This window comes from Balaenoptera musculus, chromosome 3, assembly GCF_009873245.2.
Source record: "Balaenoptera musculus isolate JJ_BM4_2016_0621 chromosome 3, mBalMus1.pri.v3, whole genome shotgun sequence".
In the NCBI taxonomy this organism is placed as follows: domain Eukaryota; kingdom Metazoa; phylum Chordata; class Mammalia; order Artiodactyla; family Balaenopteridae; genus Balaenoptera; species Balaenoptera musculus.
This window is the reverse complement of record NC_045787.1, coordinates 148,959,373-149,103,230: the sequence shown is the minus strand read 5'-3', so window position 1 is coordinate 149,103,230 and position 143,858 is coordinate 148,959,373. Positions and strand designations below refer to the sequence as shown.

Genomic DNA, 143,858 nt, shown 5'->3' with positions numbered 1-143,858 from the left:
CCGTGTGACACAGCAATCGCACTCCTGGGCATATACCCAGAGAAAACCATAATTCCATAAGGTACATGCATCCCAATGTTCACTGCAGCACTATTTACAATAGCCAAGTCATAGAAGCAACCTAAATGTCCATCAACAGAGGAATGGATAAAGAAGATGTGGTACATATATACAATGGAATATTACTCAGCCATAAAAGGAACAAAATTGTGCAATTTGCAGAGACGTAGATGGACCTAGGGACTGTCACACATAATGAAGTAAGTCAGAAAGAGAAAAACAAATATTGTATGATATCACTTATATGTGGAATCTAGAAAAATGATACAGATGAACTTACGTGCAAAGCAGAAATAGAGACACAGACGTAGAGAACAGATGTATGAATACTGGGGAGGGGGGATGAATTGGGAGATTGGGATTGACATATATACACTACTATATATTAACAGATAACTAATGAGAACCTACTGTATTGCACAGGGGACTCTACTCAATGCTCTGTGGTGACCTAAATGGGAAGGAAATACAAAAAAGAGGGGATATATGTATATGTATAGCTGATTCACTTTGCTGTACAACAGAAACTAACTCAACATTGTGAAGCAACTATACTCCAGTAAAAATTAAAAAAAAAAAATAAAGAGAATGGAGCCACCTGGGACCTGACCCAGCCTCTGAACAGGGCAAAGACGGCCATTACCAGCATGTGCATGGAAACAACAGATTGAAAACTGCCTGGGGCTCTGACTGGCTTGCTGGGGCTGTCCCAGTGCATACGCCAGCCTGCATCAGGCACTGATTCCAGTCCCTCTTGCTCTGGCACTGATCTCCACTGTGGTGGAGGCTGCCATTGCCAAGGAGAGTGTGCACACTTAGAGGAAACAGAAGCAGCTCAGACCTGACCCACAGGGCTTCTGCTCCAAAGCCTTGGGCCCTGAACCCTCCTCTGATAGGGAGGTGACTGCCATTGAGCAGAGGAGAAGCTTTGGCTCACACTTGGCTATGGCTCTAGCCCCTCCATCTCCAGCCCTACCTCCCACTAAGGTGTAGCATACTTACACCTGTAGCATACTCTCCAGCATACTCCAGAAGAAGATGTGACCCATGCTCACTTCAGATACAGCTCTCCCACCAAAGCCACTGGGCACACACAGACTGCATAGGGATGCTCCCACACAAAGACACCCCAAGACAAGGACAGGTAATTATTGTTTCACCTAATTTCATAGAGACAGAGAGAAAGTCACATGAGAAAACAGAGGAATATGTTTTCAAATTAAAGATCAATAAAAAAAACCCTGAAAAAAGTCCCTAATGAAACAGAGATAAATAACTTAGTAGATAAAGAGTTCAAAGCAATAGTAATAAGAAAGCTAACTGAACTTGGGAAAAGAACAGATGAACACAGTGAGAATTTTAACAAGGAACTAGAAAATATAAAGAAGAACCAGTCAAAGCTGAATAATACAATAACTGAGATGAAAAATACACCAGAAGGAATTAACAGCAGACTAGGTGATACAGAAGAACGCATAAGTGACCTAGAAGATAGAATAATGGAAATCATCCAATCAGAACAGGAAAAAGAAAAAAAATTTTTAAAAATGAGGATAGTTTAAAGTACTTCTGAGACAACATCAAACATGCTAACAGCATTATACGGGTCCCAGAAGGAGAGGAGAGAGAGAGAAAGGGATAGAAAAAGTATTTGATGAAATTATGGCTGAAAAATTCCTGAAGCTGAAGAAAGAAACAGATTTTCAGGTAGAGGAATCACAGAGTTCCAGACAAGATGAACCCAGAGAGACTTGCACCAAGACATATCATAATTAAAATGGCAAAAGTTAAAGAGTGAATTTTAAAGACAGCAAGAGAAAAATGAAGAGTCATATACAAGGGAACCCCCCATAAGGCTATCAGTTTATTTTTCTTCAGGAACTTTGCAGACCAGAAGGGAGTGGCATGATATATTGAAAGTGTGAAAGGGAAAAGCCTACAACCTAGGATACTGTACCCAGCAAAGTTATCATTTAGAATTAAAGGAGAGAAAAGAGAACTTCTCAGACAAGCAAAAACTAAAAGAGTTCATCAATACTAAACTGACCTTACAAGAAGTATTAAAGGGTATTCTTTAAGTGGAAAAGAAAAGGTACAACAAGAAGTAAGAATTTATAGGAAAGGAAAATTCCACTAGTCAAGGAAAATATATGGTAAAGGCTATGGATCAACCACTTAAATAAGCTAGTACAAATATTAAAAGACAAGAATTGTAAAATCAACTATAACTACAATAAACAGTTAAGGGATAGCCATGAAGATGTAAAATATGACATCAAAAACACAAAATATGAGTGAGGGGAGTAAAAAATGTAGATCTTTTAGAATGTGTTTGAACTTAAATGACTACCAGTTTAAAATAAGTAGATATAGTTATAGGTCAACATACATGAACCCCGTGGTAATCACAAATCAAAACCTGCAATAGATACACAAAACCTAGACAGAAAGGAACACAAGCATAACACTAAAGAAATCATCAAACCACAAGGGAAGAGACTAAAAGAAGAAAAGAACAGAGAAGAACTACAAAGACAATCAGAAAACAAGTAACAAAATGGCAATAGATATATACCAATCAATAATCACTTTAAATGTCAGTGGAATAATGCTCCAATTAAAAGACATAGGGTGGCTGATTAGATAAAAAAACAAGATTCATCTATATGATGCTTACAAGAGACTATCTTCAGAGCTAAAGACACAGAGAGACTGAAAGGGAGGGAATGGAAAAAGATATTCCATGCAAACAAAAATGACAAGAAAGCAGGTGTAGCAATACTCATATCAGACAAAGTAGACTTTAAAACAAAGTCTATAATAAAAGACTAAGAAGGGCATTATATAATGATAGATAGATCATTCCAAGAAGAGGATATAACATTCATTAACATATATGCATCTAATATAGGAGCACCTCAATATATAAAGCAGATACTAACAGACATAAAGAGAGAAATTGACAATAATACAATAGTAGGGAACTTTAACACCCCACTTACATCAATGGACAGATATCCAGACAGAAAATAAACAAGGAAACAGTGGCCTTAAATGACACATTAGATCAGTTGAACTTAATAGATATCTACAGAACTTTCCATCCAAAAACAGCAGAATACACATTCTTTCCAAGTGCACATGGTATGTTCTCCAGGAGAGGTCATATGCTAGGCCACAAAGCAAGTTTGAACAAAGTTAAGAGGATAAAAATCATATCAATGAAACTAGAAATTAATTACAGGAAGAAAAATGGGAAAAATACAAACATGTGGAGACAAAACAACATGCTACTGAAAAACCAACAGGTCAATGAAGAATTCAAAGAGGAAATCCAAAAATATCTGGAGACAAAAGAAAGCAAAAACACAATGATCCAAAATCTATGGAACACAGCAAAAGAAGTTCTAAGAGGGTGGTTTATAATGATATAGGCCTACCTCAAGAAACTAGAAAAATCTCAAATGACAAACCTTTCATCTAAAGGAATTAGAACAAGGAGAACAAACAAAGCTCAAAGTCAGCAGAAGGAAGGAAATAATAATTATCAGTATGAAAAAAAATAAAATAGAGACAAAAAATAGAAAAGATCAGTGAAACCAAGAGCTATTTTTTTAAAAAAGATAAACAAAATTGATGTCTTTAACCAGACTCATTAAGGAAAAAAGAGAGAGGACTCAAATAAATAAAATAAGAAATGAAAGAGGAGAAATTACAACTGATATCACAGAGATACGAACAATCATAAGAGAATACTATGAGCAGTTATATACCAAAAAATTGGACAACTTAGAAGAAATGGATAAATTCCTAGAAACATACAATCTTCCAACACTGAATCAGGAAGAAATAGATTATCTGAACAGACTGATCATTAGTAGTGAAATTGAATCAGTAATCAAAAAAACTCTCAGCAAATAAAAGTGCAGGAACAGATGGCTTCACAGTGGAATTCTACCAAACATATAAAGAAGAGTTAATACCTATCCTTCTCAAACTATTCCAAAAAATTGAAGAGGAAGGAACACTCCCAAACTCATTCTAGGAGGCCACTATTACCCTGATACCAAAACCAGACAAAGACACCAGAAGAAAAAGAAAATTATAGGCCAATATTTCCGATGACTATAGAAGCAAACATCCTGAACAAAATATTCGCAAATTGAATTCAACGATATATAAAAAGCATCATACACCAATGCACCATGATCAAGTGGGATTTATTCCAGGGATGCAAGGATGGTTCAATATCCACAAATCAATCAATATGATACACCACATTAATAAAATGAAGTATAAAAATCACATGATCATCTCAATAGATGCAGAAAAAGCATTTGAAAAAATTCAACATCATTCATGATAAAAACTCTCATCAAATTTGGTATAGAGGGAGTGTATCTCAACATAGTAAAGGCCATTTATGACAAACCCACAGCTAACATCATACTCAATGGTGAAATGCTGAAAGCATTCTCTTTAAAATCAGGAATGAGACAAGGATGTCCACTCTCACCATTTCTATTTATCATAGTACTCGAAGCTCTATCCACAGCAATCAGATAAGAAAAAGAAATAGAGGCATCCAAATTGGAAGGAGGAAGTAAAACTGTCACTATTTGCAGATGATAATATATATGTAGAAAACCTTAGAGTCTCCACCAAAAAACTATTAGAGCTAATAAATGAATTCAGTAAATTTCAGGAAATGAGATTAATATGCAAAAATCTGTTGCTTTTCTCTATACTAGTAATGAACTATCAGAAAGAGAAAGCAAGAAAAAAATCCCATTTAAAGTTGCATCAAAAAGAATAAAGTACCTAGAAATAAACTTAACCAAGGAGGTGAAAGACATATACTCTGAAAAAATATTAAGAATCTGATGAAGGAAATTGAAGATGATACAAAGAAATAGAAACATATCATGTGTTCATGGATTGGAAGAATTAATATTGTTTAAATGTCTATACTACAAAAAGGAGTCTGCAGTTTTAATGCAATCCCTATCAAAATACACATGACATTTTTCACATAACTAGAACAAATAATTCTAAAATTTATATGGAACCATAAAAGACTCTGAACAGCCAAAGCAATATTGAGAAAAAAGAACAAAGCTGGAGGTATCTGAAGACTTTAGACTATACTACAAAGCTACAGTAATGAAAGCAGCATGGTACTGGCACAACACAGACACATAGGTCAATGGAACAGAATAGAGAGCCCAGAAATAAACCCACACAAGTACGATCAGTTAATCTATGATAAAGGCAAAAATATACAATGGGGAAAAGACAATCTCTTCAATACGTGGTGCTGGGAAAACTGGACAGCTACATGTAAAAGAATGAAATTAGAACATTTTCTCACACCATATACAAAATGAAACTCCAAATGGATTAAAGACCAAAATGAATTGAAGACCTAAACCATAAAACTCTTAGAAGAAAATGTAGGCAGAACATTCTTTGACATAAACTGTAGCAATATTTTTTGGATCTGTCTACTCAGGCAAAGAATACAAAAGCAAAAATAAACAAATGAGACGTTATTAAACTTAAAAGTTTTTACATAGCAAAGGAAACCATCAACAAAACAAAAAGACAACCTACTGAAGGAGAAAATATTTGCAAATGATATGACTGATAAGGAGTTAATATCCAAAATATATAAACCACTTATATAACTCAATATCCAAAAAAAAACACAACAACCTAATTAAGAATGGGCAGAAGATCTGAATAGACATTTTTCCAAAGAAGGTGACATACAGATAGCCAATGGGCACACAAAAAGATGCTCACCATTGCTAGTCATGAGGGAAATTCAAATCAAAATTACAATGAGATATTACCTCACACCTGTCAGAGTGGCTGTGGTCAAAAAGACCACAAATAACAAATGTCGGAGAGAATGTGGAGAGAAGGGAACCCTTACAGTACACTGTTGGTGGGAATGTAAATTGATGCAGCCACTATGGAAAACAGTATGGAGGTTACCCTAAAAACTAAAAATAGAACTACCATATGATCCAGCAATTCCACAAATGGATATATATCCAAAGAAAATAAAAAAACTAATTTGGAAAGATATCTGCACCCCGATGTTCATAGCAGCATTATTTACAATAGTCAAGATATGGAAATAACCTAAGCATCCATCAACAGATGAATGGATAAAGGAGATGTGGTATACATATACAATGGAATATTACTCAGCCATAAAAAATAATAAATTTTCCCATTTGCAACAACATGGATGAACCTGGAGGGTATTATGCTTAGTGAAATAAGTTAGACAGAGAAAGATAAATACTGTATATTAACACATGTGGAATCTAAAAAATAAAACAAACAACTGTAAGAAAATGGAAACAGACTCACACATATAGAGGGCAAACTAGTGGTTGCCAGTGGGGAGAGGGATGGGGAGAGGGACAAGATAGGGGTTGGGGATTAAGAGGTACAAACTACTATATATAAAATGAATAATATACAAGGATATATTGTACAGATCAGGGAATATAGCCAATATTTTATAACTTTAAATGGAATAAATCTATAAAAATACTGAATCACTATGTTGTACACCTGAAACTAGTAAAATATTTTAAATCAACTATACTGCAATAAAAAGTTGATAAATCATTATTTCTAAAAGCTAAAATAAATGCTAATGTCTAAAAAATACTGAGTCCATTTAGTGAGCAAATAAGACTATCTCGGCTAAAAACTAATGTAAAAATATTTTAATTATTGCAGTAGCAAAGAGATTCATGAATTTAGCCTATGGCTAATAACTGTGGATTCAAAGAAAAATCTGTTTTGCCTTGCTGTACTAGGGTAAAAAATGATTATGCGTGTGTATTTTTATATATAAAGTGTTATGTAACCAAAAAATTATATCTCTGTGTATTACTCATTTCTTTTATTTCTGAGTAGTATCTCATTGAATGGATGTACCACAGTTTGTTTATGCATTCCCAAGCTGAGGTACATAAGGACTATTTTCCCGTTTTTGGTGATTACAGAAAAGGCACTATAAATATTTGTATGCAAGTTTTTATGTTTGAATATGGGTTTTCATTTCACTTGAGTAAATATGTAGAAGTGAGATTGCTGGGTCACATGATAAGTGTATGTTTAATATAAGAAACTTCCAAATTGTTTTCCAAAGTGGCTGTTTGTCTCATTTTGCATTCCCACCACCAGCAATGCCTGAGTCTTCCAGTTACTTGGTATCTTTGTCAGCACCTGATATTGTCACTATTAAAAAAAAAAACATTCAAATAGGTGTGTAGTGGTATTTCACTGTGGTTTTAATTTGCATTTTGTAATGACTAATTATGTTGAGCATCTTTTCATGTGCTTATTAACCATCTCTATATCTTTTTTGGTGAATTGTCTACTCAAATATTTTGTCCATTAAAAATTTTGTTCTCATTGCTCTGTTTTTAGAGTTGCTTCTTTGAATAACTGTTTTATTGTGAAATATAATTTGCACACCATAAATTCACGCATTTAAAGTATACAATTCAATGATTTTTAGTATATTCAAAGAACTATGTAACCATCGACACAGTCAACTTTAAGACATTTTCATCACCTCAAAAAGAAACCTCATACCTTTATCTATCACTCCCTACCCCCCATCACCAATTCTCCCTCCCTGCCCTAAGCAATCCCTAACCTACTTTCTATCTGTGTGGATTTGCCTATTCTGGACATTTCATATAAATGGAATCATATAATCTGTGGCCTTAAAGATTTCAGGGTTCTATACATGGTCAAGATACAAATTGTTCTAAGTCAAATATTTGATTTGCAAACATGTTCTCTCAAGTATGCAGTCTTTTAATTCTCTTAACAGTATCTTTGAAGAGCAGAAATTCTTAATTTTGATGGTGTCCAGTTTATCAACTTTTTCTTGTATTGGTCATTCTTTTAGTGTTGTAGCTAAGACATCTTTGCCCAACCCATGATCACAAAGATTTTCTCATATGTTTTCTTGTAGGAAGTTTTTCTTCTAAAGAGAGACTAGAAATCTGTTTTTCGTGTGAAATATCTCAATTTGTAAGTGTTTTTAAAATAAAATATGTTGGGCTTCCCTGGTGGGGCAGTGGTCAGGAGTCCGCCTGCCAATGCAGGGGACACGGGTTCAGGCCCTGGTCTGGGAGGATCCCACATGCCATGGAGCAGCTGGGCCCGTGAGCCACAGCTGCTGAGCCTGTGCTCTGGAGCCACAACTACTGAGCCCACGTGCCGCAACTGCTGAGGCCTGCGTTCCTGGAGCCCGTGCTCCGCAACGGGAGAGGCCACTGTGGTGAGAGGCCCGTGCACTGTGGTGAGGAGTGGCCCCCGCTCACCGCAACTGGAAAGGGCCCGTGCGCAGCAACGAAGACCCAATGCAGCCAAAAATAAATACATAAAATAAATAAATTTATTAAAAAAAATAAATAATAAAATATGTCTATGGGCTAGAAAAGGACCACAGACTTCCAGTTTTCATATATTGGGACCCTCTGCACAGTTGAAAATCAGCTTATAACTTATAGTCAACCCTATGTTTCTACAGTTCCTCTGTATCTGCAGTTTCCCATCCGTGGATTCACCCAGTGTGGATTGTGTAGTACTGTAGTATTTACTACTGAAAAAAGCCTACGTGTAAGTGGACCTCTGCAGTTCAAGCCCACGTTGTTCAAGGGTCAACTGTATTGTACGCAAAATTGATTTTATTTGGCTATTTTTGATCTGTTAAAACAGGAGTTTCATATGTTTCAACTTAATGCTCTTTGCAGGTTGTTAAATTATAGACAACTGAGTCACAGATGTCTGCATGGTACAGTGACACATCTTGGTCTGTCTTTTCATTTTTTTTTTTTTTTTTTTTTATTTCTCTGGCCAAGTGCCTTGATTAACCAAGGCATCCCATGACAGATGTGAAAACCAAAGCCTAATGAAGTGAAGCATCTTGCCAGAGGACACCCAGCAGGGCTCCACTTAGGTGCATGCATTATAAAACTCACAGGTCACCTGGCACTGTGCTCTCCAAAGCAGAGGCCTCCACAAATATAATACTTGAACTTCACATTTTAAATATGTTTAATTATTTAAACATTGTAATCAATGCAACAAAACCCCTCAGATATGTTGCATGCTAAATATTAATATTTCAGAGACAACCAGCATAGTTTCTTATGCTCCCAGTTACCTGGGTTGTGTTCAAGCTTGACACTAAAGTTTCTCCTTCTGTCTCTGTTTGTGTAATTACAGAGAATACTGGAATTGCAAAGCAAACTTTTAAATGTCACTAGCATTTCCACCTCGTATTCCTTGCAACCTGGGATTGTCTTGATATTTACAATTTTAAAAAAGGATAGGACTTTAAAAAGTCAGTGCTGAGGGTGAAACATGACTGCATCTGTCATCCATATCAAATATCTAATTGCCTATTCTTTTTGATCCATTAAAACAACGTCACTGTTCTCAGTGATTGACCTTATAATAAGTAAATGTTACAGTTTGTGGCAGAGGTACCAAAAGGTTTATCATTTTCCTTTTCTTGGTAAAGGAAGATTGCATTTCCCAGAGTTCCTTGCATCTGAATTGAGGCAGGTGACTGGATGCTGAGGACCACTGGGATGTGGGCGGAAGTGCTATACACGCTTTCTTCCCCTTCCACAGAGGCCAGGGCTTTAGCACGGTGGAATCGTAAGATGGTGGTGGGGAGGGATGTGAGTCACTGGCTCAGGGATATGGAAATATGCCAAGAGGCAGACTTTTGATCTATAAAAGATCAAAATCAGTGATTGAGTTTAATACCTAAGTTTTACAGGTGAGGAACTAAAGGGCCAGAGAGAAGCAGTGACTTGTCCAGGGTCACACAGACGAGGCAAGGCTAGAATCCAGTGTAGTGACATCTGTAATTTTAGCCTGCCCTTTCTTTTAGTAATGGCAGTCAAATTCTCCCACTCTCATACTCTGGCCATATGCTTCATACAGGACTCATCCCATCCCTCATCTTACGTAATCTATCACTCAGGCTTCAGTGATTAACTTGATGATGGACATATGACCCAGTCTGGACCAATCAAAACTAATTCCTGGATTTTTGCTGGAGCTGCTGGAAAATAGTCACTCTTCATGGGTTGTTGAACCAACAGGGTATGTCTTGAGCTGCTGAGGGCCATTTTAGTACATCTAGGTTGAGAATGAAGGTAACACAGGGGAAAGCAGAACTGAAAGATGAAGAGAGAGAGATGAGGTTTGATGATGTTGTTTGAGCACCTGAATCCAGCCATGTCTGAAGCCCAAGCTTTTATTCATGAACCAATAAATTTCCTTTTTGTGTTTATGCCAGTTTTGATTGATTTTCTGTCAATTGCTCCTGAAATTACTATGACTTATACAAACTGTTTTGTGCTTTCTTCATTAACGAACAGGAATTACTGTATTTTTCTACTTTACTGATATGAAAATGGAGGCCCCATCCATTTGTAATCAGGTGCTTCACGTCTCATAAGATTCAAAGCTTGTTTGCTCCCTTTTGTCTTGGGAATGCCACACACAGGCACTCTTTGTTGCTTCCAGCCTCTGCCTGGGCATGGACATACTTTATCTTGCTTCACGAGAGGTTGTTGAACACAATATCCACCACAGAGTAGGTGCCAAAACACTGTAGAACTGAAACAAAGAGAGAACACCCCCCCCCCACCAAAAAAGTGTACAAAGTGTATGAAGAGGCGGTTCACAGAAAAAACACAAATGACAAGCACACGCCTGAAAGATGTCTAACCTCACTAATAATTAAGAAATAGAAATAGTAATGAGGTACTACTTTTCACCCATGAGTTTGTCAAAGAGCTAAAGGTTGCCTCATACCTGGGGATGGGGGAATAGGCACTTTCCTGAGCTGGCGATGGTGGTGGTTGGGTAGGACAGCACAGCGTTTTTGGAGGGTAATTTAGCAATTCTGTTAAATGTGAGCATGCACAAGCCACTTGGTCTCCTGCTTGAAATTTATTCTACAAATCAACTCCAGCAAGTATGCAAAGATGCAGGTAACAGGACATTCAGTACAGTATTATTTGGAATAGCAACAAACTGGAAACAAATGCCCATCAAAAGGGGACTGTGCAATGAATCACAGTATATCCAAACTACAGAATAAATTTCAGCAGCTGAGAAGCACAAGGTGGCCCTGGGTGTGTGGGTGTGGAAAGGTGTCCTGGGCATACATGTAGGCAGAGGTGAGCAGGATGTGCCACATGATGCTATTTATGCTGAAACAAAAATGAAATCTTACCCAAGTTAACATGAGGTTCAGTTGGAAAGCAGGATCGGAGGGTCAGGGGACTTTTTATTTTTAACTGATTCACTCTTCTTTACAATTTGGTTTTATAAAAATTATGATCAACTAAAAAAATGATACAAATGAACTTATTTACAAAACAGAAACAGACTCAGACTTAGAGAATGAATTTATGGATAGATTGGGAGTTTGGGATTGACATATACACACTGCTATATTTAAAATAGGTAACCAACAAGGACCTAGTGTAAAATAAACAAATAAATAAATAAATAACCAAAAAAACTATGAACATATATTTCCTTACAGTTGACTCATTTGAATACCTAATAGTACATGAGGTAAAAGCATTCAAAAGGCACAAAGAGGAGGGGTACAATTTTCTGGTTTCCCTCTCCCCTACCTGATGTAGAATTAGTGTATCCTTAGGATTGTGTTCAGAAGGAGGAGAGGGAGCGGAAATGAGTGAGAAGGGTGGAGGGCATTGGCTGCTAGTCTATGGCCAGACGTAGCAGTGGGCTGCCCTTCCTGCAGTCTCTGTCCTTGGCTTCCTGGCCTCAGGCTTCCTGAGACCTCACTGAAGCACAGGCGAAGTCCTTCAGGGATGCCCCAGTTGTGAGTCTTCCAGGTCTGGGTCCTGCACCCCAGCGCCCCAGAGAGTGAGACACTGGGGTCACCTTATGCTGGCCCCTTTCCTGCCAGCTCCCTTCGGGCCAGGTCTGCCTGGTAGATGCCCAAATACTCATTAGGAGAGATGGGGCTGTAGGCAAATATTTACCCCCGTGCAGCTGCAGGCTGAGCGGAGGCGGCAGGTGTCCTGTTTACCCAGCGCTGAGCCGGGCGGGCGCTGCCTGTTTGCTGAGCTCCCTTCCTGGCCTGGTTCAGGTGCCCGGGAGGAAGCTGGGCAGCAGAGGATGTGCCAGGCAGGGAGTTAGGGGAGACTTCTGGCCACCAAGCCCTGCACGGGCCTCAGCATAAAAGCCTGACTCCTGAACTGGTCCACCGGGTTGTATGAGGCTGGCCCCTTCTCCCCTCTCCTCTGGCTGTTCTCTAGGGCTGGGTCCTTCTTACTCACCTCTGCCCCCGGCTGACTCCTGCTCATTCTTGGGTCTCCCTGGCCTCCTCCCGCCCCAGAGTGGTGGCCCTGTTAGTGGTGGTTATGTTAGCCGTTGCCATGGCCCCACAGCTCGTGGAAATCACATACTCATTTCCCCACTCATTCCTGGTTAATGTTTGTCGTCTCTGCTAGATGCCAGAAGAGCAGGGATGGGGACAAATGTTCCCACTTCCCCAGCACCTTCCATTGGGTCTGACACCTAGCAGGTGCTCACCAAGTATTTGTTAAGTGTGAGCCTGAGTGAAGTCAGGCAGAGAGAACTGCACGGGCAAAGGCATAGAGGTGGGATGGAAGGGTTGGAAGGGGGGCATGGGGAGCGAAGAGACTGGAGGATGGAAAGTTACATGGGGGACTCTGAAAGTTCTTGAATGACGTGCCAACGCGTTTGGTTCTATCTAGTCAGAAATGGGAAATTGTTGGAAGGAAAAGGTGATGTAAATAATACAACAAATGAGGAAATGATAAACTATATCTTTCAAGTTGAGCAGTATTAATTCTGAAGCTCTTATGATGGCCAACAAGGCCCTATATCCTCTGCATCCCCACTGTACCCCCTTTCTTATCATTCTCCCCTCACTCACTCTAGCCACACTGGCCTTGCTATTTCTTGAACACCAAACGTATATTGCTGCCCAGGGCCTTTGCACTTGCTGTTTCCTTGGTCTGGAATGCATTTCCTTTCGATATCATGATTTATGTTCATACTCTGTTTAAAACTCAGCCTCCAAGTCACCTTACCAGAGAAACCTTCCGTGACACTATAGACAATAGAGTCTCACTCCCCACTGCCCTTATCCTGCTTTGTTTTCCTCTGTAACACTTATATCTGTTTATCTATTGTCTGTCTCCTCTACAAGGATGTCAACTCCAAGAAGGCAGGCGTGTCATCTCTTTTGTTCACTCCTGTATCTTCTAAGACTAGAACATGTACCTTTAGGCATTATGAATGCTTGTTGAATGAATGAATGTGTAATATTAAGCCAAGCCACCCAGGTCCTGTAATGATGCTGACCGTTGCTTCCCTGCACCTAGCCGTTTCCTGTTTCCAAAGCCCTCACGCAGCCTTTAGCTCCTTTGATCTGCACATCAGCCAGGTGGGGAGCACTGGGCCGGGATTATTATCTGCCTCAAAAAATGATTATCTGCGGCACAAAAATATCGCAATCACATGGCCAGAAACCAGAATGAAATGCCCGCAGGCTCATGACTTGGATAAATCAATTTTTAAAATTTGATGTGCAGGAATCGTGGCAAAGAGGAAAGAGTCTTCATTTCGAGGCTGGTCTTCCTTGCCTTTGATTCCCAGCTCGGCTGTGTACTTACCCTGTGACCTGGGATGAATCGAGTCCCTTCTCCGAGGCTTGGCTACCCCTTCTGTGAAAGGGAGACAAGATTACCTCAAATAGGTAGAGTGCAGAGGCATTTGAACATGGGCTTTCCCTGGGCCACACTGTCTTCTGTGTATCCTTTTTCGTAGCTGTGTAATATTCCACTGAGTGGAGCCACAGGGCTTTGCTTCATCAGTTGACTATTGCTGTGCGTGGTGACAGTAGCTGCCGGTCACTGAGCACTCACTGGGTCCTGCTGGGTGCCAGGCTGAGCACTGCACCTTCATGAGCTCATTCACTCCTTGCAACCCAGGTAGCTGCTGTTTACTCTCCCATTATGCAGAGGGTAAGTGGCTTGCCCGAGGCCACCTGGCCCCTAAATGGGGGAATTGGAATTGGAAGCCAAGCTGTCAAACCTGAGAGCTTTAAACTAACTGTGCTCTCCTGGGATCTTTGCTCCCATTTCTCAGATGAGGAAAATGAGACTCAGGGAGGCCAACGCTTGCCCCCAGGCAACACTGGCCAGGGCTGGGATGAGGCAGAAGCCCAGTCTTCCGGTCCCACCGTGGGCTCCTTTGCATCCTGGGGCAGGGCCCGCACGTCTCATTCCTCCTGAACTGGGGACATTAAGCACCCAGGGAGGGAGTAGCCTTCTAGTTTATGCCCCATAACTGGCGGCAGGCTTAAGAACCTGTCACTGGTGAGCAGAGGAAACCTGTTTCTACTCTGGAAACCACACTTCTCTCCCTTCCTCTCTCCTTTCTTCCCTTTCCCCCTCCCCTACCCTCACCTCCCTCCAAGAGCTCTGCACAAATTAATCAGCAGACATCCGAGACTCCAGCTGGGACAAAGTGGGCCGGACTCATTAGCATAGAATGATATTAATATCAAAAAAATGTTGAGACAAATGTGGTGATTCAGGGCAGGCGCCTGCGTCGGCCTGGCTCTGAAGCTGGTGCGGCCCAAGGAACCATGGTAAGAAGCAGAAGGGAACAATGTATACATGGAGAGCCAGGCCAGGTCTCCTGGACGCCCAGTGGGAAGACCGGAGAAAAGCTACAGGGTCTGTTCTCTCGTGCAGTCTGACTTGTCCTCCCTTCCTGCTCAGGGGGCCTCCGTGGATTGTGCAAAAAAAGCATCCAGGGAACAGAACGCCCCTTCCCTGATGGTCATCGTAACCTGGGGCCAGTTGGCGAGGCAGCGCCGTGCATCCCAGCCCCGTCTCCTTTCACCCCTCACGGTGCGACCTTCTGCAAACGGATCCATCTCTTTGGGGCTCAGTCTCTCCATCTGGACCAGGAGGTCATAATAGCTGCCTCTCAGGGCTGCTGAGAGGATGGTGACGTGCATGTGCCTTGTGGGATGTGAACCAGAGAGAGGAACGGCATGTTCACCTCTTCCTCCTGCTCATCCTTCATCCTTCTTTCCTCAGCAGCGCCAAACAGCAGGACTCTTTACCTTTAGGGAGGATAGGGCTCAAACCAGCCCCTACAGAGAGCCTTAGACTAGAATTCTCTTTGTTTCCTAAGCTAGTTAATTCTTTGCTCACTCACATATGCACTTCATTCATTCATTCACATTTACTGAGCACCTCCCATGTGCTAGCATCGACCAGGCACTGGGGATAAAAAGGGGAACGGGACACGATTCCCACCTTGGTGGCTTCCCTAGACTAGTGGGGATGCCTGTAAGGGGAGAGGTAATGGCTCTAATATAGGGTAAGGAGAGCTGTTGATTTCAGGGACTCTGCAGCCTGGATTTTCTCCAGATATTTCAAATCTACTGTCTTATGGTCCTCATTACCCTGTGGCTCATCCCTGTCACATTTATTTATTTTTTATTTTTTATTTTATTTTATTTTTATTTATTTATTTATTTATTAAATTTGCCATGATCTCCACTTTAATTTTTTATTTTTTTAATGCTATTCTTGTCCGCTTACATTCTTTTTATGTATGTCTGTATGTATGTATGTATGTATGTATGTATGGCTGTGTTGGGTCTTCGTTTCTGTGCGAGGGCTTTCTCTAGTTGTGGCAAGCGGGGGCCACTCTTCAACGCGGTGCGCGGGCCCCTCACTCTCACGGCCTCTCTTGTTGCGGAGCACAGGCTCCAGTCGCGCAGGCTCAGTAATTGTGGCTCACGGGCCTAGTCGCTCCGCGGCATGTGGGATCTTCCCAGACCAGGGCTCGAACCCGCGTCCCCTGCATTGGCAGGCAGATTCTCAACCACTGCGCCACCAGGGAAGCCCACATTATTATTATTATTATTTTTTTAATTTAGGAAATGTGGCCAACATACCTGCAGTTCTTTGGAGCTGTGGGAATGTATCAACCAGGACGGGCTGGATCGTGCTGTGACAACGGGCGGCCCCGGCCGCTGGGAGCGCAGGCGAGGGGTGGCGTTCCCTGCCTGGAGCCCCCATGTGTGGTCAGGAGAGCCTGGCGGAGGAGAGGCCCAGCAGGTGTCCCTGCAGCTTGAGGAGGAGTCGCCAGGCCGCCTGGGGGTGGGACAGCAGGGACACCATTCATTCCAAAAATAGTTACTGAGGACCTACGATGTGCCAGGCACAGTGCTAAGTGTGGGGATATAGTTGTGAACAAAACAGACAAATCTTTGCCTTTGAGGAGATGACTTTCTGGGGGGGAGGGGACACGGGCTGTGGAGAAAGATAAGGCAGAGCACCGATGGTGCTCACTATTTGGTGTCGGGTGGTCAGGGCAGGCCTTGGTGACAGGTTCCATCTGAGCAGAGACCAGAGGAGGCAGGGAGGTGGGCCAAAAGGTGATTTAGGGGAAAACTCTGTAGGCGGAGGGAACCGTCCCTGAGGCAGAAGAAACGCTTGAGGGGCCCTGGGGAAAGCCAGCCAGAGCTGCAGGGGAGGGTGGGGGTGATGCAGGGGGGAAGGGGGAGGGTGGCGGAGGGGCGTGGAGGTGGGCTCAGATCATCCCGGGCCTTTATGTCTGGCTGCTGGAAAAATACAGGACACCCAGTTAAATTTGAATTTCAGGTAAACAATAAATAATCACAAAATTTTTTTTTGTCTGCCTTGGGTCTTTGTTGCTGCACGTGGGCTTTCTCTAGTTGCGGCGAGCGGGGGCTGCTCCTCCTTGCAGTGTGTGGGCTTCTCATTGCGGTGGCTTCTCTTGTTGCAGAGCACGGGCTCTAGGTGCGCCAGCTTCAGTACCTGTGGCTCACGGGCTCTAGAGCACAGGCTCAGTAGTTGCAGCGCATGGGCTTAGTTGCTCCGTGGCATGTGGGATCTTCCGGAACTAGGGATCGAACCCGTGTCCCCTGCATTGGCAGGCAGATTCTTATCCACTGCACCACCAGGGCAGTCCCAATAATTTTTTAATAAGTATGTCCCAGGAAAATTTTGCCTTTCTCTGAAATTCAAATTTAACTGCGTGTCCTGTATATTTTTTTTGCTAAATTTGGCCACCCTTACTGTGGGCCACTGTAAGACTTTAGCTTGACTCAGAGATGGAACCCGCAGGAACGTTTGGAACAGAGGAGGGACAGGACGTGGCCAGTTTTAAAAGGATACCCTGGGGGCTATGTTGTGGCCAGACTGAGGTGGACAGGGGTAGAAGCCAGGGGACTTGTTGAAGGTGAGATGGGACGGCAGTGTGGAGTTGCTGAGGGCGAGTCTGGATGGGTTTGGAAGATGGAGCTGGTCCATTTGCTGATGGGTTGGTTGGGGGATGGGAGAGGAAGAGAGGCGTCAAAGGGGACTCCAGGGCTTTTGGCCTGAGCAACTGGAAACATGGAGATGATAGCAGGAGGAAGGTGGGTGCATGTGTGTGCATGTGTGTTTGTGCATGCATGAGTGTGCATTTGTGCGCATATGTATGAGTGTGTGTGTGTGCGTATTTGGACACATTGTTGAGACGCCTACTTGACAACCAAGATGAGACATCGACTTAAGAGGTTGGACTCATGGGCGTGGCATGCAGGAGAAGATGCCATTCATCTATCACCAGCATAGGTGTCATTCAAGGCCATGCCCTTGACTGAAATCACTGAGGCGTACTGTAGACAGAAGTGACCCTACAACAGGCATCTGCAAAGGCCTGGAGGCTTGAGAGTCTGGGGTGCGCTCAGGGCACCGGGAGGGGTTGAGCACTGATGGCTGGGCCAAGTTGGGGAAAATGAGGTTGGCATGGTCTCGAGGACCAGAAGCCAGGGAGGGTTCTAATCAGGAGATCACTGTGGTCAGACCTGTGTGTTATGGGGGGGCCCCTTTGGGGCAGGACAGAGCTGGACAGAGTGGGGCCGGAGGGCAGTGAGGAGACTGGGGTGCCAGCCCTGGCAAGAAGTGGTGAGGCCTGACCCAGGAGAGCAGCTGGGGGCCAGGACCGGGGCTGCAGAAGGGAGGGCTGGCTCGTTGGGACTGAAGGGGCGGGGTGGCAGGCTGGACGTGGGGAGTAGGCAGATGTGTGTCCAGAGCCTTGGGGTGCTGTCACAGGGCTGTGGGGGGCAGGAAGGGGAGCACAGAACCTCCCCCCTCCCCAGCACCCCATGGCCCCTGTGCTTGTTAGCAAGGAACACTCCTCAGAGGGAACATGTGTGCTGTTATTTTTAGGTGATTAGCCACATGTCTTGAAACGTTTGTTTGCCAGTCGTGGGTAAACAAAAGCCATTTGTCAAAATGAGATGTTCTAGCCTCTCCTCCCCTCTGCAGGCCAGTTGCCCGCTGTGAATTCCTGTTGCATCAGCAGCGAGGCTAATTAGCTCCTCCGCTCCTGAATGATAATGGCTGCCTTCACGGAGAGGTGTCTGCCTGCCAGGAGCCGTGCAAACCTGGAAGCTCCACAGTATTGATGGTGCATCCTTATTGGGGTTGAGGAAACTGAGCCTGAACGTCTGCCCTCCCCCACCCCCTGAGTGGGACTCAGCAGTACCACCAGTCACCATGCAGCAGCTTAGGTAATCAGACTGACACTCCTAGTATGGAGCCCAAATCTGGATGCTGCGAATTCCATGAAGAGGCCTGCTCGGTGTCTCCCCTTCTGGCTGCTGCACGTGTGGGCTTTTTGGGTCTCTGGGTAAAAGAGACCTGATGCTCTAGAGGAAGGCGCACCGGCTTTGGGCCAGGACAGCAGTCCTGCCGTGTGTCTCTGCCGCTCGAGCTCAGGGAATGACCTTGGGCTGGTCTCTGTGATGCAGCATGCAGGGGGGTTGTTAGGCAACGCTCTTGAGATCAATGTCTTTGGAAGGGAGGACAGACACAGGACCGGGCAAAAGGGGTTGCCGACCTATGATACCGTCTCGATGGAAGCTCAGAGGGCCATGCAGGGAGGTCTGAGGACAGGGTGGCGTTTCAGGGGTCCTGAGCTGAGGCAGAAGTGCTGGGCCTTTGCACCTGTGTGTCGATCGGTCATTGCATGTAGGTCCCCCCACCCCGGGAATGAAGTGGGAGGGGCTGACAACCATCTGCCAGTGGCCGCCCGCTGCCTGGTGATAAGTCCTCTCTTCCTGCAGGGAGACCTCGGAGGTACCTGAAAGAGCCCGCTGCAGTCCAGTCCCGGACCACTTCTGGGAGATGCTCCTCTGGGGGGAATTTGAAGGGAGAGGCTAGTAGATGAACTACAGCTCCCTCGCTGAAGCTTTTGTGGTCTCAGGGCTGCAACCGACACTCCTCAGCAGCCCCCGCCACTAACCCTCACTCTCAGGTCTCATCTCTGCAGGGACTGAGACCCTGGTCACCCTGCTCTTTGCAGGCTGGGGTGGCTGCACCTGCCAATCTACTGTCTAAATGGACAAGGAAGCACCAAGGGGACCACCTAGGTGTCAACATATTCTTCCTTGTCCCCAGATGTGACTGCCTTCTGATGACCAAGTTCAGTTTGCTCTGGCCAGGATGGAGACTCCTCTTCTTGCTTGCTGGGCCCCTGACACAAGGAGCCTGAAGTGCCAAAGAGGCAGCTGTAGCTTATAGTTTAAGGGACTCTCGCTGTGTCCACTGGCGGAAGTGTCCTCCCTTTGGAAACGAGGGTGTCTAAACCCACAGAACCCAGAGCTGAGGGATGGAGAGCACAGATTCCCTAAGTGGGTCACTGGGAGTGATGGGAAGCAGGGCCTCTTTGGCCTCCACCCCTTGGTTCTTAGACCCATGTGTCCTACCCACAGGGGACGCAGTATTGTACAAGGGATTTGATTTAAAGTGATACTGCATCTCGGAGGATGGTGCCAAAGCCTCATGAAGTATTGTCTCTGAGTTGGCTTTTCCGCTGCGTCTTAGCTCCACCCTGGTACACTGCTCCATCTGGCCGCAGCTTTTGGGTGGTGGTGTGTGTGATGTTACCTGTGGATCCCATGGTCGTGGGCCAGCCCACTCCCACAACTCCCAGGTTATTGCTATTAAGATGGGCTGTTCGATCTGATGTGATGTTATGTGGGTTCACGTGCCACTGGATCAGATATTTCATAAGCCCTTGGGTAGAGAGCCGTGGGCAGGAAAGACAAATCTATGCCTGAAACATATCTCTATTCCTGGTCTTTCCAGGGTGGAGGGGTCCAATGTAGTCATTTGCCACATACTGACCCAAACCAATCTAGGGTTTTGTCCTCCTCTTCAGCTGGTGGCACAAGATCCCTGATGTGGCGACTTCTACGAGCTGAGGGTGCTGGTGCAATAGTGGTGGGTGACAGGGGTCTTTCTACCTGCTGTGTAGCTTGCTGTGAACTCAAATCCGGCTCTTGTTCAGTTCAGGATGTGCCCACTTTCTGAGTTGGTGGGTCTGACAGACCCAGCTCATGAGGGACAGTTCTGGCCACATGATCACTTGGTATCTCGTGATTGGGTGCCCTGTTTTTCGGGAACACACCATGACCTGTTTTTCAAAAGGTGTGTAATTCTTTACTGTAAAATATACACTTGCTTAAAAGTCCCCAGGGTCTCCATTGTGGTTCTCTCCTTGGAGTTTGCCATACTTCATGTGGCAGCCTTTCCTATATGCTAAGTTGGATGGCCCAAGCAATAAGGCTGATGATAGCAGCAGCTGGAAACTTCTGTGAAGTTCTTTCTTGCTCTGGGCCTTGGCAGCCCTTCATGTCACTGGCATATAGGATTGGAGCAGTATTCCCAGCTAATGGAATATGCTGTTGCTTCCAGACCCATCCATCAGGTGTTGTATTTTCTTCTTTATGATGGGAGGTGAAAGGTGAAATAATTTGTCTTTATTGTGGAGGTATACCCCAGTATTTACCAGACCACTAGATTCCCAGAAATTTTACTGATGTGGTGGGCCCCTGGATCTTTATTAGTTTTCTCTCTCACCCTCTGGCCTCCAGTATGCTGGCACCTCTTGTTCATCAGCCCCATCAGCATGATGTGGTCTGTGTAATGGATCAACGTGACATTCTGCAGCATGGCTGAATGGTCCTGATCTCCTTGGACCACGAGGACAGAGCCCTGGTGAAAGTAGTGAATGTATATTGTCATCTGTTCCTTGTAAATGTGTACTCTTTCTGACTCTCTTTCTTGATTGGGATAGAAGAGAATGCATTTAGCAAATGAAAGGCTTCATAACACGTACCCGAGTTCATATTAATCTGCTCTAGCAGCGACGTCACACCTGGCAAGGCACCTGCAATTGGGAATGCCACTTCTTGCATTTCTGGTACTCTACGGTTTCCATGGGGGCCAGACTGGTGAGTTACATGGAATGAAGATAAGAATGACCACCCTGCGTCCTTTAGATCTTTTTGAATGGCACTAATCTTTGTCATCCTCTGGGGATGAAATACTGTTTTTGATTTACTATTTTAGCCAGAAGGGGCAGTTTCAGAGCCCCCACTCATCCTTCCCATCATGACAGCTCTTACCTCATAGGATAAGAAGGGGGGGTGTGTCAATTACTAAATATGTCTGTTCTAATTTTGCATTTGGAGACCATTGTGGGGGGGTTGCAGTTGGACCCGTTGTGAGCTGGTCCTGGGCTAGAACTCCATTTATCACCTGGCCACCTTAGTAGGGAGCATGATGATACTTAGTTTCCCAGGTATCAGTGTGGATTTCAGTTCTGTGTCCAGCTGTCCTAGAAATGCTTGGGTAAACCTTTTCCCCAGCATTCAGTTATCTGAGTAACTTTGAGGAAGGGCTGGGGTCCTTCCTCCTGGGGACATGGGCTTTCTTTCAGCTAATGGGTTCCAGGTCCAAAAATCTGCTCAGGTGTGAAACTGGGGAAGGGATTATTATTTTTTATTGGGGTGACTATTGTCAGCCTCCTGACCACCCATCCCTGATTTTTTTTGAAGTTGCAGATGTACCCTTGTTGGCTGCCCATCTGTGTTGCCCTAGGGATGCCGTGTTCCAGTAACGCCATAACTCTCTGCAGGCCAGGCTCCCGTCTGCCTCTCTACCTTACCACTCCTCACAAAGTTGCCTCTTCCTGCCTTTGGATAGCTTCTGTTTTTGCAGGTTCCTATCATCCCCATCACTGTGAGCAAGCCCAGTTACGTAACAGCGTCTCCTATCACCAGCCCCAGCCTACACGGAAGAGCCATCGTTGAACTTCCACGTGATGCAGGGGGCCGCTCTTCACAGCCTGGCTGAGCAGTGTGTCCTCTGGGTACCCTGTGTAACACCAGTCTCTGGAGGTGGGGCGGGGCTTCCGGTCTCACATAGTACATCTCCTCTGGCGTGCCCACGTCTCTGAGCCTTTCAATCCCTTCTTCCCCCATCTGCCATGGCACTTCTCATTTCATGTGGGCCACTACTTTTTTCGTGCTTCTAGGGGCCATCGCAGTAGTGAGTGTGGATCATCTCCTGGGGTACTTGTGAGGGTATTAAATCCTGCATCCTGGGAGAGGGCTCCCAAATTGATAAACTCTCCCTTTATCCAACCTTATGATCTGGCCCTCTTGATCAAACACCCTCTGTCCAAATCCAGTCCCATGCTGCTCCTCCTTCGGGGTTATAATGCCCATCTTTCCGTATCAGGCCCAACATGCCCAGGGCTAGTTTCTGTTGTGACTTAACCCTAATTACTGGCCCAATGGCAGCAGGAGAAGTGGGGTGGATCCTTAGTGCGGACATGGCCTCTGCAGTCTTTGAGCAAGGAAGTAGTGCTAGCTCCCAGTGGGGTGTTGAATGGGAGCGGGGGATGGGGGCAGGCCCTCTGCAGGCTTAGAGGTTCAAGGGAATCTGAAGAATCAGTTCAGATGTCCCCATCCCATATGTCATGGCTCCACTCTTTCCTAACTGGGGCTCTGACCTTGGCATAGCAGACCTACCTTGGCTGAAGTCAAACATTCTTCGGAACCTGGGATAAGTTTCCCCTTTCTCTGTTCTGCTGTGGAGGGAGATGGCAGTCTTCCTAAATGCCAGTGGAAGGGCCTCTGGCTTTCCCGCTTAGCTTTTAATTGCTGATTAACCACACTCTGCTCTTTGTTATCTTTTTCCAGATCAATTGGGTTTAACAGCCACCCATTTCAATTGTCCTGATAATTACTGTTTCCACCATATTTCTCAAATGTATCACACCAGTTAATGAATTCTCTTTCCCAGGCTGCCATCTTAGTTTATCACCCAGGCCAGGGGCTATCTGTGAGGCGGGTTGGCACTGCCAGCTGGGTAGCAGGTGATTCAGCTCTGAACTCTCATCCCAGTGTCTGCTTTCCTGACCCACTTTTGGTACCAACTGTATGTATCAAGTTGGACTCTCCAAAAGCAGACTCTGTGACAGAATTCAGTATGTAGGATATTTAATTAGAATTATTCTTAGAATCAACACCTGCGGAAGGGAAGGGACAGAAGCAGGATTGGGCAGAGAGGGAAGTCGGGTTGCCATACTCTGCCAATCGAAGCCTCAGCTGACCCTGGGGTGAGTTCTGTAGGTGGTATATGCTGAATACCTTTAGAGCTGTCTTGAGTTGGGGCAAAAGGGCCTGGCTTTTATACCCCCATGTTGATCGGTCACTGGATGTGGGAAGCCCTGGGAACAGGGTGTCACCTTAGGTGAGAAGACCCTCTTCTCCTGAGGCAATCCCTGAAGGTGCTGATAGCTGAAGGCTATCTGATGGTAGCAGTTTCTGCAGCTGGGTTAATAGGTCCTTTATTCTTAAAGGGGTACCTGAGTGGTTCATCACAGTATCCACCCCAAGGAGTTCACTTATTTGTAAAATAAAGATGAAAAAGTCCTTAGCTGGTGTTTGGCTAATTGATAAGGACTCCATAAAATATCCCATACCTTATAGGTGGTTATTTGAGGATATGTACAAATGATAAAACTTCAACTCAAAATAATTTAAGTAATAAAAGAAATGCACTGTTCACATAATTAGGAAGATGGCATAGACTTCAGGAATGGATGGATCCAGGAGCTCAAAGGATGTTATCAGGATGGGTCTTAATCTCTCTCTCCACACTCACATACCTGTCTCTCCATCTCAAAGTCCTGATCTCCTCTGCGTTGGCTTCAGTCTGAGGCAGTCTGGCCTTGTGGAGCTACAGATGGCCCCCAACAGCTCCAGGCCCACATCCTGCCAGTTCAGCAACATTGGCAGTCAAACACACACCCCCCATCCCACCCAGTGATGAACAGTTCTAGGGTAAATCCCAGAGCTGACACTCATTGGCCAGGCCTGGGTCATATGCCCATCCCTAGAGCTAGGGGGATGAGGTCAGCCCCTCTCGATGGGAAGTTGGGGAGAGGAGGTTTACCAAAGGAAAACTGAGAAACTGTGAGCAAAATAAAAGGGAGATGCTAGTTAAAAACAAAAACAGGTATCCATGCCCTCTCCACCTGGGAAGATCTTTTTCATTCTATCTAGAGGATGAAGGGCATCAGACTGGTCTTGCTTATGTAGGGGCATGTGCTGAGTCCAAGAATGTGTCTCACGTGGGAAACGTGTGTGTGGCTGCCTGGCCCACCTGCCATGATGCTGGGAAATGTCAGGCTGGATCCAGGGACCGAGGCTGAATGCGGGTGGATTGAGAGGCCACTCCAACTCCAATTTGTCTCTAAATCATTCTTTCTGACAGTCTTGCGTCCTACTCAGTACACATTTTTTTAGCATCTGCTTTTCCTAGCCCCAGTGCTGAGCCCTGGTGGTGGCGGCTGATGGCCCCTCTCCAGCGAGAGGCCAGGGGTGGCTGAGGAGGCAGCCACATTGTGTTCGCGGGACAAGGTAGCTCAGAACTGGCTGGCTGAGGGGAGTCAGGCCCAGCAGCCCCGAGCCTATCTGGCCCTCGGGTATGCTCTCTTTGGCTGGCAAATGTTTTAAAACATGTATTTACGTTATCATTACTGTATTATTTCATCAAACGTACTACAATACTGATTGCAAGGTGTGCTTCTATTTTATGTGCCATTAAGGAAGAAAAGCTCACAAACGCTGACATACCAGCAATTGCAAGATGAACCCCAACTTCAGTGATTTTACCATGTGAAAATATGTGCCGTATTGATGAAATACAGTAATCACCAACATTTAAAAATGGGACTATTTTGCATTAAACTCCTGTATTCTGTTTTCTTCTGAATAATTGCAAACTCCAGTAATGCAGGGCGCACATCTTTGCATGGCAACAGTCAGCTGGAGATGAGTGGGGCTTTCCTCTTTTGATATTTAACATTTTTTATTTGTTTATTTTAAATAGACAATACATTCTTAGAGTTCCGAAATCAAAACAGTACAAAACAGAATAGAATGAAAAGTCTAAACTCCCACACCTGTCACCATCCACTCTGTTCTCAACCCCTCACTACAAATAAACCCTTGTATTAGATTCTCGTGTATCCTTTCAGTTTTGTTAAAGGAATACATACAATAAGAATTAGATATTCTTTCGACTCTCATTTATAATAGGTTCTGCCTTTGCTTTAGATCACTTAATGATGTATCCAGCAGACATTTCCAAATCTGTAGAGAGACACTGGCCACCCACAGGGGCCGGTTCTCCATTAACTGAAGTCTCCCTGCCACCAGCTTTCTTCTTTACATACCCAGTGGGCCCCTGGGGCATTAGAGTTCACTCTCCTCAGTTTGTCCTGGGAACACTCAGTGAATGTCAGGGCCAAGCAGGTTGGGAGAAAAATGGCCATAGATAAATAGGAGTTTTTCTTGGTGGTCAGCATGTGCGTGGATGTTTCCGTCTGGTGTAGAGGCTCTAGGGTGAGTGGATAGGGATGCAGGGATGTACAAGGTCCAGGAGTTCAGAGTCATGTTGGGGGTGGGGAGAGGAGAATAGAATGAAGCAAAATGGACAATGATACAACCAGGATGGAGGGTATGATCATGGGTAAGTTAATTAAACTCTGAGTTTCTGATGTCTTATTTGCAAAATAGGGATATTTTAGTCCCTGTCTTTTAGGATTATTGTGCAGGTTACATGCAATAGCACAATGCATGGCATATAGTAAGCATTCAATACGTATTATCTCTGTGCGGGCAGAGTGGAGGGAATAATAAGACTGCTTGGAGGTGACAATAAGTGGGGTTTTGAAGGCTAAGTAGGAGTTCACAAGGTGGACATAGTACATTCTAACCAAAGAAATAGTATGGGGTCTCCTGGCTTGCCTTCAGGTATTAACTCCATTTCAAAAAGAATATAACTGCCTCTCATACAGAAGATGTGGCGTACCCAAGGTTAAGCATGCAGGAATGCAGAGCTGAGTCCCATACCCAGTTCTGTCTGACTCTGAGCCTGATGGTCAATGCTCACTTCAAAATGTGAGTGCTGTCATTCCCAAGACTCATTCATGTTGCAACTCAGAGTTTATAAGTTTTGTTGCTGTGGGATGTGGGGCGGCCTTGCTCTCTGAAGGAAGGGAGATTGCCTTAAGGGCTCGAAGCAGTGTCTCTCACCATAGCTCAGCTCTGCGCTCCTCTATGTGAGCTGCCCTCCCAGGTGGGTTTTCCTCAATAGGAGGTAAATGGCTGCTGGCAGCTCAAGGCTCTTACTGGGCCAGCTCAGCCACAGCACAGGAGAGATGGAGCCTCTTTCCTGGTGGTTCCAGGTAAAGTCCCAGGTAGGGTTCTCACTGGTCAGACCTGGGTCACAGGCCATTGCCCAGTCAATCACTGTGCCTAGGGGAATGGGGTCCTCTCACTGGTCAGACCCGGGTCACATGACCACCCCTGAACCAATCAAATGGCCAGAGGGTGTGGCCCTCTCACAGATCAGACCTGGGCATCCAGAACTACAGGAGCTGAGAGTGCAGGAGGAGTGGTTCTCCAAAGTAACATTGGGGTCCTGCACCCAGAGGAAGGGGAGATGACTTGCAGGCAAACTTAGTGGGAATTCCTCACAGAACCCCAGGGGAGCTCACAGACTGGTTTGTGGAGACAGACCTGTCCATGGGTCTCGTATGACCCAGGCTGAGGGAAGTTGGGTGGTCAGGAAAGCCCTTGCAGTCCTTCAGGGAAGGTAATCAGGGTCCCGGCAGCACACCTGGGGGTACCATAGCCCTTGCTAGTGTACTGGCACGGTCACAGTCAGCCCCGTGGATGGGGTGGGTAGCATCCTATTTCCTCCCCACTCTGTCCGGATTATAGTTTGGAGTAAGGAGGTTTAATGGAAGGATCTGAGCTTCTATGACCTATGGACCCAACCATCGACTCCGCATGATGAAGCCCTCCAGGGATTTGCAGTGATTAAGCAAGAGGAGGAAAAGGGTTTTCCGAATTAGTACCAACCCCTAGAGGGACGGGAACCAGCCTAGGGGAAGCCAGAGAGGAGACTCCAGTCCCGCAGCATCCACTGACCCTTTGTACAGAGAAACCTATGTTTCCAGGGCAACAGCCACATCCTGATTGGACACCTGACCTTGCCAGGGAGTGCAATTTGAAACATTCTGACATATAATTTATTGCAAACATTCTGTGCCCCAGGCCCCGTGTCAAGTGTTTTACATTTATGACCTCCTTTCATCCGTCCTGCGTGGAGGAGTATCATCGTCCCCATCTTACGTACGAGAGATCCAAGGCTCCAAGAAGATAGGAAGCTTCTCCCAAGGTCACACACTGGGAGGCAGAGACATCCATTTAATGTCCAAGCCCTGGCTCTTCTAAGCTGGGACTCCTTTGGTGCTGGGGGCCAAAGACCCATTTATAGCCCAACGCCCCCAGAAACGTGGCAGGTGGGCTGTGCTGCCTGTTTCCTGCAGCCACGCAGCAAATATTCCGAGGACACTCAAGCATGAGGCAGGGACTTTCTGGCTCCAGGATCCCCTGCCCCAGACAGTTTCCTCATCTTGAGGCCTCTCCCGGAGCCTGGAGCTCCCTTTGTCACCTAAAGCCTGGCAATTTGGGGCCCAGATGGAGGCCCCCAGGCCTGAGTGCTTCAATGGGGAGAGTGGGAGGTTTGACAGGAGGGGTGGGAGTAGGCTGGGGCTCAGAGCCTCAGGCCAGGGAGGAGGCGGGAGGGAGCTTCATTAGTCTGTCCCCAGGGGACTCGGCAGCCAGTTAGTAAATGCTCTCTAAGATGGCGAGCTTGGCGGAGGAGGGAAGAAAGCATCCATGGGAGTTGTGGGAGGTGGGATGAGGTTGCTTCTGCCTCTGTCCAGACCAGGGAACCCCTTCTTCTCATTATGTGAGGGGAAGGCTGAGGTTGGGGGTTCTCCAGGCTCTAAACCTGTCACCATGGTACCAGCACTTCCTTGGCAGCAGGAATGGTGTCCTGAGCATCCTTGGATGCAGGCCGGGAGGGGGATTGACCCCAGATCTGGACCCTAGGCCTGTCCAAGGTGCACTGCCATCCTGGGGGCTCCTTGGCTGCCATGACGGCTGGGCTGGGGGCTGTAGTGTCCACTGGACTCTCAGTCTCCATCCCACCTGTCTCCGAGTATCCTGCCAATTCTCTTTGTAGTCTTGAGGTGTCTTCCTGCTCCCATATTGTAGAGAAATCTGTTAAGTGACTGAGTTGCCCAGGCCTCTGCTCTTCTCCCCTCCCACCACCCCCTTGGGCTGTTGGCTTGTAGGGCCTTGAAGTTCATCTGTGCTGACTCAAATGCCCCCTCCCCCCTCCCCTTGCCACCTCAGACTCCGCTGAGCAGCTGCCTCCTGGACATCTCCTGGGGCTACTTCCGGGTTCCACTGACTCTACCTCTTCTCCTCAACCCTTTCAAGCCTGCTCTGCCTCTGTGACATCCCATCTTGGAGAAGGGCTCCCACTAGAGCAGACAAGGAAATGCAGAGTCATTCCCAACTCCATTCCTTCCTGGACCTGCCATCAGCAAGCCACACATAGCCTGTTCCATTCTTCATCAGCTCTCCAGTGTCTCCTTCTCTGCTCCCTTCCCCATGGCCGTGCCCTAGTTCACACACCCTTCCTTCTTTCCTGGAGTGTCCACGTTGGTCTCTGAGCCTCTGGTTGACCCTCCATGCCACATGTCCATATCTCTCTCCTGCTTAAAATTCTCAGTGGCTCCCCACACTTGTGGATGAAGTCTATATCCATCCTGGCGTTCTGGGCTCTACATGGCCCAGCCCCTACTGCAGCCTCTGCTTCCATACCCCTCCAACCCTTTGAATGCTCCAGGTCCCACAATGTGCCGTGTTTCCTCACACTCTGAGCCTTTGATTCTGCTGTTCCATCTGCCAGGAATGCCTTTCCCTGCTAAGCTTTTGACTCCTCCAGAAAATGCTCCCTGAACATGTCCCTTCTCCCCATCTTCGGCAGGTTTAGGTGCCTCTACTGTGTGGTCTCATAGCATCCCACACACTTCTTCATCATGGCATTTAGCACTGCCCATCAGAGTTGACTACAGATCTGTCCCCCGCCCCCTGCTGGCTGCAGGGACCTGGAAGGCTGGGGTCAAGTGTCTGGTTGGTCTTGCTGTTCCCAGCATCCAGCTTAGAGTCAGGCATATGATAAATGCTCAACCAGGGCTACAGGAAGACATGGAATGTTGACCAATCTCTCTAATGCACCATCAGGGTCCTTTGATGTGTGTATTAGTTTCCTATCACCCAAACTTAGCGGCTTAAACAACACACATTTATTCTCCTACAATTCTGGAGATCAGAAATCCAATGGGGCTCAGTCTCGCTGGGCCAACATCAAAATGTGGACAGGGCTAGGTTCCTTCTGGAGGCTCTAGGGGAGAATCCATTTCCTTGCCTTTCCCAGCGTCTGGGACCTTTTCCGCTTTCCTTGGCTTGTGGTCACTTTCATCACCTTCAAAGCCAGTAATGTTAGGCTGAGTCTTTCTCATGCCGCTATGTCTCTGGTTCTCCCTTCTGCCTCCCTCTTCTTTAAGGACCCTGGTGATTACATTGAGCCCAACTGGATAATCCAGGATTATCTCCCATTTTCAGGTCAGATGATTAACAACCTTAATTTCATCTGCAGGATTAATTCCTCTTTGCTGTCTAAAGTAACAACATATTCACAGGTTCCAGAGATTAGGATGTGGACATCTTTGTGGGGGGGACACTGTTCTGCCCCTCACAATGAAGAAGCAGTACCATGTGCATTTAGGGACCATGCTCTGTGGAACTCTAAGAGTTGGGGAGACCAAGAGCAAAGGGCAGGTGGTGTCAGAAAGCAGGTGATCTGATGCAGGTAAGAGAGTTGCTGGGAGAGCCAGAAAGGGATTCCTGTCTGTAGTGGTCAGGCTTGCAAGTAACAGAACCCCAACCCAAACTGGTTTTAAGCACAAGGGGGATTTATTGACTCATGAAGCTAAAAAAGAAGCATAGGTAGGAATTCCTCTAGGTATGGCTTGGTAGGGGGTCAGAAGATGTCCCCGCAACTCCATTTCTCTTCATCTCTCAAATCTCCTCTCCGTCCCAGGTTGGCTTAGTCCTCAGCCCAGATGAGATGACCACATGGCTGCAGCCATTCCCGCCCCGTAGTCCCCAGGTTCAAGTGCACCAGAGAAGCTGCCGGGTCTCAGCCTTGCCTCACCTGGCTCCTGAGTCTAGCCCACAACTGATCACAGGGCCATGGGAATACTTGGTGCCGCGTGGATTGGATTTGACCAAAATCCTGGGTAGAGAACAGGGGAAAAGTGGGTTCCCAGAGGAAATTCTGGGAGCTGTTTCACCAGATGAGTGATGTTCCCTACTCTCTCTGAGGGAGGCAGGACAGAGATAGCACTGGATTGAGAGGAGGCCTGGGTTCCCATTCTGGTTCTCTGTGGACGCACTGTGTGACCTTGAGCAAGTTACTTATTAACTTCTCTGGGCCTGGCTGTAAAATGAGGGGGTGAGGTGGGATGCTCTCTAAGGGACCTTCCAGCATCAACAACCTTACCACTCGGGGGCCTTTCCCATCTGTTTAGTCCATCTGTTTTCTTGTGCCTCTAGATTCTAGTAGTCAGAATCCTTAGAAAACCCGGTGGATTTTTTGTAGGGAAAGTTTCGGAGAGTAGGGCTAAGTTTGGGCTCTGTAGCAGGGCTAGAGAGGCTTAAATTTCCACATGAAGTACTGGGTTCATGGGAGAATTTGGGGCCTGAGCAAATGGCCAGGGGCTACTAAGATTTAGGGCTTGTCCACCACTGGGGTTAAACCTCACCCTGTGTCTGGTGTCAGGGCTTAGTGTGTGGCCAGTGTTGGGGTCATTGTGAGCGTTGGAGTCATTTAGAGCTGAGGTGCAGACTCAGTCTGGGTTTGGCTGAGGGTCAGAAGCTGGTCAGCAGTAGACAGGGCAGCTGCTATAAACTGGTGTGTGGGTGACCCAGGTGTCACACAAAGGTGACATTTGCCACATGTCACCTTTCAAGCATTTATTCTCATCTAGCCTATTGTGTATTTTCCTTATTCTTTTGTTTCTTATATGCCTCTTTGACCAGAATATCAACTCCATGAGGGCCGTAACTTTATCCCTTGTGGTGTCTCCAGCTGCTAGAACGGTGCCTGGCACATTGTAGGTGCTCAATAAACAACTGACGAGTGACTGAATGAATGTGGAGGGACATGCATCTAGGTGAAGCCACTGCTGTGTGCATGAGACTAGCAGTTCCCCCAACTCTGCTGCCCATTAGAACCACCAGGAGAACTTATAAGAACCCCAGTGCCCAGGGTGCATCCCTTACCAATTGGATCAGAATGTCTGGAGGACTGAGCCAGGCACTGGCATTTTTTAAAGGATCCCCAGGTAGTTGCACTTTCTGCAAAATTTGAGAGCCACTCACTGCATTAGACCACATGCAGCGCAGGTGTGTGTGTGTGAGGGGGTGGGGCGGGGGGCACATGCCTCCTTGTGAGGACACACACAGCAGGCCGCACACAGGCAGGAGGAGGGAGGGGGACCAGAGACGAGCTGCAGTGAGGCTCGGGTTCTGGGTGGTAGGATGGAGACTTTTTGTCCTAGATCTCTATCACAGTCTCCGGACACCCGCCATGTAGGTGATTACTTTGCTATCACAGAATGGATTTTGGCTGCGAGTCAAGAAGAGCTCTCGCTTCCCAGCTAAATGATGGCAAATCAATTTGAGGTCTCGGCTGGAGCTTCTGATTAGGGCTGGCACCAGGGAACCTCTGGCTGTCAGAGCCACAGCAGGGCTCAGCTAGGCCTTTGGGAGGAGGTGACAGGCAGGACCCAGAGGGCAGCCTTGGGGTCCAAGAGCCCAATCTTCTCTTGGGGGGGCAGGGGAAGCCTAGATGGGGCTGCTGTCCAGATCTGGGAGTGCAATCTCCATTTATTTAAAGTAATAATATTGGAAGTATTAGTCATCATTTATTGAGAACTTGTTATGTGCTGGGTATTTTAATACATTTGATGCAATTGCTGGGCAGTGCAGATATTATTATCTTTTTGTATGGAAGCCCTGAGGGGTAAAATAATGTGCTCAAGGTCAAATGACTTCAACATTACAAGCCAGGCTTGAAACCAGGACTGATGGGAAAAATCCAAATGTTTGTTCACAGTGCTTTGCTGTGTGTCGGTGTGTGTCTGGACTCTGAGCTCCGGTGACCATGACAGATTCAGGTTGGAAAAGCAGTACCTAGCCCAGTGTTCGGCCATGGGGAGGCCTTTGGGAAGTGTTTGCTGAGTGGATGGGTAAATGAAGGAGTGTTGGTTGACTGGCGGCTGAAGGTGGGCTGAGGTGTGCATTGTGAAGTAGGCATCCTTCAAGATACACACACCGCCCCCCCACCCCAACCTCCAATGATCTTTCCTCCTGGTACCCATGTCCTGTGTAGTGTCCTCCCACATTGAATCAGAGCTAGTTTGTGTGACCAACAGAATATTGAAGAAGTGATGGTGGGTGACTTCTGAGGCTAGGTCATGAAAGATGTTGCAGCTTCCACCTTGCTCTCATGGATTACTCACTCTGGGGGAGGCTAGCTGCCATATTGTGAGGACACTCAAGAAGCCCTCAGGAGAGGTCTGCCTGGAAAGGGAGCCTCCTGCCAGCAGCCAGCACCAGCTTGCCAGCAATGTGACTGAGCCATCTTGGAGGTGGCTCCTCCAGCCCCAGTCAAGACTTCAAATGAGACTGCAGCCCCAGCTGACATCTTGAGTGCAGTTTCACTGGAGATCTCAATCCAGAACTACCCAGTCAAGCCACTCCAGAATTACTGATCCACAGAAACTGTGAGCGAAAAGAAATGTTCATTGCTTTAAGCCACTAAGTTTGGGGTAATTTTTTATGCAAATTACCCATATTGCTAAGTGTCTTTTGAGCTGAAGAGAGCTTCTTGGAAAAGGCAGTTCTCCCTTCTGCCTCCCTTCTCACTTGTGACCCTTGCCTCTCAGATTGTCTTGTATTACAGTGAAAAGACATGAGACAGATTTGGTTTTAAATCCAGGCTTCCCAATTTACTCTTTGGATGACTTGAGGATTTTTATGGAATTAATTCTTCTCCTTCTCCTTTCCATGTCTTCTCCCTCCTTTCCTCTCCTCCTCTTCTTATTTGTCTTCATCAGTCTGCCCATAGTAGTAGTAGCATTTTGTAGTAATGGCTGTCACTTTTTAGGTACCTGCTACATGCCAGGCACTGTGCCAGGGGACCTACAGACATTATTTTATTTAATTCCCTCAGAATTACCACCTGGTGGTGGTAGTGGGGTTAAGCATTATTATACTCAATATTTTTTTTTAAAAAAGATAAGGAAACCAAAGTTCAGACAAATTGAGCCATCTGCCCAAGACCAGACAGAAAGAATTAGGATTCAAAGCCATGTTTGTCTGAAAACCAAAGCCTATGCCTATTCCCATTATAAGCCTCTACTTCTGAGCCTCAGTGTTCTCATGAGTAAAATGGGCATAATCCTGACCTCAGAGATTCCTGTCAGGATGAGCAGAGGTGGTGCCTTTAAAGCAATCAGCCCTGTGGATGGCATGTAGCAGGGGCTTAGTAAGTGGAAGCTCCCTCCCCATGCCCCCTTGTACTTTAAGGTAGGCTGCCTTGACCCTCCTGTAGACAAGGTCATGCCAAGTGCCTCTTACTATGAGAGCAGTGGGGAGTTAATGTGGCTGGAGACCACTGGGCCTGTCCCAGGACGGGATGGATACCCTGGACCTGGTGTCCAAGGAGGTGGTAATATTAGCCCTAGCCCCACCCACTCAGCCTGTACCATGTGACTGTACTACTCAGCTCTGTGCTTGGAGTGGGGAAGGGCCCCGCCCGAGCTCACACAGAGAGGAAGGAAGGGCAGGAGTCTGCATTCATAGCCAGGGCACTATGGAGAGGCCAATGCATAGAGACAGCTCCAGCTGGAGGATACCAGCTAAGAAAACATTGCCCTTGGGGGGTATCGAATCACCTCTCAGATCAGGCAAGAAGCCCCAATTAATTACAAGTGCTAAGTGAGTGGTCTAGAAGCAGAGTTTTGCAGTCAATTAGTGGGATGCCTAGGAGGCTTCATTAACCCCCTGCCTCCTGGCAGCTCTCAGTTTGCCTGTATCACTGCACATGGTGAGATGGGTAACCGGTCTGTTTACTTGCCTGGGTAGATTCCTGGATGGAAGGGGCTGTTGACTGGTGTTCTTGGTGCCTAGTACAGTGCCTAGCAAGTGGTAGGAACTCAGTAAGTACGATTTAACTGACTTTTAGGAGAAGACATTCAGGACCCAAAGTGAGAGGATGCTGGCATTTCCCACCAGGGCACTTTGGGGTGCTATGAGTGTAAAGGAGAGGAGACGGGGGCAGCAGGGAATCATCTGAGTGCCTGGGGCTCGGTTGTTTACTGAGGAGGGACCTGGACCTTGGGAGGACAGTGGTTGGCATGCTGGTGGAGCACACAGATGGACTCCCAGGGAAGCCTGAAGCCCTCATTAGCCCTTTTTCTCCAATCCCCAGCCTAGGAAGGCCCTTGGAGCCCAGCCTCCAGCTCTGGGAATGGCCTCAGTCTTGCAGGGGCCCTAGGGGAGCCTGCCATTGGCCCCTGCCCTGCTCGGAGACACTTCCGCCACCATCTGGGCCTGAAGAAGTTTGAGGTCTGGCTCCACTGAGGCCCTGCTTAACTCCTATTCCTTTGTAAGGAAGGAGTTGCCTCAGCCTCTCTGGGGGCAGACTCTAAGATGGCCCCAACGATCCCTGTCCCGGTGTTTGCACCCTCGTGTAACCCTCTCCCTGTAACTGTAGTTGGGGCCTGTGACTTTTAACCAATAGAATATGGCAAAGGTGATGGTCTTTCACTTCCAGGATTCTCTATTGCCTTTTTGGTTTACACGCTTTGATGAAACAAGGTGCCATATTGTGAGCTGCCCTAATGGAGGGGCACACATGGCAAGGAATGGAGGACAGCCTCTGGACAACAGCCAGCCAGGAGATGAGGCCCTCAATCCAACAGGAGCTAAATCTCGCCGGCAAACATGTGAGCTTGGAAGTGGTCCTTGGTCAGCTGAAACTTCAGATGAGACCTCAGCTCTGGCCTGTACCTTGACTGTAGCCTGTTGAGAGATCTTGAAGCAGAGGACCCAGCCCAACTGTTCCTAGACACCTGGCCCACAGAAACTGTGAGGTAATAAACATGTGTTGTTTTAAGCCACTAAGCTTGTGGTCATTTGTTATGCAGCACTAGATAACTAATACAGCCTCCCATTGCACACTCCAAGAGTCCAGGGCACATGCTACCCATAGTGGACTAGCCCAGGCTCCTGGAAAGATCTGGTAGAACAGGCAGGAGAGGTGATGTCAGCACACAGAAGAGGGAGGGGTCCGGTTTTCCTCTCCTGCACTGTCCAGTAAGTGCAGAGAGCTAAGGGAAAAGTGGCTGTGGCCACCAAGTAAAGGAGATGGAGATTGTGCCACTTATGTGGCTGAGTCAGCACTGGGGTTCCTGAGCACCCAGTGTAGGCTAGATTCTGTGATAGATGCTGGGAGGCATTGGGGTACCAGCCAGCTCTGCCCTTATAGAGTTCCCAAGTTAGTGAGAGAGATGTGCAGGGACCTCAATTAGAGCAGAATTTGCACAGTGCCTCCATTCATTGAACGCTTGGCACATGGTGCTAAGAGAATGTGGGCAGCACCCCATTCATTCCTCACAACCGCAGTGGAGGTCAGAGCGATTCTTATCCCATTTTACTTGCAGGAAAACACTCACAGGGGTTAAGTGGCTTCTTCAAGATCACTCTGCTAGGTGACAGAACCCACCAGCAAACCCAGCGCTGTCTGAGAGTTCAGCCATGATGCTCTGTGTTGTGCGAACACAGCAACAAACTCTGCTGTGGACACGGGGGCGGGGCTATGTCAGGGTGGGCTTCACACAGCAGGTGACATTGGAGCTGGATCTTGAGAAGTTGGGAGTACACCAGAAAGGGGAAGGGTACCTTTCATTTCAGGCAGAGAGGCCAGAATAGGCAAACACAAAACAGCATGGTATGTGTGGGGACTGGGGGAGCTTGGAGCAGAGTTAGGTGGGCTTGGACCTAGCCAGCTGGGGTCATATCACAGAGATCCATTTTGACAATTTTGATGTTGTCCTATAAGCCATTGAAGGGTGTTGGCAGGGAAGTGACATGGTTAAGTTTGAATTTTAGATAAGTCTTTTAGCTGGGGTGGGGTGGTGGGGAGAGGATGGGTGGAAGGGAAGAGATACAGGCTAGGAGAGCAGTGTGTGGGGAATGAGAGGTGCCTATGCAAGCAGAGAGAAGAGGCCTAGCTTAAGGCATGGTGATGGTGGGGGACAGCCGAGTGTGGTCTGTTCTTGACTCCTCAACAAAGTCTGGGATGTGTCTGTGTCCAGGAGAAATGCATCCTCTCTCTGTGTCCCCAGCCTCCTGCACACAGACTAGCAAAGGTAGGAACTCCATCAATGTTGGAGGGACAACCAATGACAGACCTTTGCCTACCCATGTGACTTGACTCTGTGCCAGGATGCCACACTCACGGGGCTTGGGGGGAAGGGTGGCCAGAGACAAGGTGTGGGGTGTTACAATCAGGCTGGACTACCAGTTCCTGGGATTGTCAGTTGGTTTTGAAGGGCAGGACATGAGTGGCCCTGAATCTCTGGGGCCAGTCCTAACTCTAGCCTCGGCTGGTTTCTGGGGTCATTGCCAGAGTGTCCTGGCCAGAAGCAAGGGTAAAACTGAAGGTTTTCTGGGATCTCTTGAGCTCTGTGGGTTGGCCCCCCTCCTCTCAGCTGGCATCCCATGTAGCTCTGGCAGTGCCGATGGACAGAAGAGGACAGACAGACCGAGAGCTGCTGTACAAGGTCTTTTCTTTGTTGTCATGGTTGGTTTGGTACATCTTAGCATCTGCGTCATACAAAGGGGGAGCAACAGCCATGGCTTTTGGTCAGGTTCAGGGGGGCATGGGGGTTGCCCCTCCCTTCCCCCCAGGCACTGACACATTTAAAGGAAGCAGAGCAACAAGGACACAGCACAGTGGGAAATGGATTTCCCCACGCAAGTAGGATGGTCATCCTCACCTGGGTCTCACTAGGACCCACATCCCCACCCGAGGGCCAGCAGGAGCACCTCTCATTCTCTTTCCAGTGAAGAGGGTGGGGCACAGGAGTGGGGAGGAGAGCAGGGGACATGTGGGGGGAGTCATGTCCTCAGGCCTGAGAGATGTCCCGTCATCTGAGCCAGTCTGACCCCCAGCCCCTGTGCACTCAAGGGTTTGAGGAACCTAGAAGGATGGAACAGTTGGGTGGTGGTGGTGGGCAACCCTGCTGGCTGGGTGGCAGGGGCTCCCGGGGCTGGTGGTTCACCCCATTTTACTCTAGCTCTGAGCCTCTGGGGAGGTTGCTTTGTCCACCAGCTGTCCCACCTGAGAGGGACCTGGGCTGAAGAACTTCTGTTCTGTTTCTATTTCCCTTTCTCTCTCTCTGGCTCTCTCCCTCTCTCACAGCTGGGAGGGTCTCTTGACCTCCTGCTTACCTTTGGAGGAAACCCCTTTGTAGTTAAGGACACTTTCTGGACCTGGAGCAGAGGATGTACCTGTGTGGAAGTTCTGGACATTGCCAGTGCCCAGCACAGGAGATCCAGAAAAGCACTTCCCTTCTCTCTGGTGGTTAGCTCCCAGGCACACAGCACAGCAGTGGCCACCCCTGGCAAGCGGGCATTTTGTTCTGTCTTCACCCACATGCAATGATTGCTTCTTCCCGTTCTCCTAGCTGGGAGAACAGCTCCCTTGTATGTTGTGTGTGCGCATGCTGAATTCTGGGGCCACTCCCTCCCTGCCCCACCTCCTAAGTGTGTCACATGCACACTGCCCCATTTGTGTGTGACACATTCTTCCCCCTCCCATCAGTGGGCCTTATACACCTCCCACCCCAGGTACTTCATGTGACCATCCCTTCTCTGCTAGAGCACCTCACAAATACTTTGTGCTCCCACAAGTGTGTTTGCACATGACATCCTCTCTGGGCCACATATTAGCCTCTCTCCACTGGAAGGTCTGTGTCAGGAATGGTGGTCATCGTGTTCCCCTGGACCCAAGAGTTATGGTAGTATGCCCCAGGCAGAAATTCTCCCCCTGTCCCTGCCTCCAGGAAAACCTCCAGTCGTCCTGCTCAGAAGCAGGCTGGAGGAGTCTAAAGGAATCCAGGATGTGCACCAGACTAAGCCAGCCAGCCTGGAAGGCACTCTCATATGGGAAAAGCCCTGAGCCTGCTCTGGGGGTGCAGAGGGGCTGTGAAGACTGTGAGGGATGCCGCTTGGGGACCTGGGGTTCCTCAGGCCTGCCTGGGATGTCTTGCATGGCTAGGTTCCCCTGCTCATCTGAAGCTCCCTGGGCCTCGGTCTTCACTGTCCATCTGGCACTCTCTGTGCCCTGGCATCACCTTTGAAGTCTGCGGGCCCCTGTCAAGAGGGAGACCTTTCTGAACACTTGGGATTCACCCCTGTGTCCAGGTAGGACCTACACACAGGGTCTGGGGAGGCCTGGGGCCCAGGACTGGGCCCTGCCTGTTTCTGCCCCAGGACCCCGGGGCTCCTGAGAATGACCATCCTGCCCAGGATAACAGATACAAACAGACAAGCAGACAACAGGGGTGCAAGGTGGCTCCCCATCACAGAAACAGGCACAGACACAGACACAGGCCCCCTGGGGGGACGGGACACAGGGGCACAGGGGAGGGGGTGTGGGCGGGAGAGAAGGGCAAGTCCAGGGAGCTGGAGCTGCTGAGGCCCTGCTCCCCAGAGAAGGGACAGACCAGGGGACTTTTCTGGTTCCCTAAACATATGGATTGTTTTGTCTCATCTTTAAAGTATTGCAGTCTAACTGATATGGCTTTAACTATTGGAAACAGACAGAGAAGACCCATGTCTCTCTCTGAAATAAAAGCGTAAATTCACTAAAATGGAAAACCGGCAGAATGCAAACTGGGGCCAATGGGGCAGGGGCTTCGGGACAGGCAAGCCGCCCCCTCCCTGTCCCCTGCTTTTGGGGTAGGCCCTGGTGGGGGCCCACCATGGCTTCTTGGGGCACTGCCTGGGTCTGTCCCAGTGGACTTCTGAGGACTTCAGGCAGGAACCCCCCAAGGGCAGGAGGACTCTAGGCCAAGGACAAGGTCTCCTCTTGGATGTGGCCATCTGTGACTAGTGGTTTGGGGGCCAAGAGGGGTCATCTTACCTATGTTCCTTCTCCCCAAGCACACGTCCTGCACACAACTGCCTTTTCAGAGCCAAACACATGCACACAACAGTCTCAGCATATCTGACAGCTCTCTCAAACACATACTTCTACAACATCTAACACATTCTCATCACTCCTGACATACCTGTTATTTTTGAAAACAAATGCAGATACTAGCTAACACATGCAAGCTCTAACACACATATGAGATGGTTAGTACACACATATGACACAATCTCAACTCATACATACCACCTCAAACAAGCATACATACACAAGGCTGCCTAACATACATCACACAGGGATGATGACTAACACACACACACAATCTCAAGACACTCTAATCATAGGCTTATGTGTATAATCTCTGGACATACAATTGCTGATGCAGTCTCTGCCATGCACATTCATGCATGCCTGGGCAAACACTTTCCTCTCTCATTTGCTCCATGGCTTCCCAGTTCTCATACAACTTACTGAGAAGGAGGCCTTGACAATTGGGTGGGGGGAACAAATGCCAGTCTCACACATCCCAGAGGAGAGTTTGTTCTTGGCCAATAAGATGAAAGAACAGATGCCTTCTGTCAACTGGGAACTGGCTTTTCCCAAAAAGTTTGGGGCTTTGGCCAGGAAGGGTCCTCCTGTGGACCGTGGGGCCCTGGAAGCATATGAACAGGACAAGGTGAGGAAGAGGAGTGGATAAGAATGGGGGCAGCTTGGCTGTACCAATGGGGGAGTCCCATGGCATGGGCCATCGCTGCCCAATGGCTCCAAGTATTTTCTGGGGGGCCTGGGCAGCCCCTTGGCTGGGCAAGCCGGGCCCAGCCTGGCAGTGGGGCTCCAGGACCTAAGTGGAGTGGGGGGGAGAAACAAGGGGCTGCCCTACCCTGGGGCCCCTCCATAGATGAGTTAAAGTCCATAGAGGATCCATTTGGAGGGACTGGCTTGGCAGGGGCTAGGCCTCTTCAGGTGGGGGTTGGGAGAGGAATGCTCCTAGACTGGGTGTCATCAGAGGGAGGAAAGAAGGAGAGCCTCAGCCTCCTGCCCAGACCCAGGCCTGGCCAGAACAGAACAGGCCAGACTCAGGCTAAGCCCTAACAGGACAGACTTACCCTGACTCCCTTCCTCAGAGCCAGGCCACTCAACGCCCCTGCCCTGACCTGGAGGCCCACTGGGGTTTAGAGGCCAAAGGTCAGCATGCTGGGCAGGGCTGGAATGTGTCATTACTTTGGCTGGCTGGGGACAGTGGTCCTCCTGGCAGTGGGGCACATGAAGGAATGTATGGGGATTACCACACCAGCCCAGACCTTAGGCTTCTGGAGGGGGCCCCCAGTGCTTCCTGCACTGGGTTCAATACCCCCTGCTGGAGAAAAGCTGTCTTCTTCTTTTCAAGCAACTTGGGAGTGAGGTGGAGGCTGGATACCCTGGGATGAAGGGAGTGTGAAGAGTGCTGAGGGGGAGGAGCCCCTGGCCAGGGAAGGGGGACAGAGGCCAACTGAGGTTTTCCCCTTCAGAACTGAGACTTAAATGAATAAAAAGAAAAGAAAGAACCAAAAAAAAAAAAAAAAGTAACAAGTGGAGTGGGGATGCGGTGGGAGGGCCGGTTACTTCTTGAACATGTCCTGCAGTGGCCCGGGCAGGTATTTGAGCACCGTGTCCAGGATGCTCTCCTCCTCCTCCTCCTCCTCGTCCCCGCAGCCTGCCGGGATGGCCTTCTTGGGCCGGGTCAGGCTCCCTTCGCAGGGCTGCTCCAGGGCTGCCTTCTCCTCAGCCTCCTTCTCTTCCTTCTTCTTCAGCCCGTACTGGGGAGGGGAAGGGTGCAGAGGAGCATGAACAGGGCAAGGAGAGAGCTGGATCTCAAGGTCATGCACATGTGGCTGGGGCAGCTCATGGGAACTCCCTGTGAGCCCATGGGTCCTCTCATCTACAAAATGGGGATAAGGGCACCTTCCTTGTGGGATTGTGCTTGTCTTCAGTTGGTATTCAATAAAAGAGAGATGGTGCATGGGGTTTCCTTTAAAATTAATACCTGCCCACATAATTTCTTTGCTCTTTTGAAATCCTCCAAGATCTGAAAACTGAATGTTCTCCCACATGCTTTGGGCCAAATTTTGGTGACAAAACTTGACTTGAACTGATGGAAGGCTACTTATAGCCTTGATTTATTGCAGTTCGAGCAGACAAGTATTGAACTGTTTGGCATAGGGTGGCAGCTGCAAACTCACTGGGAGTGACACATAACAGTGCTCAGGGCACTATAGTACTTTCCCAAAATCCCCAAATTCTGGGTTCCAAACTTGTTTGGTCTCCAGGATTTCGGGTACAAGTTTGCGGACTTGTAGCAGCAAACATTAGGGAGCACTTACTATATCCACTACCTTTTTTAATCCCCATAACGGTCCTTGAGGGAGGTGTTCCTTGACATGCATTATTCTGATGAAAAGAGTGAGACTCAGAGAGAACTAGGTCTAAGGTGAGAGCTGGGATTCAAGGGAGCCCAAGGTTTTGGGAGACCCTTTTAACCCCCTACATTCCAGGATGGGCAAGAGGGTGGTGCTGACCTTGTCTCGTATCTGCTGCCGGACCTTCTCACGCTCGGCCTCCATGCGTGCGTGCTTGGCCTTGCGCTCCTCTTCTTGCTGCCGAAGTGCCTCCTGCCGCTCCTCCTCCTTCTTCTGTGCGTCAGGGTCCTTCTCCTCCTCTCCGCCCAGCATCTTCCCCATGTCCTTGGTGGCCCCTGTGGGGGATGGGTTGGGGAGGAAGAGGACAGGGTCATGGAGGCAAGGCTGGGGATGTGGGGGCCTGGTGTGCTGAGGCCCCTCCCACCTGGGTCTGGACTGGGTAGTGGGCATAGGGTGCAGGGCTAGGGCCTCACCTCCAAGGGCCTGCTTCATGACGAAGTCCATGCCTACAACTCTGTTTAGTGTGCCCTAGCCAGCAGCCAAATTTGCATGCAGCGCTTCAGGCAGGCCTGGCTTGGGGAGATGTGGCAACCTGCAAAAAGAAGAGTTGGGGGTTAGATGGGAGAAGCTTCTGCACAGGCAGGGCAGTGGAGTTGGACAAATGACCGGTCACCCTGGTTCAGGCATCAGGTACCATCAGCCAGAGGCCAAGACCCAGTGCCTGGTACCACACGGAAAGGGATGGAAAAGGGCTGTTTCCTGAGCACTTGCTATGTGCCAGGCACATATGTGCTGCCAAATGGCTTCTGATTCTTATTTTAAAAGCTTCATCTTGACCATGTTGCTTTAATTTGATCGAAGCCAGGAATGTTGGAAAAAGCCCGGAATTTGGATATAGGCAGAGCTGGGTTCTAATGCCACCCTAACTCCTTATTTGCCATGTGACTTCCACGCAAGTTATCCAATCTCCTTGAGCCCCAGTTTCCTCCTCTATAAGATAGAGATGACCGTGCCTCCTTTCTCAGGGATACTGTGGAGACTGGAGAGAATTCCAGCCTGGGTCACTGCATCAAGCCCTAGAAGGAGTGAGCTGCACTCGGGGCCCCAGCAAATAAGAGGTAGGTGAAAAAATGAGAACAGCCAGCTTACATGAACATATCCAGACTTCTGAAATTAGACAAATGGAGAAATAAGTTATTTTTATTGCATAATACATGTAAGTTTTATGTTTTATAGATTAATATTGATTTTTATTTTGAATTACACAGAGGGGATTGGAGACACAATAATCTTCTTTGGGCTAAGGGCCTTTAAAGTACCAAGCACTGAGCCTCATAACTACTCAGCTTATGTTTGTCCTCCTTTCCCTCTCCCTAAATCACCAACTTTCAGTTTTTATTATATTTTTATTGTTATTTTTTTGCCTCAGAAGATTTTCTCCAAATAAAATCTTAATGGGAATCTCAATATGAAAAATACATAAAAATGGAACTATTCCAACGGTAGTGGGAGGGGAAGGGTAGTGGGCCTGGAGCCTCCCTCTATACTTGGCCTCCTTCTTACCCCGTTCTTCTCGCATCCCTGAGAATTTGAACCCAGATGCTCTAACTCTTAGAGACTTCCTTTTTATTTTAACCAATCAGTTTCGCTGGTGCTTTCATAGGCAAAGCCACCGCAAATCCTTTTTCAGGTATGGAGGGAGATATCCGTGGGGATGGGGCTATAACAGCCAAAGTGTCATGTACCTTGATGGTCAACTTGGGCCAGGCCTACTCCCCCAGGCCTTTCATTCTACATAGACTTGGGGTCTTTTTGATTTGCTAGGAGGATAAAGGGGTCCTGGGAAATGGTGGTAGAGGAGTCAGGCTGGATATTGTAACTAAGTTGGGTTCAAGGTCACTGGCTGTTCATTGATGATGGATTTTCCTCATTTCTTTCAAAATGAGAAAACATATCGGCAGACTGAGATCTTTTCATACCATGGGGCCTGACAGTTTGAGGACTTCCACGTGATCAGATCACCTGATAGGTTGTTTTGAGGAAAGTCATGATGGAGTAGAAAACCATCCACAGGGACTGTGGTATCAGACACACCTGGTTTGAAATCTTGGCCCCCAATCCTCACTGGCTGTGGCTCCCTGGGAAAGCTTCAGTTTGTTCCCTGCAAAATGAGGGAGTATTAAGTCTACCCTGTACTGATGTATGAAGGGGAAGAGAAGATACTGGTCAGGTGCCTGGTGTGTAGCCGGTGCTAGTTAATGTCAGCCATTGCTGACTGCATGTTTATGAGGACATGCCAGAAAGGAACAGGATTTCCAAGAAATGCAGAAGAACCCACCCTGATCTACAATTCTGAGTTTGAAGGTGGCTCAGCTCAGTCAATCAAGATATTTTCATTTGACTAAAAACATTGTAAAGAGACAGCATTTCTAAGAACAGGAAAAGAATAATAACCAAATGATTTCAGGAACTCTTGGGTTCCTCCTCTGTGTTTACATTTAGCTCAAGGAATTGCCAGGTGGTGGTGGAGGACGCAGGACTCTAATTGGAGATGTTTCAAATTGGTCCACAGGGCACCTAACTTGCTGCTCTGGCAAGTGTCTCTCCTGAACCAGATGATCTTCTGGGCCCTTTTCCCAGCTCTTCTGCTGAAGCAGTTCTGCAGCATTTGAACTGCTAGCCATCCCACTGTATCCTCCAACCTCTCTCCTTTCTTGCTTCTGTGACTCAGTTCTTTCCTCTCCCTCCTCTCCTACTGCTCCTTCTCCCCTCCCTTCCTTTGCTGCTCCTTTTCTTCCTCTTGCCTCTTCAAAAGTGTATTCTCCAGGACTCTGACCTCAGTCCTTATCTCCTTTTCATCTCTAATCTTTCCCTGGAAGAACTCACCCTTTCCAGGGGCTTTATGACCGTTAACACTGATGACAGCTAGATGTCTTATCTGAGCACCAGACCCCTATATTCATTCATCCAATAAGTATTAGTTGAACACCTACCACGTGTCAGGCAGTGTGTTAGGCACTGGGGATATAACAGTGAACACGACAGACAAAGTCCTGTGCTTGTGCAGATTACATTTTGGGAGTGTGTGTACTGTGAGTGTGTGTGTGAAACAGGCAATAAATAACTCAAGAAATACACTTGCCTCCCTCTTGCCTGCCTCCCCCTGGATGTCCCACGGCACCACTCAAACTCAACATGCCACCTCTCTGTCACCAAACCATCTCCTTCTCCAGACTCCTCTGCTTCCTGTATTCATTCAGAAAACTTTGATTACCAACCCCAAGCCCCCACATGCAAAGTAATCTACTCAAGGGCTGAGTCTTCTCCATGTTTACATCCTGTCACTCCAGGTGCTTCTTACTCCCAGCCTTCTGGGATTACTTAGCCAAACTTCTTGGGTCCACCCCAAGGTCCTGCTGCTGACTCCCAGCATGGCCCTTTTAGATGTTAAGCAATTTCTTCACCCTGTGGAGAGATTCCCCTAACGAATTTCTTAAGGCCCAACCTACTCCTACCCCATCCCTCTCAGCAGGTGATTTCCTTCTCACTTTTTGTAGTGTGGTGCAGCGGAAGACTCATGAGCTCTGGTGTCAGGCACATCTGGCTCAGATCCTGAATCTGCTGCTTTTTAGCTGTGTGATAGTGAGTAATTGACTTAACCTCTCTGAGTCTCGTTCTTCTTTATAGAGTGAGGATTATAATACCATTTTGAAGGCTTAGAAATAATCTATGAAATGTATTTTGCATATGATGCAGGCTCAGTAAATGGTGGTTGTTATCATTATCAAAACAATGAACTCCCCTCCTAACTCCCAAGGAAGAGGTCTCCCTCTTTCCCCCTGAAGCCAATCCATCTGCCTGAGCTCCAGATTTTCCTTCTTTACACCTTCTCCTTGATCCATTTTTTACTCCCTCTTCCTCACACCTTCAATCTCTTCTCCGTACATCTCTTTTATCCCCTTCCTTCTCCAGCTCCTGCTCTGAACCCTACCTTTCTCTTAATCTCTGCCCTCTAGCTTCACGATCAAGTAGTTTCCACTTGGTGTCATCACTTCCTCACCTCCCAGTCAAACCCTCTGGCTCTGTGAGATCGGAGAGCTGCAGCCCCTGCACTGCTGCTGAAGCTGCCATAGTCAGGGTTGCCAGAGTCCTCCTAATCACCAGACCCAGGAATGTTTTCACAGCCCTCCTTCTCCTCCTTCTCCATCCCTCTGCAGTATCAGATGCTGATGAAGACCCCTTACCTCCCTCTCACCCACCCTGCTTTTTTTCAGCCTTCTTCTTGAATTTCCTGAATTCCATGACACATCACTCTTGTGGTCATCAGCTTACTTCTCAGATGGTCTTCCTTCTGTCTTTTGCTGACTCCCCCTCCCACTGCCCCTCCCTCTCCCACTGTCTACCTGGGAAATCTCACCTACCCTTATTGGTTTATGCGCTTCTTCAGTCACAGATCTCTCACTCTCTCTCTCCCCAAACCTGCACATTTAACTCTTTGCTGGATAGTCTTAAATTCATTCTATCCAAAGATCAATCTCATCCTTGCCTCCCCTCCCCACCAACCACGTTTTCCTTCAGCATTCCTTCTTCTAATTGCCTCAATGGAAAACTCCACAGTCAGGGAATTCTTCATTCATTCATTCACTCACACTACAAATATTCTTTGGGCATCTACTCTCTGCCAGGCATTGTTCTGAGTGCTGGGGCTGTGGCAGGGAACAAGGGAGTCATAGCATTTGTTCTCACAGCATTCAGTCAGCTGGGGAGGTAGAGGCTGGGCAAAAACCACACAAGGAATTGGCAAGTTATAATTGGGACGGGGTGCTGCGGAAGAAGTCCAGAGATTATAGCCCCACAGTGTTTCCTGCATCCACACATCCCCTCTCCTATGGCTGCTAATGCCTTTGTTCAGGGCCTCGAGGTTCTGAATTTTTGCATAACCTCTAACTCTGTCCCTCCCCTACCTTACCTCTATCCTCCACAAGGCTGTCCGATTAATCTTCCTAAAGGGCAGATCTGCTCATGCAAACACATCCTGCAGTGGCGCCCCATGGCCTGGTTAAACCAACTAGAGTCCTTGTGCTGACCTTCAAGTCCTGCACAGTCTAGCATCTGCCTGCCTCACCATTCACTTCCCATCGCTTGTATGTGGCTCTGTATCAGCTATACCTCCACACATATTCTTTCCAAAAACTCCTGGGCATCTGTTCATGCTATTTCTACATCCTTGGAACCTCTTAACCTCCTCTCTGCCAGTTCAGTTCCTGGCCCCAGTACTAACTAAGTGACCTTGAGCAAATGACTTAATCTTTTCTCATCTGCAAGATGGAGACAATAACGTCTATACCCAATGCATGTTGTAAGCATTAAATGAAATAATGCAAATGTGATCAGCCCAGCATTTGGCACATAGTAGGTGCTCAGTACATATTTGCTGTCACCGTCATCACCATCATCATCATCAGCAGCAGCAGCAGCATTAATTTTTCAAAGGTCCGCTTCATACATCACTCCTCCCATGAAATCTCTCCTCGGTGAGATGTGATGGAGTCTTCCTCTTCTGAGACCCATGGCACTTTCTAGGGCAGCCCTGCCTGCCTCCAGCTCATGCACTCTGTCCAGCTATGTGTCTTTCCCTTCCCAGTCACTCTGAACTCTTCCCAGGACAGGGCTTGTATCTTGTGCTTTTCTCCTGTCCCAGCATCTACAACATCTCTTAGTTCATGGTAGAGTCTCAGGACATATTTGCTGGATTGAATTTAATGTGTGTCAGCGAGTATGTGAGAGTGTACTCGTTCAAGGTATGCTCCTGCGTGTCTAACTCTGAACTTAGGCATCGTTGTGATTCTGCGTGAGCGTGTGTGCAGGCGTGTGTGTAGATATTTTGCCATATGCCTGTAGGAGTGCTGAGGTCCAGCAGGTTGCCTGCAGTTGAGGATTTTGGCCAGACCGCCAGGAGGCACTCCTCCGCGGGTCTGCGGGAAGACTTGGTCTATCCCTGCGCGGGAAGGGCGGTGGTGGTGGTGGTGGTGGTAGTGGGGACGCTAGGCTGGGGGAGGGGACACAAGGAGGGGACACAAGGAGGGGTGGGGGAGGGATGCTGCCGCAGCACCAGGTTTCCTTGCCTTCAGCGTGCCCGGGATGCGCCTTCAGCTTCCCCTCTCAGACTCCCTCCTAACCCATCCTAACCCGAAGGCAGCTGAGGCACCTCCTCAGGCTCGGCCATCAGAGCCCCAGGAGGTTTTCAGGACTGGACCCCGCCATCTGACAAGCAGACTCGGGCACCTGCAGGGTTTGTCCTTGTGGCTGTTTATCTGTTGTCTTTTTTTTTTAATAGCTCATGTCCAGGCCATATTCACTGCAAGTCAGTTCAACACTCATTTGCCTTTTGAGGGGGACCCTACGCTAATGGCGGTGCAGTGACAGGGGATGTCCCTCTACTCCCCACCCCTCCCCCATGCCTCTAGAAGGGAGAAGCACTGGGGGAGGGAAAGGAGCAGTGGAGGATGGGAGTGGGTAAGGAACTGGCTCCTGCAGAAAAGCGGAAGCGGCGGGGGCTTCGTATTCTCCCGGCAGAAGAGGGGGACAGGAATCCTGGCGTCCCTCTATCGGTCCCCCACTGAGATCAACGTAGCCGGCAGTTCTGCCTCGAGCTCACGGTTGGCCACTGAGAGCACCCCTCCCCCCCAACACTTAGAGCTCCAACCTCAAGACCTGGCCTGGTCTCAAACTTTGCTGAGGGAGGGGGCAGAGTGGGGCCGGCGAGGGCGTAGAACTGACCCTTCCTAATGACCCCAGGCAGCTGACAGGTGCAGCCCAAACCTCGGCTCCTCCTCCTCCCATGACAAATAGAGTCCTCTTGGGCCCCCACCCCCAGTCAACGTTTAGGTTTTCCTCCCCTGCACCTTCGGTTTGTCCGCCCCACTCCCGCCGCCCTCTGACTCACTCCGGTACCCGAACTGTACCCCTCAGGGGCGGCTCCGTCTCCCTCGGCGAAGAGGGCCCTGGCGGGCTCCAGGTTAACCACAACCTGAAGTAGCTTAGATCGACGTCCCCCCATCCCTACCCCAAGAGCTCGAAGTTGTTCTCTAGGTTCAGACTTGAGTCTCCCGCCGCCCTCGGGGCGGTCCTGGCTCCCCGGGAGCCGGACAGCTTCGGGCTTCTGCCCGAGGGTCTCCAGCTCGGGGGCCCAGCCCTCCTTCCCTGTTGGCCTCCGCTTCACTCCCTTGCCTCCGCCTGCTCGCTTCCCCCTTGCGGGGAGCTGTCCTTTCAGCACCACGGCGAGCGCGCCCTGCAGAGTCCCTGCTGCCGCCGCGCAGCCTCCCTTTCTCGCGCCCGGGCAGTCTCGGGGAGCTGTGCCCCCGAAAACCATACCCTGCAGCTTCCCGGGCTGCGCTGCGGCCTGGAGGCGAGAGCGCAGACCCTGTTGCCCACAGCCCGGCTCCGCCCTCCCGGCCCGTGGCCAGCACCGACCTGGAGGTCCTCGCAACCGTCTGAGCCACTGCAGGGCTCCGGCCGAACTCAACGAGGCGGTTCCTTCTGCTATTCCAGCTCCCGCTGCCGCCTCGTGCAACTCCGCCCGGTGAGCTGGGGCCGCGGCTATTGCCTCGGGCGGCTGCCGGAGGCGCCCTCCAATCGCGCCCGTCAGCCAGACCCTGACGTGCTACCTCTCCCCTTCCAGATGGGAAATTCAAATCTCTCTCTCTCTCTCTCTCTCTCTCTCTCGGTCTGTCTCTCCCTCCCTCCCCCTTCACTCCCCCCTCTCCTCTTCCTCCTCCTTTCTCCCCCTCTCTCCTCCCTCCCCCTCCCTCCCTTTCAAAGTCTCTCCCTCCCTCCCTATTTCCCTCTCTCCCTCTTCCGCCTCCCCCCTCTGTTTCCCTTTCCCTTTCTCCCTCCTTTCCCCTCTCTTAAAAAAAAAAAAATCTCCACTCCCTTTCCTCCTCCACCTTTTCTTGTATCTTCTCCTCCATACACCCTCAGCAATCCCCCCTGCAGCTGCGTATCCTGGCCACAGCTCTTAGGACCGCAAGCTTGCTGCTTCGATGTTCCGAGGGGCAGTGCGGGTCAGGGGATGGAGGGAGGGTTTTTTTTGTTGTTGTTTTGTTTTGTTTTTTAAAGCAGAAATACAAGATCGCCCGCTCAGGAAAGCCCACCTTGATTCCTCCAGGCTGAACTGGTCACACTCTCCTCAGAGCTCCTGCCACCCCCAGGCACACCCCTGTTTCAGGGTCCCCTGTTCCTCTGTTTGCATGCCTCTTGCTTGTGAGCTCCTACAGGATGACAGGACCACCGTCAGATCATCTTTGCAGCCCTTCAGTATCCTGTCCTTCCACATGAGCACTCAGAAAACATTGATGCATCATGTGGCTAAGGCCTCCATAGGGGGTAAGGAACATTCCACGTGGACCCAGAGGGAGAAAACTGCTGCAAAATTGCTGTGGACTTTGGGCAAGTCACTTGCTAGGCCCTTCTAGATGTGATACCCTGTGAAGAATAAGGAATTCTTTGGCAAAACTTAATCTAGAAGGCCATTTTTTCTCTCCTTTGCCCTGGGAAGAAAGGGGACCACCAAGGGGCAGGGCAACATCTGCCGCTCACCCCAGCCTTTCCTCCTCTCCTCACACTCATTTTTCATTTTATGACTCTCTCCTAATGATCCTCTCCATTCTGATTGCCATCTTTTTGGCTCTAAAATGCTTCCTTTAATCCAGCCCAATGTGTAGGAAAATGGCTTCAGAGAGGAGGAGCCTTGCACCAGGCCTTTGAAAGATTCGCAGGAGTTTATGCATCAATCAGGGTTATGTCAGAGTGGAGATGACTCCTGCTTCTGTAAGGCGATGGCTTCCTTCCAAGAAGGGAGCGGCCAGAGCTGCAGAAGGACAGGATCTGGGAAAGGAAGGAGGCATGATTTTATTCCAACAAGGGGGGACTATTCCGTCATACATTTTCACAGCAGAGGTCTCAAAATGGGGGACTCCCCACAAATCAGAAGCCATTGGTGGACCCACCTTCCTCATGGAGAGAGTCACCTTCTGAAGCTCACCTCTGTTTTCCCCTTACAGGCTGTGGGGCTGGGTGTAGGGGGGTCCCTTCCTTTATGGCTGAGTTTTCCATTCTGTGTTGTGTTGGCCTGTCAGCTCATTTTTAATTTTTCTTCCCTTTCCAGAGGCAGACACTAATGGAAGGGGCAGAGGGGAGGCTGTTTGATTAGAGTGACTTAGAATTGCCACTAATGCCTGAGGGGAGTTCTGGGACGGGAGATCTGACATCCCATCATTTCAAGAGTCAGAGTCCTCCTCTGTCCTCCTCCCTCCTCTTCCCTGTTCTCCTAGAACAGAAGCTCTGTGAGTGGGACCTGGCTGGCAGCACTCTGGTTACAATTGGGGTTTTTCCACAATGGGCATTGCCTTTGACATGGATGTTGACTAAGCTGGGCTAAAAATCCAGCTTAGCCTTCAGAAAAATACTAAGCTCAGTTCTGGACACAACACTTTAAGATGGACTTTAGTAGGCTCAAGTATGGTTAGAAAAGAAGGAAGTGGTTTGGTGGTGGGTGTCTGGAAATCAGGTTCAATGAGGGATGGTTGAAGGATTTAAGGATGTTTTCCCTGGAGGAGAGAATGCTGAAGGGGGATCAGCCCTTGAAGGACTGACAAGTCTTGCTCAATTTGTAATTCCAGCACTTAGCATGGTGCCTGGCAAAGCAGGAGCTGAAGAATGCTTGTTGAATGAATAAATGACCCTTGCAAGGAAAGAAAAGTACTACTGTTTTTACTAGTGTTGAAGACAGAATTGGGGCCATGGAGGAAAGGTAAAGGAAGGCAGACAGAAGCTCTAAGAGGAAGAACTTTCTACCAGCTGGAGCTGTCCAACCATAGTATGGACTGCCGCATGTGAGGTGCTGAGTTCCCTACCCCTGGAAGATGGCACTGGGGTGGTAAGTGACAGCTAAAGCACCCTCTGAGCCCCAGTTTCTATGAGCCTATTAAGAACTGCATGAGCTGACATGAGTCATGTCTAGCTGCAGAAAATCTTACTGGTGAATAAAAGGACAGCTCAGTCATGTTTTGGTGGCTTTATCCTTTGAACAATTAGGGTATGACATGAGCCACTGATGCTTCCTGTCAAAAAAAGGTGGTGAAAAGATGAATACTTGTTCCTCTTCAGTGTTACCAGCCTGGACATGGTTCCCAAATACTGTTTTATAACTGCAGAAATGTTGCTAAATATTATAAACATTTCTTACTGATTATAATATTACTAATCATACAACTATCAGGCCCCCATTACATCTCAGGTGCTCACTTTGGTGCTTTGCATAAATTACATTCTTTCCTTTAGTTCACATAAACCCCTATTTTCAAGATGGGGAAGGCAAGGCCCAGGGAGATACAGTGAGTCTTTGGCAGATCCAAGATTCCAGCCCATGCCTGCATGACACTGAGCTCTGGGGTTCTTCCACCAGGCTGGGCTGCTTCTCTTCTGACACATCCCACAGCCTATGGAAATGTAACTTTTGCTCTGCCGATATTTTTTTTTTACATTGACATTTATCATCTTCCCTGTTCTCCAGTTTCTCACTTAAAAAAAAACCTGCCATGAATTCACACTCGGATTGGGGTCTTCATGTCATGTGGGTTGTCAGAATTTCCTTCGTCTCCTGCATCTCTAATCCAGCCTGCTGCAAGTCCCCACCCTCCAGGCTGAGCCTTGGTCCTTGCAGACCCTGCTTTGTAGACAGCTTCTAAGAGTCACCCGGTAAAATATGAATGTGGCTCTGCTTAAGGTGTCTTACCCTGGCTGGTGCTGAATTTCCACTTTTATTGATGAACCCTGTGGGCTGGGGCAGGGGGCCAGATTTGAACAGATTTTTAAAATGATACGTACATGCCTTGAATGTTCACTAAGAAGCCAATCAAGAGAGCTAATGTCAGTAGTTTGTGTGAGGATTGAGCAAGAGTGTGTGAGGAATGACAACTGTCACAGACTATAAATGTGATCAGTGAGCATGGCTCTTGTCCAAAGGTCAGCCCATTTCTTCCCCGCAGCTGCCTCCGTCCAAAGGGCACGCTGGCTGCCATGTGGGAGATGAGGAAGAGCTTGCTGGCCGGCCCTGACCTCAACTAGGAGTTGAGCTGGTCAGTGGAGAGAGACATCTGAATGCTCCAGATGCTGACTCCACATCCTGTCATTCTAGCTTGAGCCTGCAGGGGCAGAGTTGGTCTTGGTTTGTGGGGGTGGCCGTGTTCCAGAGGCAGAAACAGAACTATGGGGGTGGTGCGGAGGGAAGGGCTCTAGGCCACCTTGCTCATCTGATGAGCGCCTCCCCTCTTGTCACTAACAAGGCTATGGTGCCATCACTGTCAGGTTGTGAGGTCAGGGTCCCAGTCTGTCTTCTTCAACATGCAGTGACACAGTGTGAAGGCAAACCACTGGTGTGCAAAAGTGACTTTGTGTGTGTGCCCACCTCTGGGGGCCGTGCAGGTGGGAGTGGGCTGCATCCATGTGGAGGGATACAGGTTCTAGTAGGGCAGGTGTGGTTTTGTCACCATGTGACACTCAGTGCGTGGTGGTGTATCCCTCCCGATATGAAGTGACTCTGGTGTGAGTGTGCTATTGGGTGTAGAGCTAAGTAGGTTGTTGTTACAGTGGAATACGTTAATGGCATTGCGTGATGGTTTGGGTGTAAGGCATGGGTACTATATGCAGCTCTGCAGGTTGTGCACGGTACAACTACAGAGGGTGCCATTTACTTAGACTGTGCCAGATGCAAAAGTTCTGGGGACATATCACCATTTCTGTGCAATGGTGTATGTCCTAAGTGTTGCTGTCAATGAGAGATGACACATAGTGTGTTAGCATCAATATGAAATGGTGCCATCATTGGTGGTAAGGGTGCAGGTGTAAGTAAGTGTGTCACAATGAGCTGGCACATGTGTCACTGTCATTGTGTGGGGCAGAATGGGTTTGTATGTGCAGCCAGGAGTGTGTCATCACCACTGTGCAGACATACAGGCTAAATGTGTCACCAAGAGTTACTGATCCTTTCTTTTCCCTTCTCCCCCCACCCCCCCTCCAGAGAAACCCTTAGTAACCCAACCTGCCCCATCTGGGAAGCTGGAAAACTTTGGATTCTCCATTCTCCACTTTTGTTTTCAGAAAGAGGGTCCCAGGTTCCTCATCTGAATCCTGACTCATTGGTGGTACATAGAGTGTGTATGGGAACCTCCTGAGGAAGCCCTCTCTATTCCAGACCCTGTCCCCAATTCAGAGCCCCTCCCCAGCCCAGCATCTGCCTACAAGCTCCTTAGAGGTCCTCTGCTACCCTTCATCCCATCCTTACCCTCCAAGATCCAAGCACTCATTAGCATGTCAAGGCAGTCCTCTTTCAGCCCACACACTGTACCCTGGGATATCCCCTCACTGTTAGCTCCCTCTCAGCCTGAGTTTTCCTGAAACCTTACTTTTCATGTCTGCCAAACCAGTCTGCAGTTCCCCTACCATCCAACACAGGCACGGGGAGGATGTTTTGCGGATAAATCCTTCCTCCCATGCCACTGGTTCTTTTTCGAGCTCTCTGCTGTGATTTCTGCCTCCCCTCCTCCAACCTCAGCCCTTCCAACTCTCCAGGACATGGTTGGATCTCCCTGTCCATCCGGAATTCCTCCTGATGACCCCAGGTGCTCATGTCACCCCAGAGCCAGCCAATGCACCGCACCAAGCCTCTTCATTTGAGTCCTAGCACTGGACTTGCTCAGGCAAATCGGTGCAGCATCAACGTTTGCTCTGTGCCTTCAGGAAGTCCCCCTTCTAGACTGTCCCTCCAACCTCGTGACACTTGGTCTCTTTTCCCCTCCCCCATGTGAAACCCTTGCTCAGAAAGATAGTCTTTACACCTTGGAATCTTGTCCTTAGGCATATGGAAACAGAATAAGAGTTCCAGAATGCTAGAATCATAAGCAAAAGGCCATTTTAGAATCATATTTAGAATCACAGAATCTAGAATGACAGGCTCTCTAAACACTGTATGTCCAAGAGTGGCCCCCTCCTACTCAGATCCACTGGGGTTGGGGGGACCTGTTAAAAAGATTGCAGACTCTTGGGGCTCATCCCACGTGGATGGACCAAAATCTTGGAGATGGGAGCCCAGAAATTTGCATTGGTTACCAAGACCCCAGCTGTTTTGGATACACCCACTAGTTGAAAAACCTTTGTCTTGGGTCAATAGAATCTGAGAATCATAGGACCCTGGTCTTGTAGGAAAAAATACTTAATCACGGAATCATATAATATTTTAGGACTAATAAAAGCTTAGATTCAACTATTTACACACATTCACTCACAACTTTAGAATCTTAAATCCTATGAATCTTAACGTCTAGAATTGTGGAGTTAGAAGTGAAACTGCCGTGTAATTTTGTTTCTGTTCTAGGAAGAACTTTTCTATTTTGGTCTTGCCACACCTTTTGGAATGGAAGGCTTTTTCTCCGTCCCTTGCAGGGCTGCCTCCATGGTGTTGCCTACATTTGTGAAGATAAATGTTCTTTCCATCTCAGTGCAAAGGCAGCCAGCAGAACCCCTGCATTTACAGAGCAAGTGAGCTGGAAATGACTTCTACTTTCCATTTAGGACCAGCACACCCTGGCCCACAAAACAGATTTTGCTCTTTAATAAAATGAATCTGAGGGGACATTATTGCTGTTTTACTAAAGCAGGCATAGCTGAGGAACATGGACAGCAAAGTTTAATAAGTTCATGGAGCTTCTGGTCAAGGAAATGAAAGACAGAAAGTGCTGAGAGGCAGCAGAATTCTGTCTTGGAGATTGACGGGCATGCACGTGGGGTGCGTGTGTGTGTGTGTGTGTGTGTGTGTTTGGGAGGAGTTGGAGCGAAGGGAGGAGATGAAACATGCATAAAAAGTCGGCACTGAAAAGGTATATTTCTGGTCATCTAATCCAGTGTCTTCAACTTACAAATGAAGAAACAGAAGCCCAGAAATGGGAAGGGACTTTCTCAATGCCACACAGCAAGTTAATGAAACTCCTAATTCCTGGGTAAGTATTCTTTCCCAGTTGTAACTCAGCATTACATTCTTAAAACACATCCAGTATGCCAAGCACTGTTCTAGGGATGCTATAGATCTCAGCCCTTTCAGCTCATGACAACCCTATGTGGTAGGTCTCCTTTCACTCAAATCTTCATTTATCAAACATGTGTGGCGACCCTATGACACACCAGGCACTGTCCTAGGCAGACAAAGATGTATAAGAACTTTCGGAGTTTCTCTTCCCCCTCTTTATTCCACAGTAAGAGAGGCGAATACTCCACAGAGAGATAACACATGGACCAATTCACACGCTCAAGATCCTTTCAGATCAGAGCCTCTGATTTGAAGCACTCAGGAGTGAGCGGGGAGAGATGCCCACCAACAGTCAATGATAATACAACACACTAAGTGCTATCCTAGTGAAGAGGCAGCTTTGAGGAGGAGAAATCAAAAACACACAGCTTGTAAGCCAGATGGGATTGGAAGTCCAAAGCAGGGAAGGGACAGGGAAGTTGGCTCCGGGGCTGCCAGAGTCATCTCAGAGGCACTGTGGAGGAGATAGCAATGAGCTCTGGTCACATAGAGACATGGGTGAAATCTCAGCAGCTCGCTGCCCCTTCCAGAGAGTGTGGTTTTTCTCTGAGACTCAGCTTCCTCCTCAGTGAAATGGGTCAATGATCCCAACCTACCAGGGTGATTGTGAGACTCAGATAAAATGATGTTTAGGGAATCGCAGCACAATCTCAGCAAGTGTTAATTGTCTTTCCCTCCAACACCTGAGCAAGGCGGGGATTCTGGAGTTTGGGGCTGTGCGATCATTAGACAAAGCCTACTTTTATGATCTTCTTTGCCAGAGAACTCTGCCTCCTGAGTCCCCTGAGTTCATTTAAGTTAGAGTGAGAAAGAAGAATTTGAAGTTTAGAGGAAACTAGGGGTGGGCGATGTTTCTTCTACTTCTTTACCCCCTCTTTGGGCTTCCTTCCTTCCTCTCGACCACACAAGGGACTGGAGTATCATGTCCCCAAATGGGAATCGCCTGAAGGAAGTCCAGAGGGGGCTTAGAGTCCGGCCTGAGAACAAGAGGACTTTTTTCTACCCACAAATCTAAAAATGGCTGGTCTGTGCCACTCAACCTCCAGTTGTTTCTTTCTGGCAGAAAAAACAAAATAAAACAAAACCACCTTTTATTTGGCAAACAAACAAGGGGTTGGAGAGGTGTTGGGAAGAAGAAACCAGGGAAAAACTGAAAGGTTTGAAGAGGAAGGAATTTTCACCTACTGAGCCTCTCACTGTGGTAGGTGATTCATATCTTTATTTGATTTAATCCCTACACAACGCGTCCCTTACCCTAAATGTCATCATCTCCACTTTATATTCAGATAACGATATTCACGCTCAGAGAGGTTAAGGGCCTTGTTCAGGGTAACACAGCTGAGAAGTGGTGGCATCAGCAGCATTGGAACCTGGTATGTCTCTACAGGTGGCCACGTTTTTAGAGGGGGATTAGGTGGGTTGCTGGCAGCCAAGCCGGGATCTGCAGCTTTGGGGCGACTGGTCCCAGAGTGTAGGTGACCCTGCTAGGGCACTTATATGGGGACCTTGCCACAAGCTGGTCCTTAATGGGGCTGGGTGGTCCAAGTCTGAGGTGATCAAAAGTGATGGTGGCTGTAGGTCAGGGCCCTGGAACTCTGTCCTAAGGCTGTAAATTAAAATATCCCCCTCTGTCACAGTCCTTTGCTCACTTCCGCTCAGTTCGCTTCAACCTGACTCTTAACACCAGCCGTCTAACCACGGCTCCTGCTTCTGCTCTTGCCTTCAGATTGACTTTCTAACTGGCTTCCAAATCTGTAGGAGAATCATAGCTTTCTAAAACATGGGTCCAATTGCATCACTCTCCTCCTTGAAACACATGGTGGTCACAGCTTATTTTGCCACCCAGCACCCACTCCCTCGTGTGGTATCAGCTTTGGAGGAGCCAACCAGTGTATTTCATTTGGAGCCATGGATGGATCACGTGACCCGGGCTAAGCCAATCAGCACTTAGGTCTCCCTGGCTCTCCAGATCAGTTCAGGGGTAGTCACATGACCCAAAGCAGACCAGTCAGGGCCAGAGAGACTCAATTCTGGGACTTCTGCTTGAGCTAAGGGAAATGGACTCTCTTTTTAGCTTCACTGGGCTATGAATTGGGTTTCCCAGGAGCCACCTGATGGAGCCTCGGAATGGGGAGAGCAAGTAGAGCCAAGAAAAGGAGAGGGAGAAACCCTAGCCTGGTGACATTGTTTCCACCTTGGATCAAGCTGTGCTTACTGCTCTCCTAGGTCTTGTCATTTTTGTGAGCCAATAACCGCCCCTTCCATTTTGTTGTCCTTAAAGCTGCTTTAAGTGGCTTTAGTTTTTTTCTTTTCTCACAAGCAAAAGGATCTTAAATGACACAAAAAGAAAGTGCAAATCCTTTAAATTGGCCCTTAAGGCCCTCCAGGACCAGAACCGCTCTCTCCAATTCCATTAATAGCCACCTATGCTCCATCACTCCTGTACATGCTGCCACCTGGTGTTTCTGCACCTTTGCCCATACTGGTTGCTCCCAGAGGAGCTTTGCCTGCTCTGTTTTACTTTGACCATCATGGCTCAGCTAAAGTATAAAGGAATCCCTTCTGGGAAGCAGGGCTGAGTCAGGGGTGTCCTATATGCTCCCACATGGACCTCTCATTGTAGCACCATTGAAACGAAATTTTACACTTGACGTTGGCTTTGTTGTCTGACTTTCTCCCTAGATTTTGAACCCTTTGAGGAAAGGAACTCACTGAACATGAGGAATTCATTCACTCAGCAAATATGTTCTAAGCTTCTACTACAGGTCAAGGACTCCTCTAGGTCCTGGGGATACAATGGAGAGAAAAAACCCTGCAAATTTCTGTCTTGTGTGATGGGGGAAGCAGATGTTGCTCCAGTAAACACACAGGGAGCTGGGTTGTTTCAGAAGGTGGTAGGGCTATGATATAATAAGACAAGGGGAAGCCTGATCCTGTCTCTGGGCTCAGAGCCTAGAGAAGGGCCAGGCTCAAAGCAGGCCCTCAGGAAGTGGTCTTTTCATGAATGAATACGGAACATCCCGAGACGCCCTGGTGCCCCTCGGTCTTCCTTTATGATGACCACTCAGAACACTACCAGAACCTCTTTATCAGTGATTTATTCCCCATTTCCAGCCTACACCCCCTCTGGGGGGTGGGGATCACAGTTATATAAATGACATTTTTTGTATGTGTGACACTCACTTTCCCAATGGGAGTTAAACAAAGCAACATTCTCAGTGACTTCATGGTGCGGCTCCATCCGTGTCTTGGTCTAGCGTCAGGAAGCGGTGTGCTCCTCTGCCTGACTTAGATCAAGGCTGTGCTTGGCCTTCATCTTTCCAGTCCTCACTCTGTCGTCTCCCTCCACAGGCCTGTCCCCAGCCCTTTGATCATCTCTGTGACTCTCCTCTGGGCTTTATCTGGCTCCATTAAGATGATGAAACTTCTTCCTGCTGTGTCACTGCTGTGCTCAGAAACCTTCAATGACTCACTATTGCCTACAGCAAGTCCAGACCCATGAGGGCCTCCCTTGGTCTGCCTTCTACCTCCTCTGCCAGCCTGTTTACCATGATTCCTCTCCTGCAGAGCACTCACTGTTCTGGTGCACTCCACGCCTCTGATGTTCATTTTGTTCCTCTATTAATTTCTACATCCTTGGTTGTCTCCTCCTACTGAAGTCTAAGCTGCTTGAGGGCGAGGGCTGTGTCTTGCTCATCCCTGAATCTCCAACATCAAACAGTGAACTTCCTCACTGTGAATGCTCAACGACTATTTCCAGAGGCAAAACTTGGGCATTGCATAGCCCTACAATCTGGGGGTTGAAAGGGTTGTGGGCCTTAAGGTCCCCATCTCAGGTCGGGGAACTTGGAGACCTAGGCTCCTTGCTGGGCCACAGACCACAATTATAGTGCTGGCATCCTCCTTTAAATCTTGTACTTGCGTCCCCTTTTTTTTGCATTTCTTTGTCCATACACATAACCCCAAGATTTCCTTCCATGCTTTGGCCCCATCACTATGGTATTTTGTCATTGGGATGTTTTTGGTGTTATTTGCTGTGCTGACACACATTTTGGCCTGTTTAGTATCTCTTCGGCATCTCTTTCTTCCCCGCTTTTAGGCTTTATGGTCTGGGTGGGGCTGACTCCACATCCCACTTCCATGGGTGAGCATTAGACCCACAGCTGGCCAATCAGATGACTATTAGCTCTGGACACTGTGATTGGCTCAGGGTTGGCACTTGACACAAGTTAAGCCAATGAGAGTCAGCCCTAGGACTTTAGCGGAAACCAATGAGAAATAGGCTTTCTATTTCTATGGGATTTGTAAGACTGGCAGAAAGTGGGCCTGAGCAGCTGGACCTTTTTGTCACCACCCAGAGAGAGCCTGCCTGAGGGTGATGCCAAAACAGAGTAGAGCAGAGCCAAGCGAAGGGAAGGAGACAAATTCCTGATGACAGTGTTTGAGTGTCCAGATCCCAATGTGCCTTTAAGCATCATCTGCTCATGTACTTTTCCATTATGTGACCAGTAAATACCATCTTTCTACTTAAGTTGCTTTGAATGAGGTTTCTACCTTCGCCACCTGCAAGAGACCTGCTGGAATCAGTAACGTTGGAGCTGTATGTCCCCTCCTTCAGAAAACTTCTAATCAAGCAGGCTTTGACCCTGAAAGGACCCTCTGTTTAATATTCTCACATCCCAAGAAGGAGCTGATCATCCTGGTCCCAGTTTTCTGTCTCTATGACACCTCCTCACCTGTGCAACAAGGTCCCCATGGTAATGTTGACTTAAGTGAGAGAAGGAGCTCACACTGTGGGTCCTTGCTCAAAGCTTTGCCAAAGCTCAAACTTCATATCCACAGATCCTAGTTCATATATCCACATCCCCTCAAAAATGCACGTAGTTTTGGCCAAGAGCTCTGCAATTTCACCCTTGAGTGGCATCAGCATTCTTGGGCGGGTGCCATCCCTTTCTGGTGATTTGTCTGCATCTCGTTTGTCAACTGGAGTTGGAACATTTGTCCGACAGAGCAGTGCCTTTGGCACCTCTACTTCCAAAAAACAATTTGGGAGCAAGAATTTCCCTGAGGTTCTCCTTAGTCAAGGCTGAGGCCGAGGCTCTCTCAGATGTTCCAGATTTCTCCTTTTCATCTCTGAGCTCTCTCCCAGAACTGTGATCATTGAGCATCTTGTCGGTCTTTTATCTGACCTCTTTCCATTTGATGGATTTGAAAGACCTCTGATTCTTGTTCCCACAGTCCTTCTCAAGGTGACTTTTGGGGTGTCTTTGGACTGCATCATTTCAAGGCCTCACTGCCCTGGGTAAGCTTCCTGATTCTAAGTCATCAGTTTTTAAAGGGTTTCCAAAAGATGCCTTTTTCCTTGCAAAGTCTCTAGGACATCTCTCTTTAGCTTGTTGTTTTATTCTGTTTTGTTTCTGACTGTAATGGTCAGACCACACTGGGCTGTGGCTGGAAGAGGAAGATTCTATGCAAGGTTGATGAGGCTCATGGAGGGCTCTACCATCTTGATGATGCCACCAACTCAATATGTGGCTTCCAGGGTCACTGTGGCAGGAAGGGAGAGCTGGAGTATCACAGAGGTCCCCACGGCCCCAGCTGGGAAGTGATCTTGTGGGCTAGCTCCTGGTTGCTCCTCCAGATCCATTCTTCCCCTCCCCACCCAGCTCTGGGCCCAGGAGGCTCATTGATATGGGCCAATCAACAGGTTCCCTTTCCCTTGGGCTTCTGGTTGGGTTTTATCAATGGGAGTTACTGGCAGGGATTAGAGGCGGGAGAAGAGCAAAATGAGAGTGTCCCTTGGCTGAAGGCCACTGCTTCTGTTAAGTGGTCCTTTCCACATATGTACCCTCTCCAGGCTTGGCAACTACTCCCTCCTTGCCCTTCAGGCTTAGAGGTGGTGACGGCTCCCCACCAAAGCTGGCCCCGGGGGGTTGCACTGTCCCTGTGGGACCTTCCTGTCCTGGCTGCACCTTCATGAAGCTCTCCTGAAATGGCCCACGTGAAGTGTTCCATGCTTCTGGCCAGTATTCTCACTGGTATCGACACTTCTGCTCACCATTCGTTGGCCAAACCTAGTACCTTGGACTCACTGACTTCAAGGAACTGGGAAGTGTGGTGCTACGTGTGCTCGAGGAGAGAGGTAAGTAGGGTGTGGGTGTTCTCTGGCCACCTCCACCTCGGGCACGCAGCTCCCAGGCCTTGGCATGGAGCATTCTGGGATCCTGGTAAGTGAGTTCCCACACCTCTTAGGGTGTACTGCCTTTCACATCGTCTCTCCCAGGGCATGGCAGCATGGAAGGAGCTGGGTTCTTATCCCGACTGTGGACTTTGGGCAAGTCAACCTCACTCAACCTCCCTCTCGAAGCTTACACTTCCTCCTGGCAAAGTGGGGTATTGCCACTTTCCTTGAGGCTCACTGTAGAGCTGCAATAGTGCACGTATAGGCCCTGGCACGTGGAGGCATGCAGGAAATGGCAGCTAGAATTAGCCATCACATCCTTGCCTTGGAAAGGTCAGCATCCATGCACTCATTTAACGCTATTTCCCGAGCACCTGCTCAGGGCTGGGCGTGTCTCGGTGCTGGAATGGGGGGTGGACAAGACAGAAGAGGTCCCTGCCTCATGGAGTGTTTCTGGTGGGAGTGATCAGGCAATTAACAAGTAAAGGGAAAGACAGAATTCAGAGAGTGGTGAGTGTTCTGAAGAAACAACACAGGGAGATGTGAGAAAAAAAGATGGGGCAGGGGTGTCGGGGAAAGCCTTCTGGGGATGACACTGGAGCTTGACCTGAATGTGGGAAGATCTAGGGCAATAGGTTTGGCCTGAAGGACCTCCCCTGAGCTGGGTGTGAGAGTGACCTTTTCCTGGGGACAGAATGGAGCCCAGGTGGGAGGGAGTGTAGGGAGAGAGGGGCAGAGAGACAGGCGGTCCTGTGGGTCCTTGTCAGCCACACTGAGGGGTCTGGATGTTATGAAACTGGGACGGGCCATTCGCTGGGAGGTTTCAAGTAGCAGGTCCAATCCACAGAGAGTTTCTGGTTGAATTTTCCTGTCCCCAGCCCCAAGTGCTCTGATCTCATTAGCCCGGGCAATTTCTTTAACAAATTGCCATTTTTGGAGAACTGAGAGACTCCGTTGAGGATCTAAGCAGATTCCTCCCTCACTTCTAGGGAAACTGAGGCCCACAGTCCCTGGGGTCAGGCCCTAGTCCTTCTGGCCCCCCACCGAGGGAGATCACAGCCACCGAAAACCCGCTGTGCTCCAGGCTTGGTGTGGGCCCTGCACGGGCGCTATTTCCTTTTCTGGCTCCATCTCCCAGAGAGGCTGGCATGATTCTCAGCTCTGTAGATGAGGAAACTGAGGACCCAGCATCTCCTGTTCCCTCCTCACCTCAGGACGTCTCCCTCTCTCCTGCAGCAACCCACACTGCATCCTGTAAATAACTGCATGTTCCCAACACCTCTCCTCCTTCTCCTTGGAAACCTGCTCTCTCTTTGGATTTGGGCTGCCGGTTGGTAGATTCCCGGCATGGTTCAGTGCTGAGCGTGGCGGGAGCTGCGACGTTGCATCTAAAGGCCTGGAGCGGGGCCCCTGGGTTCTTCCTTCACTAGCTGTGTGACCTTGGGCAGGTCACTTCACCTCTCTGAGCCTCAGTTTCCTCACCTGAAGCTTGGGGCAGGGGATGGTAACTAATGTCGTGATGGAGGTTAATTGAGGACCTGTAAACAAGGGTCCAGCTGAGTGTGGGACATGCTCAGGGTGCTTCGTGAAAGTGAGTTTCCTCTTTTCATCCTACTCTCATCAGTTTTTCCTCCTAGATGTTTCAGGGAGGGGATGGCAGGGTCCTTACACTGGGACACCTGCAGGATCAGGCAGGTGACAGACAGGGCATGCTGCTAAACCCCTTGGAAATGGGCTGGGAAGAAGCTGGCTTCCTGAGCAGACCTGCACAGACTGTAACCTGGGGGGAGGCTGGTCACTGGGAGGACATAGGTGGTCCAGGGGTCTCTGATACCTCCTCCTAAGAGCTCCCTCCAACTCAGGGCTGGCCGCAGACCCCACCAGACTGCAGGATCTACTCAGATTTCCTGCTGCCCCAAAGTTTCATATTTCCATCTAATTTCACCAAGTGGAAGGGAGAAGTTGAATGTGGCCTTTCACTGTCTTTTGGTGGATGTTCTGGAAGAGGTGAGAAGGGGCTTTACCTGTGGAGAGGTATAAATCATCATGACCCCTGAGGTTCAGAGCCTGTGGAATGATGGTAACAATAGGAGCTAACCTGACGGAGCTACGGTGTGCTAGGCGCCGTTCCACATGCTTTATACATACTACCTTGTTTACGCTGCACAACGACCTTATGAGGTATTACTGTTATGCCCATTTCACAGATGAGGAAAGAGGCAGAGCGAGGACACGAAACTCGTCAAGGTCATGCAGATGGAAGGTGCCATTCAGGATCTGCATCCAACCTGTCTGGTCCTGGAGTCTGCAGTCCCCTCTCTGCTCTTCTGGGACCAGGATGTCTGCCTGGGAGATGGGGCACATTCTATGGCTGGTTCAGGAGGAGGAGACACTGCGTGATTACTGAGCACTGTCAGTGTGTCACCGACTGCTGCAGCATGGCCACCCTGTATCTCTGTGTATTTGCTACGGTAGACATGGGCTATCTTAGCTTGTCCTGTAGCTTTGATTCCGTTCAGCATCTTAGTATTCCTTTGAGGATCCACCGTTCTCTTGTTCTCTGGCCATGTGGTTTGAATGGAGTCCTCCAGTCCTCTTTCCCTCAAGCTCTAGGGATTGGTACATAACCCAAGCATAGGATTTAGGGATGGATGTGTGACTCAAGATGGTCCAGGGACACTCAGTCCTGAAGCTTGTTTTGGAAATATTAGAAAAATTCTCCTCTGTTGGAGTTACTGAGCTGAGAAAATATAAGCCTGGAGCTTCAGGGTCACGGTGTGGAAAGAGCCTGCTTAACGGGGAAGCCAAGCCAGAGAGAAACAGAACTGATAGAGAGAGAGAGAGGAGAGAGAGAGAGAGCGCTCATGATATTGCATGACTCCTGGATCAAGCCCTTCCTGAAATCCAAAAACTGCCCTTGAATTGTTCAGTTACACGAACTAATACAGTCCTTTTTTGCCCTTGAACAACTTTAATTTTTCTATCATTTTCTATCTCTAAAATTGGATTGACTGGCATTGTGCTAACTACTCCATGTATGTTATTACATTTAATCCAATGATGTAGTTGGCATGGTGTCCATTATGCAGATGAAGGAACTGAGGCTCAGAGAGATTTATTATATTGGCTTAGGTGTCACAGCTAGTACGTGGCAGAGCTGGGATTAGGGCCCAGGCATTTCGACTCTAAACTGCACCTTGATCACTTTGCCTTATGGTAGAAGGCTGGTTTTACCCCCTAAATATCTCTTGTAATCTCTACTCTCCAGATCCTGCCCTCCCCACTTCTCCTCTGATCCTCTTTAATCCCCACTTCCTCTGGGAAAGAAGCCTTCCCCATCTACACCCTCAGACTAAGCTCTGTTTCCTGGTAGGAATTTTTATGGCACAATGTACTTTTTCTTCTTAGCTCCACTGAACTTCAATAATGATTTGTTCCAGGTTTATCTCTTCTACTGGGTGGGGGTCCCACGGGGGCAGAGATGACGTCTGTTTGGCCATTGCTGCAGCGCTGATGCCTGGCACAGTGCCTGGCCCGTGGTGGGCGCCTGGTAAATGTTTGCTGAATAAATGAATTGTGCAATTTTTTTCACTCCCACTGTGGCCGTGGATCATCGTGCACCTGTTTGACTTCAGTGATGTATCATTCTGACACTGCAAAATTCACTCGTGCTCTGCTCTATTATAGGGTACCTGTGATTTTGGATGCTTACTTATCTTTGTGTACATACTAGACGGTGAGTTCTTTGAAGACTGGGGCAGTGTCTCTGACCATCATCCCTCGAGTAGTAGTAATAATAATAACAACAACAATACAAGGAATAATACTAATAATGAGCACTTACTATCTACTAGGCACAGCTCTGAGGCTTTAACATGCATTGTCTCATTTAATCCTTACATCAACTGTATGTGTATACTATTATGACCCCACTATACTTAAGGACAAACTAAGGCTCAGAGAAGTTATATGGCCTCTTTTGCTTCTCTAGTTTGAGTTGAGGTTCTGTCTCATGCAATCAAAAGAGCACTTGCTCTCCTAGTGACTTTAATGGGGGAATGCGGGCTGGGTTGGAAAGCAGCAGGAGTAGCAGAAAGGCTGAAGTGGAGCTAAAAGGTCGACCCAGCAGATGGAGGCCTGGCTGTGCCCTCTTGAAAGGAAAAGCATCTTCATTGTGAAGGTCAAGGGAGGGATGAGCAGTGAGGTGAGAGGGGGACTCTGAGGGCAGGGAAGTGAGGGTGGGGGGAAAGCTCAGGTGTGCCGTAGTAAGGGCACCAGGCTAAGCTGGAGAAGCTGGATTCCTCCCCTGGCCCCAGCACTTCCTGGCTGTGTGACCTGGGGCAAGGCACTGCACCTCTCTGAGCCCACATTGCAGGGCTGATGCCAGCCTTGACATAACATCTGGAAATTGCCTAGCCAGTGCCTAACACAGAATAACAGGCACCATGTATGGGGTGCAAGCCACGTGCCAGGGCTTCTATAAATTCTTCACCTGGCTGAATTCAGGTGACCCTCCCAAGAACCCTAGGAAGCGGGCCCTGTGACGATCCCACTCTGCAGAGGAGGGGCCTGGCCGGCAGTGCAGCCACTTGTTCAGGGTCACCCAGCACGGGCGAGGCAGCTGGACCTGAGCTCTGGCTGTGTGTTTCCAGAACCTCCCTTTACCACTCTGCTCTCTTCAAGAAGGTTGAACTTGGATCTCGGTGGGAGAAGGGGTCAGGTGGACAGTTGCTTGCTTTGTACTTTTGCCTCTTTGAGGTTCCAAGTTTCTCTTTTCACGGTTCTTCCCTTGAGGGTCAATTTCCCTTCTCCCCAGTGCATCTCAGGGGGCATCAGACAGACATCTGTCAGCAAACCTGCGCTGGCCTGTGCTGGCACTGGGGCCCAGGACAAAGAAGACCTCATGCTCAGCGGGAGGAGGGGTGCTGGAGACGGTTTCTCAGGGGTCCCACCAGTGAGTTCTGGTGACACCGCGTGGAGCTGGTGCCAGGCCCGGCTCAGAGGTGAGGAGCCCGCCTGTGCCAGCCTCTCTCCCTGGAGTAGAACCTTCACGGGTTTGTCACATCTACATACCACCTCTGCTATTTACTTAACATCACTCTCTAATTCCACTCACTTGCAAAAATAAAACCCTTCATTACATTTATTTAAAAAGGAAACCTCATCTTGCCTCTTCACACCGGAAAACCAGTGCCACTTGCAGAGGGGTAATAGTACACATACACGCAATGAAAAGGAACCATGTGTGGGCGTCCAGCTCTGTCCAGCTCTGTGCTCTGGGGGCCTGGAGCCGCCTGAGTCTGAGGTCAATGAAAGGGAGGGGCTGATATTGGAGAGTTGTAAGGACTCGGCCTGAGACTGTCTCACAGGCTCAGTGGAAACATTGAAAGAGAACTGCAAAGGAGAAATAAACTCAGTGAAGGACTTGCTCTTTAAACTGGTACCTACCTAAGTACCTGCAGTCACTGAGGGACCCAGGCTTCTGTGCCACGGAAAACGCTGGCAGACACCTTAACCACCCACCCTGCTTCCTCTGGGCCACCCTCACTTCCCCTCCATCCTGAGCCCTCCTTGGCCTCAGCTCCTGCAGCACCAAGGAAGCAAAGACCTTGCAGCATGGTTGCTGGATGCGAGACCCCAGGTTGAAACCGCTTTCCTTATAGACAAGCAGGAAGGCACTTTGTCTCTCTGATCCTCAGTTTCCCCATCCAGAAAATGGGGATAACAATTCCTATGTCCAGGACTGTTTGGGAGATTAAAGTGACATGCTCTCTGTTGGAGTGACTTTGCATGGTGCCCATCACAGTGAACAGGGATTCAGGTGACATGCCTTCCTGCCCTTTGATCCTGATCCAGTGAAATTTAGAAACTCTGCAGCCACCTTTGCCTCAATTCCATGTCCTCTCTCCCAGGCTCTTTCTTTTCACCAGAGACTCTGACAGCCTTGGACTCAGATCTTCTCTCCTTCATCCCCTCCATGGTCAGGTCACCTCTCTGAGCCTCAGTTTGCTCATCTTTAAAATGGGAACAAGAGCAGCCACCTCATCAAGTTGCTGTATGGGCAAGAAAACACTGTCACTGGCAAAGTTTTGTACACGTGGAAAGACTTCGTTTTATGATTTGGGACCCCCTGGGATGGGAGGGTTGTTGGAGTGTTCCTGAGGTTAGACTGCTCATACCCTCGGGGGAAATTATCTGAGTTTGATCCCACACAAAAGACTTCCTGAGTTCACGACAGGCAGCGAGCTGATGCCTCTCTTGAGGGGAATGTCGTGAGCTCCAGCTGAGGCAGCTTCTGTTTTTAGCTGGAACCGTTGCTGCTGAGTCCCCACCCCCATCCCCCCATGTGGGCAAAAGGAACATGGTGCAGAAATAGCCCGTCCCAGGGGCTGCCCATGAGAAGGGCTTATTTTGACTCAGGATGCTGTAGAAGCTGTGGCAGTCTTGTCAAAACACATCTGCCTCTTCCCGAGCGGCCCATGGATCCTCAGACTCGTGCCAGGACCGAAGCGCGGCTGCCAGACTGGCACATCTGGAACCGGGCCCCTGGGAGCTGAGGACAGGCCTTGCTTTGTTCCCAACAATAACCACCTCCCAAGCACCAGAGGTAAAAAATAGCTATCTGTCAGTGGCGTGAAGGAACCCACCTGGGTCTCGAGGTTTATTCATCTCAGTGACCCCCGTGGCTTGTACAGGGCCTGGCAGGGCCTGGGAAGTGGATGAAGGAGTGTCAACAGGCTTTCCTCCTTGGACCTCGCAGAGGAAGCTAAAATGGGGGTTGTTACACCCATTTCACAGGTGGGAAACCTGAGGCCTAGGCCATGAAGTGTCTTCTTGTGATGAGATCTCACTCCAGCCCTGTGTTTCCTCTTCTCCAAGCCTTCCTCTGCACCTTGACCTGCTGTTGTCTCTGCCAAGGGTGCCCTTCCTCCTTTTATGATTGTTCACGACCCAGGACACATGTCTCCTTCTCTGGGCAGAGTTGGTCCCTGCCCCATCGGGACTTTGTACAGGCTGCCAGGTAGCTCTTATTTGCCTGTCTGGTGACTCCGCACAGCCACTCGTCTCAGAGAGGGCAGAGTCACCTCTGCGGCACTGGGCTGAGCCTGGCCTGCCCAGGATGGGCCTGACAAATGTTTACTGAGGGAATGAATGGCGTTGGAGTGTTTCATCCAGGGGCTCCCCACTTAAACCACAAGGGGTTGACTGAGTGCTCAGTTATGGAAGAGAGGATGTAGGACCTCCTTCCGGCTCCCTAACCTGAGGGTAGCTTCAGGGAGACAAGAAAACAGGCTCATGGCTTTAGAGGGGTACAGCCACCAGCCCGCAGGCTCTTCGCACGCAAGGTGCCTCAAACTGGACTCCTTCATCTCCCATCAGAACTGTCATAGGTGGCAGCTCTGCCATCTCCCTGGTTCCTCAAGCCCAAAGCCTTGGTCAGCGTGAATGTCCAAGTCTGAGTCCGGACTACTCACCCCATGCCATCTCTTGCCTCCCTCCCTCCCTCCCTCCGTCCCTGTGGATTCCTCAGGCCTTACCAGCTCCCCTTGCACCACGGCCCAGCCTCCTGATGTGTTTCCCCACCTCTGCCTGACTCCCTCAGCATCATTTTCATTCACATCCCTTTCGTGAGGCTGACTCATAGCTCCTCTGTGAGCTCAGCTCTGACCACGCAGCGCTGACCCTGCTCGAAACAGTTGGCAACTCACTCCTTTCTCCACTGGCATTTTTCAAGTGGATTGTGCAGGTGTTAACAGGGGTTCTGTGAGTAAAGCAGTCCTTGGGCAAGTGGGTGGGGACTGCTGGGCTAAATGAAGTCAAACAGATTTTTCCCTGCAGGAATTTTCAGGGCTTTTGATGTGCTATTTGGATTATGATTCTCAGAGAGGTGACATAGCGTGTGGCATTTCTAGAGCTTATTTGATCATGGAACTCTTCAGTGTGGAACATCAAGGCAAGGGGTGTTTTGAGGCACGTGCTTTGGGAAATGCTGCTGTGTTGGCTGGAGCCTAAGTGCCTTGCCTTGGTGGTCAAGGTCCTCCACAGCACAACCCAAGCCTACCTTTCCAACTGCTGCTCTGGCCCATCCACTAACATCCAGAAAGTTCCAGCGAAAGAGAACCTCCAGCTGCTCCCTGTGCCTGCTGTGGCTTTCTTGCCTCTGTCTGCCACCCACTCATCCACCTGCTGGCTCACTCTTGCCATCCATCCAGACCCGCCTTTTCTTCAAGGCCCAGCCCAAATGTCAGCTCTGCCCAAGTCTTCCCGAGTGATGCAGCATGGGACACCTCTCGCCCACCTCTGGCCCCATGGCAGCAAATCTTTCTGCCCTTATCATTCTGAGTGTGACGTTATTATAGGGAAATCTTTGGATCCCCTCTAATTTGCTTAAAAAAATATGTAAACTTGAGTTTTTTATTCAGCATCAGTGCAGTTCTCTCACGATGAGTATCTGACGTATCTTGCTGCAGTGGTTGTGGCCGCTGCACAGACAGAGCAGCCCCCAAGGGTGACATGCGTGTATGTGGGGCACTGGGGACCCCTGATTCATGTGGCAAATGGAAGGCATGCAAAGCCACGCTTCTGATGCTCAGAGTCGCAGTTTCATTCCCCCTAAAGGGATGATTTTATTAATAGTCCAGGAGGGGCTGACGTTTACTGAGAGGGCACTACAGGGCACTGTAGTGGTGCTTTACACATGTCACGTCACCTAATGACCAGAATGGTGCCAGGAGGGAGCTCCCAGGAGGAGCGGAGCCGTGGAGCGGTTGAGGGACCTGAAGGAGGTACACAGTCAGAAAGAGATAACGCGGAGACGTGAACCCGGCCCAGGGCAGAACCAAAGCCCGGTTTCTCCTATAAGGTCTCCAATCAGGACCCGCGTCACAGGACTCCATCTCCAGGAGCCTTCCCTCATCTCACGGACCAGGCTCCCCACACTCAGCCAGAGCCTCTGCTTATGTGTTATCGCCCACACCGGGCTGGGAGCCCCTCAAGGTCAAGTCTTATTTGTCTTTGCACCTCCAACCTCTAGAATAGGGTTAGTCTGCATTGCATGAAGTCGTGTGCATGAGGTGAGGGATAAATAGGTCCAGGCCTAGGGAAGATTCTGGGCTTTTGTGGGAATAGTCCTAGGAAGATATAGGCTGAGGTCCAGTGCTCTGAAACTCACCATCATGCATTCCTATGGAATCAGCAAGTCCATCCCTCTCCTCTGGCTCAAGGGTGGCTGACCTACCCGATGACTAAGACATCACCTCGAGCTGCATACAGCCAACTGGAGGTGGCTAGTGACATCGGACAGGTCAGTCCTACCCAAACGAGCAAACTGACTAACTGGTATTCTCTGTCGGTACCTGCTGAAACGTGGATGTGGTTACAGCATGCACAGCAACACCGGTTGGCATTAAAACACACCAACACAGTCTTCCTGGTATGCGGAGGAATCCTGAGAAAATGCAAATTAGATCATTGCCTGCCTCTGTTTAAAACCTTCCATTAGCTTGGAACAAAACCACCGCACTTAGAATGAAATTCGAAGTCGTTTCCTGGCTCTCCAAGGCCCCACGTGAGTGGGCCCTCTTCCCTCTGCCTTCTTGCCCACCACTCTCCCCTTGCTAGCTCCACTGCAGTCATACAGACACTTTGTCTTCCTTGGGCTGCCAAGCTTGTTGCTGCCCCAGGACTTTTGCACTTGCTGTTCCTTCTGCCTAGGACACCTTTCCCCCACATCCTTACCTGGCTGCCTCCTTCTAGGTATTCATATTTGTCTCAAACATCCCCTCCTTAAAGAGACCGCCCCTCTTTTACTCTATCTAAATTCTATTTAAATGAGAATGTCACTTCCTATCTCTGTTTAACGGTCTTCATGGCACCTGCCACCGTCTGAAATGATTTTATCTTTATTTGTTTATGTCTTTATTGCTTGTCTCTCCAGCTAGAATAAAATCTCCACGAGGGCAGGTACTGTCCCGCCGCCTGTATCACCCACTGTCGACACGAGGACAATCAGGAGACAGTGGGGCGGTTTAGAATGTGGACTCTGGGGCTGACAGCCAGGGTGCAAATCCCAGCCCTGCCATTTACTGGCAGATGACATCCCCACTTTACAGATGAGGAAACTGAGGCATGAGGAGGTTACGTAGCCTGTACACAAAGCACCCAGGTAGCCCTGGGTAGGGGTCACGGGTCCCATTAGCTGAGGGGCCTGGACAGCATGAGGTAGAAGCTGGTGGTCTGGGGAGTTTGAAGCCTGTGTCCTTACCCTGCTGCCTGTGGCCCCCTTGATTCACAGCCTCCTTTACCCACCGTCCACCTTGTCACCAGGCCACTACTAAGTGACCAGACCCTCTGCACCAGGCTGGACTGTTGTCCCAGCTCCCTAGCTGGACTTGGGTCCCTCTAGTACCCTCACCCCCAGCCCCAGATCTGATCAGTGGCACCCCACTGCACAGAAGCTCTCAGGAGCTCCTCCCTACTTTCCACATAAAATCCTACCTCTTCCACACGGTGGACACGGATCTCTGCCATCTAGTGCCTGTGACCCTCTAGGATCTTACTCCACACCCCCCCACCTCTCCTTTAGTTACACCGAACTACCTGCAATTTCCTGAAAACACCCCATTCGTTCTTGCCTCTGTGTCTGGGCACCTGCCTCTCCTTTGCCCGGGACGCCTTTGTTTGTCACCTGGCTCTTGTATCCCTGGCCGACTCAGCTCAGCACCACTTCATCGCGGCACACTTCCTGACCAACGGGCACATCAGCTCGTCAACAGCAGTCTGTCCATTCTGTCCTAGGGCCCTGACACTCCTCCCTCTTCCTTGCCCATCTCTGTACCTGGCTCCCGGGGCCCCCAGCTCTCCGAGCAGGCGTGGTGGGCTCTGGGGAGCCGTCCTGAGTTCGCCGGCTGGACGAGGCACCCCTGTCTCTTGCAGCCGGCTGTGTGCCTCCATTGCACACTTACTATCCTGCAACTTCCTACATCCACCACCAGCCTATGGGCTGTTTGAGGGCAGGGATCTGTCTAAATGTCCCTTGGTCTCCAGGACCATACCCAGGACCTGGCGCTAAGCAAGCACTGAAGACAGTTTGTTGAATGAATAAGCAGTGATCATTAGATCCTCAGTCCTGTGAGGCAGCTGCCAGGTGGGGGCTGGGAGTAGCACTGACAGTACCCCTGGCCAGAAAGCTCATTGGCAGCAAGACCTCAGCCTCACAGGGCACCGCCATCCACGGGGATGGGGGGCCCCCAGGCAGGGCCAGCAGCACCCTCTCCTCCACGGTGCCTGCCTGTGCCCTCCCCTTTCCCCTGCTGACGAGTGGGACCTGGGGAAGCCAGGGTTAACTCCGTCGTGATTGGTACCAAGTGATGGGGCCCGCCTGGGTCTGGGCAACTTTTGTATCTGCTCGCTTGTGCCCCTCCTGGGGTGGAGGGCCTCGGGGTGAGCAAGGCTTCCCACTCTGTCTAATCCTGCCCTGGACTGAGGTGAGGGCAGAGAAGGCCTATGTGAGGCTCAGACAGGTTTCCAGGCACTAGCCCATTTCCCCCGGAGTCTCTGGGACTCTGCGTGGAGGGGCACTGGACTCGCTGTCCTACAGCCCTGCGTTCAAATCCCAGCTCCCAGCTTCAGCGGCAGCTCTGAGCTGGACCCACATGGCAAAAGGGGATGTGCAAGAAAGTGCTTTATCATTGCCAAGGGGCTAATGCAGCTCAGAAGTGGAGCCAGTTGGAGCTTCCCTGGAGCGTGCCCTCAGCCCTGGGGCCATAAATGCAATCTGGGCGGGGGAAGAGGAAGCCCCCTGCCCTAGCCCTGCTTCTCAAACTGCCTGGGATGCTGGAGGGCTGGGGAGAGGGGGGCCTCATTTACACGCGTTTTCCAGGCACAAATGCTGCTCACACTCCTCCACACAGCTCTTGCAATCCAACCTGTGCTGTGCTGCCAGAAGAATCTTCCTAAAATACTCACATCATATCACTCCCCTGCTCAGAAGCTTCCTGCGGTGGTCCCACATTGCCTGGGATGAGCCCATCTCCTCCGCCGGCACCCGAAGCCCCCTCCAGCCCCGCGTCTCTCTGTTTCTGTACTCAGGGTCCTGTCTGGAGTCTCCTTCTATGTCCTTGGCATCATTGCCTCCTAGATTCATCTCAACGTCCCCCAGGATAAGAAGTACCCTCCCCATGTTGTGTACAAGGAAGATGAGGCTCAGAGAGGTGGACTGATTTGCTTTGCCCTTTCTATCTCTTGGGAGCTGGAAGATCCCTCAGAGATCATTAAATCCACCCTGTTTTCCTTTTGCAGATGAGGGACTTGAGCTTCAGAGGAGGGAATGACCTGCCCAAGGTCACACAGTTAGAGGGGGGCAGAGAAGCCTGGAGCTTGAGTCCCCGGGCTCCTCACTCAGCCCTGTGGCCTGGTTACCCCATCGCAGGGCTGACCGATGCTCCCTTGAGCCCCTGGGAACCCAAGGGGTGGAGAATTGGTGTGTCATGCTTGTCCTGTAGAGTCGCAGATTGGGATTCTGGGGGCACAGAATGGCTGGTGCTGGGCCCTGCACCCACCCCTGGGGAGGACTGGCCTGGCACCAGGCTGAGGTGTGCGTGGGGCGTGGTCAGCAGTGAGTAGCTGCAAGGCAAGCCTCAAAGCGAAGGGAGGAGAGAGCCACGGGAGCCACGTGGCAGGAGGATTGCTGTCCACGATTAAGGTCTAGTCCCAGTGATTTTAGGAGGGGGAGGGGTAGGCGAGGAGACGGGCCATTGTATCACTCAGACTGAAGAGGATGAAGTCACAAGTGGCTCCCTTCACCTGCGACTAGGACCACCCATCCCGAGTTCCCTCTCCGTCCTAGGGCCCTGAGAAGATCTCTGGCCTTAGAGGGTCAAAGTCACCCCTCTGTCGGTGCAAGTCATGCCTCTGTCACTTGACAGCCATGTATGGTCACATGGTCATACAACCATGTGACCTTGGACATACGTCTATCCATTCATCCCACAAATATTTCCTGGGCTCTTATTCTGTGCCAGGCAGTGTGTCAGGCCCTACCAATGAGAGCCTTGCCCTTAGGAGGCTCTCAGTCTAGCAGGGGCAACAGACAATGCCTAAACCAACAAAAGTCAAGGTAAAAAAAGTTAAAAAAAAAAAAAAAAGTCAAGGTAATTTCAGACAGTGATATATGCTCTGAAGAAAATTAACACAGAGTTGTGGGGAGGGACCGTGAGAGGGGTTATTCTAGAGAAATCAGCCCTCCTTGAGGAGGTGACATTTGCCAAGGGGAGGAAAAGGCAGGTGCAAAGGCCCTGGGGCAGGAATGAGCTTGGTGCTTTGGAGCCGTGGACAGAAGGCCAGTGTGGCTGGAGCGGGGGGAGCAGGGGGAGAGTAGGGGAAACAAGCCATGAGAGGCCAGCAAGGGCCTGGCCATGCAAGGCCAGGAGGGTCCCAGAGAGGACTGTGGATTTTAGTGTGAGAGTAACGGATCCCTGTAGGGTTATAAGCAGGGGAGGGACAGGTTTGATTGCCTTTTAAGAAGACTTCTCTGGCTGCTGTGTGGAGAACAGTTCAGGGCAGGGGCCTGAAAGTGAGGAGGTGGGTTAGAAGGCTGTTGCTGCTTCCTGGAAGAGACAGACAGTGAAGGTGTTGAGAAATGTTTGGCCTCTTAAGATCTTAGAGCTTAAGCTTTATGGTCCAGAAAAGGGATCTGCTATTGCCTCTTGCATAGGGTGGTTAACAAGTTAAAATGAGAAAACATTCAGGAGCGTGAGCCACTGGCCGTGGAATCTACAGCCACACCCAGTCAGGGCGCCGGCAAGGCCTCCGGGAGTCACAGGTCAGGTTTGCCTGGGGTTTCCCTCTCTAAGAACTGATCATTTTAGGGGATGTTCTAGGCAGGGGGGTGTCTGGAAGCTCACCAAACCTTGTCTCAGTGTCTGTGCCAGTCTCTTCCACCTTTCCCCAGGGGCTCCTGCATTGAAACAATGTTTAGGGTATAATCCAGCCCCCAAAGAGAGACTCATCTTCTCAGCACCTGCCGCTGACAAACACCCCATTTGGTCGTCCTCAATGTCCTACATAACGTGGTCCCTTCTGTCCTCTGTAAATGCACTTTTCTACTCCTCCTTTTATATTCATTCACTTTATTTCAGCCTCATGGGGTATCATTCCATTTCTCTGAGTATGACAAGTTCATTCCTGCCTCAGGGCCTTTGCATTTGCTGTTCTCTCTGCTTGGGCTGTTCTCCTTTTTCGTCACATGGCTGGTGGCTTCTCATTCAGCTGGCAAGACAATTTCAGGCCACCCCCTCAGAGGCCGTCTCTGATTTTTCCTACCAAACAAGCTACCTTCCTAGTCATGGGTGATAATCTGTCTATTTTATTTTTCCCGAAGCACTTATTGTCAAATGGGACCATCATCTGCATGCTTGTGGACAGTCTTCTTCCAATAGACAGAAGCCTCTCGGGGCAGGCCTTTGTCTGGCTCTGGTGGCCTCCGTAACCCCAGTGCCTAGTACATAGCAGCAGCTCAATAAAGGTTTGTTGAATGAATAAATGACCAATTCTGTGAGATAGACACTCACTTTCCTGATGAAGAAAACAGAAGCTTCTTGCCTTTCTGACTACCCCATTTCTTTCTTTTTTTTTTTGAGCAGCAGATATTTTATTTCACGTTAAAGAAAATTCAGAATAAGAAATCATTTTTTATATGACCCAGGATTATCTGAGTACCCATATAATCTGACTTAAAAAAAAAAATTACAGGAATTATTTTGTTTGGTTATTATTAATTCACTATTCTCTTTTTTTAAAATTGAAGTATATTTACAATGTTGTGTTAGTTTCTGGTGTACAATAAAGTAATTGAGTTATACATATATAAGTATTCTTTTTTAAATAATTAATTAAGTAATTTTTATCTTTGGCTGCGTTAGGTCTCCGTTGCTGCACGTGGGCTTTCTCTAGTAGCGGCGAGCTGGGGCTACTCTTTGTCATGGTGCACGGGGTTCTCATTGCAGTGGCTTTTCTTGTTGCAGAGCACGGGCTCTAGGCACGCGGGCTTCAGTAGTTGTGGCTCCATGGGCTCTAGAGCGCAGGTTCAGTAGTTGTGGCACATGGGCTCAGTAGTTGTGGCTCACGGGCTTAGTTGCTCCACGGCAAGTGGGATCTTCCCGGACCAGGGATCGAACCCATGTGCTCTGCATTGGCAGGCGGATTCTTAACCACTGTGCCACCAGGGAAGTCCTTATATATACATATTCTTTTTCATACTCTTTTCCATTATGGTTTATTACAGGATATCAAATATAGTTGCCTGTGCTTGGACCTTGTTATTTATCTTGGGCACCCCCATTTCTATTGGTACTTCTTCCCCACCCCCACTGCCGCCTTCCCACTAAGATTCAAAATTGTGACACAACCATTGGCTACGTTGTTGCTCCTTTTGCCCCGCCCCCGACCTCCAGCTGGCCACTAATAACTGCCATTTGGAGAGTGCTTTCAGTCTGCAAAACTCTCCCAAGATAGCACTGCACCTAAACCCACACCTCCTTTTAACAAGGCTCATTAACCTTGTCCTACAGACAAGGAAACCGAGGTCAAGAGCGATGCTGAATGTTCCTCACCAGGCAAGACCCCAGGGGAGGACGCAGTAAAACAGACCTCTTGTGTGAGGAGCAGTGAATGGAGATCTCAGGGATAGAGGGCGGGGTGGAGCCCTCTGTTGCTCTGTGTCTCCTGCACACCCTCTCATTGCTGGTTTGCCCAGAGGCCCCCTATAATTTTGAAGGGTTCTTGCTGGGCCCTGCAGAGGCAGTCACCCCCGTCTTGCTCTCTTGATCTCTCATTAACCCCTTGCTGGTGAGGAGTGACCTCCTTCTTCCCCTAAAAGGCTTCTTCAATTCTTTAGGTGACAGATTTAGGCGGGGAAACCTGAGTGCCTTCATTACAAAAATGTGAACAGGTAGGAGGTGGCATGTGTGCTGTGGTGAGGATGTGTGTACATGCGTGTGTGTGCGTGCACGCACGTGTGTGCCTGGGTGTGTGCTCGTGTGGGTGCGCACGACTCTATAAGTGCATGTGTGTGACATTACACAGTAAGCACGTGCGTGTGTGTGTGTGTGTGTGAGAGAGAGAGAGGACAGGACAAAGAGAGAGAGCACAGTGTGTGCTCCTGGGGGCCCCTGTTTACAGCTCAGGGCTTATCTGGTTGATACTCTAAGGCCTCACCAGGAGCCGAGGAAGGTCAGGCTGTCATAGCGATACGTACATCTGAGCTTGGCGCCTCCTCCCAAAGCTCCCGAGGAAGGCAGAGATGGAGAGGGAGACTTGGAGGAGGGTGTGAGCCAGGGCTGGCCTGTCGTCGTCTGACCAGCTGCCCCTGCCCGACTGACTCAGAGACTGCCTGCCAGACAGTGATGTTATCTGCCCAGCCCATTGACCTCCCCGGTGGCTGGCTGGCCGACTCTGCTGGGCAGGCAACTCGCCTCTCTCAGCAGCCCATTCTCTGGGAAGCCTGGTTCAGTCATAGCTCAGCCTGTGGGCTATTTGCTGTTTGGAGCTATGACTCCTGATTCCCTGAATGCAATAAGGAGAAGGGTCTTTAGACCTTCAGATCCACCGCTTCCCCAGGGCCTCTGGCCCTCATGTCTGGGGTCCCTGGTCTTACATTCCTCAGTTTCCTCCTCTGTGAAATGGTTGTCACAAGTCGGATGTACAGTGAGAGAGTCTAAGAAAGGCAGAGCTAGCAGAAGCCCGGGCTCGGAAAGGCTGCCTCAATCCCCAGAAGGCCAGAGCCACGCTGGGGCCACTGCAGAGCCGTCAATTGCAGGTGGGCAAGCAGGGCCACTGAGGCCAAGGGCCAAGAGGGGCCAGAGGAGCAGGGCTGGGGAACCAGGGAGCACCGACCCCACGGCCATCCTTCCATACGCACTGAGTGTTTGAAGAGATGTCAGGTCGGGAGGATGCCTTGTGGCTTCCCGTGAACTTGGGGAGGAAGACAGTCAGGTCGTGGGGGTCCCTTTGTGACAGCAGCTGAGAGGGGAACGTAGAGGAAGAGCTTAGGGTTTGGAGTCAGGCTTGGCCCAGATCTCTGTGACCTTGAGAAGGTCCCATCCCTTCTCTTGGTTTCCTTTTCTGTAAGATGAGATAATAACAGCTTCTTGACTGTACCGTTGGGAACATTGATTCATTGAACAGGGATATGTACGTGAAGTGCCTAGCACATATAGGCGTTAAAGAAGCAGCAACAGTGGGGTGGTCGAGGAAATGATTACGAGGGACACTAGGAGGCCTGCTTCTCTCGATTGTAATGTGGCCCTGTGGCGCCATCCTGCAAGGCAGCCCCAGTGTCGCCCCCTCTGGGCAGCCTGCACTGCCACTTCTTCCTCCCAGCTCCCAGAGTGCCCTGTGTCCCCTCCTTCCCACCACTTCCTGTTAGGCAATTATTATCAGTTTGGACCTCTGTCTTCTCCATAATTCTCCGAGCTCCTGGAAAGGGGAGACTAGTGGAGGAATGCCCGTGGCTGACTGGAAGGTGTGGCTCTGTCTGCTGCACTGAGCAGTGAGCACAGGAAGGGCAAGGTCAAGGGGAAGGTAATCAAGTCTATTCAGCTCCTACTAGGTGTTCTACATACTTCATCTCATTTCTCACTAAAACCTTGCAAGGTAGGTATCATACCCCCATTTTGCTGATGAGAAAACTGAGGCTCAGAGAGAAGGGAGACTAGTCTGAGGTCACTCACAGCTGGGCAGGAGGGGACCTGGATTCTCACTCAGTCTGTGCTTCTAATCACCATGCCATTCTGGTCTAAGGCAAAGAAGGGAGAACCCTTGACAGCCCACACCGTGCCCCTGAGGCACCATGGCTCTTGGACGTGTCTGAGAGCCACCGCTGCAGTAGAGGTGCCCTTGTATCCCTGCTGAGCCGGGACCTCAATCCTCTGGTGCTGCAAGGGGCAGAGGTGGGGTGGGGAGGAGGAGGCTTGGAGTACCTGGAATCTAGGGATCAGAAGTCGGGGTTTTGTCTGAAGCAGGAACAGGCACACAGCGGTTCCATGCTCCAGTTGTTTCCACCTGTAGGTTCAGGCTGTGTGTTCCTGGTGTGTGTCTCCTGTGTGTATGTGCCGTCTCCATGCACGTATGTGACTGCTCCTTGGGCGGGCCTCTGTGTGTCACTGTGTTTGTACCAACATAAGCACGTGGGTAAGCCTATGTGCACCTGCTGGGGGTTTCCACAACGCACGCACCTGTGTAGCCATGGGTTCTGACTGTACGTCTGAGTGTCTGTATCCGTGTAAAAGTTTGCAGTTTTGGGGTTATGTGTGGCCATGTGGGGGGCTGGGGTATTGGGTGCGAAGCGTTCCGAGGAATGGGGACTGCCAGCAGCCACTGTCTGAGTCTCATCGTCCCCCTCAAGCTCTCTGCTTCCTGAATCATTCACGTGATAAAATGCAATACTTTCCTCATCTCTACCTTCAAACAACCTCTCTAGTTAGAGAGTTCTCAGTTCGAATCCCAGCTCCACCATCTGCTGTGCAGGAGGCTGGTAAGTTACCCACTTTCCCAGGCCCTGGTTTCCTCTGTCTAACCGTAGTGACGACCAGAGATGACACCCTTGTGTCCAGAGCAGAGGAGGTTCTTTGAGCTCAACGTGCTATAGAAAGAAGTCTTGTCACACCACATGTGATCCCTCTTGCTTCCCCACATGTGTGGAAGCAGAGGATATTTCCGAGACATCACTGCAAGATAATCTCCTTGCTTCCTGGCCACGCTCATCCTTTTCTCTGGCACCAACTAGTAAAGAAGTGGCGAGACCCTCTCAGCCCTGCTGTGTCTCAGAATAACTGCACACCTTTTCATTGGGGCAGCATGGCTTGTGTGGGCTTTCTCGATTTAGCCCTGCCATGAATTGTGCTGATTTTTCACCCTGCATGGAAGGCTAGACATTAAACTCTTAAACTAAAGAGAGAGGCATCTCCTATTTTAAAATGAATGGGATACACAGAATTTTTGAAGTTACAGCCTTGATAAATTAAGGTGTGAGTTTGTTTTGCAGATCTTCTGACCTTTTCAAGCAGGGTTCACCTGGTGGTGAAGTTGGACATTGTAACCCAGCTCTATTCTATCTTGTTAAATACTCAGGGGAAAAGATTCAGACTAAAATATGTTTTTTGTGTGCCTCCACTGAGCCAAGCACTGCTCTGGGTTTGTCTCCATGTGGTCTTATTCTTCTGGTCAGATGGCAACCCTATTTTATAGACGAAGCAACCAGCCTGCTAGGGGTCATTTGCTGTTAAGTGATAGAGTCTGAATTTAAGTCCTGGTCTCCTGACTCCAAGTCATCTCCCTGAAGATGGCTATTTTTCAACCTCTTTTAAAGAATGGAATCCTTTTTTCAGATAAATTTGAAAATAGATAAGAAGTTTGGAATGCAGCTGTGCTGGCTGCGGTGGTGGGGGGCCTGGAGACCCCTGCATGGGTCCCTTATCACCCCTGAGTTAGCCCCCAAGGCCTCTTGTGGAATATTGGGGTTTCAAAGAACACAGCTGGAAAACCACGTGGCCACAGCCTCTGACTCCACAAGAAAGGCCTGGCTCTGGAAGTCCTGGGGAAGTGTAAAGGTGACTGATAAAAGAGGGAAGATGTGGAAAATGCTAGAAGCAGCCATCTCCTACCTGGGAACGTAAGGGTGGAGAGCTGCTGTTGCCCTGGATTTGCCAGGATATGTTAGGGTGTTCCCAACCACAGCAAAATTCCTGGGCCCATGATTCTGTCCACTGTGGCCACTCCCTCGAGTTTGGGGACATATCTCTGCTTTCTAGATGAACGTTGCAAGAAAAATAGGAGTCACTTTGAAACAGGAGGGAAGGGGACAAGGCACAGTCTTTAAAAGAATGACATAGCCCTTGAGGATACGACATAAACTGGTTAGAACAAACTAGGTCCAAGATGGTGGAAGATTCAACTTCCAGTGGACCTTGAGCCTCATTATATGCTCATTGTAATACATTAGCATATGCAAAATGACACACCCACCGGCATCATGACAGTTCTGGGGCCAACCATAAAAGGCCAAAAAGTGGACGGTGGCCCAATTCCTGGAAATCTCCACCCCTTCTCCAAGAGTTGGAACAATCCTCCCACTTATTAGCCTATGAAATTACCCAGCCCATAAAAACTAACCACCCTGTAGTTCAGGGCCGCTATCGCCTTTTGGGATGGACGGCATTCTGTCCATGGAATGTGTATCTCTCTAAATAAATCCACTTCTTACCTATCACTTTGTCTCTCACTAACTTTTCTGTGGCAAGACATAAAGAACCTGAGCTTCAGTAAGTCCTGACACCAGGTGAGCAATTTTAATTAGAAAACAGTGGGTTCAAGTCCCAGTCTGAGTTTTGGCTGGGTTCAAATCCCATCTGAGTTGTGCGGTTTCAACTTAATCACCCAGAAGAATTTTGAGGTGTATCATGGTTTAAAAATTGCATTGACAAATTGTTTCCTAACAACTTCACTATCACCAGCTGTAATTATCTTGCTTGATCTGTCTCCCCAGCCAGACTGTGGGCCATGAGGGAGCAGGAACCTTGTCTGTCACGTTCAGTGTGGACTCCCAGGGCCTGGCCTGTGGCCGGCATGTGGTGGGGGCTCACTAAACATAGGTGAATGACTGACTGAAACAAAAGGGAACATTATTCCCATTTTACAGATAAAGAAACCAAAGCTCAGAGAGGTTAATGGGCTGCCGGTGATTAAGCAGCTGGTAGACAGCCAAGCCAATTTGGATCCAGCTTCGGCTTTATTGTTAGCTGTGGAGCAACAATGAATTGGATGAATTTATTCACCCACCCCCGTCCTGCTGAGTAGAGACGGAGGTTGACTAGACTCTTGCCCAGTGAGCCCTGAATCCACCCTCAGCCTCCTGGTCCAGGTCCCATCAGCCTGTCTGCCGAATGGGGACATACAGACAGAATCTCTCTGGGGCCTGGGGAGGATTAATCAGCAATTAGCGTGCAGAACATTTTCCAGACAAATGTTAAGTATTATTAGTATTTAAATTTAGTTTCATCTTCCCCTGCATCTCGACAAAAGGGAACAGATGGCCCTGCCTCCAGGTGGAGAGGGGGAGGGCGGGGCTGCTCTGCGCCAAGAGGGAAGTTTTCAGCGCTCTGCCTTCCAATTAGCCCCTGCCTGATGTGGCGGCCCAGGGCATCGCGCTGCGGGTAGCAGGGAGGTCTTTCTTCTAAAAGCCGAGTGAAGGTCATGGGAAAGCAGGGCTTGGGGTCTGAATTCCCCTTCCTAGCTGCCTGACCTTGGCCAGGTCAAAGCTCCTCTCCAAGCCTCAGAACAATGCTATCTGCTTTGCAGGTTTGGAGTGGGGAGTGAATGAGACCCAACGTGAAAAAGCGCTGGCTCTGGCACCTGGGCCGTGTAGGCACCCAATGAACCATGGTCCCCTCCCCCTCGACTCCTTTAGGACCCCAAGCTTGGGTCTGGTTTCCTCTGGAGAGGTTTTCTGAGAATTGAAAAACCCTGGGACATGATATCTTGGAGATCTGAACACAAGCTGTGGCTCCACAACTTTTGGGTTCTCCTCCAGCCTGGACCATGTTCCTTATCTGTAAAATGAGCATGACGCTAGCATCTGCTCTCCTGCCTTGCACGATGGAGATCAGCTGAGACAGTGGCTTCGTAAACTCTAAAGGGTGGTACATATGGGAATGATTGCTACTGTTTGCTTCCTGCTTTCTGCCCCAGGTCTCTGTCTTTCAGGCTGTGGAGGACAGTAGTAGGAGGTAGGAGGCTTGGACAAAATCCACATGTAACTCACCCTGGCTGAATCCCACTTCTGGGCTCCATCTCTCTACCTGCCCTATTCATTTAGGAGAACAGAACCCAGAACACAAGTGTTCACAAGTGGGCTCTGGATTCCAAGTTGCAAGGGAATGACCTGAGCAGGAAAACCAGTGTAGCCAAGAAGGCTGTACCATTCAAGTTTTCCTCGGGGCTAGAAAATATGCCTGAAATATCTGGGGATCAGAGGGACCAACAGGGCAGCCTGGTGATGTGCAGTGAGAATGGGCTTTGGAGATACCAGGGCTCAAATCTAGAATCTTCCCCTTCTAATATCTGGGCCCCTGGGTACGAGGTTTTACCGCTCTAAGCCTCCGTTTCGTGATCTGTAAAATGGGAATGATAATACCCTCCTAGAAGGGCCACAGCAAGGATCAAATTAAATGAGAGAAAATACGGAGCCCAAAGCTGGAATGCCTCCTGGGATGACTCTGAGCTTTCTCAAAGCAGAGTAGAAAGGGAAAGAATTTCTAATTTGGTACATTGTCTTTACCTACCATTATCTTTACCTCCGTATCTCCTGTGCCCCTTCTGATAACAGCCCCTTGCTATATAGTCTAGGGAACTACCATAGCCCTGGTGTCCCCCCAAGTCTAGCCCATCAGATCACTGCATTCCTCTAGTTTAGGGAGGCCATGTGACCTAAACCAAGCCAATCCGAATGAAACCTAGGGCTTTTGTGGACGCTACGAGGAAAGAGGTCCTGCCTTTCCAGCTGACTTGGAGCTGACGGACAAACACTTGGTATTAATGGCAATATTTTGCGACCTGAATTCTTGTTTTGGGCTACACCAGGCTCTGATAATTGTTATATGATCTAAACTTATGTGTCATGGTTTTGGGATTTTACTTTTTAAAAAAATCAACAAATTGTTTGCAATCTGCTTAAAAGACATCAACATAATATAGTTAACTTCGATCTTATCTCAAAGAGGATATGCCCTGCTTAATTTTCAACTTCTTCTTTCACTCTGTGGTGTCTCAAATTGACCCCTTGGTCCTGCCTCCCGGCCTTTGCCTATGTTGTTGCCTCTATCTGGAGCTCTCTTCCCAGACCTTGCCCTAGCTTATTCACTGGGATGTCACCTCTGCAAAACTTTTTTTTGATTTCCCAGGCTGAGCTAGCTGACTGTCCTGGCTACCCTCAACCCCTGTGCCTTCCCCCACCCAAGCACAAATCATATTATTTTGAACTTGTCTATGTCTATCTCTGTCACAGATGGTGAAGTCCTTGAGGACAGACCCCGCATCTACTCAGTTCATTGTTAGATTCCAGCTCTGAGCACAGAGGCTGGCACATGGGCCCTTGATAAATACTTGTTGAATGAATGAACATTTATCGCTATTCATGACCACAATCACGGCAATAATAACACCTAAATGTGCATACCTCTGAACAGTTTACAAGCAGTTTTCACATGCATTGTCTCATCTGACTCTTCAGAGAATTCTGTGTAGTTGGTGTGATTGCCCGATTTTATATTTGTGTGGACACTGGGGCCCAGAGAGGTGTAACGACTTGTCAAGCTAGGTAAGTAGCAAAACTACCTTTCAAAGGCGGGTCTTCCTGACTCCAGACCCAGCGATTCCCCCTCCATCTCAGTTACATGCCAAGATGCTGTTGGTTTGGAAAATGTTTTAGGATTTACCCCTAAGCGAAATCTTGTGCTGAAACTGTGGCCATTGAGGGTGTTCCAGGGAGGAGTGCTGATCTGTGATGGGGGCTGGAGCCAGGTACACTGCAGAAGCCTGGGCTTCTAGGTTTGATGAGCCCACAGCTCACCATGAAAGGAGACGTGATACAGGAAAGCTGGAGCAGGCACCAGAAGGCAGGCAGCAGCCCAGCCCAAGGTCTGAGTAGGGTTTCCAAAGAAGGGGCCGGCTATTACAGGGTGGGGTAGAGAGAGTCCCCTCCAGTATGGGGACCAACTGACTTTGGAGGTGGAATCAGCTATCCCCTCTTTGGTCTCCCATCCCCACCCCAGATTCTTGTTGCCAAACCTTTTCAGACCACACCCATCTAAGGAATGTTAAACCAAGGCTTCTAAGAGACCATGGGGTTGAACTTGGGCTTTTGGGCTAGAAGCTTTGTTCTATCGCATACCATTCCTTCCTATTCCCATTTGCCTGCCTCATTTTGACTCATCCTCAGGTCTCAGTTTAGATGTCCCCTCCTCCAGGAAGCCTTCCCTAATTCTTCATGTTGGAAAAGGAGTCCCTCCTGTGCTCCTATGCTTCCTCCTCCATGCTTATTTTTATCACAGGCTTGAGCACCCTAGAGTCTCACTGTGTGTTCACGTTTCTTGACTGTGATTCTTTGAGGGTGAGGGCTGTGTTTTGCTCACCTCCACATAGGCAGAGCTTCTCATCTGTGAAGTGGAGGTGGCAAATCCTAGTCACAGGGCAGATTGTGACGTTTCAGTCAGAAATAAGATTTTGAAAACCTGCAAAACATTATGGCTGACATGCAGTCTAGTCATTTTTTTCTTAGCTGATGTTATGGAGAGCTTACTCCAAGTAAGCAGAATGCTGAGAGTTTCTTGTGCGTGCCCTTCCTGGGTCCTCTCAGTGCGCACTTCCTTTCTTGGTCTGAGAAGTGAAGAGTTCTGGGCAGAGTTGCTTTCTTAGAAGGCATGGAAGACTAGGAGGTCCAGCCATGTCCCCTGAGTCCTCCCCCTGTACTCTGACTTCAAAACTGCTGGGCCCACATTGGCTCCTTGGAAGGGGGATGTTCAATCCCACTTTCTTTGAGCCCAAGGGCAAGCAAGCCCCCTACTGCCTGGGGCCCTACTGCTGACTTAGCTGGCACTTCCAAAAGTGAAACAGGAGGGAAGGGGGCAGGGCACAGCCTTTAAAAGAATGACATTGCTGTAGGACATGACAAAAACTGGTTAGAACTAACTAGATCCAAGATGGCGGAAGAGTTGACTTCCAGTGGGCCTTGAGCCTCATTATATGCTCATTGTAATACATGAGCATAAGCTAAGTGACACACCCACCATGTGTGTCACTGTCATGACAGTTCTGAGGTTGACCAACAAAAATCAAAAAGTGGGTGGTGGCCCAATTCCTAGAAATCTCTGCCCCATCCCCCAAATAGCTGGAATACTCCTCCCACTCATTAGCATATGAAATTACCCACCCCTATAAAAACTGACAACCCCATACCCTGGGGCCACTCTCGCCTTCTGAGATGGCCCACACTCTGTCTGTGGAGTGTGTTTCTCTCTAAATAAATCCACTTCTTACCTATCACTTTGTCTCTCACTGAATTCTTTCTGCGACGAGACGTCAAGAACCTGAGCTTCATTAAGTCCTGAGACCAGGTGCGTGATCTCAATTAAAAGACCGTGGGTTCAAGTCCCAATCTGAGTTGCACAGTTTCAAAAGGAACATAGCTGAAAGCTTACGGGACCCAGTAAAGAGATGGCTACAAATGAAAGAGCAGCAGAAACAGCAGTTTCCAAAGCCCATGTTCCTCGTTATGCAGGCAGTCAGCTGGGCCTGGCAGAAAGAACCCAGACTCCAGAGTCCCACAGACCTGGCTTGACTTTGCACACTGTGTGCAACCTCAAATAAGTCATTTCATCTCTCTGAGCCTCAACTTTCTTTCCCAGAAATGGGGCCATCAGGACCTAAGTTTCTGTGTTGTTGTGGGGACTCAACGACACAGCATAGCAAGGCCCTCAGTGAGCTTCCTTCCTTTGCCCCATGGTCTTCTCATCCTTTACTGCACTGAGCACAGGACCAAGCACATAGAAAATAAGGAGCTGCGGTTGGTTGACTGTTAACTACTCCCACCTCCTGCTCTTAGAGACTGGGACTGTGCTCTATTCCCATCTGTATCTCCCGTACCACTTTCAGGGCCAGGTACTTTTTGGTGCCCAGGACATGTTTGCTGAAGGAATGAGCAAGTTCCAGATGGTGGAGGTAACAGGAGCACAGACAAGAGACATGGAGGGCAGACTAATCAGATGGTTAGCATAGACCAGGAAGGAGCTGGATCCTGCTAGAATAAAGTATCAGGAAGTAGATAAGATACCTGTGTGTAAGCTGTGCCCCAAGCTTGGAATGCCCATTCTCTTCAATGTCTGACATACTTGCTGACATACCATATTGTCTCTCTCAAATCCAAACTGAAATGTCACCTCCTCACTAGCTTTGTTCAACCCTCTGGGCCGAATCACTTGCCCCTGTCTCTGTGCAGAATCCTTCAGGAATCTGTTCACGCCTCAGGTAAGTGCTTTTAACTCCAGGTCATAGTTTTTGGTTTACCTGCCTGACCTCCTGCAGACTCCTTGAGGGCAGGCACCGTCCAGCCTCTCTTGGGATCTCTCAGGGTTCAGTAGCCAGTCACTCAGCTCGTGCTCTTTCCCCCCAGCAAAGGTGTATTTTACCAGTGAATGTTCTACTCAGAGCCCGGAATAGATGTACTTGTGTCTGGGTACCTCTTCCTTCTCAGCAGCCAATTCAAAGCCCAGTGGAGATGATGGACTCAGTTGGCCCTTACTTGCATGGAGGCAGGGAGGGAGCAGCTGTTGACCTTGGAAATGAAGCTTGTGTGGAGTGTCTGGGTAGATGGGTTTTGACAGCCAAGAAGGGACCCAGGCTCCAGTCCTCTCTGCTGCTGCCTGCCCTCAGGCAAGTCCCTTCCCTTCTCTGAGCTTTGATTTCTCCTTTTGTGACTTGAAGAGTGAGGAAGAAGGGACTGAGCTCTAGAGATAGCTTATGCTCCTCCAGCATCTAAAGTTATATATATTTACCTCCTGGGCTTCCTGGAGACTGACAGACACACATAAGCGCTCATGTGTATACACACCTACACACAGAAACAAGCAGACACAGCTTACTCAGACACACACACAAACACACACAGCCTACTCAGACACGCATACACACAGTGACATCAACATACTGATCTTCAGAAGCACAGAGACACCCATGTGCCTAAATGTCACACTTGCACAGGACACAGAGACACCAGCCCCAGATACACAAGACTCGACTTTACAATACGCAACAGACACAAAACCTCACTGACACCTAAGAGTGTGTGACCACAAGCACATACATATTCCCTTTGGGGAATCTAAGGCCCCTTCCAGCTGGTAGGGTGGGGGTGATTTGGATTTGACACACATCTCTTCCCCTGGCAGGTGACACGTCCCCCTGCCCTCTCTCCCAGGCCTGGGCCAGGTGGAGGAGCTGCTGGCCTCTTGGCTGATGAGTGAGCAGGAAAAATGTCGCTCTCGGCCAACAGGGGTGAGGATTGGGTTGGGGACCCCTCTCCCAGGTTACTGCCTATGCATGCTGCTTTTAAAAATAGCTTCCTGCTCTTTCCAGGAAAGCTCTGGGGAATAAGGACTCCAGAGATTGGATTTTATTTGTTCCTTGCCTGCCTGTGGCGCTGTGTGCAAAGGTACACCCAAGAGACCTCCAGCATGTCGCCCAGTCTCCCTGGTCACGCCCTGTGACAAAGAGGCAAAGGCTGAGGGTGTTTGGATGGCTGGGGGTAGGGTGTGCTTCACCGATGAGCTTCCCCTTCCTGGAGGAAGGCCACTGGCTCAGCAACTCTGGGTGGGCACGTCACGCACCTCCTGGGGGTAGTGGTTTATACCTGGGCTCTGCCACTCCCTGGCTTTGTGACCTGGGGCAAATCGCTTAATGTCTCTGAGCATCAGTGTTTTCAACTGAAAAATGGGACAAATCACCTCTCTCTCTCATGAGTTGTGAAAATTAAGCCACAGAATATAGGTCCAGTCCTCTCTCCCCTGCTTGGTTGCTTCCCTCCCCACTTTACTCCCCGCTGAGGCCCTGAATTGTCTCTGTGTGTTCTGGGCAGTCAACATCAGAGTGTTAAGGGTCTGGGCCTCATTCGTGGCACTGTGCCTTCCTGACTGTGTGTCCTTGGGCATAAGATGCAGCCTCTCATTTCTTCATCTGTACAGAGGGACCTCTATTGTCCATGTCTCAGGGTCATCTCAGGGTGGACAGGCCATGGGAAATACTCTGTCAGCCTGTATATGGCCAGAAGACATCATCCCCACCCAGACGGAGACCTGGGAGTGAGGAGACTTTGGATCATGGAATCCTAGAATGTTAGTGTTGGAGGGACTAAGTCAGCCCAGAGAAGGCAAGTGGCCTCTCCAAAAGGCCCAGCAGAATTCAGAGGACAGGTGTTGCTCCAGGCCCAACTAATCCTCACCATCCTTTGGCAAACACTGACAGTGGGATTCGAGGTTCTGATCTGTCTCTTACCAGCTCTCCTGGCAAAGGGGCACTTTCCTAAGAGGAGCTGATGCCTCCTTCTGGAAGGTGAGCTTATGAGCATACTTGGGGAGGGAACATGGTGTGGGGCAGGTGGGCCTCGTCCGGTGCCCTCTCCACTGCTTATTTGCTGGCTGGCCTCTGACAATTGGCAGCTTCTCTGAGCTTCAGATCCCCAACAAACTGGGGAGAGTAATGCCTCCCTTGCAGAGCTGTCGTAAAAATCAAATGAGAGAAGACTTAAGACCGCTCATGAAAAGATAGAATGAACCTTCCACCTCCATGATGTTGATTTCTGCATCAGCCTCTGCTGTCCTTTACCTGACCGGGTGGGGCAAGGTCAATGCCCAAGATCGTCTGTGGATTGAGGGTCAATCCTGGGACAGAGAGATGATGCAGTGCTAGAGGCTAAGTCAGGTGTATTGGGGATGCATCCTGCCCCAGTGGCTGGTTTCCTTCCCCAGACCTGCCTGTCCCCATGGCTATGAATCACAGCATTTCTAGGAAAAGAAACTGCCTCACACCAGTAGGTTTGCTGGCCTGCTTTTCTCAGGCACTAGGAGCCTTGGAATAAACATGGAACAGAAATTGCCTGAGTGTGCAGAGGCAGGTGTGAAGATAAGGGGTTATCTAGGTCACTGAGGCTCAGAGAGGGGCAGGGCCTCACCCAATGCCACACAGCAAGACAATGACTGAGGTAGAACTCAACCCATGGTTCAGGAATCTCCCGGTTGGAAGAGGTTGAGATCATTTGGTTCAACTTCCCATCCAAAAGTCACTGCTTACATGACTCCAGGGATGAGGAGCTCACTACCTTATATGGCAGCTTATTCATTTTGTGATAGCTCTGGTCCCTAGATATTTCTTATTCACATTGAGCTAAAAATTTTTTCCCAATCACTTGAACCTCTGCCCTCAGGATCAACATGCATTACTTCCACAGGTAGCTACTTGACAATAGAGATCACATACCACCAGTATTATGTTGTCTAGACTCCAGTTTTGCCCCTGTTCTAACAGGACAGACCTTTACCCTCTTAGTCCATGAAGGGACCACCACACCTTCTCAGGGCTCATATTCAGATTTCCAAAGAAAAAAGTCATGAAAACACCAGAGGCTGCCTCAGTGAGCATGTTCAATAAATGTAATAACAATTAGATTTTTTTTATTAGTGAAGACAAAATTGACTCAGAAGTAAAAGGGGAATTTTAAAGCCCTTTTCAATTTGTGATTTTCATGTGAGGCAGTTAATCTAAAAGCAAATAAAAGCATCCAAGTGCCAGAAAAAAATATTCAGTGAAATGTAATTTTTGGAGGGTAAATCTGACTCTACTGAATTATCAGAGAATTATATCTAAAGTAGACTATGAACTCCTTGGGGAAGAGTCTGAGTCTTTCCATCAGTCACGGCAGCCAGAGTTGGCCAGGACACACAGGAGGCCAATGATTACATGAATGAATAGTTTCAGTTGGTTGTTATTTTGAATGTACAAAAGGTCAAGTGCATCTCCTTGCTCATTCATCTCCTTGCTCATTCATCTCCTAAACCTTAGAGATGGGTTGAGCAGGCCTGGGTACAAGACCATAATATGGATGCCAAACTCTGGAAAGCATTGTGGCCCTTCTGGATAGCTCCAGGATGCTATGGAAAGGAGATCAAGAGGATAGCTGGTGGTTTTGTATTCTAAACATCCATTTCCCTTTTTTTCAGTAAGGAACCTCCATTTCCTTTGAGGGAACTCTCCTTTCCCAATCTCCTTCCATGTGGTTTAGGTGGGCTGAGTCCCCAGCCTGAGACTCCAGTAGACGGCACATGACCAGGGTTTGGCCAATCAGTGCAGCCCATTCTTCTGGGCTACAGTGATTGGTTCAAGGATGGGCATGTGACCCATAAGAGGCCAATGAGACTCAGCTCTGGAACTTTTGTTGGAGCTGTTGGGAAGCCTCCTTCTATGGTGGGTTGCTAAGCTAGTGGGATCTAAGTCTGGAGCTGCAGGGGAGCTGAACACAGAGGAAAGCAGAGCCAAGATGTGGAGAGAAACTGAGCTCTGCTCTCATCATTTGAGTTGCCTGATTCAGTTGTGGTGGAAACCAATCACCCCTTGAACTTCTCATCTCTTATGCTAATAAATTGCCCTTTTTGCTAATGTCACTTTTTTTTCTTTTGTCTTGTTCTTTCTTTTTTCTTTTTTTTGATGTGGACCATTTAAAAAGTCTTTATTGAATTTGTTACCATATTGCTTCTGTTTTATGTTTTGGTTTTTTGGCCCTGAGGCATGTGGGATCTTAGCTCCCTGACCAGGGATCAAACCCACACCCCCTGCACTGGAAGGCGAAGTCTTAACCACTGGACCTCCAGGGAAGTCCCCTTTTTTCTTTTTTAAGTTAATAAACTTTACTTTTTAGAGCACTTTTAGGTTCACAACAAAATTGAGCAGAGAGTATTGAGTTCCCATATACTCCCTGCCCCACACATGCACAGCCTCCCTCATTATCAGCACCCCCCGCCACAGTGGTACATTGACACCTCATTGTGACCCAACGTCCATAGTTTACATTAGGGTTCACTCATGGTGTTGTACAGTCTATGGGTTTTGACAAGTGTATAAAGACATGTATCTACTATTATAATATCAAACAGAATAAATATGCTGTCCTATATATCCTTCATGCTTTGCCTATTCATCCCCCCCTCCCCCTAACCCCTGGAAACCACTAATACTTTTACTGTCTCCATAGTTTCGCTTTTTCCAGAATGTCATATGGTAGGAATCATATAGTAGCTAAAGTCACATTGAATTGAGTTTCTTTCACTTGAAACTGGAAGTGTGTTGACCAGTAGGAGAGTACAAGAGGTAAAGTTCCCTTTCAGTTTTGGAAGACAGCTGACAGAAAGCCATCCTTCTCCAAGCTTCCCTAGGAACCTGAGTTGGCCTGGACAATGGTTGGTGAAGCAGAGTAGAAGGGCAGGTAGAGTCCAAAAAGCAGGCTGCCTTCCTGAGAGATTCCTTCTTGTCTCTCATCCCCACATCCAACTGGCCGTCAAATTCAATCCATCCACCCACCACCAAACCTCTCCAGCCTAGTTCAAGGCCCCTCTGATTTTTGCATGAACTGTCACTCGTGTTTTGGTACATCTGCCTCCGGTTTTGTCCTTGTGAATCTTTTTTCTACAAACAGAGAGATCTTTCTTAGATGCTAGTCTGACCACGGACACTCTTGTGCCATGGCTTTCCATGACCAGAGCCTGGAGTCCACTGGCAATGGCGTTCAAGACCTTTCACTGTCTGACCCAATCTAGCCTTTCCTTTTGTCCATCCCCTTCCATTTGTTCAACCTAGAATCCTCCTTAAAATGCTTTCACACGGTCCTATCTTTCCATCTGTCCCACTGTCTGAAGTTGCCTTTTATACCAGGTTCAGCATAAAGGTCGATCTTTATGCTGAGCTTAAGAAGCTTCCCCACTCTTCTCTCCCCACTCAAGTCAGCCGCACTCATTCCTGGGCTCCCACACCCTGCACATCCTTCTATCACAATCCCTAAATTGCCTGGTGGTCCTAGCTTGTCTTTGTGTCCATCTCTCCATCTAGGCTGGGAGCTCCTTCAGGGCAGAGCCAGGTCCTATTCATCCCTGAGTCCTCAACACCCAGCTCACTCCTGGCACAGGGAGGAGCCTCACAAACCTCTGATATATTGTGTAATGCACAAGGAATTCTTCGTGTTCCATCCTACTTATCATGTTTGTTGAACTTAATCATTTAATACCATTTCAGGGGGCTTCCCTGGTGGCGCAGTGGTTGAGAATCTGCCTGCCAATGCAGGGGACATGGGTTCGAGCCCTGGTCTGGGAGGATCCCACATGCCGCGGAGCAACTGGGCCCGTGAGCCACAACTACTGAGCCTGTGCGTCTGGAGCCTGTGCTCCACAACAAGAGAGGCCGCGACAGTGAGAGGCCCGCACACCGCAATGAAGAGTGGCCCCCGCTTGCCACAACTAGAGAAAGCCCTCGCACAGAAATGAAGACCCAACACAGCCATAAATAATAAATAAATAAATTAAAAAAAAAAAAGTAGAGGAATTTAAACAAAAACTCCTAAAGAAACTCAACATTTAAAAAAACAAAAACAAAAACAAAAACCATTTCAGGGTGGGAGGGACCAGGGAGTCAATTACTCAACCTCTACCTTGTCCAGGGGAACAATTATGACAGGTCCGGGAGGTCACCTTCTCCAGCTCCTGGGAGCTGAGATTTCCACTTCACCTTCATTAGGCTGCCTTGGGGAATAAACGGGGTTTCCAGGAGGGTGGGGGGGAATTGTTAAGACATCTCGACCTGATGCCACAAAACCAGACGTGGAAACAGATGGCGATGACCAGGGGAGCATTCACACAGGAGGGAGAGAGCCTAATCCTACCCTTGGCTCTTGTCTTAGAATTATTGAACCAGAAGAGGACAGTACATTTAATTGATAACAGAGAGAGAACAGGGCAATGCTTACCTAATCCCCAGCCCAGAAGATCCCCAAAGACATAAGCAATCAGATCTCTCACCCTGGCTTCTGCCAACTCGCGGAGGATTTTTAACAAAAAAAGGGGAGGAGGAAGGGAGAGGAGGCCATTTCCAAATGCTGTACCCCAAGCTCTGTGCTGGAATCTTGAACCCTCATCATCTCTTCTTACTTTCCACAATCACCCAAGGAATAAGATGCTATCCTAGTTCCCCAGGTAAGGAAATGGAGGCTCAGAGAGGTAGATCATTAGCCAAATACACATGGCTGGTAAGTGGTGAGCAGAACTTCAGATCCAGTCTGAATAACTGCCTCGTTTCCCCCTAGCCAGGCCAGTGAGGTAGAAAGAGTGTGAGTTTCGCAGTCAGTGGATGAACCTACTGGAATACTGATCTTTCACTTTCCAGCCAAGTGGATTATGTAACCCTCAGAGCCTCTTTGATGCTCAGTTTCATCATATGCACAACGGGGCATGGCAATCCCACCTCTCAGGACCACTGTGTGAGAACAAAGTAGGAGAATATATCTACTGGGTTAGGCGCATAGTAGGGGTGCAGTGAAGGTGCTGGCTATAAGGCTTTCTCCCCCTGTCATATTCTTTACTTTCAGATCCCTATCTCATTGCCAAGTTCTAAGCCAGCTGAAACTGGAGAGGTCAGGCCTCAGCCTTCAGTTCCCACTGATCCTGTGACCTCAGGCAAGCCCATTCACTTTTCTGGGTCTCAGTTTTCTCTTCTGTGAAATGAGAATGCTGGGCAGAATCCCTGTTCCCCAGTCTGGGGTTTTCCAAAGACAGTAATGAATGGGGGATGGGGAGAGAAGGCATTTTTCCAGCAGCAAGGTGGGCCTGGCTAACAATGTTGTCGTATTTCTCAGCTTTGGGTTGGAGTGATATCACCTCGTGACTTACCTCTTGCTGAACAAAACTCTGAGTGGCAATTAAGTGTGTTTGATTAGTAAAAAATGGGGGAAATGAATTAATCATGACTTAAATGCAGTGTGTTTGGGAAACAGAATCTTTAAAAACTCAAATCTACTGGGACCAGGAGGGGTAAAAATAGTGTCCTTGATGGTGAAAGGTTGAGGACCCCTGGGGTAGGTGTCTGGGGTAGAGGACCGTGTGGCTGGGGTCTGTGGGTGCTGCCGCTAGGGACCAGAGGCTTGGTCCCTTTAAGGCTCTTCTCCCCTCCACCAAGCCCCAGGCCTTGTGGAGGAGGACATGCATTATTGAAAGCGCATTTCAATACCTATTCACTCTCCTCCTCCTCCTGTGGGTGGCAATCACAGTTTACATAATCTGTCTCTCTGTCCTCCCAGGCAGCTGCTCCCTTCTGGCTGAGCGGTTTGAGGAGGGGGAGGGAGGGGAGAAAGGAGAGATGTTAATTCTGTGCTGCCACTTCAAGTAGTGGCCAGCTTGCCTTGGAATGAAGGAATGAGAGCAGACGTTGACACCAGACAGCCCTGAGTTCAAGAGTCACTTATGTGATGTGTGACCTTGGATGCACCATTTGCCTCCTCTCTGGTGATCTTGATCCACTTCCATGGCCTCCATGACAGTCTCCATGCTAATAGCTCTCAAACCTCTATTTCCAGCCCAGACCTCTCTCCTGAACTCCAAGTTCATCTGTCAACAGCTTGAGAGACATCTCTTTGTGCTCACAGGCAGCCTAGGCTTAGCACATCCCAAAATGGTCTTACCAATTTTCTCCTAAACCATTCATTCATTCATCCATCGAACCAATCATCTATCCATCCATCCTCTCATCCATCCATCCATCCTCTCATCCATCCACCCATCCATTCATCCAGCCACTCGTTCATTTATTCACTTCAACCATCCACCCATTATTGATTCATCTAACCATCTAATCATCCATCCTCTCATCCATCCATCCATCCTCTCATCCATCCACCCATCCATTCATCCAACCACTCGTTCATTTATTCACTTCAACCATCCACCCATTATTGATTCATCTAACCATCTAATCATCCATCCATCATCCTTACATTCAACCACTCATCCATCCATTCATCATACATTCATCCATCCATCCATCCACCATTTACTAAGTGTCCAACATTTGTCAACATGAGGGCTACAGCAAGACAGGCACCGTGTTTTTCTTCCCAATACTTAGAGTACTGTGAAGGAGACAGACAAGTAAATAGAAAGTTATAATAAATGTGATGAGTATGATGATAAGGGAAGTGTAAGGTGCTGCAGGAGCACAAGGGTGGTGGTGGTGGTGGTGGTACCCAACACAGCCTTGGGGGATCAGAGGAGACTTTTTGGAGGAGATGACAACTAGGCTGAGACCTGAGAGATAAGAAGGAGTAAATCTTCTTTTCCTCTGTGTTCTTTGTCTCTATTACCTAAGTGAATTGACACTCTGCACCCATTACCCCTCCTACTTGTAACAGTGTAACAGCATCTCTTGGGAGGACCTACTCCCTTCCCACTTGTGGTCCTTATGGATTGGGTGGGAGGATCACGTCATCACCAGCTCCAGGGGTCAGTGTGTGACCCAGCCCTGGCTATAGGTATGGGTTAGGAATCAGTTCACTTAGATTCAATCCCAGAACTTTGCTGGAACCATTGGGAATGGGGTATCCTATTTCCATTGGAGTCACTCAGCTGGTGGAAGGGTTGTTGCTGTGTTGCCACTCTGAGGGGGAATGTCTGCCTGAGAGTGATGCCAATGTACAGGAGAGCAGAATCGAGAGATGTAGAAAGAGTCTTGAGGTCATCATTTGAAACCTAGATCCAGGTGTGCCTGATGCAAGCCGTGTCAGACTTTTCCTTTTTTTACTTTAAGCCATTTTGAGTTGGGTTTCTGTAGCTTGCAGTCAGAAGAGCCCTCATTAATAGGAAAGAGCCTCATTAACAGTAGGAAAGCATTTTCACATCCTTTGTCTTATTTGATTTTCGCAACAGCCCTAGGAGGCTGTTTACAAATGATGAAATGAAAGCTCAGAATGTTGAGTCAGTGAGATTCAGACCCAGGTCTTTCAGACACAAAGTCCGTACTATATTCAGGATTCCTTGGAGACTAAATAATAAGGATGCCGGAGAGTAGGATTTTGATTTGAGAGGAGAGGGCACTGAGCAGCTAGTCTGCGGGAGATGACCTTGCTCCCCATGGTCAGCCTACTTTCCATGGCACGACCATGTTTTAAGGTCTGACTAAAAAGTCACCTCCTCCATGAAGTCCCCAGGAACCCCTCTCCTTGATGCTCTTCAGCTCCCATCAGTGTCTCCTTTATAACATCGGTCACTTTCAGCCTCCCCATTTCACTTATTTAAGCACATGACTCATCTCCCTTCCAGGGAAGTCTGTGCTTTACTCATCTTTGATTAGACCCAAGCTCCTTGCTCCATGCCTGGCACCCAGCAGGGGCTCAATACATTTTTTAAAAATCAGTATTTGAAGTAAATTAATGTCCAGATAAGAAGTACATTTAGGATGTGAATTAGAGTGACAGGGAAATAGAGGGGAAAATTGAAATGAGACAGAGAGAAACACACAGAGAAAGAATGAGTCAGTGAAAGGGTAAAAGACAGAGGGAAGGGACAGCCTGAGAAGGAGAGATGGAGAGAGAGTCCTGGGTGTGGAGATCTGGGAGGGTCTGCTGGCCTTGACTGGGGCTCAGTTGGCCTTACCTCTGTTGCTTTGTTGGGGGAACCATCTGGAAAGGACTCAGTTTGCTCTGAATCCAGTAGAGTTGGCGGGATAAATCTATGGGATGGGTAGGGAAAAGCTGGTGGATGGAGAAAAGAGTTCCTGTGACCCCTCTCCCTGCCACTGGGGGGCAGGAGAGGCAGACAATTGTGAGTAGCAGGCAGGCTCGGTAATGAGGCAGGGAAGGGGGCAAAGTAGTTGGGGGTCAGCAGCAGCTAGGACCTTCTGGTGCTACATCTTGGGACCTCCCCCCAGTGGTAGCTGCAGTGTGACCCTTCCCTCCAGGAGCTGAGTTTGGAGCTGAAACCAGAGAAGGACATACCCTTGCAGGCAGCAGGCCTGTGACTTCCCCCACTCTGCTCTGGGACCGAGTGGTTACCCAGCTGCCCTTCTCCATCAAAGCTTCCCCCTTCCCATCTCCAAGGCCCTGGGCACCATCTGAAGCGATCCTATTTACTGTATCCATTGACTTTTTATTATCCATCTCTCCCCCTGCAGGGGAAACTACGTGAGGACAGAGACCCTGTGGGTGTCCCAGTGCCTAGCACGGTGCCTGGAATGCTCACTATGAACGGGAGGACAGGCAGGATGGCACTGCGTGGCGTGTGTGTGGCGGGGTGGGAGGGTTGCTTGGAGGTGGCATTGACAAAGCACTTTACCAAGCAGAGCTCCCAAAATAAAGGCGTCTGGGCTCTGAGATGAGAGCCCTTGAGAAGAGAAAGGCCCTTCTGGGGCTAACTGTGTGGCTGTCAGGCTGAGTGTGGGCAGCTGTGGGGAGATGGAGCTCCTGGAGGGAGGGACACGCTTCCTGCCCCTGCTACACCTGTTCTCCAGCAGTGAGGACACTCTCCAGGGGCCAGCTGTGGCTGCATGAGACAAAAGGATGCTCCCACTCTTACTCAGGGAGGCAGGAGCCAAAAGGACTGGGTCCTGGGCAGCATGCGGAGCTCCACCCCCAGTCCTGGAAGGGTCAAGGGAAGGAACAAGCATATGTCACCTAAACCAGGGGCCACCTTGTGCCAGGCAGGGAGCTGGCTCTCTGACTCCTCTCCACAAGGCTCTGAGGAAGGGATTACTGAAACAGACAAATGCCTCAGGCCCAGGGAGGTAAAATGACTGGTCTTGGGCCACACAGTGAGCAGTGGCTGGCCGGGATCTGACGCAGGTGGGCCTGATGCCTCCCTTCACATTACTGGGCATCCAACACAACACTGGGGTTGGCGGGCACTAGGCTTCTGATGACTGCTCATCTCTGCTGGACTTTTGGGGAGATGCGAGGAGGACGGAAGAGGGGAAAGGGAGGGAGAATTTTCTCTTGTGGAAAATGAGTGAGATAGATGTCTTTGTAATTGTCTCTTTACCTTTTTTTCTGTTTCTTTCCATTCTATTTTTTCCCCACAGCTTCCTGTTCTGGTCTGAGACTGATGAGGAAATGAACTGAGGGTCTGAGGCCACCACTGTGAGATCTTGGGCAAGTCATGCCCCTCTGTAAGCCCAGTTACCTCATCTGTGAGATGTTGATAACAGTTTTGACCTCTCAAGGAGACTATGAGCATTTAAAGAGGCAGAGGAAGTAGAGGAAGCCCAGAACCCAAGTGAGATGGCATTGGTATTAGCCAGAGGTTCCAGAGAACCTACTTCTACAATCCCAGTTGCCCCACTTGGCCACCCAAGATGACTTTCTGAAATGAAATGTAGACGTTGCCTCTCCCCTCCCAGGGACTTGAACAAATACTTCAGGAAAGATCATGTCCAAATGGTCAGTAAGCATATGAAAAGGTATTCAACCTCACTAGTCATCAGAGAAATGCAAATTACATCCACCATTTTAACCATGTATGATCACCAGAATGGTTAAAATGGAAAAGCCAGAAAACGTCAAATGTTGGTGAGGATATAGAGCTTCTGGAACTTTCATACAGTATAGTAAGGAGTGTAAATTGGGACTACCATTTTGGAAAAAACATTTGTTCTCCCCTGGGAACCTGCATCCCCTATGATGCATTGATTCTACTCCTTGGCATAAACCCAACAGAAATGTATATAAATGTTCATCCAAAGACATGTACAGGAATCCTCATGGTAGCACTTTTCATAAGAGCCCCAAGCTGAACACATCCCCAGTGTCCATCAGCACCAGAATGATGAATGGATTTTGGCACAGACGCACAATGGAATAAAATTTAGCAATGAGAATGAACACCATGAAAGAATGCAACATGATGCAACAATAGGAGAGAATCTCAACCATAATGCTGATTGAAAGAAGTCAGACAAAAACACTGCATGATTTCATTTACATGAAGTTCAAAAACAAGTCCACTAATCAATACGGTTAGAAGTCGAGATGGTGGTTCCTTTGGGAGGATGGTGATTGGGAAGGGGAGCAAAAAGGGCTTTGTGTAATGCTGGTAAGTTTCTGTTTCTTGGTTGGTTACAGGGGTATGTTCACTTTGTGAAAATTTATTGAGCTGTAAATATATGATACGACCACTTTTATGAATGTAAATTGTATTTCAATAATAATTTTCTGCAAAGCCTCCCGCCTTTCAATGGCTCCCTCCTGGTCAGGGGCAGGGTCTCAGCTCTGTGGCTGTCATTCAAGGCGGTCCGCTGCCTGCTCTGGCCATCCCATCATCACTCTTTGCCTTAAGTAGTAAAGGACAGTGGGTAGTTCTCATCTTTGTGTCTTTGCCCATGTTGGCCCTCTGCCTGGCATCCTTTCTCCCCATTTTTGTCCACCTCCTCATCCTTTCCTAAACACCCCATCCCAGGGTGGGCTAGGTACCCTTCTTCTGAGCTCTCACAGTCCCCACCCCACACTTCCCTTTATCTCAGCAACCCCCACATGGTTTTAATATTATTATCGCATGTCTGCCCCACTCCCCCAAGATCAGGGCCAATGGCTGATTCATGTCTCTGACCCCGGTGCTCAGCATGGGGCCTAGCACTGTGGGCAAACAGTGAATGTCTGCAGAATAAATTATTTTGGAGCCCTTATTTTGAGCTCCTATTTGCTCCCTGCAGCTTCCCTCATTTCATCTCAGGCTGGATCCCCATCGTGGTCCTGTGACAGTCTTCCAGAGATTTTCTTCTCTGGGATCCTGTCTCCCATGTGATGGGTTTCTGTGTCCTCTCTCTGTAAACAGGAAATGGACACATATTCCCCTACTCTGAACCCCTCACTGCCTTCATTCTCACCACACTCAGTTTCCCCAGATAGCTCCTGGGGGCCGAGGCAGTGATAAGTCATCCAGAGAGGGGAGTTAGGCCAGGCACCTTTCCCTCAAACTCTAGTCCCCAGGGACATCATATCCTCTCATGACAAACACCACTGGAGTGGTTCAAACATGGAGCAGGATGCTTGGGGGTTGTGGGCAGGGGGCTGGTGTATAGTGAGCTTCTTGTCACCAGAGGCATGCAAATGGGAACAGGCTGACTGCACTCAGGAGTGCTATTGGTGGGAGGTTAGATTCAGTCCCTCTAACCCAGTGGGGAAAAAGAAATGATGTCAATTGAGGTACTACTGAGCACCAGGCCCCTTACACGTGTAACCTCATAGACTGTGCACAGCTGTTCTGGGAGGAAGGTGCTATGGTCCCCATTTTAGAGATGATGAAACTGAGGTTCAGAGAAGTGAAGAGTCTTGCTAGGAGTTTGACTTATTAGGAAAGAGCTGGAATTTGAACCCAGGTCTTTCTGGTTCCCAAGCTTGCCCTATTTCTAGAGCATGTCTACCATCTTGTTATTCCATTCCAAGGAAACATCTGTGGTTGCATTGTGCCCAGCCTGTAGAAGGCATGATGTGTGTCTCTGAGCCTCTGGGGGTGCCCACTGACTCACCTTGGCTGAGTTTCTGGCCAAGGGTGACAGCGAGGATCAGGATTCTTGAATGCATTGGCATTTAATCACAGAAGAGAGACCCTTTGAGCAGCTGCAATCATTCCCAGGCCCTCATGGATCTCCAATGAGATACCAAAAAGCCAGTGTGATTTCACTCTAAATGGTTTGCTCATTAGCATTTGACCCCTATTTTTCCATCAGTTTGATTTTCTTTTCCGGGTTTTTACTGCTTAGAAAAAATGAGAAAATGTAGAAAACTCAACTAATGAAATTCTCTCCCTACTTCTTTCCTACTTTTCTGGATGTCACAAATTAAGAGGTACTTCCATGCACTGACTGTAAGAGTTCCACTGTTTCCTGTAAATGATGGGCCCTGGTTGTGTTCCACCCATATTTCCAGGCCCTTATAGTGAGACAGGTCATGGGACTAGTTCTGGCCAATGGCTGTGAAGAGAGCCAATGAATGTCACTTCTAGGCTGAGGTATACAAGAGTGGATGTGAGTTCTCCCTGGCTCTCTTCCCCTGCTCCCTAATGATGGAGCTAGCCTGGATCTCTGAGTCACCGCTTGGAAGGAAGCTGCCTGGAGAGTTGTTACTCCCACAGCAGACTTCACATGAGAGAGAAACAAGCCTTTGCTCTATTAAGCCACAGAGATTTCAGGAGTGATTTGCTACCATTGAAAAACCTAGCCACCTTGACAAATGCAGTCCCCATAGCTCCCCTTTCAGCAGGGCCACAGCACCTTGTATGTGTCGGGCACTGTGCTGGGAAGAGACATAAGACATGGTGGGTGTCCTCATCCTTGAGGAGACAGCAGATGAAAACAAATGAATTTTTATCATGCAGAGTGTCAGTACTGTGACAGGAAAAAACAAAGGGTCTATAGGAGGCTCAAGAAAGGGTAGCAAGGTAGAGGGAGGGGCAAGTCACAGAAGGCTTCCCAGCTGAGAAGTGACTTCTTAGTTGGGTTGTAGTGGATGAATAGAAGTTAGTCCAATGGCCGCAAACTGGTGGTTTATACTGTTTGGTCAGCACAATATTTAAAATGTTTTTCTGGTAGTTAGCAATATTTAAAAATGAGGAATCTCATGAAATTCTGGATTTGGGGCTTCACTTAAAAAAATCAGGATATTAATCAACACTGGGTGGGTCCACGTGCTTGTATGGCAACAATTGGCTGGAGCTGGTAGTGGCATCCCCTTTAGACAGGCATGCATATTCCAGGTCACCTCAGTTACTTTCATGCATTTGCTCTCTGCCAGCCAGCAGACAGTTGGGTTTGCAACCCCTGAGTGAGCAATTCTCATTAGATTTTCTCAGCCCAGCAGATCCTTTTCGGCTACAAAAAGGCTGAAGAGTCACAGACCAGGCTTGTCCAGCCGCTTCCCTTCTGCAGACCATGAGAGGATCCAGGAGCCCCTCGTGGGAAGCATGAGAGGCCCCTGCCTCAGCTGACTACTGGCCCCAGAGTGGGATGGACCCTGGTCCAGCCAAGGGTGGGAGAAAGGAAGCCCTAGTCATGATCCCAGAGAGTCAGGCCCAGGGGACCACATAGCCTGCACCTCCCTGCCCCTTCCCAGCTCCTTGTAGTAGACATTTGCTGGTTTTGGCTACTCAGAATCCATTCCTCTTCCTTTTAGTAACAGCCCCTTGATTTTCTTTTTGGGAAACACCCCTTCCTCAGTGTTCAAACTTGGAGGGAGTCTAATGAAGCCTCCATGCTCTCTGTTGGCCAAGAGGAGGACAAAGGACACGTGCCAGGCTAGCTGGTGCTCCTCCTGGGGCTGTGAAGCACGAGAAGACTGAGGCAAAGACGAAAAAACAGTTGTGGCTGATGTAACCCAAAGGGGAACTTTGAAAAAAAAATGGCCTCAGTTCCTGCTCCCAAACTCCTGGTCGGCTCTGGTTCCTCTCTTTTTCTGAGCCTGACCGCCAGCCTGCCTTTTGATTCTGGGTGCTATCTGATAATCTTTTAAAAACCCCTGCTTCTGTTTGAGTGGGGCAGATTTGGTTTCTGTTGCTTGCTACCAACACACCCTAACTCATACACAGCCCCTCTCAAAGGCTGGTGTGACTAGTTTGGGTTCACACCAGATTCTGTGGAGTCAGACCTTGCCTGTTCCTGATCCTCAGTTCCTTCCTTCCTCTCTGCCAGAGCCACTGGGTCATCCTTTGCAGGCCCAGCCTCACTGGAAACCAGAGGCCTGGGATCCCTTCCAGACCCACCCTCTGGGGGCAGACCTGACTATACTGACTGCTGGCCTGTCGCTGCCCCGGTCCCTGGACCTCCGGCTCATTCTGGGAACTCAGGGTCTGGGAGCCCAGCAATCTGACTCCTGCTTAGGATGGGGCCTCGTTTGCCCTCCCCAGGACAAAACTTGCCCCAAAGCTTGTGACTGAGTCGGGAGACATCCTGCTTGTGGGCCCAGCATGGGCTCTCTAGAGCTGTGCCTCTGCCAGGATGGATTTCCTCTTGGTCAAGGACCACCTTTATCTGTTTCTATGTATATATCCTGCTTGTACTATTATTCACTTTATGCTGAACAGAAGTAACACACTCACTTTTTAACCTTTAGTACATATATTTGAAAAGGGAACATGAGATCATTCTCATGAACAGAACACCTGTATCGTGTTCTATACATGGAAGGTAATGGTAAAAATAAATACATGGAAAATACAACATTGTCATTCATTTTTAGCTAGATACTCTTGCCAACTGAAGGCTGGGCTTCTGTGTTGAAAAGGAAGATCAGCAAGTGTTAGAGAGGCCTCAGGGAGATGCTAACCTCCAACTGAGACTTTCTCCTTGATGGAATCAACCGAAAAAGGAAGTAACTCTCTCCCAGTGGTATTTGACTTGTTCCTGAATAACTCTTCAAGTGATCTCACAGACCACTCATGGTTGGTGCCTCTGGATGATGCTTCAGCAGTCTCTGCTTGCTTCAAGATCCTGTGGCCAGCTGGCTGCCAGGACCTGACCACTGCTCCCCTCCTGGACTTGACCACTGCTGTCTGCTCCAAATTGACCACTGCTGCCTGCCCCATGCCCACCACACACTGTATTCCAGACTGACCAGGTCTGGGCATCTACTTTGCCCCAGTGGATGAGCTTGATTCTAGGCTCAGCCATCCCAGCAAGTTAAAATGGAGAGAAGGGTACAAGAACGAAACTTTTTGGGCCCTTCCTAAATGACAGACACTGTGAGAGGTGTCTCCTATAGGTTATCTCAATTTTTCCCGCATTTCAGTCATTCATGTACCACCGTCATGATTTCTGCTGTATTAGTACTATTCATTTACTTAGTGTTTTTCTTTAAATCAATTTGCCTTTCAAAAAGCACAGAATTTTATTTTAAAAGGAAATGCTGTATTATTTCCATAAATCATGGAGTCTAATGTGATGCTTATGTTTTTCTAACATGCATCAATTGTGAGCTATTAAAATAATAGATGTTCATCCATATACCACCTAAAACCATTGTGCACACCATCAATCACACACATGCCAGCCTTTGGGAAATACTGTAGCATCTTAGTTAATGTTCACACATCGCTGGAAGGATGGTTTATAGATAAGAATGTGGAGGTTTAAAGGGGTCCCTTCCTGAAGTCCCATAGGTGGAAAGGCTTGGGGCTGAGATTTGAATGCAGACAGCCTAACTCCAGATGCCTAGGCTATTTCAACACTAGTGCTTCCCAAATGCATTTTTTCAATCCAAAGATGTCTTTAAAAATGAAAATGTGTGTGGAAATCCAATATATAAAAGAGATAAAATTGCAACTTTTAAATTTAAATGGGATTGTTTTGGGGGAACTTCTCTTGCTCACACTCATCCTATGATGGCCCCTGACAGCCTGTCTCAGAAGTCTGGGGCTCTGGGGAACATTATTTTAAGCCTGCACTCCACCACCCTGTCTTGACTCCATTTAGTCCAATTTTTCCTGTAAGCCACCCTGCTGAGGGGCAACTTTTGAATCTATGCTATCTTTTCTGGCTAGACATCCTGACTTTGGACTTTTGCCATCTTGAAATCTTGAAATTTTCCATCTTTCCCTCTTGAAATCTTCCACTGGCATTGTAAGCCTTACTCTGACCTAATTATTCATTCACTGAACACTGATGTCTAACCTGTACCCAGAGTTTTTGGCACAGGGAGGACTGAGAAGAATAGATGTAGTGCCTCTGATGGGTTCCCAAGCTAGTGTGGGAGATGGATACACACAGACACAGCTGAATACAATAAAGGTTTGAGCAGCCACTGCTCACCTGAATCTCATTTAAACCCTCCGTTCTTTTTTCTCTCGAATGCCTGGTTGTATCCTGTAATGGGCAGTGACTGAGATGGAGCCAGCAAAGTGAGCCCCAGTGGTGCTGACTGACCTCAGTATTGTGATGTCACAGGTCTTGTCTGATTCCCCACTATGGTTCCTGGATCACTGTTCCCTTTAGCAACCACTACCTGATGAAAGTCTAGAGTTAGAATCATACCTCACTCAGATTCCTAAGCCCTCACTCCAACAGGAGGACCAGTTTATGACGGTGCTAGCACCTGCAGTATGGGGCTCTGCCTAACTCCTGGCCTCTGCCTGCCTTCTCCCCTCATGGTGGAGTTTATTTGACTCCCTCAAAGTTAGAGGCCATCTCCCACCAAAGTGGGTACCCCCAAAGGTCCTTTGTTCACCAGGAAGAGAAGAATCTGTTGTCCTAAAAATATGGAAAGATCCCCACAGAGTTCCAATAAGTTTTAAAGATTCTAAAAGGACATTCAGCCTTGTGGTGCCCCCTGACCAAGCCAAGACTGCTACCCTTTTCTCTCAGTCTTAGCTATGGTCCTGGTCCTCTCTGAGAAGCCTTCATCTTTGGAAGGCTCTGAATGTCCCCAGAACACCACGAGGGTCTCCCCTGTGCTGTGGGACCAGGTCTAATTTAAGCTCGAGTTCTAGGAAGCTTCTCCCTTGGTAGACCCTAGAGTTGGGACCATTAGCGAACTCAAAACACCTCAAGTTAATTCAAGTCAAGTCAACAAGTCAATTCTACTCAGCTCAACTCAACCCAACTCAATGCATACTTACTGCATATCTCTTTGTCTATTCCTTACTACCCTGAGCCAGGCTCTGGTTTGGGTAAAGTTAGAATCTGATACTTAAGGCACAACATTTATTCTCAAGGGGTTTTCTATTTTGCACCTAGATTTAACACTCAAATTTTCCTCGAGCTGAGGGAATCCCTTCCACAAGGGACCAGAGAAAGAGCATCCCTTTCTGGCTTGGCGACAGCAGCTTACTCCCTGGGGTCTGTTTCACAAGACTTCTCAAACTACTCTCCTGAACTTCTCTGACTTCAAGACTTCAGACTGCAGCATTAGTTGGTCTCTCACCCTTCAGGATATGATAAGCCATAAGGGTCCTGAGTAATTCATTCATTCACAAACGTATATTGAGCACTTATATGTGCAAGATACCTTACAGACATTATATCATTCAATTCTCACAGCAATCACTGTGGATGCAGAACCATTAAGAGGTCAGCTAGGATGTAACCCAGTCCTAATTCCAAAGCCCAGGCCCCTTCCATCTCATCTCACTGTCTCTTAGAACAACTGAATAGAATCCATAATAATGGATAGAGATCACCATAATAACGGATAAAGATGGATAATAATATCCATATCTCTATCCATAATAATGGATAGAGATCACTTTAACAAACACATTCTATAGGGAGGGAAAGAGTAGATTAATGAATATTTTATGTAAGGCGAAATCCCATTTGACCAGTTAAGCAGAATTCTTTGAGAAGTGAACTATATACAGAGATAAAGGGTGACTTTCACAAAAAGCCTTTGTTAAGTTTCCATCCCAAAGCCTGTTAATAAAATCGATTCATTATAGAATTGGGCAGAGATGGGTGGTGAGTGGGAGGGAGTCTATTTTTGCATGGATAGAGAACTGGCTTAGAGAAAAGAAAGAGAGGGTGGAGATAAATGGGTGCTTTTTCAAATGGAGAACTAGGGTTCCCCAGGAATTGGTACTGTGTTTGGCTTTATATAACACCCAGTGCACAAGCTTTGAGAACCTAGTGTGTGCAGGTCCTGCATTAAGCATGGGGGATACCCGAACAAGCCAGACTCCGCTCCGCTCCTAGAGGAGCCCAGGGAAGGTAGTGCTCAGGGACAGCTCCGAGTCTACAGGGAACAGAAGCTCCTGAGGGGCTGACATGGCACGACACTGGAGAGAAACTAAAGAAGGTTGCTGGGGGTTGGGAGAGAGCCCCAGATAGCAATCAGAAAATTTGAGCTCTGGGACCAGATCTGCTACTGACTTGTGTGTGACACTAAGCAACTTCCTTCCCTCTCTGGGTCTCAGTTTTTGCTCCTATACAATGAAGAAATTGGACTAGATGAGCTTAAAGCATGTGGTGTTCTGGATGAAGGACAATGGCTTGAAATAGGAACTGATTATGAGAAAGTCTTCATATACTGTGGCCAAAATATCTCCTTCTGTCCCTGCACTGTGATGGGAGACCACTCTCTCTCTCTGTCTCTCTTATTTGTGAACAGTGAGGACGAGGCAAAGAGCCATGAGGTCTGTGATGCTGGGGCTCTGAGCCCAGCCTGGAATCCCTCAGTGGCATTCTCTGCGAGTGACTCAGCATCATAAATAGCTCCCATCTGGATGAGCAACGATATCTATAGCGATCGGGCGATCTCTATATCCACACACACTCTCTCTGTGCAAATATGTGGCTCACTGTATGCTAAATACGAGGTGGCCTGGAGACGTTCCTCCTCTTAAAAGACTATTTGGTATGAAACTCAAGACTGTTTATTTAAAGAAACAAGTTTACAACTATGCACGTTGGATTACTGGTAGTGGGTGGTGGGGAAGAGGCGATGTGGCTGGATGAAGGGATGCTGGGTGTGATCCAAGCTTGGGGGCCACCTAGAAGAGTAACCAAGGCTGACTGGTCCACCTTTCATCTTTTTGTCTGCAGCGGGGTTGGGGGGTAATGAACATCACACATGAGATGCTTGAGATCCTGGGGTAGGGGTGCAGGAGAGAACGTTGAGCTCATCAACGCAGAAAGCCACAGCTCAGCAGAAAAGCATAGGAACTGGGAACGAGAGGAGAGCGAGCTTCCAGCCCTGCTCTGCCCTGCCATTGATCTTGGGCAATTCATTAATTCACTCATTCGTTCATCGAACAAATACCAACCACCTACAAGGTGTGTAGACCACTTGGGGATAGAGACAAAAAAAAGTGGTTTGGAATTCAGGCTTAGCCACCTTCCAGCTGTACGTCTTCGGGCAAGTTGTTTCCCCTCTCTGTGCTTCAGTTTCCTCATCAGTAAACTGGGGATCCATCCCTCAGGTCTTTTGGGGAGCATGACTGAATAAGGTAGCACGCACAGGGAAGGGTTTCTCTGTTGTAACACAAGCTGACTCCGTTCTAACAAGCTGCCAGACTGACCCCTCTCATTCCCACTTAGGAGTGCTCTTGGCGACTGCAAAGGGGAAGTGATATCATGGCCCCCTGCACCAGGAGTGAGGGGCACTCTGAACACCGCCCATGGGTGTGACCCTGGGTGGTACCCTTACCTTTGCTTCCTGGCCGAGCTCTGATGGGGGAGCAGAGCAGGTAGCATGCCAGAGACGCACAACTTCCTGGGGGAGGAGAGAGGGTGTTAAGGGCTGAGGGGAGAGAGCTGCGGGGGGAGTGGCTTCCTGAACCCCAGACCCCCTGAGGGCATGCCCTCGACTCTGTTGAGGCCACACTGATCCTCTGGATTGCAGCAAAGGGCTGGGCAGGATGGGGCCCTGCTTGGCATGAGACCCAACCCCTGGGCCCACCTCGCCTACTCCTGACAGCAGTTGCCAATCTTGGTCACTGGTTCAGGCAATGCTTCTATGGTACCACTGACCACACTGTTTTCTGGCTTAACTGTGATCTCTGACTGGTGTCAATGGATGGGATTTACTGTCAGTCCTATCTGGGTTTGAATTCTTGTTTTGGGGAAATCCATTACATTTCTCTGAGCCTCAATTTCCTCCTGTATAAAATGGGGCTACTAATAGCACCAGCCTCATAATGAAGTGCCATCTAAGTGCGCGTTATTATTACTGGTGGTGGTGTAAAATAAGATAATGTCTGTGAAGATTTCTATTATATGGTAGCCTCTCAAATCCTAGTTACCGTCCTCTGCTTCCTCCTGGGAGGCACCAAGCATTCCCAAAAAGGCAATGGGCACCCAGTAAATATTGGTCGACCGAGCAGTGCTCGACAAATTTGCTACATTTGCTTTCACACAGTTAGGAAGAATGAGGTCAATGTCTCACGCGCATTTTATAGATGAGAACACAAGTGCCGAGAGGGGAAATGATCCGCTCAGTTTCCCACGGGGGCGAGTGTGGAGCCAGACGAGCACCCACAGCCCCACTCTTCCTGCCCTGCTGCAGTCAGCTCCCCTCCTGGCTGGACGCCAAGGCCTCAGCAACTGCAGGGACCTGAGCACCACCTGTCACCTCCGCCGCGAATGCTTTCTCTTCCTTCCATGACCACGGTCTTGCTCACGGTGACTCACGAGGTGGAGATCCTGATCTCGTCAATGGAGGTGGGGGCTAGGGCTTCGCCCCAGGTCAGGGATTCCAACAGATCAGCTGACTCAAGGCCCTTTACATTACTGATGGTCTTCTGGGACCACCCTGGGTGACACAGCACCTAACCCCTCGGTCTCAACCGCTCCGCTTCACCTCGTAACGCAATCTCCTCCGCCCCCCAATCCCTCTACTAAGATAGGAGCTCGGTGAGGCAGGGCTGCACCGCTGGTTCCCCGGAGTCTGGCACTTAGCAGGACTTGATAAATATCTGTTGAGTGAGTGAATGAATGAGTACATAAGAGGCTGAGTGACTGTGCCAGGCCATGTTCTAAATGCTGGTGACACAGCAGTGAAAAGGGCAGGCGTGCTCCCTGCTCTGAGGGAGCTGACAGTGTTTGAATTTAAAGCTAGCAACTGGATTGGAAACAGGGCAGAGTTACTGTTTCCAGACTGGCAACGGGGGGGGAGGTGGGGAGGAAGAGGGTACGCAGGTGGAGACTTCTGGCTACCAGGAACGTCTCTGAGCAAATGGCAGCCTCCCTGGGCTCAGGCAAGGGCCCGCATGCTGAGTCAGGAGGCTGACCTTTACTGGCAGTTTGGGGTTAGTAGATGCAAACTCTTTCATTTAGAATGGATAAACAACAAGGTCCTACTGTAGAGCACAGGGAACTCTATCCAATCTCCTGGGATAAACCATAATGGAAGAGAATATAAAAAGGAATGTATATATGTGTATAACTGAGTCACTTTGCTGTACAGCAGAAATTAACACAACATTGTAAATCAACTCTACTTCAATAAAAAAAAAAAGGCAAAGAAAGAAAGGTAGATGTTGCAATTAAGTATTTCGTGTCTACCTACTGCTGAGTCCCAAAGAGCTAGCATGTTGCCTGGCACGTAGTAGGTACTTAATAAATTTTGTTCAGTGAATGAGCGTGTTGGAATGACACAGGTCTAGGGGCTTGTGGGAATCAAGAGTGTTAACTATCAGAATTATTACGACTTACACTTGAATGGGGCTTTGCTCTTTCTAGAGCCCTTTCAAGCCATGGTGATTATTGTCACTGAGCAGGTGAGGGACCCATGTGGCATACGTTTACGAGTGAGCCCTCTGTGCTGGTGTTAGTGGTATTGACGTAAACAACAGCACAGTGACAGCAGTTTCAGTGTACTTGTGTTGTGTAAGCTCTTCACATCCCAAATCTCTAATATTCCATCAGCCTGGCAAGGCCAGGGTCATAATCTCCATCACACAGAGGAGGGCACGGTGGCTCAGAGAAGTCTTGATTTGGCACAGTTGGAACATGGGTTAACTCTAGGAGTGAGAGGTAAAAACCTCTTAGCCTCATGGGGACGCAAACAGGAAAGTGGATAGTTGAAATATGATGTGACACCCACCTGAAGCAGCAGGGTGGGCTTCTCTGACAGGGTGAGTCTGGAGCTGAGGCTTAGAGGACAGTGGAGCAGGACGGTCTCCCAGGCAGAGGGAACAGCATCTGCAAAGGCATGGAGTGAGCACGGTCTACCCAGGCACTTGGAGCATTAGGTTTGGCCAGAGCCTTGGGGAGAAAGATGAGGCTGGGTGTTTGTTGGGACCAGTTTCAGGGTCTAAATTTAGCAGGGTGTGGGCTTCACCCCAAGGGTGATGGAGGTCACTGCAGGGCTTGGCATTGTGCTCTAGAGAGCTCCTTCTGGAGCCAGAGTTGACGGGGTTAAGGGGCATGGGAGGAGTAAGCAGCAGGGCTTGTGTTTGATGAGGTGCAGGATAAAGGGAGAAGCGACCTGGCCTCCTGGCTTGGGTGGTGTTTCGAGGGTAGGGATGAGGGGTTGTCTGTGAGAGTCAATCCTGCCGTTGGCTGACCCACCCTGTAGAGTTAGAGGTCCTCCCCCAGCTCCAAGAAGAGCAATGTCAGGTCTCGGTCTCTGGCCCAGCACCAGCCCCAGCTGAGCCCTCCTCTGCCACCTGACTGCTCCCAAACTCTGTCCTAGCAACCTTGCAGGCTTCACCTTGGCAACTCCAGCCTCTGCACTCTCGTCCTCTGATTGGGCTGGAGTGGAAGGAGGAGCTGGGACACCGCCTGTCCACTAGACCTGCCCAGGGAACTAGCCCTGCACCCCTGGCCGCCGGCACCCTTGGGTTGATCAGGTGGAGGCAGGCCTATCAGATGAGGGACGTAGGTCTGGATATTGGACAGGACCCTGGACTGGGAACCTTGTGAGCTGGGTTCTGACCCCAGGGCTGGTGCTCTGTTGGAGTGAACTTGGTCAAGGCTCTTCCCTTCCCCGGGCCTTAGTTTTCCCCCTGGTAAAATAAGGAGATTGGACAACACCATCTCTAGAGTCTAATATTGTCTTATTCCAGTTACTCTAGTTTTTAACCTTTTCCATGGTTATTGGTTGGATGCTCTGTTGCTGGCATGGATTTTAGCGTTAGACTCCAGGGATTTAAATCCTGGTTTACTTGGACAAGTCACCGCACATTTCTGAGCCTAGATTATTTTCCTCTGTAAAGTAAATAAATCTCATGCTATCTCACCCAAAGGGTTGAGAGTCAGGTGAAATGGTATGAATGAAAGTACTTTGTAAATGGCAAAGAGCTATACAATTGTTACCTATTTCATCACATGAGCTGTGCGCAGTGATGACATACTGAACCCCACTTTCCTCCCCCTCCCACCACCAGCAACAAGAGCAAGCATTTAGTGAGCACCTACTGTGTGCCAAGCATTGTGCTGATCTTCAGCACGACGATAATTGTATCTTCACAACAGTCATTAAGATCCTTGCTGTTATTATTCCCATTTTCCAGATAAATGGAGGGCCAACGTGGTTATGTACGGAAGGAGCTGAGCCAGACTCCCTGGCTTCACAACTTGACCGTTTAAAATTTAACGAGGTGACCACATCAGGATCTCTTCTCTCCATCTTGGGATTTTCCTCTTGCCTGAAGTCAGGATCTACTCAGGTTTTGGTGGGTAGAGGAGCAGCCGTATCATTTACTGAGCACCTTCCATGTGCCAAGAATTGACCACCTTCTCAGGCTTTCAGGGGCATGCCAATCGCCTGGGTGTCTTGTTAAAATGCAGATTCTGATTCAGTGGGTCTGGGAAGCAGCTGCCATTCTCCCTTTCTAACAAGCTCCCAGGAGATGCTGACTTTTCTGGTCTGTGGACCACACTTTGAGTAGCTAGATCCTAGAGGACTTTAAATATTATCTTATTGAATCCTGGGGACCAGGTCTTATTGGCCCCAGGGTCACAGATGGGGAACCGGAGGCTTGAGAGGCAATGTGCCTTTCTCAGGGTCCCACCACATACAAGGCGTGGGTTTGAACTGCTTGACATTATGTAGTGCCCTGGGGTTGCAGGCCTAGCATTGCCTCCTAGCTGTGTGGTCCTTGCTTGGGCTTCTGGCTCCACAAATGAGGCTAGCAATGATCTCTGAGGCCCCCTGCTAAGAAGTGTTTCTTTCAGTTCATCATGAACAGACCAGCTCTGGGTGCTGGCTCCCAGTGGGAACGGGGCCCTGGCCGAGGAAGTGTCCCTGCAGGGGAGTGAAAATCTCAGGATCGGTATTAGATCCTGCACACGAATGACTCACCCCTCAACCTGACTCTTTCGGAATCTTGTCTTTATTTGAAAATATTTTGTATTTTATTCATCATGGATTTTTTGCATTAGTTTTATTAAAAATATTGCACAAGATGTTATTTGTCTTGATGACTGAGTTTCTTAGCATTCCCTTACATTTTGCACCTGAGGCCGGTGCCTCTCCCACCTGCCTCACTCCAGCCCAGGCGGGCCCTGTATCTTCTCCCTCCCTCTCCTGCCTCATGGCATTAGGATGCTGCCTGCGAGGCACTGTGGTGCCCCCCCGACAGCCAGCCAGCTGATGGATTTATTTCCCAGCGGGGGAATCCATCACTTTGCTTGCCCTTTGGCTGACCTTCTCTGGAGATGGCAGCAGGGACTGTGGGCCTGAAGGGGTCCAGGAGACCACTCTGATGCGGGCTTTGCCACATCAGGTCCCTTACAGGTGGGGTGATGGAGGGAAGTGACTCAGAATATAGATTCTGTCACCCCTCTGCTTCAACGAGTCTTCAAGGCCCTGCCTGCTCTGGCCCTGGTCAACCTCTCTGTCCTCTTCTCTACCACCCTCCCCCTCACTTACTAGGTTTCTGTTCTGTGACCTCGTCAGGCTTATTCCTACCCCAGGACCTTTGCACTTTCTGCCTGGACATTTGTTTCATGGCCAGCTGTGTCTCCCCATCCAGATGTCAGCTTCAATGCCCCTTCCTTCAAGTCTCCTCTGCCTGCCTTATGTAAGCAGCCCCCACCCTCCTTAGCACACTCCCTCTTTTATTTCCTTCCAAGCACTTATATAACTTGGTGGAATTATATTTGTTTACTCGCTGGTTTCCTGTCTCCCCACTAGAATGTGAGCTCTGCAAGAGATCGGACTGTATCTTGTCTATCTTTTTCTTCATTGTCTCTCCAGCTCCTGCAATAGTTATTGGCCCATCATAGGTGCTCAGTGAGTATTGAGGAATCAATGAGCCACACCCTGAGCTTCAGTTTCCACACTTGTGAAATGAGGTAACAACCCTAACCCCACATTGTCAGAATCAAAAGAAAATGACCCAGGCGGGCGGGCTGTATTATCCCCATTTTATATCTGATGAACTTGAAGCTCAGAGAAGTGCAGGGACTTGCCCAAGACCACCCAGCTTGGAAGTGCTGGGGCTAGGATTCTCTCCAATTTGGAGAAGCGCCGGGTCCCATGCCGGGCTCGGAGTAGGCGGTCAGCAACGTGAGAGCTGGATCTGAGTGCCTCTGAGTCTCTTGTCATCTGCTGCTTGAACTGCAAGACCCTACTTGCCCGCCCGGCTGTCACAGCTATCTGACAAGTCAGAGACAGGAATTCTAATGGCTGGTTTTTGTGGAACACAAAGTCCTGCCTCTTGCCAATAGAGACATACATTTTCTCCTCATTGGCAATTACCACGCTGAATGTCAGGGGAACAGTTCTCATCTTCCAGGCACTTTACCAAGATTAACTTCTGAACCCTATGCAGCAATGCTTGCTGCTGCTTGAGGGGGCACCTGGGGGAGTGTGGGCGGCAGTGTCTCTGTCACAGGAGAAGCTGGGGTTTGGAAGGGCCCCAGTCAACATCTCCAGGAATTTGATCTATTTTCCTGAGAGCAGTTTCTCCGCTGTCCAAAATGTACTGACCTTCTTGAGGATTCAAGGGTTCTGACTTTCCCTGACTTATTTGGTCATTGATTCAGCAATGCATCCATAAATATTTACTGAGAATATCCTAGGCTTTCTTCTAACCCCGAGGCTGCAATGGGGGAACAAAATATATACTGCCCTTGCCCTCCTACAATAATGCATCTGTAGGGGAGACAGATGACAGTGTCCAGTAACTGGCTGTGTGACTCTGGGTAGGTCCTTATTCTCTCTGGGCCTTTGGGTTTTAGCTTATTCACTACCCCTAATCCCCATGCTTAAGAGCCTTTGATGGCCCCTCGTTGCAAAAAAGGCAAGATGGGTATCTCTGGCCTGATCTTCAAGGCCCCTGAGCTCTGGACTCTAGTCTACCTTCCTCAGCACATGCTTCCTGCTCTCCCACCCCCATTCTGCTCCATTTTTATTTAACCAACACTCATTTGTCGCTTTCTAAGTGCCAGGCGCTGTCTAAATGCTTCACAGGTTTTAAGTTGTTTAATCCTCACAGAAACACCTTGAAATGTGTTGTGATTCTCAACATCTCCATTTTAAAGATGAGGACATTGAGACACAGAGAGGTAGATAACTTGCTTAAGTGCACGCAGCTGCTAGGTGGTATGGCTGGGATTTGGACACAGGCAGCCCGGTTCCCACCCCTTGCGCTCCACTGCTGCTATGTTACTTCTCTGTCTGTGTCGGACACCAGCCCTACTAATCTCCTTTTCTAGATACAATTCAACAGCCATTGCCCACTTCCAGGAAGCCTTCCCTGGTGCCCCCCAGGCTGAATGAATTCTTCTTGTCTCTTGGTTCCCACAATGCCTTGCACATCTCTCCCCACAGCAGCCCTTCCCATGGAATACTGTTGTTCTGGTTTGTGTATTGTCTTCTCTGCTGGATGCTGAACACCTCAGTGGGAGAGGCTGCATCTCACACTTCCTACCCCCTCTTGCCCAGCCCAGCATCCCCATATCATCCACTCTCCATGCAGCAACCAGCGGCAGTTTTAAAAACAAACCAGTTTATACCAGTCCCCTGCTTAACCCATCCAGTGACAATCCATTGCATTTAGGAGGCTTTGCATGGTCTGGTCCCTGCCTTCTCCCTGCCCTCGTCTGCTGCCACTCTCCTTCTCACTCACTCTGCTCCAGTCACACTGGCCTCCTCTCTGTCCCCAGACAGTCCAGGCTCTCAATAGCGCCTCTGCCAAAGCTATTTCCTCTGCCTGGAATGTTTCACCCCACATCCACACATGACTGACTTTTTGTAATTTGGACCTCAGTTCCATGTCACCATTGCAGACAGACTTCTCCTATTGTTTGTTTGTTTACTTAAATGTTTTCATATTTACCTTTTAATTGTTGTTAATGACTGTGTCTACTGCAAGTCTGTAAACCCCATGAGAGCAGGGGTCTGGGGTGTCTTGTTCAGCACCTGGAACAGTACCTGACATAGCCACTCAATGAGTATGTGTTGAAGGAAGATTAGATGCTCTCCAAGGTCCCTTTGGGATCCTACAATTCGACTAGGCCCAGATAATATAATATAAGTTATCAAAATTGGTCTCATCTCAGGTTAAAAGACGAGATAATTTCACAAGCTGAAATTCACTACCTTTATCACCTTCCTATGTCTTACCTGCAATCATACTCTCAGAAATAAGGCAAATTTATTGACTATTCTCTACTGACTTCGCTTTATCAGGGATGCTTAGAACTTCTTACACACGTTTTAATTTGTCCCCCTAAGACTCAAGGAAACTTGTGAGATATTGTCCTCACCATTTTGCAGGCAGGGATATCCCTGAAAAGCAAGAATGCTGACTTGAGAAGTGCCCAGAGCCCAATGGGAGCACACACACCCGTCACGGCCGTCACATTTCATTAGTAACAGGAGATACGTGATGCTCCAGGAAGGCACGAGAGCTCTGAGTCCTGCCAGGGCCTGGGCCTCATTTAACACCTCAAAGGAGTGGCCGTCTGTAGCCTAGAAGGACGTGCAGCCAAATTCAGGGCAAATGGGAAAAGAAAGGCTTCACGTGCTTCTGGTTAAAGCAAGCAGGATGGACAAAAATGCACAGAAACAAGGTCTGGGTACCTGACTGCAGAGCCATTGCTAATGTGCAGCAGCCAGAATAGAGGTACCACCATCCTCAACTTTCTCCAAAAGGATATAGGAGGGAAATTTGTCAGGGTACCTCAGAGACCAACTGCCACACATCGTCATCCTCTTGAGAACCAGGAAGGACCCTTCCTGCCCCACTTTTGCCTCTTCCTTCCAGCTTCTTTGAGATGGGGAAGGAAATGGCATCCCAAGTGTAGGGGCTGAGAAAGTCTAACATTTAATCTTCCCGGCAAAATGGTGACCTGAATAGAACAGTTGATTAGAAGTTCAAAGTCTTGGCTCTGTCTCGGTCCTATGGAAATTTGGATACATTCCTCCCCATCTCTGACCCTTATCTTCGTCATCTGTAAACTGTAGCTGTTGGGTTGGATGATTTCCAAATCAACGATTTCCATGACTTCACACTTTCTATATTCATGAGCTTATGATTCAGATTACTTTTCTTTTTCTTTATGGGGCTCAATTTGTCTTTTGATTAGCCTTGCCACTAGTCATTGGCCTGTAACCACAGTGTAAGTAGTGGAAATCATTCTGGCTTGGTAAAATCTGTTGAGGATTGACGTACCCATTGCTTTTTCTGAAATAGTTTCTCTAATGCATGTGGCATATCACCATAGTGTGGCCTCTCTCAAAACCTTCTGCTAAGGACAGGAATGTTCAGAACATACTGAAGAGAGAAAGTCATGATTTGAGTTAGTGACTTCCAAGGTGGAATGGCATTCGAATGGCAGAGGTTGTTATTGATGTTAAAAATCCTTTTGCATGAAATGATACGATGGCTTGGGTTTGCTTCAAAATAAGTCTGTGTGTGTGTGTGTACGTGTATGTGTGATGAGAGTGGGTGTGGGTATAGATGAAACAAAACTGGCCAACTGTTGAAGCTGAGTGATGGGTACGTGGGGGTTTATTATATTATTCTTTCTATTTTAAAAAATGTGTTTGAAATATTTCATCACAAAAGGCCCTTTGGAGACTGACTCCAGCTTTCTCTCCACTCTCATTTCACAGTCCCCATCCTGAGGACCCTCTGGCACAGTGATACCACCCTGGTGCCTGTGATTTCACACTTCTAGGCCTTTACACACTGTTCCATCTGTCCAAGGTAGTATTCCTCCTTCCCTCACAGTTCATCACTCCTGCCTCTGTGATCTCACAGCCTTGTATACTCACCTTGATTATAGCACATATCACATCATATTGCAGTTGTTTTCTTTTCTGCTTCCTGTGCTGGTCTGTGTCCTTTTCAGGACACCTCTCTATCTCCCCAGTTCATAGCCAGTGCACATAAGAGTCCTCAGAACATGTTTACAGAGAGAATAATAACAGGAACGGTAGCTATTATTTTTGAGCACTTACTATTTGCCAGGCACTACCCTAATTGCATTATATAGGTATTTAGTTAAATCCTCACTACAAGGGGATACTATTAACCTGTCTTCTCAGAAGGTCACTCTCCCAAGGTCACACGCCAGTAAGTGACAGAGCTGAGATTTGGACTCAGAACTGAAACTACTTCTCTGCGCATCTGGGATTTTTAAGACTCATCTACGAGTCTTAACATAACAGGTCCAGGATTTTGGGAGCCTGAACTTTAGGCTCAATTCTGCTACTAAATTGCTGAGTGACCTTGGGCAAATTACCTCTGCCCCTTAAGCTCAGTCTTCCCATCTCCCGGTGAGACTATCAGTGAGCGAGAGGATCACGTGATTCAAGGGCCCTCCCAGCTTCAGCTAGCAGAGAAAACGTTTCCTCTTTCCACGTTTGGTCTCCTGCCTCTGAACTGGCCTCCCTATTCGGGAACCTCCCAGCTTCTCAACCTTTTTTCTTGCTACTTGCAGCCTCCCAGAGCCAAGCCGTGTTCACAACCTGTTGCCCAGGTCCCCTCCTTCTCCCTTCCTTCCTTGCGGGCTTCACTCTGGAGGTGGGGGCGGAACCCTAGGCAGGAGGGAGGGGGAGTATGTAGCTGCCGTGAGGCTTCGTGAGGCTTCCCCGCGGTTTCTCGGCCCCCTCCCCCCACGGAAACTCAGGCTCACACTTTCTAGGGATGTTCCGGGGACAGCCAGAGTCAGTGATCGCAGCTTCCAGCCTCACGCATCTGCGTTAGGTTCTCCGAAGGGAGTCCGTGGTCCTGAGCTAGGGGTGGGGGCTTGGAGGAAAAAGGGGGCGGCGCACTCCTTCCTCCTAGCCTGGGCCTAGCCTGCCCAACTGCAGCCCGGGACCCTTCCGCGCCTGTCTCCCCTCCCACCCTCTTTCCGACTTCCAGCTGGGACCCGCCATTGCACGGCCAGGCCTCGGTGAACTGCAGACCTAAGCCAGAGACGCGCCAATGTGACTAGGCCCCTCCTCCCCAGCTCGCCCCTGACACTGCTCTGGGGGAAGTCGAAATCCCCCCATCGAGTCAACCACCCACTCCCAGGGAGCGCGGGAGGCTGCGGCCCCTTGTCTTTGTTCGCGGCTCGCTGGGAAGCTGGAGCCCGGAAAGACCTGTCCGCCGCCGCGGTGCTGACGCGGAGAGCGGAGCCGGAGGGGCCCAGGGACTGTCCCCCGCCGCCGCGGTACTGAACCAGAACCGAAAGAGGAGACGAGCCGCCCGGGCGGCCGCTGTCCGCCTGTGCAAGTGCTGACCCGGGGAGGGTACCACGCCGGGAGCGGGAGCTGTCCCTGAGGTGGTGCTGAAGCGACATGGAGCCTGGGGTTCCCTCCTCCTCGCCCCGGAAGGGCCGGCGGCAGCTGAGAGCTACTGGGAGAAGGAAGGAGGGCGGAGGAAGCCGCCCTCAGGGAGCTCCGCAGCGCGGGGCCTATGGCTAGGGTCCCTCCGGCGAACCTGCTCCAGCGGAGGAGGTGGCGGCTCAGCGACAGAGAGCGAGCGCGCGTTCTACGAACCTGTTGGAGGCTGCAGCTCCTCCGCGGCCGACCACGGCGCCCGGGACCGAGGTTCTGGCGCGTCTCTCCCTCCCCCACTTCCTGGGCTCCTCCGCAGAGGCGCTCCCTCGTGCCCGGGCTAGCACAAGTGCACGCCGGGGCCGCCGAGCCCCTCTTCGATCCGCTCCGAATGTCAGTCGGGCTGCAGGGCACAGAGCCGAGAGGCCTTCCCCAAGGGCAGACCCGCTCCCAGGGAGACCCACGCTTCCTGAGAAAGGGGGCGGGGGCTGGCGACGGGGACGAGAGAGGGCGCCAGCAGAGGTGTCTGAAACCAAGAGGGAGGCACGGGGGAGTTCCCCATACAGTCGTTTCTGCCCTGAAGTTTGGAGACTAACAGGGTCCTGTTACTTAAGGGACAAAGGGCATCCTGCCTTGGAAATATCTCTCCCTCCCTCTCCATTTCTGTGACCAGTGACCAAATGCAGATCTTGTACCTGCTCTGTTGCAAACTCCACTCAGTGGTCCAACTGACTCTAGTACCTAACTCCAGTCCATCATCTATCATTCCCTAGAGAGAGCTTTCTAAACCTTCCATATATACCGTGTATCTATAATAAAATGCAAGCTCTTTGGTGTGCCGTTTAAAGATCCTTTACCAGGAAGACCCAGGGCCTCCTCTCCAACTGTGTCCCCATCAGGACAGATGACCACTGCTTCTGAACAGGCTCATCCCAGTGCCTTAGCACCTGCTGCTCTTTGGGCTGGAACATTCTTCCCCCTTACTACTTATGCTTTATTTGCAAGCAAATGTGTCTTCATTTTCAATGGAAATTTCCCTAATCCCTAAGGCACAATCACTCTCTTTTCTAAGCTCCCTCAGCCTCTAAATTCCTTTACTAGACTACTTGTCACATTGTTTTGTAATTACTTACGTGTCTATATCCTCTGCTACCAGGCTCATAAAAACTGGTTCCATGTTTTATCTTTGTATCTCCATCTCCTAGCACAATAGAACTGTTGAATTGTTTAATTATGTATGCTGAGTGAATGTACACGTGAGAAACAGAAGTCACAGTAACTTCCTTTCCTTCATGTGATTGCTCATTTGAATATATATGCATATATATTCAATATATATTCAACATATGAATGTATATTCAAATGAGCAAGGAAAGGAAGATATTTATTTATTTATTTATTTTAAAAAATCACAGCGTGCAAAGCCCCACATGGCAGCCTTCCATCAACTCTCCCTTGACTCAGTAATTCCACCTACAGTGACTTCCATTTTGTACCAAGCTGCTTTTTTTTTTTTTTTAAATTTACTTATTTATTTTTGGCTGCGTTGGGTCTTCGTTGCTACGCACGGGCTTTCTCTAGTTGCGGTGAGCGGGTGCTACTCTGCATTGTGGTGCACGGGCTTCTCATTGCGTTGGCTTCTCTTGTTGCAGAGCACGGGCTCTAGGCGCTGGGGCTTCAGTAGTTGTGGCTCGCAGGCTTCAGTAGTTGTGGCTCGCAGGCTCTAGAGCACAGGCTCGGTGGTTGTGGTGCACGGGCTTAGTTGCTCCGCGGCATGTGGGATCTTCCCGGCCCAGGGCTTGAACCCATGTCCCCTGCATTGGCAGGCGGATTCTTAACCACTGAGCCACCAGGGAAGTCCCCCAAGCTGCTTTAAAAAAAAAATTTTTTTTTTCCTGTTTTCTCTGTTTGGGACCCTCATAGCCTTGATCTTCACGTGGCTGAATCTTCCTTGTCCTTTGGGTTTCAGCTCAAACGTCACCTCCTAAAGAGGTCTTTTCTGGCCATCTAATGCTTGCTTTCTGAATTACTCTTTAACATTGTCTATTTCATTTTTCTTAGTAATTACTACTCTCTAAAGTTTGTATGTTTTCTTGCTGATCCTTGACTTTCCCTCAACTGGGATTGAAACTCTAATAGGGCAAAGATCATGGATGTCTTACTCCATGCAGTATTCTCAGTGGTTAGCATTCTGAGAGGCACTTACCTCACCCCAATGCATCTATAGTCCCTTTCCCCTCGGAAAGGTTTGAGCTATTGTGCAGGTCATTGTGCAAACTTCTATTAGGTGTAAATTAACTGAGAATATTTAAGGAAAGGCAGTCACACTGATATTCCATAGGATGCGGAAGAAGAGGAAGTGGAGGGCCATAGATATGTGGCTGTGAGATGACAGGCCTGAATCACAGCCCCCTTTCACCACAGCAACTCCCTTCTCCATACCATAGAAAGCACTTTCACATCCAAAGTCTCATTTGATATTCATGACAGTCTTATCTGGCAGGTATTATTCTCCCCAACATCAAAAATATCTGAAGCCAAAAAAGCAAGACTCATTTGACCGAGATCACACAGCTTGTAAGTGGTGATTCTATTCCTGGTACTGTGCTATGTACTGGGGATCTAGAACTAAGACATAGCTTCTGCCCTCCGGGATTTCACATTAGGAAGACATGGCACAGAAACAATGGATCATAATACAATTTTACGAATACTCAGCAGTGGTTCTCAACCTGGAGATGGATGGGTTGGAAAAGAAATGGATATGCTGCCAGGGTCAGAATAAACTGACATTCTTTTCAATAGCAACTTCAATTTGTCCAGCCCTTCCCAGGTATCAGGCACTGTACTAAGTGTTTTACACATGTTGTCTCAACTTATCATTCCTGCCTATTTTTTTCTATCCCCATTTTTCAGAGCTAGCAAACCTTAGGGAGGTTAAGTAACTTGGCCAAGGTCATGAGGCTGGTAAACAGCTGAGCTGGGACTTACCCTGAGTTTGTTTGACTCAAAGCCTGAGTTCTTAACCATTATGCACCCCAAACCTACTGAATCTGAATGTCTGGTGAGCAGGGATGGGCCTGGGATTTGAAGATGATTCTTAGGTCATTCTGTTATATCTTAACTCCTTTGAGAAACACTCATGTAGAGAGTGCTGCAGAAAAAGAGGGAGGAGGAATGAAAACTATCTGTGGGGAGGAGTTACAGGAGGTTGAAATTGGATCTTGAAAGATTGAGTGGGAGTTTTGAGGCAGACAGAACACAGAGTATTTCAGGCAGAGGGAATGGAATATTCAAGGTCCTTGAGGCATGGAAATTAAGGGACGGTTAGTGGTTTGGTTTGAATGGAGAGTAAGGCTGGTGTAAGGGATGAGAGATGGGAAATGAGTCTGAAATTCAGTTTGGACTTGGCTGTATGCCTTTATCCTACAGGCAGTGGAGAACAATTGAAAGGCAAGAGCTCTGCTTTAACAACATCACCTTGATCATCTCACAAGAGCAACATTGGATAAGTCCTTTACAATTTGCAAAGTGCTTTCTACTAACAGAAATATTGCTCTAGAGTGATGTGAACCTGACGCTCCATGAGGGCACCATATTTTTGGGCTTTTCTTACTGTTCCCTAGCACCTAGCAGAGAAGCTGGTACAATGTAGGAGCTCAGTAAGTATGTGTTGAAGAGGAAGAAATTGGAGGAATCTAGTTTAGAGGTTGCTGCAATAATTCAAGTAAAAGAGAAGTGATGAGAAGCATCACTTAATCCAAGACTGCAGAGTTCTTTGAACTACTGACTCTGGAAAGTGAAAACCTATGGTCCCCTACCCCTGAGCACCTTCAAAAGGCTGGAATTTAGTTATCCAAAATGGTTGCTGAAATAATTGCAACAATTTCCCTCTCCAACATACAGAAAAGCACACTGGCATCTAGGCGACCAGCACACAGCCAAGCCAGGATTTCCTCTGTTGTATGCACTTTATGTCTTTTGGCTCCTGAATTTTGGTCCTGATGGTCTCTATTATGTGGCAATAACATTAGGTGCCATCATTTGTTTCAGTGTTTTAAAGGGCAATCACCATGCTAATGAAACTCAGTCTTGGCTCAAGAACTAAAATCTATTTACCTTCTGTTTCTCCACTCCTCTGGGAAGTCCACATGGACCCTGATAATGGCTAACTTACAGACCACTGACTTATATTAGGTCCCTTTATAGCCCTTGACATATATTAACCCTGTGAGGTAGGTATGACTCATCCCCACTTTACAGATGAAGAAAAAAGAAGTCAAGAGATTTGCCTGACAGAGGCAGACTTCAAACCCTGGCTGTTTGGCTTGAGTCTGCAGGCTCCAACATTATACCTGACTGCCTCCCATTCTCTTTCCTCCCAGACCTGTGTAAGCCTGGCAAATAATTTTAATCTCTGAGACCCCCAGTTTCCTCTTCTGTAAATTGGGGATAAAAATAGCTACTAAGGAAGGTTGGTGGGGAAATAAATGAGGTAATATATGACGACATCTAAATGGTGCTGTTTCCTCTCCTGGTCTTCCTCATCTGGACCAGGGGTTCCACATCTGCCCAGCTGCTTGGGTCACTGGCCATTGTTGAATTCTTCCTTTTCCTCAGCATCCAATTCATCAGCAAATGATTTAAGCTCTGCCACCAAAATACATCCTAAATTAGTCTACTTCTTTCCCTCTCCACCACATCGCATCTCATCCACACCATCGTCATCTTCTGCCTGGGCTACTACAACAGCCTCTTAACTGATCTCCCTGGTTCCACTCTTGCTCCCCAAAGTGATTTTGAAAACATATATCCCATACAGAAAAGAACACAACTCATGAAAGCAGTTTGATTAATTACCACAAAGTGATCACAACTCTGCAGCCAGCGCCCAGATAGTGAAATGGAACATTATAAGTCCCCTTCATGGCATCCCAGTTATTTCTCCCTTACTCTGCCTCATAGGTAACCACAATTCTGACTTCTGACACTACAGATGAGTGTTGCTGACTTATAAAAAATCATACGCCATGTGTTTTGTGTTTGGCGTCTTTTGCTCAATATCATGTTTGTGAAATTCATTCACGTCGTTGCCTTTGTCAGCAACATGCTGCTTCTTGTCACTGTGTAGTATTCCACTATATGACTATATCTCAATTTGTTGATGGATTTTTGAGTGGTTTTCAAATTTTGTGTAGATCTTTTGATACATATAAGTTTTTTTTTAATAGTCCCATGAATGAAATAAATGGGTGAGGTGTGTATATATTCAACTTTAGTAGATATTGCCATACAGTTCTCCAAAGTTGGGATACCAGTTTATACCTTATAAGCTGTGTATGAGGGTTCTGGTCGCTCCACATCTTCACCAACCCTTGGCATTGTCAATCTACTTTTGCTTTTATCCATTCTATGTACGTAATGAGTATGTAGTGGTTTTAATTTGAATTTATCTGATGGCTAATGAAGTACTTATCCACATGTTTAATGACTATTTAGAAAATTTCTTTTGTGAAGTGCTTGTTCATATCTTTTATCAATTTTTCTATTGTGATATCTGTTTTTTCCTTATTGATTTGTAGGAATTCTTTATATATTCTGGGTAAGAATCCTTTAAGGCTAGATATATTGCAGATATCTTCTCCCACCCTGTGGTTTGCCCTTTTCCTCTCTCTCTCTTTTTTTTTTTTTTTAAATCATGTCATTGTGAAAGAGGGAGCTTTTTTTTTTCCCCTTTAAAATTTATTTATTTATTTATTTATTTATTTATTTATTTATTTATTTATTTATTTATGGCTGTGTTGGGTCTTCGTTTCTGTGCGAGGGCTTTCTCCAGTTGCGGCAAGCGGGGGCCACTCTTCATCGCGGTGCGCGGGCCTCTCACTATTGCAGCCTCTCTTGTTGCAGAGCACAGGCTCCAGACGCGCAGGCTCAGTAGTTGTGGCTCACGGGCCCAGCTGCTCTGCGGCATGTGGGATCTTCCCTGACCAGGGCTCGAACCCGCGTCTCCTGCATCGGCAGGCAGATTCTCAACCACTGCGTCACCAGGGAAGCCCCCTTTTCCTCTCTCGATGGTATCTTTCGGCCAACAAAAGTTGCTAACTTTATTGTAGTTCAATTTATCAATTTTTCCTTTACAGTTAGTGCTTTTTGTGTTCTGTTTAAGAAATTTTTGTCTATCCGAGGTCATGAAAACATTCTCCTTGTTATCTTTTAGAATCTTTATTGCTTTAGTTTTATATTTAGATTTACAATCCACATAGGATTGATTTTAGTGCATGGTAGGAAGTAGGGTTTAAGATTAATTTTTTTTTTGACTGTATGGCTACCCTATTGACACAGCACCATTTATTGAAAGAAAGATCATTTTCCCTTGCACTGCTCTGCATGCTGTCTTTGTTATAAATCAAGTGTTCATATTTGTTTGGGTCCAACGTGGCTTTTAAAAGTATGAAACAGATCAAGTTATTAGCCTCCTACACGTCTAATACATCTTTCCTATTGAACTCAGAATAAAACCCAAACTTCCTATCATAGGCTTTAAGGTTTCACATTGTCTGGCCCCACTTATCTTTCAGATCCTGTTATTCCACCATTTATCCTCTTGCTCTTGAGTATTCCTCAATATTCAGGCATTTGTACAAATGTCTTCTCTGGGAAGTTTTAGCTGCCTACATTCTCTAAAATAGCCCCTCTTATCCCAAGTTACACTCTATATGATTATCTTGTCTTGCTTTTGATAACACTTATTGCTCTTAGAAACATTTATTTTTTTTCTGTTTCTCTCACCAGAATGTAATCTCCATGAGAGCAAGTCAATTACTTTTATCTCTGAGCCCACAGTGCTGGAGAAACTGGCTCAATGGATGTCTGTTGATTCCGTGAGAATGACACCTTCTCCACTCTATTTTTCATGTCATCCAACTCTTGTGTCAGTGCAGTGCACAACATCTCAAAAGTTGTAGCATTGAGTGACACACTGAATAGATAGGCTGAAAATTTCCAACATTATCAATTTTACACCTTACTTATTTTCCTATTTTTATTGATGTTCTTAAAATCCCAGGCATCATTATTTCATCAAATCAATTTATATTAATTTTTGAGGGGAAAAGAAGGAACATTGATATTTCTTGAACACTTATTATATCTCATTCAATCCAAAACAGCCATTTGAAGGGAAGTGTTATCACCCCCACTTTACAGATGAAGAAACAGGGATTCAGAGAGGCAAGTATAGTTAAGTGCTCATAAAAATAGTTTAATCAGATTGCATAAAAGTTACTCTAATGAAGCCACTTCAAGCCCATATCAGAATATTCCACAGACTTCATGGCACATGCAAATGAGGCATTTATCAGAGGATTTAAATTTGGTTTTCGGGAATAGAACTTGGGTTCTAGGCCTGGTCTTACCCCTCACCAAATTTGTGACATTGGACAAGCCACATAAACCAAATTTCCTCATATGTAAAGAGACAATAAAATAGAAACTATTTTTTAGGATTATTGAGAGGATTAAATGGTAATATGCCTGTAAAGTGCTTGTATATAAAACAGCTCAGTAAATGTTGGCTGCTATTATTATTGTTGTTTTGAATAGTAATTCAGTTTGCTCTTTCAAGATGTTGCTGAGGAGTTGCAACAGGAGATAAGATGCTTAGAAGTAATTCATGTAGAATTAAAATGTATGTAAAATCCTTCAAACCAGAACTTTGAGAGTAATCTTCTTCTGGTGGGGAAGAACATTCTGAGCATGTCTCCGCTTGCTCGTACAGAGAAAGGTAATAGGCTCAGAGAGGTGAATTGACTTGTCCAAGATCACAGAGCTTGGATCCAAACCCAAACCCATTTGGCTCTCAAGCTTTGGTACAATTCAAGTCACAAAGGTACTTGGTCCCCTCCCCTGGCTTCTGAAATCACAGCCCCTCCCCTCTCCATTGCATCTGCCATAAGGATTGAGAAAATCCAGAGATAACCCCAAGCCTCATTTGAGCTAATAATCACATCCATTTATCTCCCCACCAAGCTACTTATTGCAGCGGTAGATAACGGTCCAGCTGATCAGGGTCAGCGACTTCTCTGGCACTGCCTGGTTGGGGGTAGAGAATGTTCTAATGACTGGGTGGGAGTCAGAGTCCTACAGAGAAAACAGCAGATAATCAGACCCTGACTCACTGAATAGGGGTGGCATCCAGGGGCTGAGGACAGCATTATCCATAGCTCTCTGGGGCAACTGAGAGACTACTTCATGAGCATTTACTCAGTCTCAGAGACCAGAGAGGAAGGACTCTCTGAGCTTCATTTTCCCTACCTGCAAAATGGAGATAAAGTCATCTATGTTGCAGGGGCCTTGTGAAAATTCAGTGATATGTTGTATGTGTTAAAATGGCCTGTTTCCAGCTCAACGTCAGCTGAGGCTACAAAGTCCAGAAATAAAATATAAGTGACAAGCACCCCCAGGCAACGTGACGTCCCAGTCCACCCACGAAAGATATACTAATCGATTCTGAAGCAAGTTTGGCCATACTTACGGGCATAAAAAGGTTGAAGTTAAAAGGGGGGAAGAGAGAGGGTTTCTTCAGAGTTAGTGGTGTTCTGGGTACTACCCCATCCTCCCACTGCCATGGGGGAGAAAGAGGAGCACCTTAAGAGTAAGAAGGGCTCTGCGGAGATTCCCCTGGAGAGTCTCATCTGGGTCTTCTGACAGCAGAAGGCACGTAGGCTGGTATCATCCATGTCTGGAAAACCCTAAAGGCAAAAGAGTATGGCTAGATGGCTGTACTGATAGCATTCATTATTTCAACAAATATTTACTGAGCACCGACCATGTGCCAAGAATAGTTCCAGCTTCTTAAAATTCATCAGTGAACAAAACAGATATAATCCCTGCCTTTGAAGTGCTCACCTTCTCAAGGGCAGGGAGATACACAATAAACATATAAATGAGTAAGACATTTGTTGTGAACATCGTTATGGAAAAATTTTAAGCAGAGATGGAACTGGGGAGAGCTGGGGATGTTAATATTTTTTCTTGTGGGTCAGAGAAGGCCTCACTGATAAGGTGCTATTTAAGCAACAGCTTGAAGAAAGCAAGGGAACAAGCCATGTGGGCATAGAACAGGGACTGCAAAGGCCCTGGGGTGGGAGTGTGTCTGGCATATCTGAAGAATCGGAATCCAGTTGGAGATCCAGTTGGTTAGACTGGGGTGAGCAAGGGGAAAGTGGTTGGAGGGGAGGTAAGAGTAATAGAGGTGGGGGAGCTTGATTGTTATGGTGAGGACTTTGGGTTTAAGTAGACGTTTGATAAACATTGGATGAAGAAAGGCAAGAACAGAAGAAAGGACTTGGGGTCCAATGGAGTATCCAAACAAGCAGGGAATCTGAAACAGTAATGCTGTCAGGGAGCCGTAGGGCAGGACACATCATCCCCTAGACTCACAGATGGTGGAAGTTTTCAGAATCATGAACATAAAACTGGCTGTCCTAGTGGATATATTTGTGTACTGCGTCGGGGACCAAAAACTTAGGCCTGGACCATGTTTTGCCATTTGGGGGCAGGTTTGAATTTGGTTTTCTAGAAACTTATCTTGTAAGAAGTCAGTGGCATTATCATGAAAAAATATAGAATTTAGGAGTTCAAGTCACATCTCCACTGCTGACCTGTCATGTGTTCTTGGCCTGAATGTCAGTTTGCGCACATGGACAACAGGGTTACTAGTATTTACCTTTCAGAGGAAGAGGAAGTGTGAGGCTCCCAGGAGGTAATGGATGAAATGTGAAAAGGTGTGCAGACACAAATTGTTATCACCGCCTTGGGGGCAGTTAAGTACCTTTAACACACCCTCCATCCAGGAAGTATGTGGGACTTGTGGTCTGGAGTCAATTTTAAGCTTTCCAACATCCATTTCCCCCTTCATAAGAGTAGCTTTCATTTCTCATCTCATCTCTCATCAGTGTCTTTCATCTCCCTGGTCACAGAAATTACACAAGGGTCAGCCAGTGAAATAATCGAAGTCAGCCAACCAGGGCCAATAAGACTCAATATTTTTTCTCTTGTTCAGCAACCTCTACCCCCCTGCCCACCTCCCCCCCCCCCCAACCTTTTACTTATTCCTGGAATATTTTAAAGCAAGTCCTAGCATCTTATCCTTTGACTTAGTATATACCTCTTACCAATAAGAATTTTTTCTTTCTTTTAAGTATAACCATAATGCCATTATCAAGACTAATAAAATTAACAATAATTTTATAAAGTTTTTTGGCAATAGCAGACTGAGGCATTGGCTAGGGAATCCAAATAAAAACACTGGTGGTTAGGAAGCCCATAAAGAAGTGCTGATACAAGGGACAGAATTAGATGGTACCCTTAGAAATTATATTGTAAAAGAATATTAATTAATATGAGGAAAAGTTCAAAATGAGTGTATATAGTAAACATTTTGTTAAGTATAAACTATGTATAACATTTTTGTTGTGTACAAACATATATACATATATATAATCTATATCTCTTTCTACCTAGCATATATATATATATTTTTTTTAAAGGTGAAAAAGCATATACTAATATGTCCAGGATTCTCTGAGAAGTGGGACAAGTGTTTATTTTTTGCTTTACATCCCTTTATGCTTTTCAGTGTGTGTGTTTGTGTGTGTGTGTGTGTGTACATGTATGTATTGGGGACCAGGGGGTAGGAAGAATGTTGGGGGAAGGATTATGGTCTCTCTGATGGGGCTGAATTAATATAATAATAAAGACTCATTTCTGAGACTTGTATAGAGCTGTTGGTGAGTGAATTTAGTAATGTTTGGAGATACTGACAGATGTCCTCTGACAAGAGAGGAGCCAGCTTTAGGATGAAGATACTGTTGCAGAAGGCAGAGAGGAGAGATGGCATGAAATTGGATTCTTTGTGGCATCACTTGAGAGTCTGAACCAAGCCTTACCTGAAGCTAGGCCAACCTCTGCCCTTTTTGGTTATGTGAGACAAAAAATTTTCTTTATGGTTTAAACCAGTTTGAGTTGGATGTTCTGATACTTTCAACATAAGGAATTCTAACCACTGTGTAGTGGGTTATGAGCCCCCAATGTCTGATGAAAAAAGGTTGGTTTTGGAATTTCCTAATGTGAAGTCCCATTCACAAGATTCCTGTCCCAAGATGTAGCCCCAAGGCAGAGTCGTTTGTCAATCTCAATTTTCCTTGAGAACGCATGGTTAACTGCTACCTCTTTCTCTTGGTGATAAGTGGGGCCAATCTGGCAGAAACGTCAGCATTGTGAACTGGCGTTGGGGACTGGATGGAATTGGTCTGGGTTATTCCCTGGAAGAGGCTGGTATAATCCAAGTAGACACCTGGAATGAAGAGGAGAGCTTAGGACAGCACAGAGAAGAGGGTGAAGAAAGACAAAGAACTAAAGAGGTGGAGACAAATGGAAAAGCAGAGTGGGAGGCAGGGTATGAGGTAGTGCAGGGCATGGTGGGGTTGTGGAAAGAGACAGCTGTCCCTGATGTCCTTTCTCAGTGGGTACAAGGAGGTGGGCATATACTGAAGGGTGGGCAGGCTGGAAGTGGGAGGATATCCTGGAAGATTGGGGTCTTCTGGTGCTAAGGAAAATGCAAGTCTGGTAGCCAAAGGACACAACAATAACATGGTATGGTCAAGGCAGTTGAAGAGGATCTTGGTTTCCCAAGAATAATTGGGGACCAGAAAAAAAATATCCCATTCAATATGAACCACTTCAAGTAGTGACTACCATTTTGTAGTAAATACAGGCTAATAGATTTGATTTGGACTTTGTCAAGAGTTTAAAAATGAAATAAAATTAACAAGAGCTTATATTTAGAAAAACACAGGTCAAAATGGAAGCTATGTGTTGATTTTAAGGACAAACAAGAATTGAATCAAGTGTTGAATTTAATGGTGTTTTTCTTTTTTTTCAGTAAAACTGGACAGCTCATTACAACCTTCTTTATTTTTCACTTGACTTTTGCAGTACATTTATCAAGAGGCTTATTTTTGAACAAATATTCATGGATTAAAAAAATATTCCCAAGGGTGTCTCTTAATACTTTGATATCAAAATTATTCTCTTTTGAAGTGCCTTTGCATCCATTTGCATGGTGTTCCAGTTACTTTTGCTACATAATAAACCACTTCAAAACTTAGTGGTTTGATAAGAAACAATCATCTATTTAGGTCACTAATCTGCAATTTGGGCAGGGTTTGTGGGGAAGGCTGGTCTCTGCTCCATGTGGCATCAGCTGGGGATACTTGACTGGGGCTGGTGACTTCACCCCCGGGATTGCTCACTCACATGGCTGGCAAGTTGGTGCTGATGGTCAGTTGGGAGCTCAGCTGGGATTGAGAACTGTTGGTGCCCCAATATCTCTCTACTTGACCCTGCCACAGGCTGGTCAGCCTTCGTCTGGTCTAGATTCCAAAAGTGAGCATCTCAAGAGAACCAGGCAGAAGCTGCATGCCTTTTCTAATCTAGCTTCAAATGTCAAATATTGTCACTTTTGCCGTACTCTCTTGGTCAACCAATTACCAAGTTTGGCCTTGATTCAAGGAGAATGGACCCAACTCTCTATGGGAGGAATGTCAGAGAATTTTGGGGCCATGTTTTAAAACCACCATGGTCTGCTCCCTAATCAGAAACTATCTATGTTTTCCCCATATGCAAATTACATTCATTCCTACTAGTACTTTCCCTAAATCTCAACAATTATGTTGTCAGGTGCAGGCTCAAGGTTTAGAATCATGTCATCTAATTCAGGTTCAGGTGTGGATGAGGTTCCTCAGCTGCAGTGTCTTCGTACAGTTCCTCAAGTGCCATTCCTCTTGATCTAAAAACTGGTGAACTAAACAGACAAGTTATATGCCTCTTCCCCCAACCCAAATGATGAGGCAAGCACAGTATAATTGCTATAAACGCTTCCACTGAGAAAGGGAGAAAACAAGCCAGTCCCTTTCATCAACCCACATCCCATATGAAGCAATGGGGTAACTGAGACAGGAGATGCGACCCTGCTAAAGTAACTTGTGGTTCCACTTTGGAGGTGTTTATTTTGAAGTCCCATGCCTTAATCTTTGTTTGGAAGGCTTTGATTTTTTGTTACTTTATACACATCCAGCCAACCGAAGCTTAGAAGTTTCTTCCCAGACCAGTGTTCCCAACATTCTGAACAACTTTGTTGAATACCCACCCCCCCTTTTCTATCATCCCCTCAGCAAAAATAAAGCAAATATCAAGATTACATGAATCTTATCTATGGGGGCAAAACATGGGTCATGCACTATAGATTTTTAAAAAAAATTTTACTTGGAAATGATTTCAAGCTTACAGAAAAATAGCAAGAGGAGTACAAAGAAACTCAATATACGCTTTACCCAGACTCAAGGTAAAGAATTTCAACTAATTGTCTCCCAACTCTGAAGGAGAGTTTAAGTGAAATGAGATGGCAGGATGTCTCTGAGAATATAGGCAAAGCTTGGGCTCACCTCCAGGTACAATTTGAGCACAACTCTTTAAAATATCCAATAATGGACATAATCTGACTGCTGGCCAGCAATATTCCCCCTTCCTTAATGGTAATAAGATCCCAAATTTCCAGACATGTGGTTTGCTTGGGATTGACCCCACCATGGTTCTCTTAAACCAACCAAGCATGGGCTTTGGACCTAAGCTGACCCAATCAGAATTAATCTGTTAGAATTATGCTAGGAATTCTGTGACAAAGAGCTGTTCTTTCCTGTTGGCCATAAAAGTGGAACATATAGCCCAGGAAGCTACTTGAATCTACCTTGGGAATACTAGGGTAACAGCTTTGGGATGAAGTCAACACTGTAGAAGATAGCGCTAACAGAGGGAAAGAAACCAGATCCTTGGTAATGTCACTGAGCTGCTGGATCTAGCTTTGCCTGAAGCCTGAAATATTTTTGAATTTTTTTTTAACACCCATCAGCCAATAAATTCCTTTTATTTTTAAAAGTCAATTTGAATGAGGTTTTCTGTTATTTGTAACCAAAAGTTTGCTGATGTACTCATCCAGTGCAGATAGTCAGTTAGGGACTCAAGATATAGGACCAAGGATAAATTCCAGTGATGGAAACAAGTCCTAATGTTTTGGGGGAGAATTGTGGTACTGTGTGTGATGTGATATAGAGAATGGGGCTGGGGTTCTTTCAAACTTCCTGATTTGTCCAGAATTGGAACAGAACTGGGTCCGTAGAGTGGTGGTCAGTGGGCCTCAGCTATGAGGATATGAGGAGAGTAAAAGCTGGTATCTGATGCTGGGTGAGAGCAGAGACCACATCCGGAGCAGATCCATCTCAGAACACGGAGAAAGATGAAGGCAGGGGCTGGACAGTTTCAGGGGGCAGGCAAGCAGGGGAGTCTTGCGTTCTCAGAAACCCTGTCTGAGTGCCAAGAGCCTTCTTCTAGGTACAGAATGGTTGTAGAAGGGGCTACATGGGGAGCAGTGGCTCACAGGAACACACAGGTATGATTTATTATGTGCCTGTGAGGATGACAGTGATGACAAAAATGTTAATAATGACAGTGATAATAATAATGATGATGATGTTGATGAGGATGAAAATTAACCCCATTTGGTGAAAATTAACGAAGCCTACACATGTTTATTGGTCTGTTGTTTTGACACATCCAGTATCATTCCACCTTTTATCTATAGTAGCATCTTGATTTTCCTTTGGATACTTTTTTTTCTCCATGATCAGTCCTTGTTAACTGGGTGGAGTTGAGCCAACCTGGAACCCAGGGTTTCAAACCTGGACACACTACTTAAACTTGGCTGATGGGAATATGGTATTTCCCTGGCTACAGTGATTGGTTGAGGAGTAGACATTTAACCTAAAATGTGCCAACAAAGCCCAAAAAGGCCAATCTTAAGACTATTGGTAAAGAAGCACTCTCTTTCTGCTGGTAGAATATAAGTCTAGAGCTGCTTCAAGAGAAAGTTTATCTGAAAATAAAGCAATCTTGGAGGACAGTAGAAGAGAGAGACAGAGACAGAGAGACACAGAGGAATAGAAACATGAGAGAGACAGAGACAGAGACAGAGGGAGATTTCTGATGATGTCATTTGAGAACCTGGCTTCTGAAGTTAGATGTACTCTTAAACTTTTCAGTTACACCTTGAACCAATAAATGCCTCCTTGTTTTTTCCCCTTAAGTTGGAATTCAGTGAATGTCTGTCATTTCCAATCAAGAGTTCTAATAGTGTATCTCTCACACAGTCTGTACAATAACTCTATGAGGTAGATATATTAATATATGTGAGACATAATTTGTCCCTTTTACAGATAAGGAAATAAGCTCAAAGTGAAAAGTGTCTGCCTCCACCTGCAGAGCTTGTAGAGGGCCAAGTTCACTGAAAATCAAACGTTTTTCTGGCTCCAGGTTTAGTGAGATGCACATTCCATGCCCTGGATGATTTCCACGTTCCTTCCCAGCTCTCAGATTCTATTTCTCTGTCCTCACTGCCTCAGAGTTGGACAGGTGCCTGGCCAGGGGCAGCAGGTAGTGGACCAGCTGCTGCCTGGGTCAGGAACCCAGCATGTTCTCAAGGACACAGATGGGCTGGAAGCCTTGTGCATGGGCAGGGAGCCTGAGGCGGGGGTGGACACGGGTTCCTGGAGAAAAAGCTCATTCAAGACTCACTGATGCCCAGCATTGGGCTCTAAGCCCGCAGGGTACCGGCTTGGTACGACTATTCTCTATGTGCCCAGTGCCCAGCGTGCAATGTCTGTTTAACTCAGCCCTTGAGAGCTCTTATGCAACTGGAGGGAAACCTCCTTGGTGATCGTGACTGTCTCCTTGGATGTGTGTGTGTAGCAGGGAGAAACATGGCAAACTCTGGAAGCTCATCCTAAATTTTTAGCACGCAGGGGAGCCCTGGAAAATCTTGTTGAACTGAGATGAATAAATACCTTAAACTCCTTGGAGTCACTAGACCCACCACTCTAGAATTACAACTCTTTGATTTCTATAGGATTAATAAAATAATAGATGCCATTTTCTAGATTACAATTAAAATACCACTACTAATTACTAGTTAGCACCATTTATTGAACAACTACTATGTGCTAGGTACTAGCTTGGGGCTTTACATTCGTGATCTCATTTGATTCTCAATATAGTCCATGAAGATGTATTTTTATTTATTTCCACTTGATAGATGAAGAAATAGAGGCTCAGAGACATGAAATCACACATATGCAGAGCCTCATGGAATGCATATCAACAGAGCTAGGAATTTCTACCCAGATCAGGATGATCTCACAACCATGGCCTTCCCACTGTGCCTGTTCTGCTACCAATTATTGAATTGAGCCAGAGCAATCAAATATCCTCAAGGCAGAGCGTGGCTTTCACTTGATTTAAGCAGCTAGAACAGATCCGTTTCTAAGATGCCATCTCTTCCGTAGGTCTGAATGTCTCTGGAAATCTTCTGGCTGCCTCTCAAGCTTATTAAATGGTCAACACAGAAGCGTTCATCTTTCTGACTGCAACCTTGCTCCTGCTCCTGTCTTCCTCATCTTACTGGGGGCAGGGTGGTGACAGCTGGTCAAGACAGAAACCTGGATATCATCAGAGACTTTTTCTTTTTCATTCCTCATGTCTAATCCATTGTTAGGTCTGGTATGGTCCCCCCATCCCCACCTTCCTCCCCGTGTTAGTTTAAGCCTCATCATCTCTTGCCCGGGTGACTGCAGCAGCCTCTTCCGTGGTCTCCCTGCCTCCTTTCTTCTCCGATTCTCCGTTCTCCATGTCAACTGTTCAAGTGGCCATTCTTTAGCACAGATTCAACCTCAATCAATCCTCATTGCCTGGAAGATAAAGTCCAAATGCCTTAGCCTGGTATCCAAGACCTTCACAGACTGACGCCTGCCCACTTCCCAGACTCCTCTTCTACAAGGTCCTCTTCTCTCTCCATCCTCTCACAACATATGCTCTTACAACTTCCTGTCACCAGTGTGAGACAGGAGACAAGAGAGGAGAGCCCTGAAAGTGAGAGAAGAAGAGATGGCTGTGACAACGAGGTGTCTATTTCTGGCACAGTGGCCCTACCCAGTAGTAAAAAATAGGCTGTTCAGTGTTTGTAGGGTCTTGCTAGTTCTTTCCTTCCTTTTGGGAGGAGAAGGGGGACGAGGAGCAGGCCAGAGCATGGGCAGGTCCCCACCCTACATGGACACTGTGGGAAGGGGCTCAGAAGTATAAAATAGTCTCCATCTGGCTTCCACTTAACCGTCTGCCTCGATAAATGACTCTTCCCTATTCCCTGATGCTGGTGGCGGGCGAAAGCCAAGGCCAATAACTTACTCTCCAATTGAGTTGACACAAGTCTTTATGCTCTGCCAGTTGAGCTGCAGTGTAGCAGGAATCATTTGTATTTGCTACCTTGAAATAACTCATTTTTATGGAGTGTTTCCAAAGCATTCAACTTCGCTTTCATAGGAATGACCACTTTCTCTTTTGTGCACTCATACTTTATCACTTCACATCATATTTAACTAAATAACATAGTTACAATAAGGACTTCAATACAAGTGAAATATAGGGAAGAAAGTTCTATTTCTATGAGAAGTAAGTTGAATGAAGTTGAATGACTCCATAAAGGTCAGTTGCTAAAAAAATTTTTTGTCCAGTTACGTGTGGGTGAGAGACCTGTAAAGTATCAAGAAAATAGGCAGAAAAATCCAGAAGGTTTCAGCACTCAGGTTGCTTTTTCTTCTTTCATTTTGAGGGTGCCTGAAGTATAAATGTTAGACATATTATGGCTATGGTTTATGGAGAAAGAGATGCAGAATTCCGTCAACAGACTATTCTTAAAGGCCTCAGGCTTCCATCTAAATATGTTCAGATACCTGTACATTTGTATGCTTTAAGTTAGAATAAGATGTTTAGGCAGTAGTATGGGTCTGAGTATTTGAGTCCCGAGCCCCCCCCCCCCACAATTCATATGTTGAAATTCTGATGCCCAATGTGATGGTATTAGAAAGTGGGCCTATTCAACACTGATTAGGTCATGAGAGTGGAGCCCTCATGAATGGAATTAGTGTTCTTGTAAAAGAGATGCCAGAGAGCTCCCAGCCCCTTCTACCATGTAAGGAAACATGCTGCTATGATCCAGGAAAGGAGCCTTCACCGGAACATGGCTATGCCGACACCATGATCTCGGACTTCCCAGCCTCCAGAACTGTGAGAAATAAACTTCTGTTGTTTATAAGCTATCCGATGAGGTATTGTGTTATACCAACCTGAACACACTAAGACAGGCAGCAGCTATTTTGTTGTTTAAATTATTTCCTGCTTTAATGGACTTTTTTGATTAACCAGTCAACTCCCAGCCCCAGTTGTGTGAATTCAGTTATAATCACCATACACAGTGCAGGGAGCTCAGAAGTTGGGAGACCAGATAATAGATAGACATAGATACAGAGATAGAAAAGTAGAAATATAGACACAGATATAGAGCGATACATACACGATCACCATTCCTCCATACCCAGCTCGTGAGAATGCTCTGTGTGGTGCTTCCTGCCCCCTCCCCAGGCAAAGTCATTCACTGTGTCATTTGTGTTCTCTTTCACTTTCCACATTGCATGGCAACTATTTCTTTTGTGTTTTGGATAGTCAGAGATAAACTCGATGAAGTAGAAGGAGCCCAAGTTTTGAGACCAGACAGACTTGGGTTTGAATTTCCATTCTATCCCTTCCTGGCTGTGTGACCTGGGGCAATACTCACAACCCCTCTGAACCTGAGCTGTGACCTTCAACGGGGGCACGTATAAAGAGCGGAATAAATAAATGGCCATCGTTATAATTCCTATTTGTTATGGGACAGCCTCCTGTTTTGTACACTTCTGTTGATGCATCATTTATCTCTGGAGCTCCCCAGGTGCATGACAGTGTCCTATTCAACTTTGTACTCTTAGTGTCCCTCCATCAGAGTAAGAATCCACTGAGTTTGTAGAATTAAATCATCTTGTACTTCTTTGATGTTAATAATTTTTGAATCATCACCAGAGGCCTTCGGGTGCTTCCTTGAAAGTTTCAAGGGGGATGAGGGGAAGGAAAGAGGAGTCAGAGTTGGGAGGAAGACAGAGGGAGAGAAAGAGAGATGCAGGACCTGGGGGGTCTGGACTGGCCTCTCCCACCCTCCCCCCCCTTGTGGCCTCATTAGCTGCCAGTGACCAGGTGGAAGGACACTGCTGTGGCAGGTTCCTGGGATGCTGGAGCAGGCTGATGGAGACGAAGCTGCTCTGTCAGCCAGAATATCAGGTTCTGTCAGTCACTCAGGTCCCTCTGGCTGGGAATGAAGCTGGTGCCAGGAGCCCCAGGGGAGGCAATAACAGATGCACTGATGGGGGTAGGGAGGGAATGATGGCATTTTCTGAGGCCTCGCTGTGTCTTTGGCACGGTGCTGGGCACTTTCACACCCATCCTCATTTCCTGCTCATGTTGACCCCCAAGGAGTGAGGCAGTAATTATATTGCCAAGTTAAAAAAGAAAAAAATGAAGCCCAGAGAAGCTAAGTGTACCAGCCACGGTCACACAGCTATGAAGAGGGTTTGAAACCAGATCAGCCTGAAGCTGTGTACTAGGCTTTTTTTTTTCTTTTTTTTAAACAAGGTGACCTCCAGTCCATTCTGCTTGGGCAGAGCTGACCAAGAACACAGGATCCTGTGGACTAAACAACCTTAGGGTTCTTGTCAGGATCTCACTGACGTAGAGTCAGGACCCCAGTGCAGAGGTCCCAGTCCTGCATTTCACGGCTTATTGACCTGGTCAAGCTTTTTCACCTCCCTGAGCCGCACTTCCATCACCTGCAAAAAGGGGCCATAATACATATCCTGACTACCAAGTGGACACGTTGGGAAGACGGAAAATATGAATGACAGTTATGGTGTACTTGTCCTGTGTCAGGTACTGTGACAAGCCCCTGCATGTGTTATCGCATTTAAACTTTTCGCAGGCCTAGGCGTAGAGGTTATTGTTAGCCGCGTCTAAAGAACGTGGAAAACGAGACTTTGAAATGTTATATAACCTTCTCCCCAATCACGCAGTTAGAGTTGGAGCCAGGCTGCATTGCGGACCGCCTGCTGCAGAGCCTGAATGCTTGCCCTTCCCTAAAATGTGTGTAAAATAGCTTTTTAGAATGTAAAAGAAGAATAGAAATCTATTACTTATTAAAGTTATAATGTAGCAGGTCTTCTGCTTATGGCTTCACCTACATCTTTTCACATACTCCCCAACTGCCCTGGAAATCAAGGCCCAGCACACTGTGGCTCAGAGAGGCTAATTCACCTGTCCAAGGTCACACAGCCAAAACAGGAATGAAAACCAGGTGTGCCTGACCCCAAAACTCTAGGGATGAGGCTACTGCTGTACATGATGATGGCAGTTGACCTGGTGCTGGGGTGACTGGAATCCAGAAGGAGGACCCAAGGTGAAGCCTTCAGCTCCTTGAGCGCCTGGGATGAGGTCATGTCCTCAGCGGCACTCCTATGCTTCCGCCCGGAGACATCCCTGTTGATGCTGCTGTTTTGTTTTCCTTTTAATAGTTTCACTCATGTTTCAGCTCGGCTTTTCTGTCCCTAGGCGCTTTAATCACCAAGGGCCCTGTTCCAAACGTGCCATGCATAACTAATGAAGGAAATAAAGAATGCCTGCTGCTTCCACAACAGAGCTGAGCCGGGGCCAGGTGCAGTGGGGGATGCAGGGTGCTGGGAAGTTGCAGAGATCTCTGGGGTTAGAGCCCGGCTCTGCCTCTGTCCTGCTGCGTGACCTCTGATAGGCCTCTTAAGCTCTCTGTATTTCAATTTCCTAATTTGCCGAATGGGGAGGAAGGCTTCTTGGCAATCCTCACAGAGATGGCCACATCAAACGGTTCTGCAGAAATGTTTGGGGAAATGTGAGCAGGTGAACAAGGCAGGCTGAGGGAGTGATGATGATGGTTCTTTACTACCTGTGCAGTTTAGCTGGATCACCTTCCATCTGTTCCTCACCGTAGTCCAGCCAGAAAGCACCAGGAGTCCTGGTTTACCGAGGCTCAGAGGGGAAGGGTCCAGCGCAACACCCCAGAGCTGGGATCACCGAGCACACCTCGTGTCTCCTAAGCTGATGCTTTTTACCTCTAGGATGAAACTCACCTCTAGCATGAGCAGGTGCCCCAGGCTGTTCTTCATAAGCCCAGCAATTCCTCGGGGAGGAGGTTTTTCCTTTGAGCAGAAACCCAAAGACCTGTAAAGCTCCTGCCTGCTCAAGAGATAAACAAGGGCTTGCCAGCTGGAGTGGAAGGGGCCTGGTGCCTCTCTGGGCTCCACACGTGCAAACCAGACATCCTCAGAGACACTCAGGGTGGACGGAGGTAGGGAGTGGTCTCGGAGGGAAGCGTGCTGAAGCTAGGCCCACTGTGAAAAGAGCAAGGGCCACCCAGGGCCTGGAGGTGGGGGGACAGGCGTGGGACAGGAGAGCATCCCTGCGACAGTGGTAGACGTTGGGGTCCTTCAGTCACCCAGCAACATCCCCATGTTGTCAGGATTGCAGGCTCTGGTGGCTGGTGGGATTGAATCCTAGTCTTGTCACTTCCCAGCTGTGATCTTGAGCAAGTGACCTAACCCTTCCTAGCTTCTCTTTCCTCATGATGATACTCTTGCCTCATAGGCTGGTCATAGAGGTAGAGTGAACATATATAAAAGGCTTGGTGCCATGCCTGGCAAGCTGCGAGCACTCAAGGAATTTCAGCTGATATTAATGTTTGCAAAAGTAGAGTCTGAATGTCCTCCCATCCATACACTGGTCCATCTGTCCATCTGCTCGTTTGTCCTTCCATCCATCGGTAAGTCCATCCATCCATCTATTCTTCATTCTTTCATCCATTTCTTCAGTGAGCTTTCACTGAGCCCTGCCCATGTTCTAGGTCTTATCACTGCCAACCACTGGGGTTCTGAGATTAAAAACAAAATCAAACGGAATGAAATCACACAGTTCTTGTGCTCCTGGAGCTCGTAGTTGAGTTTCGGGGATGCATATGTGTGTCAGATCAGGGCCTCGTCAGGAACATTTCGAGAACTGTTGAGGGCTCTGTGAAGGGAGGATTCACAGGGTGGGGACCAGGTTAAGGTGCTAACAAGAGATGGTGTAGAACCAGGGAAGTCGTTACCACCCTCAGGGGACAGAGGATGAGAGGAAGGAGTGGTTACTGGAGGCCTTCCAGAGCTGTGTCCCTAGGAAAAGAAACTCAGGCACTGCCAAAGGTGGGGGGAGGCCAGCAGGGAGGAAGCCGGAGACTCCACACCCACCTCACTCTCCTCCCCACTCCATCCTTAGCTGGTGCCTCATATTTGCTGAACCAACCAGATTCAGAGGGCGAAGGAACCCAGCTGAGAGCAAGGTGGAAAGGGGTGGATGGGGAGGGTCAGTCAATTTGGAATATCCACCATGCTCTGTAAACAGCCAGGTATGGTGTGTGCGTCTTGCATGGGGGGATGGTTCTGTGGCGTCACAGCAGAGAGCCCTTTAAATGCTGGTGGGAGGTGATGAGGGCTTCCTGGAGGACAGGACACTGGAGTTTAGGGATAAGTAAGAGTTTTCC

At 48.1% G+C, this 143,858-nt stretch overlaps 1 protein-coding gene across 7 annotated transcripts; it reads right to left on the bottom strand.

Annotated features, from left to right (window-relative positions):
• Positions 1-37,366: 37,366 nt before the first annotated feature.
• CPLX2 (complexin 2) lies at positions 37,367-121,699 on the bottom strand. 7 transcript variants are annotated; one of them, XM_036849353.1, is made up of 6 exons: positions 121,454-121,699; positions 112,613-112,710; positions 110,216-110,281; positions 42,622-42,740; positions 42,308-42,483; positions 37,367-41,548 (listed from the first exon to the last, which is right to left on the bottom strand). In XM_036849353.1, the coding sequence occupies exons 4-6, from the start codon at positions 42,650-42,652 to the stop codon at positions 41,351-41,353; spliced, it is 405 nt and encodes a 134-aa protein (XP_036705248.1). In that variant the 5' UTR covers positions 42,653-42,740; positions 110,216-110,281; positions 112,613-112,710; positions 121,454-121,699; the 3' UTR covers positions 37,367-41,350. The 7 variants fall into 7 exon arrangements, with proteins under 7 accessions (XP_036705248.1, XP_036705247.1, XP_036705249.1 ...); XM_036849352.1 differs by lacking the exon at positions 110,216-110,281; XM_036849354.1 differs by lacking the exons at positions 110,216-110,281; positions 112,613-112,710; positions 121,454-121,699 and adding exons at positions 44,243-44,309; positions 49,622-49,852.
• Positions 121,700-143,858: the final 22,159 nt, after the last annotated feature.

Excerpts from the sequence above, each read along its gene's own strand:
- CPLX2 (XM_036849353.1), bottom strand. The coding sequence starts at position 42,652 with ATGGACTTCGTCATGAAGCAGGCCCTTGGAG. Across the intron at positions 42,484-42,621 it reads CATGAAGCAGGCCCTTGGAG|GGGCCACCAAGGACATGGGG; the intron begins GTGAGGCCCTAG and ends CATCCCCCACAG. Across the intron at positions 41,549-42,307 it reads GGCAGCAGATACGAGACAAG|TACGGGCTGAAGAAGAAGGA; the intron begins GTCAGCACCACC and ends TCCCCTCCCCAG.